Genomic DNA, 121,896 nt, shown 5'->3' with positions numbered 1-121,896 from the left:
CTCTCACTGAGACCCAGGTCAAATGTTGAAACATCGCAGTCAAAGCCCAAATGTCCTGGATTTGTTGAGTCAGCAGGAAGGCTGGCTAGAGCATCATGCCTAGGATGCCTCCAATGAGGGAGAGTTTCTGAATCATAATAGATTAGTGGGTCGGAGGTTTGCAACTTAATTTGAGGTTGCAGTGATAGTCATTTCCAAGTCTGAAAGAATTATCGACTCCGGTTTTGGGTGGGACCTGGGTCGACATATGGCGTTCTGGCATCTGTTTTCATGCCCTAACCCAACGTAGGGACCCTAGCCGCTCCAGAGACATATGATAGGGTTCACGATAGCCGCAATATGGCATCCCTGAATTTCTTCATCTGTTTTGGCATTGAAATGGACCCAGAAATGTGGGTTGCATTGTAACGAGGAATGGAACTGGTTAAGAACACAGAGACTGAGTTTGCAGCCTGGAGGTACTTGGGGCACTGTACAACTTACTTTGGTAGGAGTGATTGGACGAAGAGGAGCTGTGCTTGGGATTCCTATGCTTCTCTTTTAACTTACCTGATAACTTACATCTACAAGAGGATTGGCTTTGGTAATGAGAATGCATCAGTGTCCTCAAATTTGAACCAGATTGGGCCGTCTTAACTTTTCATTGGTGTTCTGCACATATAACTTGGCTTTGAGATCCTGGACGGCCTTTTGATTAATCTTTGTGCACTTGTTATGCAATGTTGAATCTTTTTAGGATGAGATGTCCCTTGCACACTGAAAAAATGTGTGACAAACAAGTCTTTCAGGACTGACGAATTTGAGGGAACTAGCTCTGAATCCAGAAGAAGCAGAAAGGAAGGAACTAATGTTAGCATGTGGAGGAGGTTGGCTAGGTATAGGCCCCTATGTAACATCCGGGGCGGACAGATCTGACACAGAGCGGCACAATGCCACATAATGATGTGTGAGGAAATTGCTGAAGAAGATTCTCCAGATTCAGACAGGCTCCTGGAGTTGTTCAAAGGTGAGAAATCTGTGGTTTAAAATATCCTTCAAAAGGTTTATTTTGATAGGTTGTACACAAGGTTTACAGCAGTCAGGCTACAAAGAGTAGGCTTAACGTCACATTTACCTTGCCACTGCAGTGGATAACGCAATAGGTGCTGCAGTCCACTAATGGCATTTAACTTACACTCCCTGAGTGCACTTTCTACACCATATACTAGGGACTTATAGACAAGTTAAATGTGTCATTAAGGAAATAGCCAATTCACCAGTGTTTAAAGGAAAAGCCCAGGCAATTCACCAGCGCTTAGCGGGTATAAAGTGCACAGAGTTCTAAATCAAGCAAAAATACAGGGTCCAACAAAATGCAAAAATAATCTGCCATGACCCCACTGAAAAGGTTGATTTCCTACACAGGCTGCCCACAAGCAATTGCTAGGGCAGACTAATAAATCTCTTGGTGGATTTCCCTGCTCGGGCAAGAGAACGTGGAAGCTTCACTGCTTTTGCAGTAGCAACTGTCTGTTCTATGCTCCTCTAAAGATACACTCCATTGTCACTATATTCCCTAGACACTAACACTGTCCATGAGGACACCTCCTCTTTAACTGCAGACCTCACTTTTGAGACACCTACCCTAGCTAGCTCACAGATGAATCCTAGTAGGAGGACAGTACCCCATGACCAACAAGGTTATGTCTCCCAATCTGCCCCAAGGTCAAACTTCTGTCCTCAACTCAGGTCACGCTCTGCCCAAAGGGCTAACAACAAAGAGAAGCCACTGCTAGCAGCATCAGGAACCAGATCCCTTGCCATCCACTGCCAGGTGGAGGCTCCAACCTAGGGCCTTGGGTAGGCCTCACTTCCCGCTGTGTTGTGTGTTGTTTGCATGAGTCCCCCACTTGCTGCTGCAGTCTATTTGACCTCTTAGGTTTCTGCAAATAGGAGGGCTACAACTTGAGGTTGCAGACGCCCACCTGCCACTCATTTCCACCATCTTAGAGGCAACACCCTAAGATTGGCTCCTGAGCTCAATGTCTTTACCCAGAGACTGAACATGTGGCTGGTAGTCGAGGACCTCCTGGGCAAACACACAGACCCCCTCAAGGGTTACGCACACTGGCAGTGTCATGTATGGGTCTGCTGCATGCCTCCTGTCCCCTGTCTCTGAGACAGTGCAGGCAGCACCTTCAGGTCAGAAGTGGCCTTACAGAGACTGTTTTGGGGTGCTCTCCTCTCAGGGCAGGTAACCCCTACCCCTCTGGTCCTCCCACTGTGGACGGCATCCTCCTCTTACTCTTCATTTGGGCTCACCATTTAGCAACAGTACCTCTAGGAATCAATGTTTTTGGGAACCCCTGGCAGACAGCCCTCCCTGCTCTTTTCCTGCCAGTAGATCATTGCCAAGGAAGGGGCATCTGGGGACTGACAATGACCCCCTATGGGCAAATACCCCTGCCTAGTCTGAGGATGCTATTGCTATACAAGGGATATACTCCTGACCTTGTGCCAATTTACTCTAAAGACCTGTACTGGCAGATATTGTTCTCGGAAAACCAGCCTTGCTACTATCATGGTCTGGCTGGCACAGACATCCAGCAGAACTGTGACAGCAACCCTATTCACTGCTGAAACGCATCTTTCCTCCACATCCCATGGCTGATTTAGTTCAGTGAGACATAGAAAGCTATTTATTGATGAAATACCTTTAAAGTAAAAAACTATTTTCATCTTCTCTGTAGACTTGGAATACTCATGACACATGGCCTGGCAATGACGTGGAGAAGGTATAGACAAAGTTCAGTTTAGTGCTCCTGTAATGAGAGATTAGAACCGAACACTCCCACTTTAAATTTCCTGATAATATGGGAAAATGCGAAAATCAAAGCTCTCTCATTCTTCAAGTGAGGGTTGAAGTGAATCATTCCTTAGAGGATGTGCTGCCTTTAAGTGTGATTTGGGCTTAATCCTTCATTTAAAGGTACTGCACCGTTTTCTAGGTGACAGCTTGGTTGAGTCCTTCCCTTGGGGATGCTGTACCTTTCTCTAGATGAGGGTTGTACCCTCCTCCAGGTGAGGGCTAGAGCTAATTTCTCATGTAGGGGCTCTTGTATCCTCCTACATGTACGGGCAGATTATATCCTCCCTTTGGGGAGTTGAACGCTGTAGGAGAGGGATTACTGAATCTTTTAGCTTGGTCATCAAATACCCTTCACTACGTTAGGACTGGGAGAGATCATTGCTTTGGGAGACGTGATACTTCCTGCAATATCAGGCCCTCAGCACTTAACTCCTCCCAGCAGTTGCCCCTGGTGTAGTAGGAAAGAGTGGAGTTGCCCTTTTCTGAGGGAAGAAGCGGTAGCAGTAGGCGGCATAGTGGGGATAGCCACTGGGCCTAGAAGGCTGGGGTCACAATTTAAGTGCAATTACTGATTTATGGACAGTCTTCTATCAGTTATTTATGCAGGAACCAGAAAATGCAACATTTCACGTTAAAGCCAAGCATGACGAAGCTGAGAGGGACATGCAATGAAGCTACAGAGATGGGGAAGTGGAAAGAGAAACGATGAACGTGTGGAGAAAGAGCGAAACAGCAAAGGGGGCGAAACGGAAGGAAACAAAGTATGGAGGAGAAGAAAATAAATAAGTGGGAAGAAAATGACAGGGAGAAGTAGAAAGTGCGAAAAGGAAGGAAACTTAGGGCAAGATTTATACTTTCTGAAGCAGTTTTGCATCTAAAAGGTTAGCGCTAACTAGCGCAGTTTTTTAACGTCACCCAGGTGTCATATTTATACTATGACGGTGGGTGGTGCTAAAAATAGGTTAGAGTCATTTTTTCTGACATTAACCATTGCACTTTGTCATAAGACAAAATGACGTTAACAGAGGAAAAATGACTCTAATCCGGTTTACGACATGTAAACATGTCGGAAAACGGAAATGCACCATTTTTGCCCACACTAGTGTCAAAAACAGACGCTAACGGAGAAAACAGTGCAAAGGAGAGGCAAAATGGAACCAGGATGCCAGGAGAGACCCCATTCAACCAGGAACCAGCCAGGAGAACTCAGAGCGTTGTGGGATGTGGTGCGTGGGAGAAGAAAAAGAGGAATTAGCGCAAAGGAGCATGAAATACTGGTGAGAGAGGTGACGGAGCATCAAAATCAACTCTTCATCACCTCTAAATTGCCAATTGGAAGGAGAGAGGCAATCTGGCAGCAGATAGTGGATAAGGTCAACAGTGTGGCAGAGGTCAGGAGAACTGTAACTGAGTGCAAGAAACGCTGGCATGCCTGCAAGCGAAGGACAAAGGAAAAAATGGCACGGAACAGAAAGGCAGCACTGCAAACTGGCGGTGGGAGTACAACACCACAACAGGACTTGGACGAGATGTGGACGAAATGGAGGAGATGGTTGCAGCGGTCATCCTGGAGGAAATCGTCACAGAAATCGCAGGACAGGACAGCACAGGCTACCAGGAAACACCACAAATCCAGGGTAAGTTGCATGGGGGAAATTTATGCTCAAATGTCAAGTGCGAGAAGGGGGAGGCACATAGGACTCACACAATGCATGTCAAAGGAGCACAGAGGGACACAATGCACATTAAGCAAGTTGCACCATGCCCACGTAATCTACACATGTACCTGCGCCTTGGTAGTGCCATGCACCATGACACATACACAACCTGGACAAACGTTGAACACCAGGCCTAAATACCTACATGTACATATGCAGCACATGGGATGGATGGCATGTATAATCACTGTGCCACTGGTTGTGACATCACAATATCCGTTGCATTTAGTCATAACAACACCACCAGCATGACCTCAGAGACCAGGTAGTCAGTCAATACCATTCCTGGGTTTACGTCATAGTGGTATCCCTTGCAGTAACACCTTTCAACTGCCTTGGGTCATTGCCCAAACGCATGTGTGCCGCATCACACAGCACACAAGTCATTGCAACTGTCCCAACAGTACCCAGGCATGTGCCTGTAGCACCACCACACCGCACATAGACAACACATCCACATGAGGAAGCCATCCCTACATCATGCAGTCAGGGTGTCCCCTGGGTGCATGGAACAATGAACTGAAGAGGCACCGGGGGAATAGCAGGCTGGACCTGTATCACTGGTAACATGCCACTACCCATACCAACCAAACTGAAGTAGTATTGAACCACACATCTTGATGCTAAACTGAAATGTGCCACTACAGAAAATATGCGCCACAGATAGCAAACAGTAGGTCACAACAGTCACAGGCTGAGCTCACAACTACTCTGACACAACCATGTCAGACACATGGGAATGAGGAAATAAACACACACATACAACACATGGGGTATGACTGTGAACATTATGGTGGATAATTCCACATCGACGGGTGGGGGATGGTGCATGGGCAAGTCCGGTGTTGGTAAGACTGCCAGTGCAGTGTACCCTTTGCACTTGGCAGTATGAGTCACACGTTGGGATGGCGGCTGGAAATATGTCTGCTCATGTGGGGCACTTAGCACAACATTCTTGATAGATCAAATAGACTCAGTGCCACTTTTGGGCTGCATTGGGTGTGACAGGACACGGTGCACTCAGCCCTGCAAATCAGGCAGTGGAAAGGGCAAAGGGCCAGGGCATGGGAACCCCTGCACTGCCCATGCCAAGTGCAGGGGCACGCAGGGCCACACCACGCCACATCACCAACAAACATTTAATGGGGGTTACACCACCATTCAAAGGCTGGTGGAAATGCAGAAACATACCTAGAGGATAGTGTTGAACGTAATACTGGTCTGGTGTCACAGGACAGATGGCATAGCCAGTCCATAAGCTGCTGGAAACCTGCCATGTCTAGGCCATTGGCCCATGGGGCATTCCACATTGACAACAGTTGCCACTACCACCTGTGCTGTTAGGGACTGTCAAATACACAATGGCAGTCAGGTGCCCATAGGACTGATGCACTTGAAATGAGGAACCAGTATGACTACCTGCAGAATCACCTCTAACTTGATTCAGGCCCTGAACTAAGTACAACTCCTTTTAACTGGCTATGTCCATAGACTCATTTACTATCAAGCACTGTCACGTACAGAATGATGTACACAGCAGACATTACATACACATACTGCCCATCCCTGGGTCTAACCCTTTGCTTGTGTCAAAAGATGTACTGTCACCATGCTGCACTCATGTATCATAGTGCAAGGAGGGCTGCATTGAGGGGGAGGACATAGGTGTTTAGTAAGGCAAACACACCTATATAGACAGAAGATGAAACTGAACTCTGCCAGGTCCATGAGTGCAATGCAATGTAGCACACAAGCACAAACAACAACATGAGGAGCCATCAATGGAAACAAGAGCATAGAGTCCTGGCAATGCCATCCCTAGGGTGGTGCAAGGTCTCAGCACAGCATAGGTGTATGTGAAATATGTAAGACTGTGACAGGTGAAAATTGCCATGTGTGGATGCTGTGGCATGAGCAAAGCAACACCCATTGCAAGGCTTCACCATGCAAATGGATGCATAGGGAGGGTAGAACATGAAAAGATGGTGTCAAGGCACAAAAATAATAGACATTACACTTAGAAGATATGACACAGCCAATTGTGCCAACTGGGCTTCCCTTCATGTGACATGCAGGTGGGGCATAGGGCTGCAGACTGCAGCCATGATGTACAGGGACAATCCTTTGGAACTAAGGGGTGCATCATAGGCCCCTAGCACCACAGGAGCGTCACTTTCGGTGGCGCTCCTGTGGTGCTAAGCACTGCGCCGTATTGACAAGGTGGTGTTAAGCCACTTTTTGTGGCTTAACGTCACCTTGTAAATACGGCCCATTCCCACGCATCACTGTGCATGGAAGGGGCATGCAATGGGTGTTGCTGTGGGCATGCCACAGCAACACCCATTGCATTTTGATGCTGCCTCAGATAAATGGAATTTCGTCAACCTGAGGCAGAGCCAAAATCTTACACCACCCCCAGGGGTGGCGTTAGCAGGGTGCAGCGAGGAGGAATAGATTTATACTTCCTTGTTTTTTGCTTTTCCAATGTGTGCTGCATTCTTCAGCATAGATTGGAAGAGCAAAATGCCAGAAATGATTGTTTATGTGCGGGAAGGTGTCCCTTCCTGCACATAAACAATCATTTGAAAATGACGCTTTGACACTTCTGTATGTGCTGCATTCTACAGCTCACACAGAAGTGCCAAGGCGCCATTAGTGATTGTTAATGTGCAGGAGGGGACACCTTCACGCACATAAACAATCACACCCCTCAATATATACATCCTTGCACGATGATTCAAGGATGCCTGCGTTGGCACTGGCAGCTGAATTTTGCACCAGCGCGGGGGACAACACGGGGTGTGCCTCATACACTTACATATGGGCATCCTTGTGTTACCAAAGTGGCGCAGCGCTGCCAAATTGTGCGCAGCACCGCGCTGCACCACTTTTCCATAAATCTGGCCCTGAGATGACAATGATCCTCAAATATCAAGTCGGTGACATGACATATCAACTGCCATAACACAGATAGACTGATTTTACACCATCGCATTGCAGAGGATGATGGCTCTCCTGCGGATCTGCCTGTCCTGGAGTACCCTGAGGACCTGGATCACCAGCTGGCAACTATCAGTCAAGAGACCCTCCAAGAAGTCCTTATAAACCTCCAGAGACCACCTCCAGTCGCAAGGAGGAGTACTGATGTGGCAGACATCCCACAGGCCCCACTTACCACCCCAATAGTATGACCTGCCAGCACCGACACAGCTGAGGACTCCGAGGACCCAGGGATCAGCTTTGAGAGGACAGTGGTAGGAGTCCAGTGGAAGCTGGCCAAGGAGGTGTGGTTGGGGATGCAAACTATGGCAGCCAGCCTGGAGGGGATGCGGATATGTATGGTTACGGCTAATGAACAGACTGCAGCCAACCGACGCACATACTCCCCAATGCGTGGAGTCCAGGAGTGTCTGGGGGACATAGCTGCTGCCATGAGGGAGAGGCCACAACCACTGCCCTTCCAAAACTGGCATCAGCGTGCTTGAGGACAAGATGGACTCCAGGCACTGGGTAATGGTCTCCCTCAGGGCAGACATGGCTACCTGCCACAGGGATGTTGCTGCTATACTAAAAAATCAGCAGCTCCTCCTTGCTGCAGTGATACCATATGTAGTTCCACAGATGTCAGCTGCCAGGAATTGGGAGTCCATATCTCCAACCACCGAAGTGTGTGTGGCCCCTCTACCTCCCCACTACTACCATCAAGGGTAGGGGAGGCACCACACACATCAGAGGATGAAGATGTGGAACAGATCATCTTCACCCGTAGGACTTCCTGGTATCACCAGCCAATGCCAGATGGGCAGTGTTTTCCTTTGTCCTGTGCTTGACATCATGCCAGTGTTAACACTGTTGCAGATATGCAGTCTTCACCTACACACTGTTGACCTTTCTGCTATGGACTGCAATTGTCTCTAACTTTTCAATTGGCAACTTATGTTCCCTTGCACTGAAAGACACTTTACCCAAGCATGTCCCATGGCATGTCCCTCCACCCTGGACTTGTGTTATGTCACAATTGTATGGACTACACGCATGGGGTCACAGACCTGGACATTGTAAATATTGCACTACAACACTTGTTATTAAACACCACCTACACAAACAGCATGTCTTTGTGTGTTGTGACACATCTACTACTTAGGAATTGTGATGTGTGTAACATGTCTTTAGTCACAGTGTCAGTACAAGAGTGCATGAATATGCGGGCACATATCCTGCACATGGTACCTATATGATGAATGTTGATGCTGGTCTCATCCCCTACAAGCAATTCACTGATTATGTAAAAATGTTGAATACATGTATGCTACACCCACTACATATGGCAGGAATGGCTGTGAAACTGTTCTCGAGCAATATCGTCAGCTGGGAGTACCAGTAAAACACATTGGTGTGAAACAGAGGGACTCAACCTCATCTGTAATTGCAACTGGTCAGTTTAGCAGGACAGGAATGAAATGTAGGCTGTTGTCAGATGTCCCACAGTGCCCAGCATTCTGACACAGAACCCATACAATGACAGCTGAATTACCACACCTACCTGTCATATACATGGTCAACATAGTCACCTTGAGTGGTGGGTACACTGGATGGCAGATGCACAGACAAGTAGATGTGTTGTAGCTGCCAATGTGACAGCTCAGTTGTAGGAAGGTGATGAACATGTCAAGAGAGGGATCCAGAGGCAGCACGGAATTCCTAGGACAACACACATTTTCACTGCACAGCCATGGGAAGACCCTGAGACCCAAGCATAAGACACATGAAGTAAGGAAGTACCCAAAAAACTTTAATTAGAATTTAACTAAACTAGAAAGAATTAAGAACACCTATCCTAACCTAACCTAACTATACATAATCAACAACAGACCCTAAGTACTCTATGCTAATCTTACCTAACACATTTAACGACACACTCTAAACATTGGCCAACCCACCCCCTTATATCACAAGACACATGCAGGACAACATATACTAAACTACACATATACTACCTATTACTAAACAAATATACATTTTATGACTCATAAAAGCCCCAACATCACCCCCACCCACATAGTAAAATGTAAAAAGTAGAAAACCCATCCCCCAAACCTACCTATCCTAACTAAACTACTAACCTAATCTAACCTGACACTAACCCCCTAAAGCCCACTAAAAAACATTAAAACGAATGTTGATAGCAGACTGCCCTCTTCTGAAAGGCACGCAGTTCCTCGTTGTTCATGTTGGCAGCAGTTAAAATGAGACAGGCAACCATTAGTTTCAGCATTGTGTGGAGTATGTGCAGATTATTAGCTTACACTCTACATCGAATTGCACATGCACTCCATCTCACATTCTGGATTATACAATGGCCCTGATGGATGAAACGACAATGCTGCCTTAGCATCATTTCATTGACACCATACCCACTCACAACAAGATTGGGAAGCAGACAAAATTAGATATGCATTGATTTTGTGCCATGTGTAACAATGCAAACCAGCATCAACTTCACATAGATCAGGGCCACTATTCCTCATCATCTGTGTCAATTTTCGACCATACATCACCAGTGACTTGTATCTGTTATTGAGGGCATGGGATGCAGATGGTAACCATAAGGGGGCAGTGTTGATAGGTACACATGGAAGCCTGATCAAAATGACTGTCACCTACACTGTGAGCATCACATCTATCTACAAATGTGTTGTTTCTCACCCTCTGTGCATCAAGGGGGATGGTCATGCAATTCATCATCTCAACTGTCCAGGTCATCCACCAAGGCATGCCCACTCATACAGGGAGTCAGGGAGTGGACCATATGTTAGGAGGGCTGACAACCAGGAAGCTGCTCTCCATAGGTCTTTCACATCTACATTCATGTGTCCAGGAGTAGACACCCATCAATACCTGATCAGTCAATACCATTCCTTACACACCCATATCCATGCCAGCACAAGTTTGGACTTGACCTGCATGCACGCCTATTACATTCAATATATGTGTCACGTAAGTGGAGTAAAATATATGTGGCACCATGCTGGGGGACAATTGCCCACCCAGTCCTACATGTACATTACAATACAGGTATGCACCAATTTGTGTACAAAATGGTGCATCACTGTGTTGTCAGAATGATGGTGTGTCCCAGTGCCAATATTTTCACAACGGTGCACATTTAAGTCACATATGGGCCTACATGTGGCTTGTTATCACCTTGTTTACACAATGCTGCCCATTGAGCCCCACAAGCCTCACAAGATATGACTCTCTGCTTGTCCATGGGGAACACTTAAATGGGACACACTGTCACCATCCAGCCTACTTTGATATCTGATCATTTGACAGCTCATCAGTTCTAGCATTGGGTGCAACACACATGACTCCTCACACAAAAGCGTTAATCACTACACAGGACAGACATAATCACACTTTCTGGATACATATGGGCCCTCAAATCTTGCCTCTTTGCCTATGGTGTAGGGGGCAGTTCCACCTGTAAGATATAGATGGAAAACCATGGTTAGTATCATATCACTGTTACTACTACTGGACAACATATTACAGTGTGTACTAGTTTAGAGGAGTGAGCTATTTATCCAGGTTGAGGACAGTGCAATAGACACACCACTGCAAACTCACAATGACGCTGACACTCAGGTGAGTGAGAGCCACACATCTGCACACTTACACTGGGCCTGAGACTCATGTAGTGCTACACTCTGCAACAAGCATATGTGGGCAATCTGTAGAAGATGGAACCTCACGGGGAGTTGGGTGACAGATACATGACACTACCCTGGTGCTCTGCAAGACAACTGACTCAGGTATTTTGGCTTGTCCTGAAAGGCACACAGAGGCACTTTGTGAAGGACAAGTGGCTCAATTTGTAGTCTACAATGTTCATGCTTTGAGTAATCCATGACTGATGTGTCAAAGTTACCTGATGGTATCAAATGCCCCATTGCTAGTGCCCCCTAAGGTGGGTATGCCCCCTTTGCTAACATAATGGCAGGGACGATGTATGTGAAATTATGACAATGTACCGCCATACATAGATTGCCCTACTTTGTTATCACCATCCAGTTACATATGGTATGCTGGTGATGTCTTGGCATATCATACATGACACAATGCTGGGGCACAGATGTTGCCATGGCCCCTGAAATGTGTGACTTAGTGATGGTTGTGCGTGACTCACCAAACATCTGACTTACATTGGTAAAATGGTAGGATATGTGAACTCCATGTCTATACTGGCGGAGTGACACTTCATTCTGCATTGCATGCAGTACGCCAACACGTCTGCTACTGTCATTAATGTGTGGTGAACAGTAAATAGTTTGCCAATGGGAGACTTCACCAACTGGGCTACCGATCACCACACCAAGATGGTCTAGCAGATCCTGCTCCCTGGCCACCAGATCTGCCCCGTCGATGCTTCAGCTGGTGGTCGTTGTGGCTCTTCAGGTTGTGGAGCACCTTGCCCCAATGCAGGCGCCTCGCCTCCGTCCGGTAGCCCTGTATCACACGGTCTCCCATCTCCAACATTAATGGGAGGTAGTGGGCTACCAGCCACACGAAGCCTCCCAGCTCCTCCTCCTCCCCCTCCCCCATTCTAGTCAGCCTCCCCCTACCAGACATATATCTGGGGTACAGGTTGACAAAAAATATGATTCTAAAAAAAATTAAGTAAAGGAAACTTAAGCCCCAAAAATAACAATCCCAACTAACCCAACTTAACAACTATCCCAGACAGACACCCCATAGAACAAGTACAATGAAAGATTTAAAAAAAAAACACAAATCCACTAACACTGGGACAAAGTACAGTCAAATACTACAGAAAACAGAACAACAGGGACAACACAAGATACAATACAGAGCAATAACACACCACCAACTCCAAGACACAACCACCCTGTCAAAAGAGGCACAGACTGTAATGAGAAAGTGAAATTACACTCACTGTACCATGCCTGTAAACAGGATTTCCTATTACATCACTTCCTGTCCCTGTGCGTCATATTTTCTGTGACGCGTGTATTTATTTGACGCATCTGATATATACATATATGATATATACACCCTGTATCAACATACAAATGGAATGGGCTGGGCTGCAGTGTGGCATTTTGTGTATGGCCACATGTGGTAGTCCATACAACAATGTGATTTGGGTGTGATTGGTCTGTTACACCAATGTGTGTGTTACAGAATCAACAGCATGCAAATGTATTCACGTCATGCATATGTATGCATGTGTGTCAACAGTGTATCCACATATGTGTGGCAGTCAGTACTATGCAACAGTTATGGAATGTGATTGTGAAATGTGTTTACTTATGTGATGTGTGTAGTTGTCTTACAGAGCATTACATTTCAGAAGACATACACAGCTCGGGCATTGTTGATGATGACTGATGAATGCTATCTAGCAAATGTTACCCGACAAACTGTCTCCATATGTTGATCTTGAGTATATGGTGACTTGGTGTGGACTACACATTTATCTGACATGTGTACATATTTGGTAAATACTGTTATTGACACACTCTGCCTACGTTCCAATCATATCATGTTTTGAACACAATAGTCAGATCAAAGTCATTACATTTAACAGTGTTAAATAAATTTTTGTGAGGTGGACCTGCAGCCCAAGCTGCATATGTTCTCATCCATTCTGATGTGCATTCCACAGACGTGTCCGTCCAAAGTGTGAGATCATGTGTACCCTCTGTCAGGATTGGGCCCCATGGCAGTGACAAGACTGATTTCCAAAGATGTACTGCGCAGTCTCAATTTCTCACATTGCTTGTCATGCCTGGGATAATCATGATGACCATTGTCACCCATGATGTCCCTTCCTTGTCACACATGCTCCATGCAGCCATTGCAAATCTCACACTGAGTTGTGTCAGTGGTCTGTTCAAACATCACAGTCTCACCATGATTTGACATCCACTGCCTCATGAATGGGCCCCTTGTTTGTCTCCTATTTGGACATGTAGTTGTGTGTGATGAGCTATTATTGTACAGGTTGTCAACGTGGATGTAGATAATATGTTGTGGTACATAAATTGTGTCCTTCAGTTCTCACATTCAAGTGATGAGGCAATTTGTGATATGTGTGATGGTAGCAGTTCAATTGTACGCATCACATGTGATGTTGCTACTGTATTCATCAGATTAGTGTTTGTGACATGCTCCCTGAGGTTAGACTCACAATCCTGTGGCATATGTTGTGTAGATTGAAGAGGCCAAAGCTGTAGTTTGTGAATAAGTGAGGTGTTTACTGACAAAATGTACAAGGTGAGTTACGTGATTAATAAGTGAAGAAGTTTTCAATGATGTGCAGTCTGCCTCATATCCCAGCAGCTGTTCCCCCTCATTTTCTTCTCCACCATCCTCCACCTCCTTCTCAGGCAGGTCATCTACCTGCTCATATAAGGGGACGTTCATCCGCCCTCATATGTTGTGGAAGATGGCACATGTCATGATTATCTTGCAGACGATGTGTGGGGCATATAGGAGGCTGCCTCCTGTGATGTCCAGGCACCTGAATCTGGACTTCAGGATGCCAAATGTCCTCTCCACAATAGTCCATGTCCTGCAATGTCCCTCATTATATGCACGCTCTGCTGCTGCGCTTGGGTTGGGAAATGGGGTCATTATCCATGGCTGTACACCATAACCTTGATCCGCTGCAAAAGATTAAAGGAGTAAGTTGTTGTTAGGGCTTGCGACAGGTATGTCATGTTGCATGGCAGTTGATATTTTGAGCTGGTTGTGACTCATATGTATTTGTGGTATGTTTTGAGTTCCTATCCTTGTGTAATGTCTCCTCAGCACTAGATTGTTGGACATGACAATCTTGTTTTTGGCTCAAGGACCTGGGACATCTGATTTGGATTCCACACTGATGGTCATTATGTATTTACCATGCATTGTGTAGTGCACCTGTGTCTCAGGGTGCTATTACTAGAGAGGACATGACACATCCTCACAACACAATGGGGTCAGATGTGGTGGCAACATGGTAGCACTACAGAGCCTGGACATCCCATCCCTTTTGACATGTGTCACTGCAGATGATGTGTAACACTTAGGGCCTTTGAAATTGGTAAGTGAGAATGCACAACACGTCTCAAAAATTGGCTGCACTGTCCTGCAGCATTTAGATTACGCAAGAATGCCCTATGTGTGACATGTTATTTGGCAACCCTTTATTGTCACCTGCGCCAGTTGCTCATATGCAGCCGTGCACTGACACTACCTACCCTGCACCAGGGTACTTGGCTAGCTGTCTTGTGGAGGTGGATGTATCTGTGCAGGAAGGTACACCGTCCTATGCATATGCTGTTTTGATGGCCAATTGGCTCCTTCTGTGTGTGCAGCAGTATGCATCATGCGTTGGTGGCACAATCATCTGAGTTCAAAGCACAGTCTTCTTCTTTATTGCAACCTGCATACAGCACCCCTGGGGTGGTGTTTGTTGTTGGTACTTCCTCAGGTTTTGGGTGACATCTACATGTGAGTCAGCATCATCATGCTATGTATCTTGTGGTGACAGACCTGCAGCAATACACATTGCAACCCCCTTCCACACTACATACAGCATGGGAGGGTGGCCAATTTACAATATGGCTTCAAGTCATTATGAAATGGTCATCTGCCAAGTTGTACATACAGTGCAGGCCATGACAATTGAACTGTGGGCTATTATATAGGTCCCTTGGTGATCCAAAGTGGCAGCTAGTGTTTGTGGCAGCCTTGAGGTGTCCAAGGGTGTGTATTCCATTGTCACAGGATGATCAACATAACTACCAGTGTCTATCCTATCTTTCAAAACATTAATGTGCATTTATACTGTTGACACATGCACAGTGCAGGCTATGGGATGGAGTTCAGCTACTTAGCAAATGTGTCCCTTGGCACAGTGCATGTGAGGTCAGTGATGCCCTGTTTTCTCCTACTGGGTCCCACTATGACATCCATGACATGAGCTGTCTGACAGTGACTCTTCCCCATGTTGGGCCATTTATTGTATCTGGTACAGACATGATGGTGTTGTGAGTCAGTGAGTATTGCATGTAATGTGGTACTACAATAGGTGTGGTACCACTTATCACACGTCTAGTACATGGTATGTGAGGGGCAATGATCTTGTATTCCTATGTGTGTGAGCTAATGTATCAGGCAGATGTCTCTGCACACTACAGGTAAGTCAGGTATGTGTTGATGAGATGCAGTTGATATAGGCGCAAGTTGTCTGGTATTTGATATTTGTTCTGGCAGTAACTTGCACGGCATGACTTGAGGCATCTGTGCCTATTTGGAACTTACATGACATGGGCATGGTGTATGCCATCGACATGTCTGTGCTATTTTTGTTTGATGTACTGTGTGTGAAGTGTGTGTAGTAGGTAACATGTGGCCACTTGTAGTGGTCAGTGTACTACTGTTAGCAAAGGGTACAAGTCTGCACCTGTCTTTCACGTGGTGTGCCTGTCAAGTTGTAGGTGTATTACGTACATGTGGGTTTATTTATTCGTGTTGTGCACTGACTGTGCTGTACTGCAGCATGGTGCATATGTGTTATCACCTGCACATGTGTGTTACCCTCGTCATGTGTTACTGTAGTGGTGTATGTCTTGTGTGTCCGACAGGATTGGTGTGTTGTGTGTATATTGCTAGATTTGTTGACTTACCCACAAGTAGGCCATTTCCAAATTGTCCATCCTGTAATTGTTCATTGATCCTGCGGTGCCGGAATATGTAGGCGTCATGGACACTCCCAGGATACTTGGACAAAATGTTTATAAATAGTCCCCGGTGGTCCACTATGCCCTGTACATTAATGGAATGCGTGTGCTTGTGGTGTTGGGGAAGCTGATGTGGCAGGGTGTCAGGGAGATGATAGTGTTTAAGAGCTTTGGCAGGAATGCAGAGAATGACGGCTGTGAGACCCAAGCAACCAGTGCACCCGTTGTTTGGAAGGAACCACTTGCCAGCATGTGCAGGACAGTGAGCAGTGTTGTCACAGGTGGTATGTTGTGTGGGGTCTGCAGGCTGGCTGTAATTTATGGCTCAATGTGGTGCAGCAGGTGTAGTAAGGCATGCCGGTTCAGTCTATAGGTCCTAATAATGTCCATATCCCTGAGACCAAGGAGGGTTGTCCTGGTTCTGAAGACCCTCTCCTGCCTTCTGCGTTGCCTTTGTGAGCTGCGTTGTCGTGCTGGTGATTGCTGGAGTTGTTGCTGTCCTCTGTGCCGTCTAGCAAGCTGGACCATTATCACCTCCATCTTCTCCTGTAGGTTGGTAATGTTGCTTCTGTGTGTTCTCCTTAAGTAGTGGTGTGTTTGCCTCATTTTAACGCCTCCCCTGACCCAGGTGTTCAATTTTGACGCAAATCAGTATTAACTTCATTTTTTGGGTCCGCCGCTAAATACGGCGCTAGGGTGTTTGAGTAATATTTTAGACGAGAACGCCTACCTTGCATCTCATTGACGCAAGGAGGTTTCACGCATCCGAAAAATAACGTTAACACCAATATTTTGCCGCTAGAAGGGTCTAGCATCAAAATATAAATATGGTGTTGAGTTTGCACTGAATTAGCATTAAAAAAAATGATGCTAATTCAGCGCAGAGTATGAATATGCCCCATAACACGTTAACACCCGCGGTGTAGGTCAACTTAAAGGCACAGTTAGGGCCTGATTTATGAAAAGTTAGCGCCGACTTTACGTCATTTTTTGACGTATTCATATAATTATATTTTGTAAGTTTGCGCTGCTTTTGTGTCAAAAAATGACATAAAGGCGGCGATAATTTTCCATAAATCAGGCCCTTAGTATGTTTTTTTAAATTTTATTTTTACGAGTGCCTCCTCAGATTCACCATTAAACAAAGGGAGGGGAAGACATTTTACACATTTTGGGAAAATCTGGCCCTTTAAAAGGAGGAGGAGAGCACCCCCTCAGCACAAATACCCCCTCTGAAATCTTGCACGGGTGGCCGAACTCGCCGCTGATAGGTGCAGTCCAAGTGTGGGGCATTATTGATTACTGGCTCTTTCCTCGAGTGTTACTGTTGCCGTCTTCAACAGCAAGCGGCTGACGGAAGGGCATTTACAAGATTTTTTTTCTGTTCTTTCTGGAGTTAATGGCCCAGATCCAAGTGGCTTTTTCGAAACCCACGATTCACCCCCGCCCTAATCTGAGCAGGCCGCTCTTCCTTGGATGCATTAATCCTAGGCAAACAGGATCACATTTCAAACATCTTCCTTAATCTTTTCTCCCTTCCTTCTGTGTTGAGTATTTAAGTCCGCGCGCCGGCGTTACTCTTACTAGTGGACTCTGCAGTGAGGGAAGAACTCAAAGAAAACTTGAAGATGAGCATCTCCGGTGTACTCTTGTTTCTGCCCCTGTTGGGGCTCTGTTCAGGTATGATGGACACCGGTTTCATGTATGCATTTATTTTTTGTCTTAGATAGTGCCAACTCCAACCGATCGGGTTTCAAGGCATATACGTTGATCAAGTATTGATGGCAATGCGCTGGCATAACACAGATTTTTAAATTGTGCCAAAGAGGTCTTAATAGTTGTAAAGGTAAGTAAAATTGCAGAGCACACCATATAAACAGAAGGTGGGTGAGAGATTCAGGTCATCCTCGCAGAAAGCACAATGACAACAGCACAACGAGACCAGAAAACGCGCTCAAAAACAGAAAAGTCATGTTCATGAGGCACAGTGTGGAAAAGAGTGGCATTGTGAGTATAGTGAGCCTTGAGCCTCGGAATGACGTGCGAGGGGTGGGTTCCTCAGGGATGATAAACATTATTGAATAAGGAGTTATTAAACCGAGAACATACGTGAGGGGGAAGACGTACAGGTGTGCTGCGCCACAGAGACAGCAGAATCTAACTGGGAGCAGGCATAGACCAGACAGCGAGAACAATAAACACAAGGCAGGTGTAAGCAGGGGTCTGCTATAAAGTGCAGCGCCTCCTACCGCAGAGTCTGAGGAAGGGTCGGACTGTGCAACGGGAGCAAGAAACACAGGGTCATATTTATACTCTGTTTGCGGAATGTGCATCAAATATTTTGACGCACATTCGGCGCAAACCCTGCCCCATATTTAAACTTTGACGCCCGAGCCCGCGGATGTCAAAATCCCACCATGTGCGTCATTTTTCGGAGGCGGGAAAATGCCTTGCGTTAATGATATGCAAGGTAGGCGTTCCCTTCTAAAAAATGACTTTAAGGCCCGTGCACCTTATTTATACCCCAGAGTCATTTTGACGCATAGGAGGGGATGGGCATTGAAAAACAGCGCACAGCCTGTTGTGCGCCGTTTTTTAACGCCTGGGTCAGGGCAGGCGTTAAGGGATCTGTGGGCTCGGAAGGAGTCCAGAGGTGCCCTCCCCTGCCCCCAGGGACACCCCCTGCCATCCTCGCCCACCCCTGGAGGACACCCATGGATGGGGGGACCCATCCCAGGGAAGTAAAGGTAAGTTCGTGTAAGTATATTTTTTACGTTTTTTTTAAGTGGCATAGGGGGGCCTAATTTGGGCCCCTCTGCATGCCACTATGCCCAATGACCATGCCCAGGGGACAGAAGTCCCCTGGGCATGGCCATTGGGCAAGGGGGCATGACTCCTGTCTTTGCTAAGACAGGAGTCATGTCAATGGGGATTGTGCGTCCCAAAAAATGGCGCAAGTCTGGTTTGAGGCATGATTTTTGCCTTAGACCTGACTTGCACAATTTTTTGACTCAGACCAGTCCGCAGTGCCGGCTAACGTCATTCCATAAATAAGGCGCCTGCATGGTTCGTTGGAATGGCGTTAGCCACCGGTAAAATTTTTGACGCACAACTGCGTTGGCGTCAAAAAGTATAAATATGGCCCCCAATGACTTACAACAAACTCCTCACTCACCATCAATTGATAGTGCACACAAGAAACATAGGGAGTTGACTCTAAGGCTTAGATAATTTAATACAGTCTTAGAATGCCAGCCAGAGTCTGGCCTCTGCTCTTTTGTAAACCTGTAGGAATGTTTTGTAATCTAGCTAGAATGTGTTCTGTACTTTTTACATCTGTTACTATTTGGGATTGTAAAGAAACAGTGCATGTTTTGGTTTTGTGTACATTTGAACATGAGTGTAGACGCTTCCCATACTTTGTTCCTATTTCGCATCTTTTTTTTACTGCCTACTATGTGACCATCCTGCAAAAGGTCTCCTCGGTTTCCCTCTCCTCTCAGTTGTCCTGAGGGCTACCTTCTCCAGATCCGCCTGTGTGCCTAAGCTCTTCTAATGTTTGTCTCACTGACATTGTGTTAGTTTCTCCCTTAAGCCACTCTGGTGACTATCTCGCTAAGAGCAGCACGCCTACCTTCCTGAGGGAACCTCTTCTGTCTTTAACGGCGCTAGCAAGTCCAACATATACATTTCTCCCAAGCACTTCTAGGGTTGCTTTTGTGTCTTTTTCAACTAAGCACTTCATTGGCCTATTTCCCTCTTGGCACTTCTGTCTCCCACCCCCTCCTAGAATGTCCACCAACCCATATCTTCCTCATTTGGTTCTTCCCTTAGCTAATGTTTGTGTCCCCTCATAGCACTCTGGGGTGTGGCTCTGTCTAATACCTCTCCATGTGTCCATTTCCCCAAGCCTTCTTGGCTTTTTGTCTTTACTCAGCACTTCCATCCCTCGCCATCCCAATAGACTCCTGCGTTGCTCTCTATCACATTCCTGTATACCTGCCTCCTTAGCTCCAAGAAGGTGCATCTCCTCATAGCCTTCCCATGCACACACCAGCTTGTAATCTCTGCCAGATCCTCAAATGTGTGTTGCCCCAGACAAGTTATGAGTATGTAACCCCTTAACCTCTTGTGTGTGTTTTCCAGACATCAAGCCTCACTCAACATGAGTGAGCTTTACACATCTACGGGGGTCTGGTAGCGCACTCACACACGCAACAAGCATTGGCAAAGCCAACAGGATTTGCCTATGCAAATTCTATTGACTTTGTCAATTTTTTTTTTTACATATTGCAGAGCAGTTGAGCTACTGTTTAATATAACTTAAAGTTTTAAAAAAGCGCAATGACACAGACAATAGTGAACTCGCCAGACAACTTTCGTAGAGGGGAAGACAATAGCTTTTACTGTGCGAGCTAGAGACATAGCTTCCCTTCATTAAATGGCGATAATGCAAACTTTTGGGGCAGACCAGCTTTCGAACATACATCAGACACTTTATTATTTTGTTACTTTGTTATTGCACATTAAATTCCGGGAACAGACCATCTTGTGATAAGATAGTGCTACAAATACACAGTCATTAAAACATACATAATTATGTGCATTAATGTCAGTACTGCCTTCTTAACACTGGGCTGAAATCATTCTACAAAAAAGGGTCCCTATTAGATTCAAAATTATGATTTGGCAGTTGTTAGATGTATTGTTTTCCGTTCTCAAAATCCGTTATGCTGAGCATTTTCTATTGTAAACCCGTGTAACTACTGTTTGCAATCATCTGTTTTTGTAGGTGTTATGTAGAGCGCCAAGGTGTTCCTTTTCTGCCCCTTACACAGTTATTCTCTGTTGTTCCATGCCGGTGTTAGCTCAAGTAATTATATGGAATTATATGGAATATAAAACAAAAACCAGCATACTTTAGATTTAGCATTTTATAAAGGTAGCATGTTAGTGGCTTAGTTCATAAGGTGTACATTTAATTGAAAAGTGCTCCTCTTCAGGACAATGCCCTCAACCCTTTCCCCGTCCCAACCAAGCCATAGGTGACTATAAACATTTTCAGGTGCTCTCCGAAAATGGCCGCAAGTGGCTTTTATTTCTATTAATACCTCAGTGCAAATGTTTGCAAATTGCTTTGCCGTAGCAGAAGGTGCATTCAACGAACTTTCGTCCAAAATGCACTCTGTAACCAAAAGTTAATTCAGAATTATCTAAGCACATTAAACACGTTTATGGATATTTTGGTAGGATGTGAAATTGAAACTCTACTACTGCACAGAGCAAAAGTACAAACTCTCTGTGGCACTGAGTGATCTCGTTAAAATTAATTTGTATACTCTAAGAGGGCGTGGTTGGCCAAACTTGATAGCACACCTACTTGTTTTTGATGGAATATGCATGAATCACAAGGAGATAAACCAGGAATACACTATTCACATGACTACTCTGACAACACTTCATAGTATATTTGTATAAGTTAATTGACAGGAACGTGATTTTTGTCATGAGAGTTGCAGTTGTGGCTTGCGGGAGTTAAAGAGGGCGGGTCGGAGTGGTGCACGGGGGAGCAGAGGGGGTTGCAGGGGGGAATAGTAATAAAATTAAAAAAATTAAATAAACTTACCTTGGCTCCCGCGCCACGAACCGCTCCTATGCTGGCTGCAGGCACAGGCTCCCAGCCTGCCCTGTGGCCAATCCTGATGCTACTTAAAGCAGCATCAGAATTGGCTGAGAGTGCCCAGCCAGGGTGCTCCGAGGCAGACAGGGAGCCTGTGCAGACTCTCTGTTTCTGGGCTGCAGAGAGACCTGTGCGCATGTGTGTTTGGCCAGCCCGAGACGGCCAGCCAAACACAATTGCGCTCTGAGTGGGAGTGCTGGGGGGGGGCGAAGCAGGAACGTTTTAAGAGTTCTCGGTGTACCAGCTACACAAAACACAATGAAAATGAATGTCAAACCACAAGGCTGGAGGTACCTCGAAAACACATGTACAGAACACGTAGGCTTGGAAAAAGTTACCCGGAGTGAACTTACTGTGATACAGAAAGGGCAGTTGCTCCTTGAAAATGTACGGTCAACCCGTGCCCCTCATGCAGAAGCCACAATTCAAGCAAAGTACGGACGGAGATAGATCACACAGTGCCACGAAGCGGTTTAGTTAATAGCGAATGCGATAAACCTTTTCTCACTCACAACCCAGGTGCCGTAACTTCTATTTGCTGTGTTTTCATAAGAAAACACACCTCTTATGAAGAGAAATGGATTAATTGTGTTTTATAGCCTAGAAACTATATACATGAAATCATTACTAAACTTACCACATTACATCATACCACCAAGTTTATGATACTACAAACAAATATTTACTGTTAGTTGAGTTTGTGAACAAGGCCTACAACTCTCACAATGCATTAGAATGTTAAAGGAAATGGATGCGTCTTGCCATATAATTGAACCAAAACAAAAAACCCAAACCAATTGATGGTATAATCATGAATTGTAAGGCGATAAACCACAAATACACTATTTACATGAATACACTGACATCACTTCATAGTCCATCTGTATCAGTTAATTTACCCAAACACAATCTTTGTCATGAGAGTTGTACAATGTTTAATAAAGATGGTGCAATATATCAAGGCAATCATAGATCACATACACAGAGTGGGGGTTCAGGTGGAACGTTTTAATAGTTCTCAGTGCACCAGTGACACAAAACACAATTAAATTTAATCTTCAGAAATGAGTCTAGAGGTACCTCGAACACACGTGTAAAGAACATGCAAGCTTGGAAAAAGTTACCTGAGGTGTACTCACTGAGATGGTTGCTCCTTGTAAATATACGGCTAAGCTGTGCTTCACATGCAGAAGTCACAATTTAAGCACAGTACGGGCGGAGAAAGATCACACAGCGCCACAAAGCAATTTAGTTAATAATGAGCGTTGTAAACCTTTTCTCACTTACAACTCAAGTATTTACTGTGGTTTAATAGGAAAACATGCTTCTTATGCAAGGAGGGTGGGAAACAATAGTGGGAGGGGAGAGGTGAGAGGGAGCACTGGAAAGACGGAACACATCCACTCATATGGAGTGTGGGCATTAAATTAAAAAAGTACCTTAGAAGCGCATGACTACTAGAAGGACACCGAGTTCCAGCCACTAATTGCAAACCAGAAAGGGCACTTGGTCCAGGCTCCAGGGAACAGCCAAAGACGAGGAAGGAAGAGAGGAAGTGCAGCCAGATGATGTCACAAGCTGCTGCTGGCCACTGAAAAGCAAGAAAAGGGGAGTGATCAGGTAAGCCTACTAATGGTAAGTAATGGGAAGGCTGTGGGCGGGCTGCAAGCCCCTTTTAAGATTTGTTTTTCAAATACAAACGATTTCGCCACAGCTCAAGCTCTGTGCAAGTGAAAATTAAAAATTACTCTGACACCTGTTGAGGACTAGAGCTAGAACTCCAAATGTGGCTTTCATCAGACCCAAGTTCATGCAGAGCAACTTCTGACAGAAGTGGTTGCAAGAATCTCTCCTTATGGTGGGGTGGGGGAGGCTCCTGCAACAGCTTCTACTCTGTACATAACAGCAAGCCTACTAGCACATTTATGCTCCACAATTTGGTGATAACAGAATTTCCAACTGGAAACCTGTACATATTATCCATTCAGTGCAATGTTCTTTTGTATCAACTTTAGTGAGGTTTTTGTATTATTGTATTCATTTTAAATTGATTTTGAATAACATCTGTGAAACTTTCAATGGATGTGTCCATTCACCCCCCCCAATACCGAAGAAGGGCCCTAAAATAGCAGGTGGGAACTGTGGTATGCACAGAATTGAAGATCTTTTGGAGGAGGCAGAGGAGCTACTAAACCCTCCCCCGTACTTGACCAAACAGGCTCTCCGTGGACATCCCCTTGCCCTCCATAGAAGAGAAGATCAAAGAGGAAGGTCCCGGATATGTTTACTAGGGAGAAGCTTCCCATCTGCACCCCTCGGGTACTTTCACCAAAGAACTCGCAGAAATTATGTACTGGTGACAAGGGTCCAGGGAACAATTCTTTGGTTTTAGTCAACCCTGAAGCCCGATGTGAATAAAGGTTTTCCATTCTTTGTACCGCAGGTGATGGTGAGATTGGCAGGGAGGAGAAGGTAACAAATGGATATTTAATTCAGCCCGGTGCTTCTTTAAATGTTCACAAATTAGTGGAGATGATAACTGGGCTGAGGGAAAGCAGTCCAGGTCCTAAAGTAGGCTATAAAAGCCCTGGAAGGGAAAGTAAATGGGGTCATATTATTCAAGAGTTCTACCCAGATTCGGCACATTGACGGGGATCGTGGGATGGATATACTCCCACGATCTGACACCCCTCCTCCAGTACAGATGGAAAGGCCCTTAGGATCCCACATGCCACTTCCATCACAGGTCCCTCTGGTACAGTTAACTCCTTTGTCCTCAAATACTGGGAGACACCACATATGCCAATGTCCCATCCAGAAGGAAGGGGGCGGGTTGGATGGATGTGAATAGATATGGCCCAAGCTGTGTCTATCGAAGGGGCCGAGATATACATAGTAGGGTACTAAATAGTGAATGCAGTGTCCTTAGGAGATTCCCCCGCCCCCACCATCATCCACTGAGAGGGCCAATGCTCAAGGCTAGCCAGACATTTAAGTTACTCTCTGTAGGAAGCTGGCTCTCTATATACTGTACCACAATGAGGTATGGTGTGTACACAGTTCAGGGGTTCCACAGAGGCATAACAGGGGCTAAAGTAGATAATACTAATGATCTTTTTTGTGGAAGTGTGGTCGAGCAGTTACGCTTCTAATAGGGTAGTGCAAAGCATTTGTTATATAGCAAAAATATATTTTGTTACTTTACTACTAGAACCAACAGATCTTCGTCACAGGTGAGTACAATTGTAAGTAGGTATCAAGCATATGTATCAAATGTACTTTGTTTGGATTTTGCAGGTAAAGCAGTTTACAAGTAAGTAAAACTTTTCAGTTTCAAAAGTTGACACAGTACCATTTTTCATCAATAGAGTCCTAGGGGGGAAAAATGTTAGTAAAGAAAACAGGTAAGTACACAACTTACGATTCCAGTCTTCAGAGGTTAGGATGTCCACAGGTCAAAGCTCAAGTTGACCCCAAAACTGCATCACCAGCAACATGGGGCCAGCCGGAAGAAGAGGTCAAAGTTGGTGTGGGGTTTGAAATGGAATCCTATGAGGGCTAGGGGAACTTAGTGGAAAACAGATTGCAGCTAAATACCCATGGTTTAATGACACATGCCTGGGGGGTTTAGGTCAGCACCGGCAGGGGGATACATAGGTCAGCAGCAAACACACACTCTCAGCGGCACAGAGGCAGCCGGGTGCAGGGTCCAAACACAGCATTGGGCGCCCAATGCTTTTCAATGAGGGAACCCCGGGGGCCACAGGGATGCTGCAGGGTGGATCCAGTAGGTCGGTTCTGAAAATCCAAAGGCTGGACAGGAAGGAGAGGCGCCCACTGGACATTGCTGGACCGTTGAGCGGATTCCCCAAGGCCAGGGGGCTGCAGATGCAGGGGTACCTTTAGGAGTCAGGAATTTTCGTCAGATCCAGTCGCTGGCTGCAGGCATCATCGAGATGGCCAGGAGGGGTCAACCCAGGATGGAGTTGAGGTTGAAATCACCCGAGGACCTTCTCCCTACTGGTTGGCCACCTGGACGCTGGCCATGGGCATTGGGTGCAGAGTGGACAGGGCTTGCGGATCCAGGGAGGTTCTGGAGTTCTTTTGGTGACTTCTTCTTGGGCATGGCTGCTGTCCGCAGGAGTTCTTGGTCCTCTGCTGGACAGGCAGTCCTTTGGGGGTTTGTAGAGGTCACTGGTCCTTCAGGATGCATTGCCTCTTTGGAGCATGGGTCTTTGAAGCTGCAGACAAGCTGGTAGGGCTGGGGGCCAAGTCAGTTGTCGCCTGGAGTCTTCACTGCAGGGAACGGCTTAGCAGTCCCTCTTCTTGCTTCTTTCTTCTGAAGTCGCAAGCAATCTGGTGAGTGAGATTCAGGGGAGCCTCTAAATACTAATCTAGGGCGTTACACGGGTCAGAGGGCGGTAGCCAATGGCTACTGTCCCTGAGGGTGGCTACAACCTTCCGGTGCCCACTCCTTTTGGGGAGCGGGGCACATCCCTAACCCTACTTGTCCCTACCTGCCAAACCAAGATGGAGGATTCTGCAAGGAGGGATCACTTCTTCTCTGGACACCTTAAGGGTGGTCCTAGCTGCAGTGGTCACTCCCCCCTGTTTTACCCAATTTTCCTGCCAAACCTGCCACCAAAAGTGGGGCTTGGTCCACAGGGCGGACATCTCCACTAGCTGGACTGCTTTAGGGCACTGTAAAAGGAGGCCTGAGCCTTTGAGGCTCACTGCCAAGTGTTACAGTTCCTGAGGGGGAAGTTGTGTGAAGCACCTCCACCCAGAGCAGGCTTTGTTTCTGAGCCCAGACAGCACAAAGGCTCTCACCCCTTGGGGTCAGAAACGTGTCTGTTAGTGGCAGGCTGGCAAAGAAAGGTCAACCCTGCACTAAAGGGTTGGGTAAAATACAGGGGTCCTCCTCTGTGTGCATTTGACAATAAATCCAACACTGGCAGCAGTGTGGGTTTTTTGTGCTGATGCCAAACTTCACAGACTTCAGTGAAGCCATCATGGAGCTGTGGAGTTTGTAATGACAGACTCCCAGCCCATGTACCCAATATGGCCACACTGCACTTACAATGTCTAAGAATGTACTTAGACACTGTAGGTTCATATTGCTCATGCAGCTCTGTCTTCACATGTGGTAGAGTGCACCCTGTCTAAGGGCTGTAAGACTTGCTAAAGGGGTGACTTACCTCTGCCACAGGCAGTGGCTTGTGGGCATGGCACCCTGGAAGGATGCCATGTCGACTTTACCTTTTTCTCCCCAGCAACACACACAAACTGCAATGGCAGTGAGTATGTGTTTGGTAAGGGGTCTCTAAGGGCGGTACAATACATGCTGCAGCCCTTAGGGACCCTCCCTGGTCACAGAGCCCTTGGTACCTTTTTCAGGAACATAGCTGTGTGTCAGAGTGTGCCAAATGGGGAAACAATGGTACAGTTGTGGGCAAGAACACTGGTGCTGGGGCCTGGTTAGCAGGGTCCCAGCACACTCTCAGTCAAGTCACCATCAATATCAGGCAAAAAGTGTGTGTGGGGGGTGGGAAGGAGGTGAGGGTAACCATGCCAAAAGAGGCACTTTCCTACACCCTCCTCAAACCAAGGCCAGATCTTTCTAACCAAAGTCCCCAAAATTACTTATGGGTCTAGGGAAGGTCAGGAGTCCCTAACTAACAAAGTAATTGACTGGCTCCAGAATGTAAAGAGGTGCTATTCAATCATTAGGAGTGATATCATTAGAACTGAGGGGATTGCAACCAATAGCGAACCCTGTGACCTTATGAAAGTGGTTCTGAAGGACCAAGCTTTGGTGGATGGTCTTTTGTCCATGGATGCGCGCAGAATGTATACTTCTAACACCCAAATTCAGATTAAATATAGTGACAAATTAGATTTACAGTATGCCTTAAGGCTGGTAGGCATGAACATACATCGGTGCAGTTGGCTGGATGAAAATTATTGACTGGTCATTTTCTCCTACTGGGAGAAGCCTAAAGATTACCCACTCAGTGAGACTGAAGCTGTTTGATGAAACTGTGTTCCTGGAAAGAGTGAGGCCCTCAATAGTCAGTGATCTCTGTAATAAAACTGGATTGATATGATTGGCTCTCTGGAGGTTAGTGCGAGGGCTAACTCCCAGTTGACCGCATGTAGACTAAAAAGACCCTGTATATTGGATGGGGTACCTGCTCTGTGTGACCAGGAAATATCTTTAGCTCATGCCAATAACTAGATCAAAATTTTGTCTTGGAACATGGGTGGGATTGGGCCAAAGTGGGGGTACATATATTGGGGCGAGTTTATAGATGAATATGGCATCTGCCTCTTCCAGAAGACCTGGAGCACAAGCCTGGCCATCAGGAATGAGTATAAATCATTCTGCATTAATGCAACCCAGCCACCCAGGGGAAGACTCTTGGATATGGATAAGGACATAATTGCAATGCTCAATAAGGGTTCTAACAGTTGAATCTCTAGATGTGTTGGTAGTAGGGGTGGATTTCTATGGTGTTTACTCTGTGGTGTTATTCACTGTATATAACCAGGTTGATGACTGGAATGCAGAAACAAAAACAATAAGCATACTAGAGGACTTCCTTACAGAATATAATGGCAAAGGGGAGATTTTAGTAGTTGGTGACTGCAATTCCACTTCTGAGTCACTTGTTTCAAAAGACCTGAATATATTTGCTGAACAGGATGCAAAATGGAAAATCCCTCCTCTAGATCTCCCAACAGTGAAATTGGCTCTGAGGGCAGCACAACTATTTGTAGTAACGTTAAAGTTTGATCTCAGGACAGCACATGGGAGACCTTTATTTCATATTGAGATCAGATATACTTTTAATAGATCACATCATACTAGCCCAATTGATTATTTTCCAATCAGCTTGAAGGGTTGACCATTTGTGCATGACATGGCAGTCATCAATCGGGCAGACAGTGGTCATAATGCCCTAAGTCTGTCACTAATTGGTATGCTGGAAAAAAAACTAAAACTCATAGGGGTGCACAAGTCAGGGATGTTGTGCTTTCTAGTAATGGGAACGCTATCAGGTGGGAATGTGTTGAAAAACACCGAGAGGGCCTGGTGATGATGGTTAATAAAGTCAAGGTGCAACTAGGGATATTAGAAAGTCTTTCTCCGGAGGCAAGAGGCCCTGCCTTGGAAAAAGCCCATGAAGCACTCTACTGATTTTAGAAATCTTCTGGTGCAGGTTAAAAAGTGTGCTACAAACCCTCAGAAGGAAGCTCCGTGGTACACTAAAGCCTGCAGGTTGGCTAAGAGGGGGCTTTTGCAAGCAGTTAAACCTAAAATTAGGTCACAGCTTGTGCTTTGCAGGGCAAACTATAAAAGAGAACTAGCAAAAACCAAAAGGGATTAGGAGAATACACTTTGGGAAGAATTGTCCCTTGCTATGACCTCTAATGACAACTCAAGGTTCTGGAACACCCTGGCTCTGAGAGACAGTGGTGGCAGGAAAGAAGTGAAATACTTTGTGCAACCCCAGAATTGGGTATTCCACTATAGCAATCCTTATTCCTGTATTGAGGACCCTGCATGGACTGGTAGCGACCACCTGCTGGTAGCCAAGCTAAAGAAGCATAATACAATGGAATTTGAGATTAGGGAGGTGGCACAAGATGGGTATCCCCCCTAATCTATTAGCAATCCTTGTCCAGCTGCATGAAGACACCTACACAAGGGTTAGGTGGGGAGAGCATGTGGAACTCACTAATCCCACTTTGTTTTCAATATATATTAATGAGGTAGTGGAGTGGCTAGATAGGGATGTTTGAGATTCTCCAAAAGTAGCAGGCAAGAGAGTGCCTGCTTTACTTTTTGCAGATGATACCCTATTAATTTCAAAATCACTCAAAGGTCTCCATCAGCTTTTGAATGCTAACTTTTCTAATGAGTGTGGGTTACAGCTTAATAGTTCTGAAACAAAATTTATGATATTTAGCCCTGTAAAAAGTAAAAATTATAAATGCAAGTTATATGTCAGCAACGACCCCATAGAACAGGATTCCAATTTTGATTACCTAGAGTTAAGATTAACCTTTTATCTGGATTGGTCTATGCGGGTACAAAAATCACACTGCTCCTTACTACACTACACATCAAGATTACCATAAATCTTTAGGAAAACTAACTTAAAGAGACCTGACCCAGCTATAGTAATTTATAATGTGAAGACAATGGGTGCCATTTTATACAGCTTCAAGATTTGGGGATTCGCAAATTGTAATATATTAGCGGAAAACAGATTTATTAGATCCCTTTTTGCTCTCCCTAAGAGTTAGCCCCTGATTCCCCTGCAACTTGACATGGCATTAAGAAAAATCTCTTCAAAAGCTGAGTACAGGCCTTTGCTTTATTGGCACAGACTATGGACCTCGACTGATCTAGAGGCCTATCGCAAACCGGTAAGGGATTTGTTGATCTCATCTAGTGCCTAGAAAGACCATGGCTAATGCATGTTAGATCTGTATTAAGGAATCTGGGACTGTAACGGCTCTGGGTAAGTCCAGAGGAATCAAACTCTGTTTCCAAAATAGACATCAGAACCTTATACTAGGAGCATGTATCTGCTGCAACCATTCGTGGAAGCAGAGGTACTTAATTCACAGAGTTCTTTCATTTTAAATCTCTTCCTGTGTATGAAAGTTCAATCAATGAAATCACACCCCCTTCGGCTCGGAAACTGTACCTTTAATTTAAGTATCAGTCCCTCCCTACTAGAGCCTTCTGTAATAAGTTGGCTCATGCTCAGTGTTGGGAGATAAATGTCCATCTTGTAGAGGGCCTCATGAGTCCATACCTCATATTTTATTTTTCTGCCTAGGCTATGTTCACCAGAGGAAGAAATGGATACTGCCCCTGCGCAGGAAGCTGAGCACTAAGAGGCACCTGGAGGCATTTAGGATTCTAAGGGCCAACAGCTCTAGACTGGTGGTATTTGCTGTTGCAAGATGCCTCACGTCTGTTTAGATCTGGTGATCCAAGTGCCTCAAAGCAAGTGAACAGGAAGTGTTGTAAGTCTGTGTACATGTGTACACTTATGTGGTTGGGCTCAGTTGAGGTATTCCCCCAACACTGCCCAAGGGTGACTTATAAAAGAATGTGGTATGCTAGACATACGCCTAGGAGCCTAAATGGAAAAGTTGTTTTATTTTTTTAGTGTCCCACTTTTATAGTGTCCATGTTCTCAGGGTTTAAAAGGGTTGATAACATGGGCTCCTATGTGGTTTCCTGCACTTTATTGCGAAATTTGCACAGGTTTTTAAAAATATGCTACGTTATAATATGGCTTTATTGCAAAAATTGCACAGATTTTGGTGTAACCGTCATGAGGATTAGTGGATGCTCTGCTTGTAATAATTTTAAATTATAGCACATTGTATACATCTCTGATGGGTGACTTGTACAGATTTCAGGTATATTGATATGCTGATTTTAAAAGTTTTCATGCGTACATCTGCTAAACCTATAGGCTTACGTGTACAGTTAGTTAGATGTCTGGCTTGAGGCATTGTATGTAATGATTTTGACTCTATCGCATAATGCTAATAACACTGATGTTTGTTTTGTATGGCTTTTACGTACAATGATTTGCTGTGTACTTTTAAGACCCTTGGAGATCCAAATAAAGTTATTATGAATGAATGATTAAATGAAACTGTCAATGTCATCAATGTGATAGTTAGTTCGCACACCTGAGAACTTGGATAACTATAGAGCTGTACTCTGCTGAACCATCTTGTGTGACAATCTAGGTCGATCTTCCCGAGCCCAATCATTTATCTATCCACCTAAGCCCTCTATATGTCTACCACTATTAAGGCCCCTGTGCCTAAGTGCAGGGTCCCCACTGTTTCAGTCTCATGTAGGCCCTTTATTTTGCTCCTACCTCCTCTTAGCACATTGTGTGTCTACCATTTATGAATCCTCTTGTGTATCTAATGAAGTAATTTAGGATTGGGCACAGCAGGAAAGCACCTGCTCTGCTTCTCCAACCCTGTTGAATCCATCGTTCCTACACCATATTTGGATGTGGGGGAGGTGCCAGGTAGGCACTGGTGCAACTGTGGGATCGTCCAGCGAAAATATGTGAACTGGTTTTCAGTCTACCACTTTATTTTCAGATCATAGTGAATGTCATATATTACCACCAAGAGAGATCAGTGCTGCTGTAGTTCTTATGTAGCATAGAATATTCCATAAGAAGAGAGCTGTACTCAATTTAGAATACCTACTATTTTCTCTACCATCAGGATATATCTAACTTTGTTAACTCCTGCATGTTGACATAACATCTGCCTACCATAAAACATAAAAAAGAGGTAAGAACCCAAGATGCCTCAAAGCTCCTTATATGAAACTGTGAGGAAATGAAACCTCTGCCCAGAGTTTGTACCTCCAGGCTTCCTAGAGTTCTTAAAAGTTATGTGTGCTACCAATAACACAGTTTCAGGGGAATACACATGTTTAACTCCTCAACACTTTTTTGATTACATTCAGAAGTGTAGGCCAGTCACTACTGCACACTGATACCAAACTGGGGAACCACTCTCTATCATTTGTGACACTTAAAATGGCTTTAATGTGTATTTAAGTGCACCGTCACTCACTCATGAATTTGTGTCTAGAAGGTGTAAATCCGTTGGGCTCACGATTATATTAATGCCTTCTTCAAACACCTTAGCACACCTTGGAAACCCTGTCATTTGTTGTATCCCTTTGAATGCAAGCAATTGACTGCACTGTGGTAAACATAGAGAATGAGGTAGCTTAAGCCTGGACATCATCATCTGTTATTGTCTCAAAAAATAATTGCGTATAATTGTTCATTGTCAAAAATAAAATACTGTGATGAACATAGTCTCACTTCGTATCCTTACTGATAATCATAATATCTCATGGGCATTCAGATATTGATGGTGGAGATTACCTTTCTTAAAGCCCATTCCAATTTAGGCAAGAGTCGAAGGTGCATCTTAAAGAACAGTTGTATGACAGAATATTGATACAAAATATTAAAGAAAATTGCTCTCCTGTCTGATTAATGAAAAAAATATACAAATAAAATACAGCTCAAACATAAGACAACTGCATTTAATCCTATATCAAATAAAGCAAAATTTAACAATCAATTCTAATCTTAATATGATAGATATCATCCAACAAAACATCATATATGAATGAATAATAACACAACATAAACTTACACAGACGACAATCAAGACAACATTTAACACAATATCTAAAACTCACCCACTCAAACGAAGTCTAAACAGACAAACAACAAATAAACATTTTTCTCACAAATAAATTCATCAATATAATAACAGGTATCTACATGAAAATTCAATATAGTAATCCATATAGAGCAATTTTGTATATCTTATCCACCAAACTTATATACATTTGTATTCTGCCTATGTTTCATAAATCTCAATAAGAAATCTAAAAGTCTCTGCATATAACAACTCCTCCAAACAAGTCTTTTTAAAGAGTTCTTTGACGGTCAGAACCTTTCTGATTATCGAAGACAGCGCAAAATCCCAATGCTGTCTATTCTCCAAAATGGTCCAAATATAGTAATTCGTCAGTGGATTTCTGAAACTTTGGTACTCCATTGCCATATTGAATATTGACCACAATAATATTTAAGTACAAAAAAATCTGTTGTTGAAATATCAAGTATACATGCATACAAGGTATTATATAAAGTACAGCAATGTCTGCTACCAAAATATCTACATTATTCCAGCAAGTATGTGCATTTGAGTGCATTTATCATTATTTTAAGTTAAATGTTAAATTATTTATTAAAATTATACATATACATAATTACCTACTGGTGTTCACTTGTAGGTAGTTATATTTAGGACCATGTTTCCATAGAAAAAGCGTTTTTTGACTTGCCTATATCTTTGCATCACTTGACAAATCTTCACCAAATTTTCAAAAAAAAAAGTGTGCGCATGGGAAGTTTTGGGGTGATCTGTCAAGCAGGGGCCGACAAAAAGGGGAGGTAAAAAAACGTGCGTTTCCCATGTTAATTCCCATAGGAGTTTTGAACACGACTACAGCCCAAACTGCTAGCCGGAATTACACCAAATTTGGCAGAAAGGTAGATTTTGTTCCGCAGACTGTGCTTTTGGTTATTTGGTGTTGATCCGTTCAGTAGTTTTTGAGCTACTACAAAAAAATTGTATATCTAGGGATCCTTCCCAATGACTTCGCAAATAATAAGAGCTCGTGTAGAGACCTGCAGAGCTGTGATTGTCTGCCACCACTTCAAACCAAGAAGTGTTGGCAGCATTCTTGGGAGTCGGATTCAGCTGAGTCCCAGAAAAAAAGTGAAACAATAAATAAAAGGGGCAAGGGTAGGGACAACCTGACTCCTTAGCTCCGGTGCTGGGGCCGCAGAGGGTCCCCACCAGGGCAAAAAAGTACTTTCTTTAAAAAAAAAAAAATCCCACAAATTCGGGACAACGTCACAAATTCACTACAAACATTTAAAAAAATAACAAGTGCAGGTTCCTGCACTTGTTTTTATGAAGTCTCTGGGTGGGCCAAGTCCCAGGGGCATGTTGAAATGAAGGAGGAGGGCGCATGGGGCCATTCTCCTGGGGCATTTTTATGCACCTGGGACCGCCACCCATCCGGGGCTTTGATCAAAATAAATGCAGGGGGCCACATGGGCCCCCCAACCTCAGGGACTGCCAGCTCCCACGGGGCTGACCCTCCTCCCCCACACCCCCTGGGACCACTACAATAAAAGAATTAAGGGAGTCTGTCAGCTCCGGGGCTCACCACCCGCCAAGTCAAAGCAAACACTCCGCTTTCTGCAAGTGAGAGCTGTCAAACAGGTCACACTTGGAGAAAGTGGAGTTTTCATCTGTTTCCCTGCTTGCAAATATGCGTGTAGGGAAACAGATGAAACATTGCTCCTGCAAGCAGGGAGCTGCTATTTAAAGCAGCTCCCTGCTTGTGGAAGCAATGCCGGCTCCCACAGGATGCGGGAGCCAGCTAGGACCTTGGGGGCCTTGAGGCGCCCCCCGCAGTCCTGTCGCTCTCTCTCTCTTCCATCTCATAATGGGATGGAAGAGAGAGATTGTTAATGCAGTGACATCAAAGTGTCAAACTAGCAAGATGTTTGTCGCAAATGTTATACTTACATTTTAAAGGACACCAGGCCAGGGCCACTTCTGGCCTAATGGTAAAACTCTTGCACTGTCAGTAGGTTGAAGGTTCAAATCCTACTATATCATGACAGAGTGTCTGTTATTTTTCTACTGTTATGACTGTTAAACGTTCCTAGTATTGGAACACTGAAGTATTTTTCCACTCAAAATCTGGGGGTTGAATGTCAGAGCTAAGTCTAGACACTGCACAGTAAGAAGTCACCTCTGGCCTAGTGGTGAATGTCTCAGACATGCACATTGAAGGTTAAGAGTTCCAGCCTAGGTGAGTCTCTGGTCATTTCCTGCTTTCATTTCTTTTCAACTATAAATATTTAAATTACAGACTGAAAGGTGATCTCGCTCTTTTTAATTGACAAGAATTTTTTTTCTTTTCAATATGTCTGAAAATATCTCATTCTAAGTATATCATTCATCAAAGCCTAAAAAACTCCTGCTCTCTGTCTCTCTCTCTCTCAATTTCTCTCTGTAAAATCTTTCTCTAAATCACTCTCTCTCTCTCTTAATCTCTCACTTTCTCTCTCTCTCTCTCTCTCTCTCTCTCTCTCTCTCTCTCTCAGGGTTGGGTGTATAGGGGGTTGGCCGCAGGCAAGGCCCAATGGCCACCCAGCGCCACACATGGGCAAAGGCGGTGCTCGGCCGTGGTTGGATTAATGTATAGTAATGGAAATTACTTTACATTTAAAAAAACATAGAAATTCACTGAAAAAAACAAAGGTTACAAGGATGTTATAGTTAGGAAATAGAATTAAAAAGAACATAGAACTTCACTTAAAAAACCAAAGGTTATGAGGACATTATAGTTAGGCTCACATTTTAAACGTATGCAACCACAGAAATTCACCTGTTATAGTTAGAATTGTCTCAAGTAACTGTAACTCGTGCCCTAAGGTAACTATAACTCGTGCCCTCACCAAGCACTGCTAATTACCCCACAAATTAGGCACTCATGACATCTTTGATAACATCATTGATAATATCAATGTAATATCTGCAGTAAAATTATTGAAGAAAAAACTGTGCATGGTGGTGGTGTGAGCCATAGTTACCTGTAACCTTTGGTTTTTTAAGTGAATTTCTATGTTTTTATACATTCTATTTCCTAACTATAACGTCCCTGTAACCTTTGTTTTTTTGAGTGGATTTCTATGTTCTTTTTAACGTAAAGTAATTTTAATTACTATATGTTAATCCAACCACTGCCGCACATGACCTTCGGGTGTGCGCGTAAGGGGTTGGCTGCAGGGCCTGTAGCCAACCCTCTATAACCACCCAAGCCCACGCCGAGGGTTGGCCGCAGGACCTGTCTCTCTGGGTGTGAGAATAGGTGTGAAAGGGTGTCTCTGGGGGGGAGAGGGTGGCTTTGGGGTTTCATATTGGGGGATGAGGGGCACACAGCCTCCCTCCTCTGGCCGATTTTAGCCCTAGGGACCCCATCCCCCGGTGCCCAGCCTTAATACATATTCAACACAAAAGGATGATGGACGGAGTGCTGAACAATGCAAACACCCACCCCCAGCCACAGATCTGGGTTTAATCCATTGTTCTTTTACTCACCATGCCACCCCAGTTTGGACCTAGCCATATGCAAATCAGTCTTGACCCTGTTCCTCATGGGAACAATCCAGCCCAAACTGCCAGGCCAGGACCTACCTAGACCGGAAATAAGCATCCTGGGACCGGTTTCAGGGTATCACCTTTCATCAGCCAGGCTAGCTTGAATCCAGTGGCACAGTGAGCATGTTGCCCACGTCTGGGCATACCCTTCCCACATAGGGCAACTTTAGCAACACAAAAGGATGTTGGATGGAGTGCTAAACAATGCAAACACTCACCCCTAGTCGCAGATCTGGGTTTAATCCATCGTTCTTATGCTCACCGTGCCACCCCAGTTTGTACCTAGCCATATGCAAATCAGTCTTGACCCTGTTCCTCATAGGAACAGTCCAGCCCGAACTGCCGGGTCAGGTCCTCCCTGGACTAGAAACAAGCATCCTGGGACCAATTTCAGGGTATCACCCTTCATCAGCCAGGCTAGCTTGAATCCAGTGGCACAGTGAGCACGGGACCCACGTCTGGGCATACCCTTCTCACTTATTGCAACTTTAGCAACACAAAAGGATGATGGACAGAGTGCTGTTTCTGGTCCAGGGAAGACCTGGCCTGGCAGTTCGGGCTGGATTCTTCCCATGGGGAACAGGGTCAAGACTGATTTGCATATGGCTGGGTCTGAGCTGTAATGGCATGGTAAGCAACAAACTGATGGAACAAACCCAGATCTGTGACTGGGGGTGGATGTTTGATTTGTTCTGCATTCTGTCCATCTTCTGTTGTTTTTGCATTTGTCGCCCCAAGTGGGAAGGGTATGCCCAGACATGGGTCCCGTGCTTGCTATGCCACCAGATTTAAGCTAGGCTGGCTGATGAAGGGTGATCCCCTGAAACCGGTCCCAGGGTTCTTGTTTCTTGTCCAGGGAGGACCTGGTCTGGCAGTTCGGGCTGGACTGTTCCCATGGGGAACAGAGTCAAGACTGATTTGCATATGGCAGGGTCTGAGCTGGAATGGCATGGCAAGTAAAAAAAACTGATGGATTAAACCCAGATCTGTGACTGAGGGTGAATGTTTGATGTGTTCTGCATTCCATTCATCTTCTGTTGTTTTTGCATTATGGCAGGCTGCAGGGTGTTGCAACTGCACTGGGTGCTGACTTCGGATGGGGGTGCAATGTTCACAAGTTTATTGTGGTTTTAAATTCACCTGCCTGCACATTTCTTGCCTCCAGCATTTTTCTGGCACCAATAAAAATTTCAGAACAACTCCATGATTAATGTTCTTCCTGGATAGAGATTGGAGTTTTGTCTAGAAGTAGTTTTGACTCATCATAAGGTAGTGCTAGCACAGAGGGTTAATATGCCTGCAGCAAAGAACGTCTACCATGCAGATCACAAATTGCATGTAATGTGAATAGGTCAGTTGGTTACTGCTTTTTTCATAGAGATCCTTTAGTTGCTTGCAGTTTAGAAGTTAAAATCCTAATATAGAACAGTGAGCAATTAATTGTCATCAAAGAGATGCATGCAAACTTCAAGGTATAGATTAGAGCATTATGATTTTTTCCCCAGTCTTTCATTAACCAAATGTTGCAAAACGGGTTCATTTGAGTAGAAATCAAATCTTATTATTAAAGAGAACCCCCAACCATGGTGTTACGTTTTAAATATTGAGTTTGTGCTTCTCCAGACCTAGCACTTTTAAACTATACTGCCTACCAGTATGGATGAGGTGACTCCTACAATTTGTAGTCCTCTGTCAAATGTAACATTTCCTATACACTGATATACACACCTATCATTGATTGTCTGTGTGATGTTTATGTGATGTAAAGTGCTCTGACATCCTACACTGGTATGTTTGGCGCTATAAAAATAATTAAATGCATCTGAGAGAGAGTGGGTATGGAGACTTGAGGCCACTGTTAAAGGGTAATACTGAGGAAATATATATTTGTTTTCTTGTGGCGGGGGACGTCCGGCCCCCCTTCCTAGGCCAATCTCAGCCTTGGGACCACATCCCCTGGGACCTGGCCCACCTGGAGGCTTTAGTAAAACAAGCGCAGGAGACCAAGCTTAGATTTAGTTTAATTTTTGCTGCAAACCTGTGGCAAACGTTTTTTTAAAAGGTGATTTTTTACCCTGGCTGGGTCCCTCTGGGAACCCAGAACCAGAGCTAAAAGATCAAAGTGTCCCTACCCTGGATCCTTTTTTTGTTTTTTACTCTTTTTCTGGGACTCGGTAGAAGCAGGGTCCCAAGATGGCTTTCAACACTTCCTAGTTGAACTGTTGGCAACTAATCAGAGCTCTGTAGATCTATGCACAAGCTCATTATTCACGAACTCGTCACAGCAAAAAGACATATACATTTGGATTTCCTTAAATTTCTCTACAATTACTGAATAGATTTACAACAAATAACATAATACGTAATCTGCATGCCAAAAGCTACCTTTCTGCCAAATTTGGTGTTATTCCATCCAGCGGTTTGGGCTGTAGTCATGTTCAAAACTTGTATGGGAATTAACATAGGAAACACACGTTTTTTGACTCCCCTCTTTTTCTTGGCTCCTGCCTGACACATCACCCCAAAACATTCAGTGTGCAACAAGAATCACCGGCACACTTCTTTTGGAAAAGTTTGTGAAGATTTGTCAAATGGTGCCAAAGATGTAGGCAAGTCAAAAATTATTTTTTCTATGGAAACATGGTCCGAACTCTAACTACCTACTGGCGACCATTCGTATATATATATATATATATATATCTATATCTATATATATATATATATATATATATATATATATATATATATATATATATATCCTACCAAGATATATATATATCTTTAACTCTTCCTCTCCCACCAGGACAAGAGGGGTAATGCTGATGGCCAACGGCAAATTGGTGAAATATCACTTTTTTATTAGGTACAATGGTACCCAACGCATTTTGGCTCCCAAAACAGAGCGTTGTTCACAGGTAGGTGTGGTCTCTTTGCACAAGATTTTTAAAGAACAAAAGTGCACTTGTGCTCTTAAAATAAACAGACATAGACAAAATACTCCATATATGCATTTGTAACCAATGACATTATATGATAATAGCAATTTTCCCTGTTAAAGTATGTACAAATGCATAAATGATTGTGGAATAAAACTGGTGGTAGGAATCCAAATTATATTTTTCATATCATCACTCTATTACACAGTTTTCAAACGGAGCACTTGAAGAGAAAAAGGTACATCAAAAAATGTAAATTAAATGTTTCCCTACATCACACTGAAACCTTAGTGGGCATATCAACATTCAACTCGTGGGCTATATTATATGGAGCCTCTTTTACATCACTTGTGCTTAGTAAAATTTAATGTCGAGCTGCTTCCACCAGCCATGTTGTAATGACTGGATCCTGACCGCCACCATTTACTGGGAGCCAACACTGGGAACGGCTCACTGCTTTTAAAAATATGTAACAAAATGTAATATTTGTAAAAAATATTAATTCATAAAAAAAGGTAATTAAAATGCAACAGCACGGTTAAATATAAATAGTAAAGTAAATGCTAAAATATATACTCTTAAGTTAGATATATTCTACATATCGTAGCATTCCAAATAAAAACCATAATAGTAGAGCTAATAAAACAACAATTCAAATACACAAACTACAAGCCTGCAGTCATTAGGGAGAAAGCATGCGTTGTGAATTGGGGAGGGCCGGTTTATTATTCTGACTCCAGTCTACCAGTCTAACATATATTGGGAAACACAGGGTTGTGGGGGGGTATAGTTACTGTACTTTCTCAAATCTAACAAATATTAGCGAAAGGTCTTACATTGGGAGCAGGCAGATTTAGGGCCTGCATTAGAGTTCAGGGGACGTGACAGATATCCCGTCTACCATATTACAAGTGCCTCTGGACACAATGCACTTGTAATATGGCGGGCATGACATCCGCCATGTTTGTGACAAAGTACCTTATTTACTGAACTCTAAATCGGACCCTTACTCTTCAAAATGCATTGGACAAAGAACATACACTGGGGATGGGGTAAGATTTACTGTTCTAACAATAGTGTAACAACACTGTGGAAAGTACATACAAAGGCGGGAACTTCAGTCTATCATTATTAGGAAGAGTGCACAGATTTAGTATTCTAACAATAGTTCAGAAACAGTTAGGGAAACTACAGACATTGTATGGATGGGGGTTCGATTTTCTAATCTAGCTCCAGCCTAACAAACATTGGGGAAAGTGCATACATGTGTTTGTGATAAGGGTCTCTCATTTACCTTTCCAACTCCAGTCCAACTGACATTAGAGAAACAGCATAAACTGAAGAGGCCAGGATCACTACAGCAATACAGTGTAAGTACCTATTTAAAATTAATTAAAATAGCTACTTTTCAATCAAAACCCATTGCATTCTTTCATTAATGCTGCCACAAAAACTCAAACATCTAAATGAGGAATTATAAAAAAAAATTAAAAAATGTAGTGTACAACTTGTAATATTTACATTTTTAATGTTTTAATTAGTTAGAATTTAATAATTTATTTAAGAACTATTCCACCAATATACCCGCACAACCCATAATAATAACTTAATTATCTTGACTCATGAAAAGGAATGTGCTCAATCTGGAAAACTACAGGATGGCACTTTTTCACTTGCACTAATGGTCATTTCATCACTACAGTTATCATTGGGAATTACTTTTTATTACGCCAAGTAAATTTGGAATTCTGTGTTCATCTGTACCCCCAGTGAGAGACCTCACAAAGAAACAAAACAAAACAATATTCACGGTCTCAAAATTGCTAAACGGCACCCAATAAAATCTAAGTATGCATTGTGAATGTCAATGACATGGACTATTTCGATCCTGCATTTTTGACAGAAATACATTATATTTACAGAAATGAAACCCAATTCAATGAATTAAAAAATTCTAAATAATTTATAACTAAAATAATTAATGGAATTAATCAATGTAAATATATAATAATATTTGAAACCTACCCACACAATCACACACTAAACATCAAAAATAAAAATAAATATTGATACAATTAAAAAACATGTCAATAATGTCAAACAATACAAATATAACTTATTCAACAATTAACAATAATTGATATACACTTTACCTCCTAATCCTCCAATAAACCCCACAGTCTCAAATGTAAATGTATTATGTAATAATAACATGTTTTATAAAATGCAAACATATAAATAACAAAAAATAATCAACATATTAATCAATTAAAACTCATGAATTTATCATTAGAAAAACTAATTACCCAGAGCCCCAATAAACACAACTCATACAACTATACATTAATGTGATATATTAAGAAAATAATTACAAATGTCTTTCGCAAAAATACAATGAAATAACAACATAATTCAATAAAACAGAATACAAATGATACAGTAAATAATATTTTAAACTTTGCTATTATTCTGTAACAATAAAACATGATATACTTAGCTTCTATGTTTTTTTCCAGAATATTTTTGTAGTCATGATAGTTTGACCACAATGATATGGCCACTCACTATTTTTGAGTTGATATTTACGTGAAACTCTGAGAGCCCAGCAACCACCCCAATCACTCTAACTGTAACTTTGCCTGTGCTCTATGTTGCTGAGCCACAGACTTCTAAAGTTCAGATTTGGTTCGGCCTGCAGAGAGATGCAGCAAAGCAGTGCAGAGGAGCAGTGGGAACGCGGCCCATGCTGCCAGCTGGGAGTTGCGAGTAATCAGTTCTGGAGGAGCCTGGAGGGACCTGCAGCCATCAGTACTCCCTCGCTCTGAGCCAATGCCACTTTTCTCCAACCCCCAATCTCAAACGCCATGGCGCCTGGCTGCGTTTGCGGAGCCGCGGGTGCGGGTGTGGTGCTGTGGCAGAGGGGGCTTGCCCTGTCTGCAGCCCAGCCGTGACCCACCCACCACCTCACCCGCGATCTAGGTCCACCCACAAGCCTGCTCCTGTGTGCCCATCCTGCCGCCAATCCTTTCTCGGCTGTCCCTCTCGGCGAAGCGACGGAGAAGCGGTGTGTGCAGTGGAGTGCACGGTGGCCCTCCTGCCTGCTTGCCTGTTGCCTAGCCTGCGGAGTGTGGTGTGCAGAGTGCGCAGCAGAGTGCCTTCGGAGGGAAGAAGACGGGGACAATATTGGCTGGCAGACCTTGGATCCAGGACAAGGGACAACAGACAACAGACAATAACTGGTCTTGCGGTGGCCCAGGAGCTCAGGAGCACACGGTAAGGGGGGGCTGTGAGATTGTGTATGGTGAGTGCAGTGGGTTTAGTCACCACTGCCGAGTGTGTGCCCCACCTCCCTGTGGAAGCGGCCTGGCTAGGGTGGGTGAGGCTTGTGGGTCTGGTTGAAGGGACACGCTTGACTCTGCACATCCCTACCTACACCCCTTTCCTTGGTTGATCAGACCCTCACAAAGCAAGCAAGCGAGTAATCAGACAACCAATTAATCAGCCAAGCTTAGACCTACTAAGCTACCTTAGCCAGGTGGCCACTTAGCAACTCAACCCCACAACAAGCCAGCTTAATCGAGAAACTGTCTGCTATTCATATTGCTTATATAGCCACACTGCCCACATTTGCCCTAACTGCAATAGCAGAGATGAGATCAGGCAAGATACGAGGCAGGACCTCACTTACAAGCAAGAGAAGAAAAAGGAGGAACTACTTCCTGCCGGAATTCAAACAAAAAGGAGAGCAGAAGTAGACAGCAGAGTCTCTCCTGCTAGATCACCTAGGGACCCTTTCATGAGTCCCCGGAGCCCCTCCACCTTGCCTACTGAGCCTTCTTCAATACAGGACTTTGTAACCAAAGAGGCAATAGCTAAGTCACTCAATGAGACCATTAGCCCCCAGACCGGGGGATAGTCTCCCCAGCTCTAACTCCAGCTAAGCCTCATAAATTAAGAGACTATTTTGGGGCAACAAGCAGGATTACTAAGTATCAACCCCCCCCCCCTTAACATTGGCTGAGGACCAGGCCCTCGACCAGAGAAGGGGGCTAGAGGATAAAGGAAATCATTCCCTACCTCCACCACTTCCTCCTATCATCAACATTCGAGAGGGCAGAGCTACAAGGGTTAGCCTCATGGACTCAAAAGATACCAAATCTCTCAAAGATTGCTCCCCTACATCAGGAGGGCCATTGCCCACCACAAGTGGCCAGGGACCAGTACTACACCCTTTAGCGTGGGGAAGCCCGACCAAACAGCATCCTGCCTCCCCTGGGCAGGATAGCCCAATCAACCCCCAGGTGATGAGGGGTGTGGGGAGAGAGGAGCGATAGTCCCCCCCCCCCCAAGGAGAGCTAGACCTAAATACTATCATTTCCCCGTCATCAGTACGAAAAATGCAGCCCGGGAGGAGGCAGTGTTAAGGGCACCGGAAGAAGCTGGGGATGTATGGCGATCCACTCAGACTATTCAAGCCCCCGGGCATCCCAAAGAAGTGACTCTACCGAGCATGCTGCCACTTTGGCACCCGCAACGGACATATGGGTGGCAATTTTGAACACAATGCAGACAACAGTAACAGCTCTGCAGTTCCAGTCTCACAAAATGGACATCCAGGTAGACCTGCTAAACACCCTGGCAGTTTTTGTCGCAGGAATTGATGGCAAACTACAAGAATTAAACGTACTAATATTAAGGGTACAAAAAAACAACTTAAGGACTTCACCATTTGATCCTGTAAGGAGGTAGTAGATCGCATGGGACAACTGCCAGTAATCCTCAAAGATATTTTGAAGGAAATTTGCCACTCAAACAAAGAAGATAGCCTGGATATTGGGACCCCATTGCCATTGGGGCTGCCCATAACCCCTAATCCTCCAACATCCTTGGAGGAGAACCAAAATAGTCTGCAAGGTCCTCCAGCTACGAGGATAAGTAACTCAGAAGGGAACGCAATCAGGACTCTAGTTCTGGTTGCCCAAGGAAGTGCCCTGGAACACTCTCCCCAAACGATAGAGGGCAGCTCTGCCACCGATTGACTAAGAGAGAGGAAGCGGGCAAGGAAGGGCAGAAAGAATACCCAGGTGGCGTCTAGAGTCGACACAGAAATTCTACATCATATAATGCAGGAGGAGGATGTGGGGACAATAAGTTCCCCACCGACAGCGCAGCCCTGGACATTAAACCATGAGGGGCCTGTGCCTCCTGACCCGGCACTGGAAGGGCCAGTTCCGGGGGGTAGGGTTTGGCCCTCCCAGGACCAGCAAGCAACCATCCTATCGCGGCCACTTGCACCTACTCAGGCTGAATTGAGGCCCATCTCGGGTGGGCCTTCAGAAGTGAAAACCAAAGTAGAGGGGGCAGACACACCAGTATGGAACCATCATTTAAGGGCAGATACAGCGGTGATCACAATAGCACAGTCAAATTTGGCAGATAGCTTAAACCAGGCTATGCTTGATCGAGGCTCGCAGCTGCTATGGATTCCAGAGTATAAATCCAGAGGCCCGCAAGATGTGCTCAACCACTCCACCATTCTCAAATGAATAAATGCACCCCAGGACCTGGCAATAGTGAGTTCTGATGACATTACCGCCATAAAATACTTTCAAGCGCAGGGTAGCCAGTATATGGACCCAACTGTGGTGATATTTGCATCTCCGGAATTACCAATGCAAATAATAGAAAAAAGAAGCATCCTGAGAGACTGGGGAATTGAGGTATGTTTCTATTTAGGGGAAAGATACCCACACCCGCTATCGCAGAGAACTCATATGAACAGGAAAAAAGTAGCCACCTGGTCCATCCTACGAGGATTCACTGGGAAGCCTCAGGCTGGAGAACCTGACCAAGACCCATCAGGACAAGGTGCGGCAGTTCCACTAGACTTACAAATAGAAATAAGGGAAGAAGAGGGCCGGAGAAGGATAACAGCTAGACAACCCATGAGAGATGGCCATCCACAAGACAACTGGTCTTGGCTCCCAACAGTGCTAGCCCCCGGATTACCCCAAAAAGTCTGAATGTCAGCTCAGCAAATATCCTTGATGCAAGGATCATTAAGTATCTGCTCTTGGGATATAGGGGGGCTTCAGTCGAAGCTGGAAGATGCAGAGGTTCTCAAATTCCTGAGCTCCTTTGGTATCATAATGCTTCAAGAAACATGGGAACTTACGTATCTTCCCCTAATTGATTACGAGGAGTTTAATAAACCTGCAGTGAAACACAACTCGTTTGGAAGGGCAAAAGGAGGTCTGTCAATTTATATTAACTCTAAGCTTGAGGCAAAACCATCCAGAGGACAGATGGTAGATCAGCCCTTTCTGTGGGATTCGCATGGACAATTGGGAAAAAAATATTCATGATCCTTTGGTCCGGATTAATGTCTACATTAATCCCAAAAAGAAAAATTTGGAAGCCATTATCTTGTTAAAACATCTGCTCCACGTAAAAAATGCTCATGACCCGGCCTACTTGCTAGTTTCCAGAGATTTGAATCTCAATCCAGTCCACATACCAAGTGAGGACCACGTTCAACTAGCAGTTCCACTGCCTATTCAAAATCTACCATTCCGGAGAAAGAAAGACAAAGTTGGTACTAAGCTAATTAAGAGCTGTGAGTTAGCAGGTCTCTTTGCACTAAATGGGCGGCTACTGTCTGACACCCCCCCGGCCTGGACAAGAGCCACAGAAAGGGTTGTCTCATACTTAGATTATACCCTGGTAAATGCCCCCTATTTAAATTTGTGAGGGATTTTAGAATTCAAGATCATTCAGAAAGTGATCATAATCCACAAATAATTACAATCTGGAGTCAAGTGCCCATCCAGGAAAAAAACAAACCTCCTCAATGGGGTACTTTGTACTGAAAATTTAAAGTGACTAAAATGGAGCTCATATTCGGTCGCAGCCCAAGCAGAGGAAGCAGTTGGGAAACTGGAAAATATGGCTAATGATCCATTGAGGGTAGTTGCTATATGGGAGTCCTTCACAGAAAGCCTCATCAAGCAATCCCGAGGGTGGGGCAGGTTTAGGGGGGCATACTTGGGGCATAGAAAGATCATACTCATGCCACGGGCAATATGACTGAGGAAATCGGGAGTGAATTGGTTTCAGAGACAATTATAGAAACATCCAACCAATGAGCTAATTTTAAAAACTATATGGAAAGAAAGGAAACTACTAAAGAGAGACATTTGGCTTTTTAAACAATCAAAGCAGGGAACATTATGGGCAAAACTACATTATGCATCAACTCTGGCAAACCTCAGTCGGTTCTGGAGCTTGATTAATAACATTGAGAAAGGCCCCAGAGCTGCAAACAACACAAACGTTACAGAGGAGGCATGGGTTGGATATTTGAAGTCTCATTTTAAAGAACCATTCCCGACAGATACCAGCCTAACCCAACAGAAGACAACTGCGGATAATAGAGAGCCTGAGGAGCCCATCACCTTCAGCCCTTTTGAAATGCCTAAGATAATGGAAAAAACTTCACATGTGCTTTGTGGATTTCAAAGCTGTATTTGATTGTGTCCCCAGAGATAAACTATGGATAAAACTACAGCAGTGGGGGTTGCCGGGGAATCTATTAAACACCATTATCATGCTCTATTCTAATACTTGGGTTAAAATCAAATTGGGAGATGGCTATTATCTATCCAGGCCTATAAAAACCACCGTTGGTCTGAAACAGGGCTGTGTACTAGCTCTGCTTCTTTTCAATCTGTATATAGCAAATCTGTCTCCTGCCCTGGATAAGCAGCCAGCCCATCCAATAAGTTTAGGGGGTTGCCCAATATCCAACCTACTTTATGCAGATGACCTGTTGCTGCTTAGTAGCTTCAGAGCAGGATTGCAGAAACTTTTGAACTATTTAGAAGGATATGCGCTGGCTAACGATTTAGAAATAAACTATGGGAAATCCAAAATAATCCCCCTTAACCGTAAACCTACCTTATGTCGTAGGTGGTATTTGAATGGCCAGCATATTGAGGAAGTAGTAGCATACACATACTTAGGGGTCAGGATTGACTCTAAAGGCACATTTGCAGCCTAAAAAGAACGGCACAACCCTTAAACAAGACCTTCGGTAATTTGGCCAAGTCCATCCTTGGGCGGCCTCTAAAACCAATGACGACAGTTATGAGAGTGAAATTACTTCCGACTCTTGCATATGGGACAGAAATAATGAGGGGGGCAGAAGTGGTCATACTAGATAAGTTATTAGTGAAATCTTACAAACAAGTCTTTCAACTACCTAGATCAGCCTTCCCAGCCCAAGTCAGACTAGAGTTTTCGCTAACTAAGCTATCATTGGCAAGGCCGGCAGCATTTGTTAATTGTTGTTATAAATTACATTTAGCACCCCCCAGGACATGTCCGAGTGACGTGAACTGGGCCCCACGGACCTTTAAATATCTGGGCATCCAAATATTCCATGAGTTAGATGACCTTCGGGATGGCAACCTAGATAAGACGCTCCGCTCCCTGCGCGCATCGGTTAGGTTCTGGCGATCACTAAAACTAACAATAATGGCCAGAGTGGCATTATCCAAAATGGTCATGCTCCCCCGCCTCCTTTACTATTTCACTAATTTACCGTTATGGATCCCATCGCTGTAGTTCCGAGAACTGAACGCTTTGCTCCGAGAACTAATATGGGACGAGTGCCGCAGGCGAATAGCACTAACAACTATATGTAGACCATCGCGGGTGGGTGGTCTGGGGGTGCCTGACTTCGAGGCATACTATCTAGCGTCTCAACTGCAATGGGTGTCCGGTTGGACGACGGGCAAAGGACAGATGGACCTGCTCACTTCCCACGGAATATTAGACATAACTCGAATAATAGCACGTATGATTGAGAGGCGGATTGCCCCCACTGAAGACAACCTAATGACTAAAGTTGCGATGACATGCTGGAAGAGATGTACAAAAAGGGCGGGAATGGGCCCCCCCTACTCTCCGGCGATACCGCTGTCGGTCTTAGTTGTAGACCCAAAGGGGACTGGCTCCAGGGGTCTGGGGTTGGGACCATGGACCAGTGCAGGAATAGTGACGGTAAGTGAGCTCTTCAAGGAAGGGGTGTTGAGAAACTTCGATGACTTAGTAGGAAAGGGGGTCCCCCGGGGTCAATTCCTACTTTTTGGGAGTCTTGTACATACTCTGAAAAGCCACTGGGACACGATTAATGCAGAACCCATGATCCACGGAGTATCACACCCCCTTCTGACATTAAGCGAAGAACCCCACTTGATTGCTAAATTATATCGGGCACAGGAAGATAGTGCACTCGATCCCCTGCACTCTCTGAAAGAGAGGTGGGAAAAAACGAAACGACGCGACTTATCTGAGACAGAATGGAACAGGGCCCTGGCATATCCTCGGGGGATATCACGCAACACTCGCTTACAATACATCCAATACAACTATCTACATAGAACGTACCTCACTCCCCACCGACTATTCCGTATATACGGGGGAATCCCGAGGAATTGCCCCAGGTGCAGATACAAAGAGGCAGATTTTGACCACATGTTATGGAAATGCTCAGTGTTACAGGCGGGCTGGACAGCAATGACAGCGGTCATGACAAGTCTACATGGCACGGAACTGCCGTTAGCCCCCGATGTATGTTTACTGGGCCTAAAAACAGGTACGGTGCGGGGAAAGATTGAGAACCGTTTTCTAGACTTAGCACTAGCCCTTTACAAAAGACTGATTACAAGGGGCTGGAAGGCATCCAGCCCCCCCTCGCTAGCTGAATGGAAAAACAATGTCACGAAATGGACCAGAGCCGAGTTACAGGTCCTGAAAGCGGAGGAAGCAAAAGGCATCAGACAGACTCCCATAGCCCCAGAATGGGAAAACTTAGTGATAAGGTGGGAAGACATAATGAAAGGACCAATGACCTCCAGTGCAGAACACACAGAAATAGGACCCTGAGAGAGTATTAGGATGTGATGCTAGCAGCCCTCAATAGTTCCACCACGAGAAGAAGAGTAAGAAACTCCGGAAAGATAAGCAGTCAAACATGCCACCAACAAACATCAGACAAAAGACAAAATGATAAGAAGAGAATTGGTTGACAACAAACACAAAAGAATAATAGGGAAGCGATCAAAAACAGATAACCATCCCCCATAGTAGTAATAATAATAGAACCCCCAGTGTGAGACCCTCTAAGCAACTTATGCACCACCCACGAACAGCCTCCAAGATTGTACATAGTTGAATGTAGAATTAAAGCTGTTACACAGACACACAAAACGTAAGGGTACCACAAAACAACAATGAGTAGGACCCCTAGGGACAAGAACGTTAGAAAACCAGAACTAAGAGAAACACGAATCTAAGACAGACCAAAACGAATAAAAAGCAAGACATAACATATATACGGCGTTCCATAAATGGATAGACATGTTCTTTATAAGTTAAATGTAAGATATGAACAAAATGTACCCAACAATCTAAATATATACATGTAATACAAAACAGCGAAGTGTTAATAAAAATATATTCCCCCCCCAAAAAAAAAAAAAATTACATTTAGCTCCTACAGGGACGTTAGCAAATCTTGTCTGGCAAGAAATTAATCTTGAGAGGGGCAATAAGATTTTTAAGGACTACTGGGAAAAAGGCATAGCCCGGATGGAGCAGGGTGACCTGTGGGGCAGCTTATTACCGGCGCCAGCTTTCAGAAAAGGATTTAACAAATCGGCTAAGATCTTAAGCCGGTTAGAAGACATGGACATTCTATCGAATCGATTGCATGGATGGTTAGTCCTAAATTCATAGGCGTTGGACAAGGAATCGTGTATCCTGTCTGTCCCATTAGCACTAAAAACAAAGCATACCATCCTACGGATGAGTTTGGGAGATCTAACAACTCTTGATTTTCTCCCGAAATGGAAAAGAGAGGCAGGGTGGCAATCACAGGCTTGTAGATTATGTCATCAGGCTAGGGAGACCCTAATCCATGTGGTTTGTGTCTGCCCAGCTTTGGGAAGTCAGAGATGGGAATTATTAAGAAGAGAATTCAACATCCTAGGAGTCCGGTCCTGCAGGTCAGCTGTCATGACAGCTCTTGACCCAAGTAATGAAAAGTTAAATATCAGATTAATCCAGTTCCTGAGAATCTTTACTGCCCTCGTGGCCCCAGCAAGTTCATCTACCACCCTCTAGGGAAAAAAGGGAATTGTCCAGTCATGTAACGTCAGAATCCATCCTATAGACATCAGGTATTCAAAACGTAAGGGTTTTATCTATTGTGAATGCACCTTTAGATAACAAGCTGCTTCGCCCAAAAAGATACTGAGGCCCTATGCGTCCTCACACGAAGGGATTTGACTATTTTAAATGCTTTCTTAAAATAATAGGTCATGTTGTTGTCCCAGGAAAGTATCTGGGTTTCTTTTGTCCTAATTATGAGGGCTTCTTTTATTTTCTGCTCATATTTTATTGTTTGTATTCGTTTTAGGTAAATTGATATCTGTAACTGTATTCTTCAGATATGTTTTTATGGTTTTTATAACTAATAAAGTATTTCTCTACCTACCTATGTTGCTCAATTACTTTTCAACTGTTTGCGCTTTACAAATTCTACATTCATACAGAGACAATGGGGTTACCTTTATCATTACTGTTGAGTTTGAAAAGTTGACTTAAGACACGTAACTTCTGCTCTCTCATGGGTAAATCTATGCCTAGATCTCACATGCAAAACAAAAGGATGATGGACGGAGTGCTGAACAATGCAAACACTCACCCCCAGTCGCAGATCTGGGTTTAATCCATCGTTATTTCGCTCACCATGGCACCCCAGTATGGGCCCAGCCATATGCAAATCAGTCTTGACCTTGTTCCTCATGGGAACAGTCCAGCCCGAACTGCCAAGCCAGTTCCTCCCTGTACCGGAAACAAGCATCCTGGGACCGATTTCAGGGTTTCACTCTTCATCAGCCAGGCTAGCATGAATCCAGTGGCACAGTGAGCAAGGGACCCATGTCGGGGCATACCCTTCCCACTTAGGGCAACTTTAGCAAAACAAAAGGATGATGGACGGAGTGCTGAACAATGCAAACACTCACCCCCAGTCACAGATCTGGGTTTAATCCATCATTATTTTGCTCACCATGCCACCCCAGTTTGGACCCAGCCATACGCAAATCAGTCTTGACCCTGTTCCTCATGGGAACAGTCCAGCCCGAACTGCCAAGAGGACCGGTTTCAGGGTTTCACCCTTCATCAGCCAGGCTAGCTTGAATCCAGTGGCACAGTGAGCAAGGGACCCACGTCTGGGCATACCCTTCCCACTTAGGGCAACTTTAGCAAAACAAAAGGATGATGGACGGAGTGTTGAACAATGCAAACACTCACCCCCAGTCACAGATCTGGGTTTAATCCATCGTTCTTTTGCTCACCATGCCACCCCAGTTTGGACTCAGCCATATGCAAATCAGTCTTGACCTTGTTCCTCATGGGAACAGTCCAGCCCGAACTGCCAAGCCAGGTCCTCCGTGGACCAGAAACAAGCATCCTGGAACCGGTTTCAGCCTTCATCAGCCAGGCTAGCTTGTATCCAGTGGCACAGTGAGCAAGGGACCCACGTCTGGGCATACCCTTCCCACTTAGGGCAACTTTAGCAAAACTAAAGGATGATGGACGGAGTGCTGAACAATGCAAACACTCACCCCCAGTCACAGATCTGGGTTTAATCCATGTTCTTTTGCTCACCATGCCACCCCAGTTTGGACCCAGCCATATGCAAATCAGTCTTGACCTTGTTCCTCATGGGAACAGTCCAGCCCGAACTGCCAAGCCAGGTCCTCCCTGGACCGGAAACAAGCATCCTGGGACCGGTTTCAGGGTTTCACCCTTCATCAGCCAGGCTAGCTTGAATCCAGTGGCATAGTGAGCAAGGGACCCACGTCTGGGCATACCCTTCCCACTTAGGGCAACTTTAGCAAAACAAAAGGATGATGGACGGAGTGCTGAACAATGCAAACACTCACCCCCAGTCACAGATCTGGGTTTAATCCATCATTCTTTTGCTCACCATGCCACCCCAGTTTGGACCCAGCCATATGCAAATCAGTCTTGACCATGTTCCTCATGGGAACAGTCCAGCCCGAACTGCCAAGCGGAAACAAGAATCCTGGGACCGGTTTCAGGGTTTCACCCTTCATCAGCCAGGCTAGCTTGAATCCAGTGGCACAGTGAGCAAGGGACCCACGTCTGGGCATACCCTTCCCACTTAGGGCAACTTTAGCAAAACACAAGGATGATGGAGGGAGTGCTGAACAATGCAAACACTCACCCCCAGTCACAGATCTGGGTTTAATCCATCGTTCTTTTGCTCACCATGCCACCCCAGTTTGGACACAGCCATATGCAAATCAGTCTTGCCCTGTTCCTCATGGGAACAGTCCAGCCCGAACTGCCAAGCCATGTCCTCCCTGTACCGGAAACAAGCATCCTGGAACCAGTTTCAGGGTTTCACCCTTCATCAGCCAGGCTGGCTTGAATCCAGTGGCACAGTGAGCAAGGGACCCACGTCTGGGCATACCCTTCCCACTTAGGGCAACTTTAGCAAAACAAAAGGATGATGGACAGAGTGCTGAACAATGCAAACACTCACCCCCAGTCACAGATCTGGGTTTAATCCATCATTCTTTTGCTCATCATGCCACGCCAGTTTGGACCCAGCCATATGCAAATCAGTCTTGACCCTGTTCCTCATGGGAACAGTCCAGCCCGAACTGCCAAGCCAGGTCCTCCCTGGACCGGAAACAAGCATCCTGGGACCAGTTTCAGGGTTTCATCCTTCATCAACCAGTCTAGCTTGAATCCAGGGGCACAGTGAGCAAGGGGCCCACGTCTGGGCATTCCCTTCCCACTTAGGGCAACTTTAGCAAAACAAAAGGATGATGGACGGAGTGCTGAACAATGCAAAGACTCAACCCCAGTCACAGATCTGGGTTTAATCCATTGTTCTTTTGCTCCCCATGCCACCCCAGTTTGGACCCAGACATATGCAAATCAGTCTTGACCCTGTTCCTCATGGGAACAGTTCAGCCCGAACTGCCAAGCCAGGTCCTCCCTGGACCGTAAACAAGCATCCTGGGACCGGTTTCAGGGTTCTCACATGCTGCCCCCTTTCAAAGAATATTTTCATGTCTCATTAATTGATAAAGCTCTACTATAAGAATGGCCTGCTCTGAGTACTTTGTAGCCTCCTTGCAAGAGTGACATCATTCCCTTATCATTATATTGAAAAATGATTTCCTAAACTGAAGGCACCTGCAAGTTAAACAAGCATTTGCGATGCAATGGGTCTTGCATCTGCTTGAGTTAGAGCTATTAGCGTTATAAACTCCTAACCCGACTTTTCTTGACACATATATTGAAAATTTAAAGTTAAACACTTTCACATAAGGGAGCTGATTCACAGAGCCACGGCTGCCATGAGCATCAGCGTGAAGAGATACCCGAAAGGAAAAGAAGTTTGCTCGCAGTTAAACTTATCGGCAAAAGTGCAATTAGCCATGTAACAGGGGCGATGGCCAAGGCGGTAACAAAACCTCCCCAAGGAGGGACAAAGGTAAACCATTTACCAATGTAATCAAAGGATTTTTGAAGGGCAAGCCCATGAGCGAATGGTAGTGATGGGCGTGAGGTGGGTGTTGTTAAAAGCCCAGATACACACCAACACGTCGGAAAAGCAGTGCATGCGTGCTGCAATGCTCGACCTAAAAAAGAAAACAGTCGGATTAAACTTTACATCAATGAAACCGTCTTACCCGCAGTTCAACACCTTTTGGAAATTCCCTTTTTGAGGCAGAAATTGAGAATTTTTTGTGACAAGTCATCATTGATCCTGCCAGCCTCCTCTCCCCCCATTTGGGTTCGCCGATTTGTCCTGTCCTCACCAGGCAGCAGTCTGGTGGCCAAATGCGAAGCTGCATGGATAGGAGACAATTGTTCCTGGCCATTCAAAGACTGGCACATTTGGCACCTCATATTCACGATAAGAGTTACCACCATAATGAAGTATAATTCTTCTCAAAATGTAAAACTTAAAGTGGGCTATCATCAGCCAGAGCAGGAGAAGTTATCACACAATACCATATGACTTAGGCTTCTTGGAGGACATTTACATACACAAACTCTCAGATTTGATGGTTTGGCAGAAGGTGAGATCTTTCTAGAAGAAATGAGGACAGTACTGCAGGGCAATCCCAAGTGCATGAATTTCAGCTATGACATTATCAAATTTGGAAAAACCCAGTAGATATTCCACAAAACAGCGATGATGAAGTTTGGTGTGTCCGCTGAAGCTACGTCATGTTCAGTTAGGCCAAATGCATGTTTTCAAGACCAGCATTGATATCTACAGCTTCATGGTCTCATCAGAAGGCATGTGCCCAATCTGGAAAACTACAGGATGGCACTTTTTCACTTGCACTAATGGTCATTTCATCACTGCAATTATCATTGGGCATGACTTTTTAGTATACCAAGTAAATTTGGAATTCTATGTTCATCTGTACCGCCAAGGAGAGACCTCACAAAAAAACAAAAGACAACAGAATTCATGGTCCTAAAATTGCTAAGCGGCATCCAATAAGATCTAAGTATGCATTGTGGATGCCAGTGACATGGCCTATTTCGATCCTGCATTGCTGGCAGAAATAGTTGGGAATGCCAGTGTGACAAAACCTGAACCAATTTACTCACAATCTAAAGAGAAACCCAGCAGTTGTCTAGGGTTGTGACGATTTTCATCTGCTCCTTTTTTTGCAAACCACTTACTCTTCTCTACCTTTAGCAGGCCCAAGGCCAAAATACCAGTCTGCATAGAGCCAATGAGGCTTGAAACTTTAGGACTACCATTTCTACATCACTAAAACATGCTGACTTTTTCTAAGGATTTCTACTTGCAAGTACCACATATGAGTCCTTGATTAGAGAAGAATGAATTTATGTGTTAGCCGATCAAGCAAGACAGTCTGTAGAAACATCGACAGCTGACTTCATACAGGATACTGTAGAGGATTCCACACAAGAGACTGCATCAGAGCCAATCCACATGCAACAATAGAGTGATCTGGTTATTGAAGCATTCATGTAGCATTAAGGAACCAAAGGTTTTCAAGGGTAAGCTGACACATCGTTTAAATGACTTAATAAAACGAGGAACTGAAATGGTTATCCCTAAAACCATGGGAGAACAGGTTTTGGAACTGATCTGTGAGGGTCACCATGTTATTGTGTCCAGGAACTTGCAATTGTGACAAAAAGTCTGGTTTCCTTCCCATGATGACCTAGTTGTGAAATCCTTAGGCAACTCACAGGCTCTCAAGAGTCTCAGCGAGCCAGTCTCTCCTCAGCCCTTAAAAATGTCACTGGTGCATTTAGGCAGAGTTATTTACTGACTAAGGACATGTGCCCACGGGACAATGCCTTCTGGGTGTCTACGATAAATACTCAAGGTTTCCTGGGGTCCTGGTGTATCTAGCACATCTTCTGTCATTGTTCCAGCCCTTAAGGTCTTCTGTATTTTTTTGTACAGCTGAAGTTATAAAACGTGAAAATAAGCCACTGTTTAAAAGAGAATACAAGCACTTTCAAAGACTTTGTAAGTACTCCCTTCCTCCCTTCTGCATACCACTGCAGAGGCCATCTTTGGTCCACGCTGTGCAGCGGCTTCCATTTATTCTCCCATTGCCTTCTTTTTTCTCATTTGGTTCCTGCTGATCCCTACCCTATTATTCTCTTCAATGAAGCCTTGAAGATCTGGCATTTTTTGGCTGCCAGGGTTAAGCATCTCAAAACAATCACGTCCTGGCCAGCATGGAATATACTTTTGCTCACCTTCTCACTGCTCCCAGCCAAATACCCCTAGCTCCTTGAGGGGCTTACTGTATGTCATCACCTCTTTGTTTAGCCTTGTTTTTGCTCGAGACTTTTGACCTGGTGCATTAAGGGTACCCTTAATATATGTTGACCATTCTTTTTGACCAGTCCTGACTTAGTCCTTCGAGGGCCTCCCTTTGTCATTCTTCTTGCTGTCCCTGTCCTTTTAAACCCTGACTCAGTACCCCACTTTTCAGGGGGCTTACCTTTTATGCCCTTTCCTCTGATATCCTCCGAATTAGCCCATTTTTCTTCCCCAGGTTCCAGGAGGGCCTCTCTATATAGCTCCATACCTTGGTTCTCCCTTCATGATTTCCCCAGTATTGTGACTCAGTGCATTTAACATCATTGAGGAGCACTTCCATTAACGTTTGCTGCTAGTTCTAAGGTGCATATATTCATCACCAAAACATATGTGGGTACACCTTTTTATGATGTATGTATATTTAAAGAGGGTAGCTAAGATTCCCATCCACTGTGGATGGTATCCACCACATGGACCTCTCTGGCACCACCAGGTGAAGTGTTCTTGAATGGAAAAAACAGAAGTCAACCTTACATCAGGAGACAACTAGAGCTGAAAATTCAATCTAAATTCATAATCCCTGAATTCTTGTGTGTGAGGTCCACCTTGGAGCTGGGTCTCTCCCAGACACAAGATGCAGGTAGTTGTCCATCCCACCCTCATAGGGGTGTGTGAATGAGTGGGTGGGTGAGTAGGTGGCATGTTGCTAAGTCCTGATGGAAATCACATGCACAGTGGGTGAGGTGCAAGCATATGTAGCTGGGAGGGGGACAGAGCTCCCCTATGTACATCCAGGTTCTACTGGTAATGGCCAGACTTATTAGAAGGGTAGAATATTATGGGATAAATGCTCACTCAGAAGAAGAGCAGAAATATACTATGACTGAGACCTGAATAATCTCATCAACATTTTTGTATTGGAATCCTCTTACTAAAGGTTTTGCCCCATAAACGATGAGCACAAACACCAAATAGTAAGATAATAAATGCAAGGAATCACATATAAAGAAAGGAATAGCTTTGGTAAAAGTAATACACGGTAAGATATAATGAAAATTCAGTTCTTTTGAGTGGTCGCCGGTAGTGTAATAAACACTTTTTCTTGTAAGATACTAGAGAACTGGTGATATAGCCTGCAGCACAAAGCTTCTTCCTTAGAAAGTTATTGAAATTCTGCATTTTCATATTCTAGACACCTCTCTAGGTTTCATAGTGTCTAATATTTTTAAGCCATATGCATTTTCAAAAGTGCTGTAATAAGTACTTGAGAAGAATAGTCCTAATTTTGTTGGTATGGTATTCATTGGTTTTCTACGTGACCTCTTTAGGGTGGCTATACATTTTAAGACCTCCTGTATGAAGAACAGGTTTTGTTTTTCCAGTATTTACTCTAGAATTTAAATGTAGAGTTTATTTTAATACATGTCATTGCAAAGTATATAATGACTTATTATTATATATATATATACATATATACATATAGCATTATGTAAATTCTTCCAATATTGCCCGTTGTTTTTAATGCCATTCAGAAAGAATATCCAAGATTGGTCATTGGTCCTTTCTTCTTGGAAGTTGGATGTGTGAGTGTGTTATTATGAGAAATCACAAGGGCAGAGCAACAGAAGTATTTGTGGAGATTTGTATTTTCAAAGATCACATGCAGAAGATTGCCTCTATGCTAGTCCATCTAAAAGTCCTCAGTTCTGAAATTCAATGTGGGCCCAGAAACCCTGCATAGAAAGGATGTGCTTGTTTCATCCAGATTGTTAATGTCATCACCATATATTTGAAAAATATATTTTCTCTAGATTTCAGCTAGGACCTTGAATGAAATGTTGCTCTCAACTAGTAGCTTTGTGTTTTGTTATTTCTTTGTTCCATCTTTATTTGCAGCGTTGAAGATTAGAGCAGCATCAAATCGTATTCACAACTTTAAGACACTGTATGAATCCCCCCCGAGGCTGCGTAACACAAGTGCCAATACCACCACAATCTGGAAGTCTATATCTGATCAATGGTTTGCTACTGCATGTGAATTCCCACCTGAGGCTGTGTAACACATGTGCCTTACCATCGCAACTTGGGTGCCTGCATTATCAATGGTTTGCGACTGCAATCACACACCATTGAAACATACCTACCTTCGGTAAATTTGTTTTGATGAATTGCATATAATATAGGTTCTAATGTCATTCAGGAAAGCATGGTGAGTGAAAACACAATTGTCCTCATCCATGTGTGAATGGGCAGAAGCTAGAGGAGATATTTATTGTAACAGAGGTCTTAAAGTTCTTGTATCAGACCATCGCGTTATCAATAAAAGCTTCCCAAAACCAGGTCACTCCATTGTTTATCCACAGAACCTTATTGAATTCACCATTAAGAGCTACTGCTGATACCGCTCCAGGGCATTCCCACTTAAGGGTCAGAATGGTCTATTATTATCACTTGTTAGGCGTTTCTGGAGAAATCCAAAATGTACAGGTTATACTATAATAATTAACAGCAAAGCTCGCAGGTTTGCTTGTGTACCTCATCCAGTCAGTTGTTTTTGCTTAGCTTTCAGGGAATTGTAGCCCTGAATTTCTCATAGTATAAGCAGGACTACAAGTTCCAAAATACAATGTAAAAATCTTTACTGGAAGAGAATGACTTGGAAAACCTGATAGCTCTAAATTAGCGATGCATTTGGAGAATATTACAGTAACAACAATAGGCACAAAGAATAACTGCTAAGTTTCCCACATCCATGTGTGACTAGTTACTATAGTTTCCTTTCTTTTCTTAAAATTCTGAGACCTGTAGTCCTGGTTTTAAACTGGGACAAATAAGACTACAAGTCCCAGAATTCTAAATAAAAAAGGACTGGACTAACTAGATACACATAGACCTGGGAAACATGGCAGGTATGATAAAGTATTAGCCCTGCCCTCTTCAGGCCATTTTCTCCAAAGATATATTGTCAAACATAACTAGGAGAGAGTAGGTGTAATGGGGAGCCGGCCCAGGGTACCTGTCTTCGTGTCATGCAAACATCAGTGTCCCTCTAGCACGGTTCCAGTGATTACATTTAAGTTGCTTTTAATAGTTCTTTACATGTCAGCTGTGCAATTTTTAACACCTCATCAAGCCCTTTCTTTCCCCTCCCATCTTCCGCTCATCCCCTGCCACTATGTTCCAACAGCTCCCTGCCCCCTACCGACAACTTGCCACCAACGTGGCGGAGCTAAGTTGTAGATGATACAGGTGAGTTAGGGGAGGTGCAGGAATGTTTGTGTTCAGAGTCTGTCACTGCTCTGATGTAATCAGCTGAGGACTACACAGTGCTTAATTTAAGCCAGTGGTTCCCAGTGGTCGGCACCAGCACTTAATTGTCAAAGCTGGGACTTATGACAACCAGCCACATGGTGGTGCTATTTGTCTAATTTTTTGATGAACACAACAGCAGTTGTTTAATAATTCTATATACATAAAAAATTATTAATACCTGGGATCCACAGCTATAAAACTAGCTTAGGTGGCAGGTATTAGTAATTTTTACTGTATAAAAACTCTGAATTGTCATTAGAAGTGCAATGGGTGGTGCAAGCTGCTGTGGTCTTATGACAAGTGCGTTGGCACTTATTTCTCTGCAAATTAAATACTGGAACTGGCCAAAAAACCTAGGAGAAGCTACCTATTCCTATTCACGTTTTATTCACCAGCAGAAGGCAGTGAAGGTGCCAACATTTCTTCTTATTCAGTGTGCTTCCAGAGTAAGGGACGTCTCTGTGTGTAAGAGTAAAACGAACCACAGCACCTCAAGGGAGTCAGGCGGTAGAGAGATGAGCAACACCCAAAGGCACTACAAAACAGCCTTCTCAGCGCTGACTTCTGGCTGAGCAGGCTATATTTTCCCCCCACTTGCTTCCCTGCTCAAACCAAAATGCCCCCGTGCATCCTGGAATGAGTTGTCATAAATAGTATAACAGGTCTATCCAGATCCCATGGTAACACCCTTGTGCAAACCGGTAATGACTGACTTGAAGTGTTCATCCTTGAAACATTCATGAACATTAAAATGAATCAAAGATCTTTCACAAACGAGTAACGAGGGTGAATTAATAAATGGCATGCAGAAATCTTCCAACAAAATCAGCACCACTGACCTTGTGTAAAACCTTTGTCTCTTGCACTCTCACCTCTAGGTCAGATTGTTCAGCTGAACTGTGATCAGGTGCCCGGGGCACTCAAGCAGATCGATGCTGGCAACGGGCAGGTGGCCGGAGTGAATGCAAACGAGAACATTTATACCCTGTACAGTGGCCGCTGGACGCAGATCCCCGGTTCTCTCTCACACATCTCAGTGGGCCCTGGTGGATTCTGGGGCGTGAACAGAAACAACAACATCTACAAACTTGTGGGCGCAGAATGGGTCCAGACTGACGGTAGGTATAAGTCAAGCTTACTGATAGTGAATGAATTAATAAATTAACTTGAGTGGCTGCCTCACATATCCCTATAACCTGCAAAGCCTCTACCCACTTCCTTATATGAAGGGAAGCAGACCAGTCCAAAAAGGTAAAGTCTCAGCCTTTTATGCAAAAAAAGGTATGTCCCAAAGTTGTATACAAACAGCTGCACGAACGATTATATTGTAGGCAGTTAGAACTGACCAGAAATTAGAGAAAATAGCCAGCACAGTGTGTAGTGTGTAGTTCCTGATACAAGTCCCTTGTGTGAGCAACAATACATTTTAATTCTAGTCTATATCCCTTGCTGTATGCTTTGTTATAGAAGAAGTCACAAAACCAGTGGTTCTAACAGCAACGACACAATTATGCTAGAAATTATGAAGTAATGCAGACCATTTCTGACAACAGGCAGTAGCTCTAGGGGCTGCATTAAAAAAATGTTGGAAAATCCCAATGCTGATTCTGGAAATTAAAGAGCTTGTTCACACAGGATGTTGTAGGAAAAGTAAGTGATCAGTACCATAAAATGGTACAAACTGAGCACAGTGTTATGCCTCCAGTTGTGGGATTGTGACCTTGAGGATCAGGCAGAGGTCAGCAATCCAGCTAGAAATGACTTTCCTGTGTACTGCCAACTTCATGCCTGCAACTGATAAATTGCACTTAGGTAGCATCACCGTGTGTCTATTATGAATACATCTCAGAACTTTATGGAACACTTATCCCGCCTATTACATTTCATGTCCTTAATCAGGGTTAGTTAGTGCATTAAAGATGTCCATTGAACTTTGGCCTGGTAGGTGCCAGTCCTGTTTTTCTATAGTCCATTATACAGTTCAACATTATGAGGAAAGTCAATCGTGAACATACTAAAAATGTACCAATAACATCAATAAAAAAGGATATCAAAATAAAATCTACTTTAAGCAGCTTCATTATTGAGATTAAAAGGCTATAAGATCATAATGTCCGCTGAGGGTACAAGTCGGAGAGCAAAGCCAACATTGTACAGTTAGCAGGGCGAAGAACAAAGCCAGCAGCTTTTACTACATTACACAGCTGACTAGTGAAAGCAGTCTAGAATAGGGCCAGTTACATAAAAGTAAGCACTTTATAAATTCCAGTAACCAATGCAATTTAGCAGATGGACAGTGAACTGTTAGATTGTAATTTCTGTTTGGTAATGATTAAGAATCGTACAAGGCGGCAGGCCAGCTGGGTGTCTCCACCAGCAAAACATGCTTTCACTGCCTGCCTGCATGTGCATTTTCCTGTTCAATTAAAGAGGGGCCTAAAGTAGTCTGTATTCCTGTCTCGGTTCTCCACATATACATATCGAGTGCAGCACTATCACTTGTTCATGGGCTTGCTTTCAAAAATCCTTTGTTATCATTAGTAAATGCTTTATGTTTGTCTCTCCTTGGGGCGGTTTTGTTACCGCTTTGGCCATCAACCCAGTTACATGGATAACTGCACTTTTGTCGATATGTTTGACTGTGAGCAAACTTTTTTTCCTTTTGTGTCTCTCCTTCGTGCTCATGCTCACGGCGGCAATGGCGCTTTGAAACTGCTCGCTTGTGTCAACTGTTTCACTTTTCATTTTCAATTTTCCATGTATGGCAAGAAAAGTCCAGTTAGGAATTTACAATGCTAATAGCTCTAACTCAAACAAACGCGAGACCCATTGCATTGCAAATGTTTGTTGCTGTTTGGTGTAAATCCGTTCAGTGGTTTTTGAGAAATTTAAGGAAATCCACGTTCATATATTTAGGGACGCAAAGGATTCATGACCCCCTCCCGATCACGTGCTGAGATCTGATTGGCTGCCAAAACTTCAACAAGGAGGTGTTGTCAGCCATCTTGGGACTTGTCTGAAGCCGAGTCCCAGATAAAAAGAATAGAAAATACAAAAGAGGGAAGGGTATGAACACCCTGACCCCTTAGCTCTGGTGCTGGGGTCCAAAATTGACCCCCACATGGCTAAAAAGCATTTTTTTAAATGTTTGCCATGAAATAGTCCTGGGGTTGCGGATCTGCAGTAAAAATAAATTTAAAAAAAAACGAGCATGGGCTCCCATGCTTGTTTTTACATAAGCCCCTGGGTAGGTCAGGTCTCAGGGACAATATTTTTGTTTTTGGTAAGCACAGCCCAGGGGACCACCACCTCCCTGGAAAAAAAGAAATTGTGCAGGTGGCTGCGCAGCCCCCGGGCCCTGGGCACCCCAACCACCTGGGGCAAAATGCATTTATAATGTGGGGGTCACCCCCTCCACAGCCCTGGGGACCACCACCTCCCTGGGGTGATATATTAAAATATGTGCGGTGGCCGCACAGCCCACCCCCACGCCCCGGGGACCACCACCTCCCTCACGCAGTTAACCAATATGGTGCAGGGCTATATTAGAAACAATTATATGGGGTCTGTTTCGGACCTCCTGTAGCCCCCTCTACATCCCTGGGGACCACCTCCACCCCAGGGTGATATATTAAAAGATGCGCAGTGGCCGCACAGCACTCCCCCACACCCTGGGAACCACCACCTCCCTCAGGCAGTTAACAAATAAGGTGCCGGGCTATATTAGAAATAATTATAGGGGGTCTGTTTTGGACCTCCTGTAGCCTCAGGACCACCACCTCCCCGGGGCTATACTTGTTGGAGGGGGGTGTTAACTCTCCCATCAAATCAGGGAGACAGCTATGGGTACTTGCTTCACCCCCGCTGTGCAAATTTGCATATTGGGCTGGTGGGAGGAGCAGGTAATCTGGAATGAGTTCCACTCTCAGTGGGAGGATAACATCGTTCACTGGAGTAGATACAATGATGATCTTTTTATACTATGGAAAGGTACTCGAGAAAGTGCAGAAAATGTTGTTAGTAAGATCTCTTAGAACACCCTCAATTTGAAATTCACAAACATAATCCATCCAACTGAGGTCCAATTCCTTGATTTAACAGTGTATGTAAGAGATAATAAATTGCACACAAAACTGTATAGAAAACCTACTGCAGGTAACACACTTTTACATGGCACTAGTTTTCATCCAAAAAAATTGATGTATAGCATTCTGCATGGAGAAACACTTAGAGTGAGATGTCACTGCAGTGAGAAGGTACAGGAAGAGCATGCCTTGCAAGAGCTACCCATGACGTTTTTGTAAAGGGGTTACACTGATAATTGTATTGATGAACCAGTTCACAAGGTGAAAGCAAAACCATGAGATACCATCTTGTTCGGTCAGAAAAGAATAAACAGACTACATTTTATTCCAGTTATAGATTTGTGACCAATTATAGTAAGCAAGAAGGGGCAATACGCTCCATTTTGAATAAACATTGGCACTTAGTTAAGAGCGACCCAGTGATAGGCAATTTGGTTCCAGGTAGACCGGGTATAACTTTCAAGAGGGCAAGGTCTATGAGAGACGCTTTGATTAAAAGTAACCCTGAGATTGTTAAAAAGTAAAAACAAAGGGATCAGTCAATGTCCAGGTTTTATGAAATGTGGAAAGTGTAAAGCTTGCATTTATGGAAGGAACACTGCAGAGTATATCTCTGGGCTCACATACAGAAAATACAAAATTAAGGTAGTATATCATTGTGAGACCAATTATGCAACATATTTGCTACAATGCTCATGTAATCTAATGTACATAGGCAGTACTATACTGTCTGTGCACAAGAGAATACTCCAACACGTACACACTCTCAGTGAACTTGGTAACAGGAATATATGTTCACATTCATATGACACAAGTAGAAAAGTGTGATGAGCTGCAACATGGCACTGTACTCGATCCCCAGCAGCACCAGCTAGCAATCAGGAATGCTCCCGCAAAGTGGAGCACTGGCATTCGAAAGATGGTGCGATGAGCTGCAAATGAGCGCTGCGCTTGAATCCCAGCAGACCCACCTGGAAATGAGCCGGATCCTTAGGTCTTGGATGTCCCTGAGACCTCAGGGAGAACAAGGTGCAAGCCAACATGCCGTTGGAGAATATTGAGGCACAAGGTGAGGAGCAGGAAGGCAGGCCAGCACGAGTCTAATTGCAGGGTGGCAGTCTCTCCAGCAGCCTAACAGGCTGGAGGGCAGCACAACAAAGCACGTAGTCCAAATAGTGTTTCCTCCTGGCAGCACAGCAGTTCTCTGGCAATGTGAACCATATGGAGCTAGCAGCGCCTGGTAACAAGACCCACGGAGTGTCTAAAAACGTTGGGTCGGAGTTCCAGTACTTTAGAGTCAAAAACGTCTTTGATGAAGGGGTGACATCAAAGGAACCTTTAGAAGTGCACAACAATTCCTTTCAGTCCAGCCCTGGCTCTAGACAATCAGTAAGTTGTAAATCAGCCCTTTGTGTGAGGGCAGGCCACAACCTATTGACATGGGTTAACTATCGCTCTCTCTCCCAGCCCAGGAAGACTATTAGTATGCAGATGAATGCAGATGTATCCCCTGTCACACCAAGCCCTTCGTGTGTTGCGGGCGTCTAGAAAGTATGTAAGTGTTGCTGTCACCCAGGCCTAGGCGTGTAGTGAAGACAGGCTACAAGGCACAAGAGTTATAAGCACTGAGAAATGCCCACTTTCTAAAATAAGCATTTCTAAAATAGTAATGTAAAATCCAACTACATCAGTAAGTAGGATTTTTCACTACTATTCTAAACATACCAAACATGACAAAGCTACTTTTTTTCTGATAAGGAATTACCACTTAAAAGGGAATAAGGGAATTCCCACTGCTAACCTATGAGAGGAGCAGGCATCAACGTAATGAAAAATGACTTTAAGAGGTTTTCATCACCAGGACATGTAAAACATAAAAGTACATGTCCTGCCTTTTACTTACAAGGCACCCTGCCCTAAGGACTACTTCGGGCCTGCCTTAGGGGTGACTTATGTGTAAGAAAAAGGGGAGCTTAAGGCTTGGCAAGTAGTTTTAAATGCCAAGTTAAAGTGGCAGTAAACTGCACACACATGTACTGCAGTGGCAGGCACGAGACAGGTTTGAATGGCAACTTCTGTGGTAGGTACAATCAGTGCTGCAGGCCCACTAATAGCATTTAACGTACAGGCCCTGAGTATATGGTATACCACTTTACAAGGGGCTTACAAGTAAATCAAATACAGTGTAATACCAATCCACCCTTAAATACATTTAGCATGTTTTTTTCACATATTAGACCTACTGCCCTTGTTGTACCTTTTGGTAATAAACAGATCAGATCAGATCAAACTGACATTAAGTTTCCGATTGAACTCATCAAGCTTAGTGCCTTTATCATTAGCTTGTCACTATAACCAACTTAGGTCTGGTCACTGAGCACGTATTTCCCACAAGAAAACAATCAAGCATGCAGTCATACAATTACAAACGTACACAATTACATTTGCCAAAACAATACACAAACGCTCACACAAGTGTCTAACAAGTAGTCTCACACTGCAAGTCTACCCCAAGGATTTGTGGAAGGGTGTAACCAATATCAAAATCTGTGCCTACTCTAGTAACTTGTGATATTCTATGTAACAAAATATCTGTTTTCGGGCTTTAACACTGTATAATACCAATCCACCTTTCCATGCCTATTACTTCAGAATAATTAAATCAGCACTACTTTGTCAGAACTTTTCATAGTAAGCAGATCAGGCATTTAGCCTTGATTATTAGCTTATCACATTAACCATCTCACGCCTGCTGTACTGAGCTTTCCTACATAGCAAAAACTGCAACATAAGAACTCTGTTTTTAGTGGAAGTGTTCATCCGCCTTGTTAAGTGCAGTATTCAAGGATAACAGCATTAGGGTGAAGCCAAAATCCCTCTCTCAGTAGAGAAGGAATTTGGCTCTTTCTCATGCTCAGTTTTGGAATCTATTTGTTTATATTTACATCTACTGTGACTTAAATGCATCTTGCTCTTACTTCAGCTTTCTGTCTGCCTTAGAACCATGTGGCAAAGCCAGAGTAAAATGGCGTAACACCAAGTGCAAAACAAATTTCCTTCTGTTATTCTCTAAAACTAGGATATTGGTGGAGAAACCCAGCACAATCTGATCTTGCAAAACATGATTTTATTCCCTGGTTTGCCACGAATTCCTTTCAACACTGCAGTTGGGGGTTTTAACACAAAAAATGTGTCTTTATTGATTTTTTGGATCAGAAATATAACTGCACTTAATAGACATTTGGAGATCAGTCAAAAAAACAGTTTATCAAATTGTTCGTGTGTATATAAAATATAACACTAATGAAATGATAGTAAAAGGACTCTGAAACTACGGGCACCACCATGAGGGGCGCGCACATTTCCCCAGCATTGCTCATCCCCATGTGCCCTCCCCCTTGTTCCGTTGTAGAGGATCGTAGGCCTCTGGCGGTGCATTACATGTAGGAGTCTCTGCGGCAGTGTTTCAACTACCTTTATTAACCCAATTCCAGTCCCCCTCTGCCCACCCTGATCCATTCCTTTCTGGCTGTCAGACTAGTTCTGACAGCAGTGTCTTTCATACCGAGGCTAAGCCTCATTATCTATAGGGCCTTGTTCTGTACTGTTTGCAGAGATTTACCATACTTCTAGTGACAATCGCTTTATATCAGTGATGCATATGTCATTGTGGCTCGAATATTTGCGTTGATTGTGCACATCTTTCTCTACAGAGGCACTCACAGTCCACAGAGACGGCCAGATTGCAGCCGGTGTTGATGCTTTCTGGTACATTTTTTCAATGCGTTTTCTCCAGCTAAGTTTGAAGTCGAGGGTCACCTCTCAGTAGCCACTGCTTTTTCCCCTGCTTTATCTCCTTTCCATTGCGGGACAGGCCTGGATGCCTTTTGATCCTCTTTCTGTGAATAATATTGATGTGTTTTTACTGGTGTTGAGGTTTATCTGCTGTTGCAAAGTGATAAAATACAGGATAAAGTTGACAGCTCTTTTATCAGTGCAGCACAGCACAGCATTTGCTTTCAGCCAGGCAGTCAAAAGAGAAATGAATGAACATGCGACATTCTAATAGGGAACCATGGAGACAGTTCCTCAGTTAAACATAAACAATAGCTAATTGGATGTAAGCTCATTACATCACACCTTTCCCCTTAAAATACAGGACAGAAAATAACTTTGACAAGTAATATCCTAACAAGTATTAATAAAATCTCCATATTTGTTGCGAGAATGTCTGTTCCTACTCCTGTGTTCTTTGCCCTCTAAGCCACTGAAGCACACACATGCTCACTACAGCCATTACCCTGCTCACTTGCCACTTCACCCTCATTTTGCTGTCCCAAAACTTCATTTCCACCAACACGCTGTTGTGTCCTTCAACTCCAGTGTCCACTCTACTGTCCTCATCACCAGAAGCATTCACAACTCCCCCCTTTGATACAATTTTGTCAACCTTTTGACAAAATCTGTCATTTTCATCACCTCTCTGCACACAATCCATCGGATCAAACTTTGACATATTTTTGTAACCCTTCTAACATTCCACACTTTAGAATCTTGTGTAACAACGCTATTAGTAAACACCTTAATGATCTTCATCGTCTTGCCATACTTGGGCTCATTTTATGGAGTATACCATCTTTGTGAATCCTCACCCAATCTTCCACAACAGACATGGGTTATTTAACATTCCATTTGACACCATACCACTCTTTAGTCTCCCTCTGTTTCTTTTCCACACTCCTGCTCATACTATCCCATCGTACTCTCATCTGCTATTACCACATCTTTTCCAGAACCGCCAAGGGAACAACATGGAAATAGGATCTCTTCCTTTAAGTAACTTGAATAGACTAATGTCTGTAAGATGATGAGGTGTAATATGGGACATTCACAATTTTCCCTTAACACATTCCTCTATTGACAACCACTCTTATCTGCCTCTACTACATAATCCTTTACAACACAGTTGGTTCTCTCTACTAATCCATTACTGAAAGGTTTATATAATGTGGTAGTGACGTTCCATATTGCACATTGTTTGAGAAAACCGTCCACTTCTCTGGACTTTAGCTAAGTTTCATTATCCATAGTTAAAACACTAGGACATTCTTCTCTAGCTAAAGCTTCCTTCTTGAGGTAAAGAAAAAAATTGATCAGAAATGTCAAAGGCAATTTTTCTCCACAGGAATTTCAGCTAGGTGAATGGGAAACTTTAAGGTTTTCTCACCATTAACACATTGATCACACTCTTACTTCCCTGTTTGCCATCTTGTCCAAACCTGGCCACCAAAAAGATGCTGTGATAAGCCTCTTCATAGTGAATTTGGCACTATGCTTCTCACAAGCCAGACAGAAAATCACTTTTTGCATATCAAATGGAGGAACACGCTTGCCTTCGTTTGAATAATTATCCACCTTCCACGTCTAATTCTCCTGAAACCTTCCAAAATGGTAATAACGCTGGAGAAATTGACTGCCTCCTAGGGCAACTTTTCTTCACACAATTCCTTACCTGTTGCCGTAAGATATACCTTGTTTCACTTCCTGCCCATTTCTCTTCTGTAATGGCAACAAAATTCCCTGCAACTACATATTTTATGGTAGCAATCATGTCTGTTTCACTCACACATACATTCATATCCTCCAACCAGCAAGGTAGCCTTGTTAAGAAATCAGTCATCACACTGCACTTTACAAAAACAAATTCAGCTTCAAAACAATAAACTTGCAGCCTTGAAGATAATCTGGCAATGCGTGCGGTGGCGTTCCACACCCCTACTATGTTCACCAGTGGTTTGTGTTCTGTCCTTTTTTAAAAATATTTTACATTTATTTATTGCTTTTATGAAGTTAATGTTATACAGAACAAGAAACAGCTCCGATGCATCAGGCAAAACACTCAGAGAGCAAATTGCAAAAATCACAGCTAATGTTAGAACCTGACAGATAACCATACTGTTCGTATTTGGTGATTTTACATTTAATACATTTTCATGTAGACAAAGTATAAGCAGACAAGGGGCAGATAGCCCAATTATGCATGCCACCATCTGCCTCGGGAGACAGTGGAGTGAGAAAAGATAGCCAAAGAGAAGAGAAGAAGAGAAAAAGGAAGAAAAGAGGAAGTCCTCGCTGGTATCACAGCCAGCCCGAAAGAGCAAAGTGTTGTCTCAGTTCACCAGAGAGGAGTGGGGGCAGCGGTACGGTTAATTTTACAGTGGCTTCCGTCGTACATCTCTGCTGCACAGATTCAAGGAAGACGCAAGGGGGACCGCAAATCCCGTCGCCGAGAGTTGGGCGGCATTAGTTCCCAATAGGCCACTAGCTGTTCCTGGCAGTATGCAGCATCCCGCAACCAATCCTGGCAAAGGGGTGTCTGCCCTCTACCCCAACACATCGCCATTCTGCGCTTCACCAGCACCAGAATCAATCCCACCAATCTCCTGTTTTTGGGGGGGATCTCCCTGATGTATCCCAGAAGAGCAAGTTTAGGGAACCTTGGCAACTCAAGCCCGACCATTTCCTCCAGCGCACTCAGTACATCCATCCAGAATCCCTGCAGCGCCCCACAACCCCACACCAGGTGTATGAAATCCGCCTCTGGCGCTGTGCACCTGTAGCATCTGTTGTTGGACCGAACGCCCATCCTCTTGAGACGTCGGAGCATATAGTACAAGCGATGCAGAAATTTAAAATGTAATAATCGTAGTCTATAGTTGAGGGAGAGTTCACGCATGTGCGCACAACAATAACGCCATACATCATCCAACAGGGTCTCTCCTATATCTATTTCCCATTGCACTCTTACCCTAGACAACAACGGGGGTGCAGGCGTCTGCATGCACACATACAGGCCTGTGATAAGGCAGCGGGGAGATGGGAACCTGTACAGTAACTCCAAGACGCGGCTTGTCGGGGGCGCCTTAGGGAAACCAGGGTATCTGGACCGCAGGAACTCTCTGATTTGTAGGTAAGTGAGCTGATATTGTGTGGTATCATGCGGTGCACAGAGCACAGCTTCCAGAGAGATAAATGAGTTCTCAGGATACCAATACCCCAGGGTCGTCAGCTGCAATTCGCGCAGATGCTCGTTTATGATCTGTCCTTGATGTGAATCGACTTCCCCACACATAGTTTCTGAAATGTTCAACAACCCACATGCAAGCCCACAACTCTTTTTCAATAAACGCATACCCCCTTTCAGGTCCTGGATGCTAAAGCTACAGTTCACTATTCTTTACCATGCCTCTGTGATAACACACAACCATCTATGTATATGCTAGCGTCCACAGTAATGATACATTATTTGTTTAAATGAAATGCTTCAACATAGGTGTCTCCACAATAGCTTTCTTAACAACCTTGCCTGTTGCTGTTTTTCAAACCAAATAAATTCCACATTTTTCCTTCTCAAGTCCCATGACTGTTCTGTTTTGGTGGCAAAATTCCTAATGAACTTGCTATAATTCTCACACAACCTCATGAATGAGAGGACTTGCTCGCTATTCTCCTGTGCACGAGCATTGATGATAGCATCTACAATAGATTTCTTGGGCACAACTCAGTTACCAGACAAAGAATGGCCTAAATAATTCACAGAGTTGCGGAACAAGTTGCATTTGGAGCGTTTGACAGTCAGACCATGTATATCAAGCCCTCCACATATTTCATTAATATGTTCCAAATATTATTTTTCATACTTTGGAAACATCAAAACATCATCTTGGAAACACTTTACACAGTTGTCAACATCCTTGAAAACATAAAATGTAGCCCTTTGGAAAACAGACCTCCATCACTGCGGCCTCCTTCCTAGAGGGCCGGAAACACACTGAAATGAGGCCTCTCCTGAAAAAGACATTCGCCGACAAAGCCGGAAAAACTACCGGCCCATCTCTCTGCTCCCTTATCCAGTAAAAGTCCTCAAGAAAGTGATCAACCAGCAACTCACCCACTACCTAGAAGACCACGGCCTCATGGACCCCTCCCAATCTGGATGTCAAGCTAACCATAGCACTGAGACAGCCCTGGATGCAGCCACAGATGATATCTGAGCCCTGCCGGACCATGAGGAAACAGCAGCCATCATCCTCCTGGACCTGTCTGCCATGTTTGACACTGTTTCCCACCACAGCCTAATCAACAGACTCCACCACATTGGGATTCAAGGAAACACCCTCAAATGGATTGCCTTGTACCTCACCAGCAGAACCCAATGGATCAGTATTCCACTGTTCACCTCAGAGCCTGTGAAGATAATCTGTGGAGTCCCCCAAGGATAAGTCTGACCCTTTTTAACACCTACATAACCCCCCCTGGCTGTCACCTGCAGATCCCATGGACTGAACATAATTTCTTACACCGATGACACACAGCTCATGCTCTCACTGTCCAACAATCCCTCCGCCACAAGAGCAAACTTCCACAGATGCGTGATGAATGTAGCGGACTGGATGAAGGACAACTGTCGGAATCTCAACACCAAAAAAGGGAAGTCCTCACGTTTGGTAACAACACCTCACCATGGACTGATACATGGTGTTCCGCAGAGCTCGGCACACTCCCCACCTCAACAGACCACACCCGCAACCTCAGCATCATTCTGGATATCAAGCTATCCATGAAGAAACAAGTTAAGGCAGTCTCATTCACCTGCTTCAACACCCTTTGCATGCTCTGTAAGATTTACAGGTGGCTGCCAGAGGATACCAGAAGGACCGTCATGCAAGCCCTCATCACCAGTAGACTGGAATATTGAAATACGTTCTATGTAGGAATCACAGCACGCCTCCTGAAGAGACTCCAGACAATACAGAACTCAGCTGCAAGAATCGTACTTTACCTTCCTAGGACCCACATCAGACCCCATCTCAAAACACTATACTGGCTCCCGATTCAGAAGAAATGCCAGTTCAAGATGCTGACCCATGTCTACAAGGCCCTGCACAATGAAGGACCAGCAAACATCAACAAATGTCTGACCTTCCACCAAAGACCAGACACATCTGATCAGGTTTCCTCTCCCTCGCAGACACCCCACGGATCCTTTGAGCCAACAGAAGAGGACGCTACTTCCCGCACCAGACTTGGAACAACCTCCCCCTGCACTTCAGGACTGCACCATCATTCCAGCAATTCAGAAGAGAACTAAAGACCTGGATGTTCGAATTATCATTCCCCCACGCAACAGCATACAGCTCCAGCGTCTACAGACCTTCATGGGTGATTTGCCATGCTCTCTAAAAATGTTTGATTGATTGATTGATTGATGCTGCAGAAGTTTATCCAAATGGCATCCTTTTTAATTGATACAGTCCATGCGGTGCAAGGAATACAGTTAAATGTTTTGAGTCTTCCGTAAATTCAATCTGGTAGCCAGATCTTAAATCTAATGTGGACATTTCATTTTTTTAGCCACTTCAAGCATACAAACCACTTCAATGATAGTAGGTAAGGGGTGGCAATCTACTACAATATTAGCATTTCGTGCTCTCAAGTCCACACACGATCTTAGTTTGTGACCCGCAATGAGTGCCAAGGCTATGGGAGACACCAATTCAGATGACTCAATCTCCTCAATTATGCCTTCATCCACCATTTTATCCAAAATATTCTTGAGTTCTTGTCTTACATTAATTGGTACCCCATTATCTTTTATTTAACAGGCACCACACCTTTCTTCCTTTTAATTCTATGAGAAAAGTCTGTCAGCCTCCCCAATGTGTCATTGAATACTTTAGGAAATTTCTCAATTATGTAAGATTCTTTACTCACATCCGCAATAATTGACACTGGTTCTTTACATCTGGGATTCAAAATTATTCCCAGCTTCCATTGGGCCACACACCCTAATGCATTAAATCTTTTTTCAGCCACATATAATTTTATGTTAGCACTCTTACCTTTAAATTCAATATTGACACATTAAAAAACAATTATATAAATAGTGGAACCATCAAAACTTTCAGCAATTATATAAGAACATTGCACTTTCTTAAGATCCAAAACATTTTCAAACTTCTCCATAAAGTAGTCCTTTGTGATGATGGTCCAGGGTGAGTCAGAATCAGCCATGAGCTCCAATTCAATGCATTGGAGGTTTAGGAGGTGTCCTGATTAGTCCTGATCTGCATCGAAGGTGCAGAAAAAAAGGGAACTGATGTTTTATGTTGGGGTGGGCGCTACAAGGCTTTGGTGAGGTCGTCTGCTCTCATTTCTGGTGTCAACACAAAGCCATCATCACCTGTTAGTGACATGGGACCTTTAAACTTTCCAGAAACCATCTTGTATCTTGGAAAATTCTACAGGGAAAGAATCTGCAGGCAGAAGTATCCATTAGAAATTATATGTATGTGCGTCTGTACAGATGTTTATGTATGTAACCTAACAAATGTTTACAACAACACAAATTCCCACTCAAAACCACAGTTTAAAAAGATATGGTCACAAAATAAAACTTATAAACTACTGAAATTGTCCCTTTGTGTCTTACTGTGCAAATCATAACGTCCTCACTCCTGTCAAAGAATGACATCCTAAATCTCATCATCTGTGGCAATCACTGTTAACATCACTTATCAATGTGCGACAAGGTTTGACCACACCCAGCACCTGTACACTCAGCCACTGGCCTTCAGCTGTGAGCGACAGGAGCTGGGTCATGGCCTAGCCAACCCACAGATGAGTCATCCACAGCTGCATGTTGTAATTTGCTCTGAGCAGTGGAATTGACCATAGGGCTTTGCATATGGCTAGGCCTTGTAGCCAGCCCAGTGTGTGCAAATCTGTAAAATAGGGACAAAATTAGAGAGGATTCAAAACATTTTGGTTAGCAGCTTTAGCCATTTGACAGAGGTACATAAAGTTTGCAGAAAATAAGGGCCAGATGTACCAACTAGTTTTTCCCATTCTGTGTCAATGGGAAAATATGTTCGTACATATGGCCCTAAGTTCTTTCAACCTAGTATTAATTCAGGTATTGTGCAGATCTCTCAAGGGGCTCAAACTAGAGGTTGTGGGTCAGAAAAGTAATAGTTTCTAATTTAAAACCAACATGACTTTGCTACAAACACAACTACTGAATTGAATTGCACCAAATTCGGTATGAAGATAGAACGTTACAGGGCATAGGCCCTTTCTGTGTTTTTATGTAAACCATTCCTGTAGTTTTAGAAATATTCTCTGTACAGAATGTTGCTGGGTGTGGCTTGACACAGTACTTTTAGCTATATCTTGATAGCTAATTTCCAAATTATTTACAGCCCCTGATGCAAGGGAGAAAAATCTAAAAAAACTAAAAAACTGAATGGACAAGGGAGCTTTTCTTTTGCAGCAACTGCACATATGCTAGAAAAAGATCTGCGGACAGTCATGGATCCTGTGTCAAAGTAACAAAATGCAAATAGAATAAAACGGTTCACAGAGAACATTATTTGACTCCATAAATTATGTGGAGATGCCAGAGAGTCAGATGCTGCCTTTAAAAATAGCATTTTTTTATCATGATATCAGCAGATATGATAAAAACACTAGAAATGTTGAAAGGAAGAGACTCCAGAAAGGGTGCAATAGGGCAAAGGCAAGTCAAGAAAATTAAGAGCCTGCATTTAAAAAAAACAGAGTTGGTTCCATAGGTCTATATACGGCACTGTGGAATCCAGAGACCCATGACTCTCTGGACCATTCCATATTTGCAGATCCAATAAAAGAGCCACTAATTGAAAATATTGTAGGTCCGTAGTGAAACTAAACACCGCCAAAAGACCACTCAGTGCACCCAGTGACCAAATCTTACAGCCAAATGATAAAATATACATTTATGAAGCCCCAGAATTTCAATGAAAGCACTTTATTAAGTAGAATTTATGGTAAAGTAATTAGAAGACAAATAGCATTGGTTAAAAAAAGTAGAAATTTCTCAAAAAATATCTGCAATTGACGAGACAGTATGGTTATGACTCAAAGATTAAAAACACTGAAATGCACCAGTAAGGGAACCCTTTACTTGTCCTCTCCTCCCACCGAATTTACTGCCATGGCCTCACATGTGACAGATAGTGGTGGGCCAGTGCAGCGCCACTTTTCTTGCGCCCCTTAGCACCCCCTAACGCCACCATGTGTGCACTGTTTCTACAATATGGCTTATCATGGCAGCAGTTAGGGAACTAGTGTCAGAATGTTTGACGCTAGTTCGCAGCTTTGCAGGATTAGTGTAAAAAATATTGGCACTAATCCTGCAAAGCCCATTGTAAACAATGGTCTTCCTCCTTTTAACACCTGCTCTGTCCGAGCAGGCATTCAAAGTGCTGAAAGAAATGACGCAAAGAAATTGCTTGGATTTCTTTGTGCCATTTTTCCGCCCCCTCCTAACGGGGGAACGGCCACTTTGGATACATTATGCCTGGCAAGAAGGCACTAAGGGGCTCTTAAATCTGCCCCATAATGTTTAGTGGGGGAGGGGGGAGTTCTTCTGTCCATTATTTTCAGTTGCACTCACATCTTTTGTTCTTCATTTTATTTCCAGGGCTTCTAAAGCAGATTGATGCCGGTGGAGCCCAGTTTGTCTCTGGTGCTAACATGAATGATGACATTTTTTGCTTGCCTGAGCAGGCAACAGTGTCAGCTAAGGATGGGTCGGCCCTTCCCTGGAACAATATTGCAGGGAAGCTGAAGTACTACAGCTGTAACACTAATAACTGCTGGGGAGTGAACTCGGCTGATGACATCTATTACCGATTTTCCGTAACGCCAAGTTCCTGCAGCGGCTCCAGGTGGCAGAAAGTGTCAGGCAAGCTCTCCATGATTGAAGTGGGCAGCGACGGCTCTGTGTTTGGAGTCAACAGTGTGGGGAATGCCTATCAGAGGTATTAAATGAAACATTTATTATGGTCTCTTATTGTGATGATTGTTCGCCTCGAAAAACTCTCACTTCAAGTGTTTATTCTCGACCCTGTGTCTTTGAATCTAGAAGCTGAAATGTCAGTGCAGTACTGCGGGGCTCACTGCATCCGTACCCGAGCCTCACTTCAGTGTTGACTCTGCAGTGCAACGCTGGGTTCAGTCCTTGTGCAGACACTGCAAGAAGGTTTGCACATGCTGGTCATTTACTTCAGAATTAGAGCATGAATTATCAGTGCTGATCTGGATACAACACGCTCTCGATTCTTTGGAGTAAATGGGCAGTACAGTAGTGCAGCGGTACAAACAACGTCACAGAAAGATGACATCACATCTCCTGAGACGTGCATTGCTACCACACCCCACTATGTCACTTACCAGGGTCCCTGCGGGTGCTCTGCAGGGATGCAGTGTAACCAGCATCCTGTCCCAGTCGCACACAACTTTCTACACATTGTTAAACCCTCACAAATGATTGTAACAAGAGAAGTGTGATCAATAAATAAATCAAGTCAGAGGCACAAATATAATGAGAGATATTCTACAGCCCCTAGGATCCTTGGCCGTTCCTGTTCAGTTCCATCAAAATGTGCCTCTCAAGGTAAAAGCTGCTTGCTAAAAGGCAGTACCTGGCTTTCCACTCTTTATCTAACTGAGACAGCATTCCTTTCAGACTCACATATTAAGTACCAATTTGTAAAATGCATTTCTATGAGCAGTAACATAGAGGCAGGCTCAACAGCCAAAGGTGCATACCACATACGAGAAATGGAAACTGAATTGGATCTGCTGTCCATTTTGATGGAACTATCCGCGTTTTTTTTCCTATTATTATTATTTTACATTGTTGTGTCCTCCTGCATCCACCTTTTTATTTTTTAAATAAGGAGGTGCCTCTCCTTTTCTTCACTGCTATCTGTTTTCCCTTTTAGTGTATATTTGCATGGTGCACTGCTATCTGTTTTTCCTTTAGTGTATATTTGCATGGTGCACTGCTATCTGTTTTTCCTCTGGTATATATTTGCATGGTGCACTGTAATCTGTTTTTCCTTTTGGTGTATATTTGCATGGTGCACTGCAATCTGTTTTGCCTTTTGGTGTATATTTGCATGGTGCACTGCAATCTGTTTTTCCTTTTGGTGTATATTTGCATGGTGCACTGAAATCAGTTTTTCTTTTTGGTGTATATTTGCATGGTGCACTGCAATCTGTTTTTCCTTTTGGTGTATATTTGCATGGTGCACTGCAATCAGTTTTTCTTTTTGGTGTATATTTGCATGGTGCACTGCAATCAGTTTTTCTTTTTGGTGTATATTTGGATGGTGCACTGCAATCTGTTTTTCCTTTGGTGTATATTTGCATGGTGCAGTGTGATCTGTTTTTCCTTTAGTATATATTTGCATGGTGCTCTGCAATCTGTTTTGCCTTTTGGTGTATATTTGCATGGTGCACTGCAATCAGTTTTTCTTTTTGGTGTATATTTGCATGGTGCACTGCAATCAGTTTTTCTTTTTGGTGTATATTTGGATGGTGCACTGCAATCTGTTTTTCCTTTGGTGTATATTTGCATGGTGCAGTGTGATCTGTTTTTCCTTTGGTATATATTTGCATGGTGCTCTGCAATCTGTTTTGCCTTTTGGTGTATATTTGCATGGTGCACTGCTATCTGTTTTTCCTCTAGTATATATTTGCATGGTGCATTGCAATCTGTTTTTCCTTTGGTGTATATTTGCATGGTGCACTGTAATCTGTTTTTCTTTTGGTATATATTTGCATGGTGCGCTGCAATCTGTTTTTCCTTTTGGTGTATATTTGCATGGTGCACTGCAATCTGTTTTTCCTTTGGTGTATATTTGCATGGTGCACTGCAATCTGTTTTTCCTTTGGTGTATATTTGCATGGTGCACTGTGATCTGTTTTTCCTTTGGTATATATTTGCATGGTGCGCTGCAATCTGTTTTGCCTTTTGGTGTATATTTGCATGGTGCACTGTAATCTGTTTTTCATTTTGGTGTATAGTTGCATGGTGTTGTGAGGCTGGCAGATAACCTACTGGTGGTGAAAAGTCAGCAGGATCTGTAGGACCTATTCCAAGAGCGGCAGTCTAGTTAGACATTATTTTTCCTTTTCTTCATGGCTGCGTCTCCACAATTTCTGACTCGTCTGCCAAATACTAATGAAGAGAAAAACCTGTGGACGCTTGATGAAAGCTAGAGGCAGAGAACAGTACTTCACATAAATGTCGATTTGCCAAAACGCCATGGTTAGTGGAACGGACGTCATACACCATTTGTCTCGTGATGGCATCACAGGGTTGACTCCTTCTCCAGTCCTTTACCCTCAACTGCCTCCTATTTGAGGGGTTAGAGGAAAAAGAAAGTGTGGTAACTGCAGAAATAAAGGGACCCTAGAACCCCGTTTACTTTTGTTCCTGCTGGTGCATTCATGCCCCCCTCTAGAGGCCAGGGGAAGCAACTGCAGTGCCAGGTCTACCATAAGGCAAATAGCAGATGCTACCCCTAGACATTCAGCATTTACCTCCACGATTCTTCCAACCTTCTATAATTCCTTCAGTGCAAATGTGTTCAATGGTCTGGTTGCATCTCTCTACTGGCTCTTCCACCTCTGGTGGAAAGCTGAGGTCTTAATTTGGCTTTTGCAAACACCTGTTTTACGGTAACGGCAGTGCACTGCTTGGCACATAATTCATACATGTTTTATGGCAAAGGGAAATAACTGCTTCTTGGAAAACGTACCCCCTTTATAAAAATGTTATCAGAACAATATATAATCCAGCTATGGTAAGTTTTGATTGTGGTTTTGTTTGAAAATTGGATTGCGTGGTCTGCTGTCATATGAAATATTTAATGCTGGGTAACCAGCATTTTAACGCTTTAAAGCTGAAATCACCACCAGCAAGGAGGAATGACTTAATGTAATTGTGCACATAGAAATATTTGTGTTGCTCTCAGTGCCTAAATTCTTCAGCCCATAATTGTTCCTCAGTCTGCTGACAACTTGCTGCCCATCCATGTATAATCAGTCAAACATCTCAGCATTTTCTCCAAGTATTGTAAAGTCAATGTTTTTGGTGGGTGAAAAGATTCCATTAAAATCAAAGGAAGAAATTATTTTTGGCCAATTTGAAGAAGACGGGTGACCATTTCTATGAGAAAGGAAACCCAAAGCAGGTGGCATCCTACACATGAGGGTGAAATGAAATGTCTGTTTAAGCACCTGATAATATGCTACTGTTGCCTATTCCTCAGTCCCCCGACAATCTGTACCTTAGTATTTGCATGTTCTTTCTGTCCACTTTGTTTGTGTGAGTCCCATAAAATGCTCACAGTGCTTAAAGCCCTTTCTGCATTATTTTCAAAACTTTGAAAGTCTGCTCTGCCCTGTCTATTCCTTGTCCCCCTGAAATTCTGTTGTTCCCTATGCATTCCTCAATGCATTGACAGTCAGTTCCCCTCTCTCTGCTCTTTTAAGTACCATGAGCAGGTGTGGTCACCTCTGATTTTCTTACTCTTCAATAGTCAGATGTCCATGTGTTCCACACTAGCATACCACTCTGCTGCTGATTCTGTTGTTTGCAGTCACAAGTATGTTACACAGCATTCTTTGTTCCCATGAAAGTTTTCTTTCCCATGTCTCTAACCCCCCAAAGTCTGCTGCCTCTGTTAGTCCCTACATCTCATTAAAGTCTGCTGCCCCCTCTTTGTTCTTCAGTCCCATTGAAGCCTATGAAGTGTAGTTGGTGGTTCTTTGTGTATTCCTCCCAGACAGTCACACAATAGGATTGGGTGTAGGCAGAATGGGCCATCCAAGGCATGACTGGGGCAGGGGCAGACCTGTCCACAGCCCCCTTGCACTTTAAAGACACTGCCCCAGCTCACACACAAAGAACTTCCCACTAACCCATTGTTACTGAAGACAGACGGGGACCAGTGCAGAGAGGCAGGAAATCCCAGACAGCTCTGTAGGGGAAAAACCTCAGAAGTTTCTTACACTTCAAAGCTGCCATCAGGTACAAAATAAGGACAATGTACACAAAAAGTATGGGAGGGGAGCCAAAGAACAGACCCGCAGGCCCTGTTCAACCTGTGAGAGGACCACTCTTTTCCGTGATCCAGTAAAAATAACACATGATTGTGATAACCGTGTATTGGGGACCTATCTCAGGGGCTTCACCTTACGGAATAGGTGGTCTCACACACATTATAGTGTCATGCTTCATCATTTGGTCACTTATCCCCACCCTGGTAGGACAATACCATGTGGGCCGACTCAACCTCGTGGTTAAATGAACTCAGAGTGAGTGCTGATAATGTAGGGATCCAGTTGTACGAATAAAATTACCTAGCAGATCACAAAAATGGATCACACCTTTTCCTGATGGTGTCTGCTGGTAAAAACAAAACAAAATAGGGACATTGAGTATAATGACTCAGAATGTCGTTCTAATCCTAATGGCGACAATGTTTCTGCCCACGCGTCTAGCCTTTACTGGTCTGGGGCATTCTTCAGGGCCTGGGATCCCTCCTAAGTGTAGTGTGAAGAGAAAGCCTTTCCTAAATTAACGGTGAAAGGGTCAAATACAACACACACAGGACCTACCTGAGTATCTCCTCAATTCTGGTAGTCCTAAGTAAAGAAAAGGAGGAAGAAAGATTTAAACATGGCATGCACAAAGGCTATATATACGTGAACAAGTCTATAACATAACCACAGCAAACCACTGCACACAAAATGTCAAAATGCATGTCAATAGTGGTATCATAACCATGCAATTATTCATTGTTGTGGACGCAGTGCCTAAGAATACTATTTATTATATCCCTTGCATCTGCAAAGAAAAAAGGACTTTTATTCCCTCTTACCCTAAACTTTAAGAGCAGCTGGCCCCTGGTCTGGGGTAGGGGTTGAAGCCTCTTATAGTCACACACTGTGAAAGAAAGCAAAGGGAATCAGAGAGAAAAATAAATAAATGCTGTAGAGTGGTATTATACATGTCGCATTTTCCAAACCTCCTCCCATGGAAGCAGTGGGAAATGTGCTCCGGCAGGAGGAATTCCGGAACAATGCAAAATACCTGGTCTCTCCTTAAACTATTAGTAGGGCTAGCCTTTAATACATTTGAATAAACCAACACGCACACTGCGTGTCTGTCTAGGTTACTGGGTAGACCCCAATCAAACTTTGTTATGTTAATTACTGGAAAGGCAATAGATCAAGAGTGTGATTAATTAAATAAACTGAGCCTCTGCAGCTGGGAAAAGAATCATGAAGCCCCTGCCTTTCCGGGAACCTCACTTCCACGTGCCTGTTTTTTACAAGGCTCTTATCGTATTAAACAACACAGACCAAATAAAAACAAAGGACAAACACAAAACAAGACAAAAACGAAGGAGACTCATCTTTTTTCCTGCTTCGAGTATGGAGCTCACTTGCTCCCGAGCGCCTCCAAAATGCGGCTCCCGAGGGTGGGGGAGTGGAGGGTGGGGAGGGAGGGGAGGGTGGTTTGTTTTGTATTTTGTCTCCGAGATTATGATTATATCTAGTTACTTTTTATAATTCCATTAATCTATCGAACAATTCGATACTAAAACTAATATTGGTACTCCAATGGAAAATGGAACATAGGACTGCTGCTGGCCCCAAGGTTCAAGCAGATTATTGAGCCACATTCAATCTTACTTCTGTTCCATGGCTTCCTTTCTATTATCCGTGAACCATTTCTCTCCATTGGCTCTTTGTTCTTCCAATTTTCTCTTTGAGTTGTGTTGTGACGGGCAACTCCAAAGATGGCTGTTCAAAATGACATTTACATTGCACCTTTCAATGGCATCTACAAGGAATCCTCCAACTTAGACATTAGGAGGGAAATGGGAGGGACTGACATGGTGGGGTCCTTGGCACACATGGAAAGAGAGGGTGAATTATTTTGGGCATAAAGAAAGAGAGTAGGCACAATCCACAAAGACGTAATTCTGGAAATTCAAGAAAATGTTTTATGAATTCATAGAAAATAGTTTGTGATTCAGGCATAGGGCGAACTGTCAGCACCTTGGCTCGCATGGCAGTGTGGGGCGAGTAAGTTTTAATGTGCGATACCCGGCCTGACCATGCATACTCATAGCTGACAGCAGCTTCCGTACGCTGCATTTTAGGGGCACTGAAGCCCAAGTGCCTTCACATGTTTAAGCCCTTACTGTGTACCATACAAATGTTATTTGATTGGTCACTTCTCTTTACAGTAGTAAAGTGGGCAGTAACAATCTTCTACGATAAGTACAATAATACTCTCTCTCGCAGCTTTACATTTTTTGAAATCAGAATTTGTAGGTGAAAATCTGAACTAAATTTCCTCCCAACTGTATTGTAGGAATGGGATAACCGCAAGCAACCCGATTGGAACATCTTGGAGCCAGCTGAAGTACAAAGCCCATAAGTTTAGTCACCTGTCATACGACCTGGGCCTGCTTTGGATCCTCACCAAGGACCAGATGATCCTCAGATGCAAACTGTAAAGCAGAAGAGCTGTGCCACTCTTTGCTGTTCCTTGGCGTCTCCTATTTCTTTGCCTCTATTCTACTATCAAATGCTGTTTTTCACATATGAGCTCACTTTTTACCCCTCACCTCTTGACAACTATTTTTCTTTACCATATACTTCAATTCACCAAAACGCCAGAGATGGCGAATGTGACATCACACACTACTTGACCACTGATAGTATCACAGAATTGTACCCTTCTCCCTTACTTACTCCCACAATACCTTCCTATTTACTGCTGCTAGACTAGTGGAAAGGCAAGCAGTGGAAATACAGAAAGTAAATAGGGCTCATCAGAGTCCCTTTTACCTTCTTTTCCTGTCACTGCCTTAACAATCAGTTTAGACCAGAGGTTGCAAAAGCTGTGTCAGGACTACCAAAAGGAAAGCTAGTGGTAACACAGGTTACCTGGTGTCCCCTTGTAGGTGTCAATGCCCATTCTCTCCACTGTTTCTTCTGTCACACATTCTTTACCTTTCACATCTTGTTTCATAGGTGCAAAATATCCACCAACAGAGGCTCCTCTGACTCCACCAAGGTTTTAGTCAACTTAAATGGCTAATCTAAGGTCAGTAGTACACCACCAGGTTTGGTGGAGAAAGACTGCCAGGGGAAGTTAGCCAGGTGTCCATGAACCTGTAGGGTCCCCACCTAAGCTTGTTAGGAAGAACAGACAAGTGAGTAATGAACCCATACTTTGAGGGTCAATTTCAGTGCCCACATTTGGTGGTGGACATTCTGCCTTCAGCAACCGTCACTGGTCAATTATCTGCCAGATGTTCTCTCTATGAAGTGGATTCTCCCATGGCAAATGGAGGCACTTTGGTGAAGAAATGTTTGTTGCTAAGGCTGAAAACTAAAAATGTGGTGACTTTCCACTATTGGTTTGGCAGAGGAGGGCAAATCAATTGTAGCAGCCAACAGAAAATCAATAGACTTTGAATCAGCCCTTCTTTGTCTTTCACCCAGCTCACTTTCTATTCCCCTCTTATTCAGTCTCTCCCACTCTAGCAAAAGTTCTCCTTCTCTTTTTCATTACACCCATCAACCTCTATGTTCGCCATGCGATGTACCTGAACAGTTTAAGTTAATTTAATCAATTAAAATCTTCATGTAAGCATATGTGGAATTTTTTCGTCTTTTTTAAATACATTACATTGAGTGTTCTCCAGAACGTACATCAAAGACAAATACAGTTCCCATCCCAATTAATATGCAATCCGCAATCTTGCATCTGTCAATGCTCTCCCTGTGTCTTTCCCACCCCTCTGCAGTTGTTACATACATAACACTCATTAACAGATGGCCAAAAAGGAGCTAATTTCCTTGTCCGAATTCCACAGTAAGCACCTGTAGGGTTTTTTCAGAATTCCTCTAAATTGGACCCAATCTCGTTATCTCCTCAAAGATTTGTGTAGGCAACCCTTTCTCATATATATATTGGGCCTTCCATACTCATGCAGGGATCCATTTACTTTTGCAATTTTGAGCAATCTTCCTGTTTGCAACCAGGAGAGAAATTCACAAACAGTCCACCCTATATCTGCTCCACCTCTATGTGTAAAAATGTCAGCCCTCAGTCCCATGGGATTTACCATCCAAACATTGTAGGAGGCTGGCCTGGCTTGTAGTGGGTACCAGAGGTACTTACACCTTGTGCCAGGTCTAGTTATCCCTTATTAATGTAGAAGAGGTGTTTCTAGCAGCTTAGGCTGATAGAAGGTAGCTATGGCAAAGCAGCTTAGGCTGAACTAGGAGACATGTAAAGCTCCTACTATACCACTGGTGTCATATGCACAATATCACAAGAAAACACAATGCACAGAAGTACTAAAAATACATTTTTTAAACTTTATTTTTATGATAATGTGCCAAAAGTATCTCAGTGAGTGCCCTCAGTATGAGGATAAGTTATATACACAAGATATATGTACACAAATTAAAATTATGCAGGTAATAGCAAAAGGAAGTAGTTTAAGCAATGTAAAGTTACAGTAGATTGCAATAGGAGCACATAGGTATAGGGGCAACACAAACCATATACTCCAAAAGTGGAATGCGAACCACGATTGGACCCCAAACCTATGTGAGCTTGTAGAGGGTCGCTGGGACTGAAAGGTAGGTGTAAAGTGCACCTACTACCCCCAGAGAGCACAGAAGTCGTGATAGGGGGATTCTGCAAGGAGAACAAACACCAGCAATGCAACAACAGTGGATTTCCGGACCTGAGTACCTGTAAGACAAGGGGACCAAGTCCAATAGTCCTGACAGTGTTGAGAGTGGGCAGGAGCCCAGGGAATGCCAGCTGAGGGTGCAAGAAAGCTGCCTCCGGATGGAAGAAGCTTGGAGTTCTGCAAGAAAAAGGATGACTAGGAACTTCCCCTTTGGAGGATGGATGTCCCATGTTGTGAAGAAGCTTGCAGAGGTGTTCCCAGGCAGAAAGACCGCAAACAAGCCTTGCTAGCTGCAAGGGTCGCGGTTGGGGTTTTTGGGTGCTGCTGTGGCCCAGGAGGGACCAGGATGTCGCCACTTGGATGAGGAGACAGAGGGGGCGCCCAGCAACGTAGGGAGCCCTCACAGAAGCAGGCAGCACCCACAGAAGTACCTGAATAGGCACTTAGAAGAAAAGTGAACCGGAGTCCACCCGAAGTCACAAAAGGGAGTCCCACGACACCGGAGGACAACTCAGAAGGTTGTGCACTGCAGGTTAGAGTGTCGGGGACCCAGGCTTGGCTGTGCACGAAGGAAATCCTGGAAGAGTGCACAGGAGCTGGAGCAGCTGCAAATCCAGTGTGCCACAGACACCTCTGTTTCCAAGATGGCAGAGGTCTGGGACACACTGGAGGAGCTCTGGGCACCTCCCCTGGGAGGTGCAGGTCAGGGGAGTGGTCACTCCCCTTTCCTTTGTCCAATTTCACACCAGAGTGGGGCTGGGGGATCCCTGAACCGGTGTAGACTGGCTTATGCAGAGATGGGCACCATCTGTGCCCATCAAAGCATTTCCAGAGGCTGGGGGAGGCTACTCCTCCCCAGCCTTCACACCTATTTCCAAAGGGGGAGGGTGTTACACCCTCTCTCAGAGGAAATCCTTTGTTCTGCCTTCCTGGGCCAGGGCTGCCTGGACCCCAGGAGGGCAGAAACCTGTCTGAGGGGTTGGCAGCAGCTGCAGTGGAGACCCCGGAAAGGCAGTTTGGCAGTACCCGGGTTCTGTGCTAGAGACCCGGGGGATCATGGAATTGTCCCCCCAATGCCAGAATGGCATTGGGGGGACAATTCCATGATCTTAGACATGTTACATGGCCATGTTCGGAGTTACCATTGTGACGCTGTACATAGGTAGTGACCTATGTACAGTGCACACGTGTAATGGTGTCCCTGCACTCACAAAGTCCGGGGAATTTGCCCTGAACGATGTGGGGGCACCTTGGCTAGTGCCAGGGTGCCCACACACTAAGTAACTTTGCACCCAACCTTCACTAAGTGAAGGTTAGACATATAGGTGACTTATAAGTTACTTAAGTGCAGTGGTAAATGGCTGTGAAATAACGTGGACGTTATTTCACTCAGGCTGCACTGGCAGGCCTGTGTAAGAATTGTCAGAGCTCCCTATGGGTGGCAAAAGAAATGCTGCAGCCCATAGGGATCTCCTGGAACCCCAATACCCTGGGTACCTCAGTACCATATACTAGGGGATTATATGGGTGTACCAGTATGCCAATGTGAATTGGTAAATTTAGTCACTAGCCTGTTAGTGACAAATTTGGAAAGCAGAGAGAGCATAACCACTGAGGTTCTGGTTAGCAGAGCCTCAGTGAGACAGTTAGGCATCACACAGGGAACACATACAGGGCACATACGTATGAGCACTGGGGCCCTGCCTGGCAGGGTCCCAGTGACACATAGACTAAAACAACATATATACAGTGAAATATAGGGGTAACATGCCAGGCAAGATGGTACTTTCCAACACAACCCCCCCAAACGAAGGACAATAAGACTAGCCGTGACCTGATGAGTCTTCATTGTCTAAGTGGAAATATCTGGAGAGTCCATCTGCATTGGAGTGGGTACTCCCAGGTCTATGTTCCACTGTATAGTCCATTCCCTGTAGAGATATGGACCACCTCAACAATTTAGGATTTTCACCTTTCATTTGTTTTAGCCAAAGTAGAGGTTTGTGGTCTGTCTGAACAATAAAGTGAGTGCCATACAGTTATGGCCTCAACTTTTTCAGTGTCCAGACCACAGCAAAGGCCTCCCTCTCAATGGCAGACCAACGCTTTTCTCTAGGGGTCAACCTTCTGCTGATAAAAGCAACTGGTTGATCCTGGCCCTCAGAATTCAGTTGTGATAAGACTGCCCCTACCCCTAATTCAGATGCATCAGTTTGAACAATGAATTTCTTGGAGTAACATGGGCTTTTTCGGACAGGTGCAGAGCACATGGCCTGTTTGAGCTCCTCAAAAGCTTTCTAACAGCTAACTGTCCACAATACCTTTTTAGGCATCTTTTTACTAGTGAGATCATTAAGTGGGGCTGCTATGGAGCCATAGTTTTTAATGAATCTCCTGTAATACCCAGTGAGGCCTAAGAAGGCCCTCACCTGGGTCTGTGTTGTAGGAGGAACCCAATCCATGATTGTCTGGATTTTCCCCTGCAGTGGTGCAATCTGTTCTCCACCTACCAGGTGTCCCAGGTAAACCACCTTTCCCTGCCCTATCTGGCACTTTGAGGCGTTGATAGTGAGGCCTGCCTTTTGCAGGGCCTCCTAAACTTTCCAAAGTTGGACCAGGTGATCATCCAAGGTGGAGCTAAAGACAGCAATATCATCTAGATATGCTGCACTAAAAGCCTCCAACCCTTGCAGGACTGTGTTCACCAACCTCTGAAAAGTGGCAAGTGCATTTTTCAAACCAAAGGGCATCACTGTAAATTGGTAGTGCCCTCCTATAGTTGAAAATGCAGTTTTAGGTTTAGCATCCCCAGCCAATTTGATCTGCCAATACCCTGCAGTCAAATCAAAGGTGCTTAGATACTTGGCAGATGCCAGTGTATCTATGAGCTCATCTGCCCTGGGTATAGGGTGAGCATCAGTTTTTGTTACCTGATTGAGACGTCTGTAATCAACACAAAACCTCTTCTCCCTTTTTCCATCTTTTGAGTGAGGCTTTGGTACAAGCACCACAAGGCTCGCCCATGGGCTTTCAGAAGGTTCAACCACTCCTAGATCAGCATTTTCTGAACCTCTTGTTTTATGCAGTCCCTGACATGGTCAGGCTGCCTATAGATTTTACTTTTGACAGGCAAGCTGTCTCCAGTATCAGTTGTGTGTTCAGACCAAGATATGGTGCCAGGCACAGTTGAAAAGAGTTCAGAAAACTGTCCAGGGAGATTTATGCAGTTGTCTTTCTGTTCTGCAGTCAGACAGTCTGCTAAAACTACTCCCTCCGCTAAAGCATTCTCTTCAGTGGAGGAGAAGAGATCAGGGAGAGGGTCACTCTCTTCTTCCTGTCCTTCATCTGTTGCCATGAGCAGGGTGAGATCAGCACTGTCATAGTAGGGTTTTAGGCGGTTGACATGAATCACCCTAAGGGGACTCCTGGCAGTGCCCAGGTCTACCATATAGGTAACCTTACCCTTTTTCTCAACAATTAGATGGGGTCCACTCCATTTGTCCTGGAGTGCTCTTGGGACCACAGGCTCCAATACCCACACCTTCTGTCCGGGTTGGTACTGAATCAGAAAAGCCTTCTGGTCATGCCATTGCTTCTGGAGCTCTTGGCTGGCCTGAAGGTTTTTACTGGCCTTTTTCATGTACTCGGCCATTCTGGATCTTAGGCCAAGTACATAGTCCATTATGTCCTGTTTGGGAGCTTTTAAAGGTTGTTCCCAACCCTCCTTCACAAGTGTTAGTGGACCTCTTACAGGGTGTCCAAATAGGAGTTCAAAGGGGCTGAAGCCCACTCCTTTCTGGGGTACCTCCCTGTAAGCAAAAAGGAGGCAAGGTAACAGGACATCCCATCTCCTCCTGAGTTTTTCAGGGAGTCCCATTATCATTCCTTTGAGAGTTTTATTAAACCTCTCTACCAGTCCATTAGTCTGTGGATGATAAGTTGTGGTGAATTTGTATGTTACACCACATTCCTTCCACATAGCTTTCAAGTATGCAGACATAAAGTTGCTACCCCTGCCTGATACAACCTCTTTTGGGAAACCCACCCTGGAAAAGATTCCCAGGAGGGCTTTTGCCACTGCAGGTGCTATAGTGGTCCTTAGAGGAATTGCTTCAGGATATCTTGTGGCATGGTCCACAACCACCAAGATAAACCTATTGCCTGAAGCAGTAGGAGGGTCAAGGGGGCCACCTATGTCAAACCCTACCCTTTCAAAGGGGACCCCAACCACAGGTAGTGGAATAAGGGGAGCCTTTGGTGTGCCACCAGTCTTGCCACTGGCTTGGCAGGTCACATAAGACTTACACAAATCTTTTGTGTCCTCTGACATCCTAGGCCAGTGAAACAGGGGGACAAGCCTTTCCCATCTTTTGATCTGGCCCAAATGCCCAGCCAAAGGAATGTCATGTGCCAGAGTTAGGAGGAACTCCCTGTACTGCAGGGGAACACCAATCTCCTGGCTGCTCCAGGTTTTGGGTCCCTTGCCTCTGTGTACAAGAGGTTGTCCTCCCAGTAAACTCTATGTGAGTCACTGACATCCCCATTTTGCTGTTTGACAGCTTGCTGTCTGAGATCCTCTAATGTGGGACAGGATTGCGGTGCCGCACTCAGCTCTTCCCTGGCAGGCCCCCTCCATCCAAAAGCTCAGCAGTGTCTGATGCCAGCTCATCTGGTGAAGGTTCTGCACAGGGAGGAAATTCTTCTTCCTCAGAAGGAGAATCATCTGTAGAGGGAGGGATAGTGGGTAGGGATTTACCCTTGCTACCCCTAGCTTTAGGGAGCACTTGGTCCATTGTTCCAGGATACAAGTTACCCTGTCCTTTTTGCTTTTTGGCCTGAGCCCTTGTCAAAGCAAAAATATGCCCAGGAATGCCCAGCATTGCTGCATGAGCCTCCAACTCCACTTCTGCCCAAGCTGATGTCGCTAAATCATTTCCTAGTAGACAGTCTACAGGTAAATCGGAGGCAACCACAACTTTCTTTGGACCAGTAAACCCCCCCCCCCCAGTTGAGATTCACAACAGCCATGGGGTGGCTAAGAGTGTTGTTATGAGCGTCTGTCACTTGGTACTGCTGACCAAGTAGGTGTTGTTCAGGGTGCACCAGTTTCTCTATCACCATGGTAACACTGGCACCTGTGTCCCTGTAGGCCTGAACCTCAACACCATTTATTAGGGGAAGTTGCTTGTACTTAACCATATTAAGGAGACAAGGAACCAAGGTGGCCAAATCAATTGCACCTTCAGAGACTAACACAGCCTCTGTGGTCTCCCTAACCAGACCGACCCCAACTAAATTACCAAAAGTGTGCCCAGCTACTCCCTTGGATTGGCTATTAGTAGGTTTGCTCCCACCACCACTGCTATTACTAGGGGCAGTTGAATTTGCAGTAGGGGTTGTGGTAGTGGGAGGTTTGGTGTTTTTCTTTAGACAACTGGCATCAGTTGTCCAATGGCCTTTGACTTTACACAAATAACACCAAGGCTTTTTAACTTGATTTGAAGAGGATTTGGACTCACCACTCCCACCAGAGGATTTTTGTGGGCCTGATGAAGACTCAGTTTTACATTTGTCCCCACCCTTGTCAGAAGACTTACCATCCTTCTTCTTGCAATCCTTGTCACCCCCTGTATGACCTTTTCTGTTCACTCTTGTTCTGACCCATTTGTGTGCCTTCTTTCCCAATTCTTGGGGAGAGGTCAGATATGAGTCCACTAGATATTGGTGTAACAAGTCAGACACACAGTTATTCAGAATATGCTCTCTCAGAATAAGATTATACATGCTTTCATAGTCAGATACTTTACTGCCATGTAACCACCCCTCCAAGGCCTTCACTGAACAGTCAACAAAGTCTATCCAGTCTTGTGAAGACTCTTTTCTAGTGTCTCTGAACTTAATCCTGTATTGTCCATCCAAGACTGCATCCTTCAAAACTACAAAAGTGTTAGCATCACTTTCTCTAACAGTAAGGAGCCTATCCCTACCCTTTCCAGTGAAAGATAGCCACAATATAGCAGCCCACTGCCTTTGATGGACCCCCTGTACCATACAGGCCCTCTCAAGTACAGCAAACCACTTGTTGATCTCATCCCCCTCCTTGTTAGGGGGGACTATCTTGTGCAGATTCATGGAATCATGCTCTCTAACAGGATTACTATCAGGAATACTGCTTCTTCCACCATGGGGTCCAAACCCCAATCTCTGTCTCTCCTTCTCCAGGTCTAGGGATTCCCTATCTAGAGCCAGCTGTTGCTGTTGCTGTTTAAGCTTCAGTCTGGTCTCTTCCACTCTCAACTTTTTGAGTTCCCTTTCTAGCATGGTGTCTTCAGGGGGGGTGGGTTGGGAATGCTTGGACACAGAAGATAAATTGGAAACAACAGAGGGAGATCTGTCCCTAACTGACTGGACTCTAATAACCTGGCCTCCAGGAATGAAGACACCCCTACTATGATGGGAGCTTCCATTACTACCAGCATTACTAGGTGGCCTGCTAAGGGGCAGATTTGGAACAGAATCCTCCCCACCTCCCTCAAGGTGATCCCCTGAGTCAGAATGGGAGCATTCTATTAACCTCTCATTTGAAGTGCCTGTTTGGGACTGATCATTCACAATAAGCATGTTATATAGAAACTCTGTTGTGGGGTCTATCTAAGCAGAGACTCCTTAGGCTCTTGTAATTCAAATTGTCATAGGTAGTATTGACCATTTTAAGAGCAGACTCTACATCAGACATGATAGAAGAAGGTTTAGAGACAGTGAGAAGAGAGAAAAAGTTTCAGAACTTTTTAAAGAACAGAGAAAAAAAACTTTTTCAAACTTTTTAGAAACTTTTAGAAGTTTAGAGAAACTTTTCAGAACTTTGTAAAAAGTTTAAGAGGAGAAAAGCAAAACATTTTGGTTAGGTGTACATACACTGAACTTGTTTTGTATATTATTCTCTTATGAAAAGTACACAATGACAAAGTGGGAAGTAGTTACAAGTACTTATCCCCCCGCTGCACAACCAATGTAGGAGGCTGGCCTGGCTTGTAGTGGGTACCAGAGGTACTTACACCTTGTGCCAGCTCCAGTTATCCCTTATTAGTGTAGAAGAGGTGTTTCTAGCAGCTTAGGCTGATAGAAGGTAGCTATGGCAAAGCAGCTTAGGCTGAACTAGGAGACATGTAAAGATCCTACTATACCGCTGGTGTCATATGCACAATATCACAAGAAAACACAATACACAGAAGTACTAAAAATAAAGGTACTTTATTTTTATGACAATATGCCAAAAGTATCTCAGTGAGTACCCTCAGTATGAGGATAAGTTATATACACACGATATATGTACACAAACCCAAATTATGCAGGTAATACTAAAAGGAAGTAGTGCAAGCAATGTAAAGTTACAGTAGATTGCAATAGGAGCATATAGGTATAGGGGCAACACAAACCATATACTCCAAAAGTGGAATGCGAACAACGAATGGACCCCAAACCTATGTGAGCTTGTAGAGGGTCGCTGGGACTGTAAGAAAACAGTGAGGGTTAGAAAAATATCCCACCCCAAGACCCTGAAAGGTAGGTGTAAAGTGCACCTACTACCCCCAGAGAGCACAGAAGTCGTGATAGGGGGATTCTGCAAGGAGAGCAAACACTAGCAATGCAACAACAGTGGATTTCTGGACCTGAGTACCTGTAAGACAAGGGGACCAAGTCTAATAGTCGCGACAGTGTCGAGAGTGGGCAGGAGCCCAGGAAATGCCAGCTGAGGGTGCAAGGAAGCTGCCTTCAGATGGAAGAAGCTTAGAGTTCTGCAAGAAAGAAGAGGACTAGGAACTTTCCCTTTGGAGGATGGATGTCCCACATTGTGAAGAAGCTTGCAGAGGTGTTCCCATGGAGAAAGACTGCAAACAAGCCTTGCTAGATGCAAGGGTCACAGTTAGGGTTTTTGGGTGCTGCTGTGGCCCAGGAGGGACCAGGATGTCGCCACTTGGATGAGGAGACAGAGGGGGTGCCCAGCAACGTAGGGAGCCCTCACAAAAGCAGGCAGCACCCGCAGAAGTACCTGAACAGGCACTTAGAAGAAAAGTGAACCAGAGTCCATTCGAAGTCACAAAAGGGAGTCCCACGACGCCGGAGGACAACTCAGAAGGTTGTGCACTGCAGGTTAGAGTGTCGGGGACGCAGGCTTGGCTGCGCACAAAGGAAATCCTGGAAGAGTCCACAGGAGCCGGAGCAGCTGTAAATCACTCGGTACCCAGCAATGCAGTCTAGCGTGGGGAGGCAAGGATTTACCTCCGTCAAACTTGGACTGAAGAGTCACTGGACTGTGGGAGTCACTTGGACAGAGTTGCTGAGTTCCAGAGACCACGCTCGTCGTGCTGAGAGGGGACCCAGAAGACTGGTGATGCAGTAATTTGTTGCCTGCGGTTGCAGGGGGAAGATTCCGTCGACCCACAGGAGATTTCTTCAGAGCTCCTGGTGCAGAAAGGAGGCAGCCTACCCCCAGAGCATGCACCACCTGGAAACAGTTGAGAAAGCCGGCAGGGTGAAGCGATACAAGGTTGCTAGTAGTCGTCTTGCTACTTTGTTGCGGTTTTGGAGGCGTCCTGAGCAGTCAGCGGTCGATCCTTTGGCAGAAGGTGAAGAGGAAGATGCAGAGGAACTCTGGTGAGCTCTTGCATTCGTTATCTGGTGAGATTCCCAAAGCAGAGACCCTAAATAGCCAGAAAAGGAGGTTTGGCTACCTAGGAAGGAGGATTGGCTACCAAGAGAGGTAAGAGCCTATCAGAAGGAGCCTCTGACGTCACCTGCTGGCACTGGCCACTCAAGGCAGTCCAGTGTGCCACAGACAACTCTGTTTCCAAGATGGCAGAGGTCTGGGACACACTGGAGGAGTTCTGGGCACCTCCCCTGGGAGGTGCAGGTCAGGGGAGTGGTCACTCCCCTTTCGTTTGTCCAGTTTCACGCCAGAGCAGGGCTGGGGGATCCCTGAACATGTGTAGACTGGCTTATGCAGAGATGGGCACCATCTGTGTCCATCAAAGCCTTTCCAGAGGCTGTGGGAGGCTACTCCTCCCCAGCCTTCACACCTATTTCCAAAGGGAGAGGGTGTTACACCCTCTCTCAGAGGAAACCCTTTGTTTTGCCTTCCTGGGCCAGGGCTGCCTGGACCCAAGGAGGGCAGAAACCTGTCTGAGGGGTTGGCAGCAGCAGCAGCTGCAGTGGAGACCCCGGAAAGGCAGTTTGACAGTACCCGGGTTTTGTGCTAGAGACCCAGGGGATCATGGAATTGTCCCCCCAATGCCAGAATGGCATTGGGATGACAATTCCATGATCTTAGACATGTTACATGGCCATGTTCGGAGTTACCATTGTGACGCTGTACATAGGTAGTGACCTATGTACAGTGCACGCGTGTAATGGTGTCCCCGCACTCACAAAGTCCGGGGAATTTGCCCTGAATGATGTGGGGGCACCTTGGCTAGTGCCAGGGTGCCCACACGCTAAGTAACTTTGCACCCAACCTTCACTAAGTGAAGGTTAGACATATAGGTGACTTATAAGTTACTTAAGTGCAGTGGTAAATGGCTGTGAAATAACGTTCACGTTATTTCACTCAGGCTGCACTGGCAGGCCTGTGTAAGAATTGTCAGAGCTCCCTATGGGTGGCAAAAGAAATGCTGCAGCCCATAGGGATCTCCTGGAACCCCAATACCCTGGGTACCTCAGTACCATATACTAGGGGATTATATGGGTGTACCAGTATACCAATGTGAATTGGTACATTTAGTCACTAGCCTGTTAGTGACAAATTTGGAAAGCAGAGAGAGCATAACCACTGAGGTTCTGGTTAGCAGAGCCTCAGTGAGACAGTTAGGCATCACACAGGGAACACATACAGGGCACATACTTATGAGCACTGGGGCCCTGCCTGGCAGGGTCCCAGTGACACATAGACTAAAACAACATATATACAGTGAAATATGGGGGTAACATGCCAGGCAAGATGGTACTTTCCTACAAAGATGACACTAATTGTTGAAAGAACCTACTCCTAGAAAGTAGCCAAGACCATACTATCCCACACCTTATGTAGCAGGTCCCCTCCCTCCTCTAAGCAACACTGGCAGCGTGAAAAGGCCACCAACACCTAGTTCTCCATAATTGTATCTCATGAAGTATGTGCAGTGAACACAGTACAACTGAATAAGTTGGAATTGTTCCTCCACCACAGCATCTCTTGATGAGGCAAAGGTCTCTCTCCAGTCATAGTCTGTGAGAGGCCCCATGTCAGCCTCCCACATGGATCCCATAATTGGGAGAAAGAATCAGGAATTTTAATCATCAGTGACATAATAATTTGAGAGATGTTATGGTCTCAGAGATCATCCACCAGTATTTTAGCCTTAAGTGGATTGAAGTCTGGGGTGTGACACAACTGGATGTACCTAAAAATAAACCATGGTAGAGGTCAAACCACCTGCAACATGATAAAGGACTTCAAGGTCGCTCCCTTCGTCACACCCCCTAGCTTGGTTATCATATCCCATTGTCGGAATCCCTTGAGTTGAGTCAGTTGGGGCAGTAGGGGTGCCATTCCCGAAAGTCTCTCCCGCCACCCCAGCAACTTTATCGCATCATGCCAAGCCTTTCTTACCACCACATGGTCAGGGGAAGAGTAAACATACTGGTCCCTCCACCGAGGAGGTGTGATACTTGCACATTCTACACCACCCACTGATTTGAAGCGAATATTGGGTCAGTTATCCACCATTTGATAAGAATCACTGGTGGGCGGCTTTGTAGTAAGAATCTTATCCGCTGTTGCTATGCCCCCATCAAACGTGGATTTGTAGCATTTGCTTAAGGCAATTCTGGCTACTTCCTCCTACCAGAAGAAGCTCCCCAGGACTCTGTTGATTTTAATGAATAAACTCCTAGTGTGGATAATTCTATAACTCATAGAGTACTCTGGATAGAGAGACCATCATAAAAATCACTGAGAGGCCTAGGAGACACAGGGGAAGAGCTAGAACATAACAATTGTCTGCAGTCTTTCAAGTAGAGGTTGAAAATTGTGCTGCCATGCTCTTTGGGGATCTTGTGTGATATATAGGCATGCAGGTAGCGAAATCCCTCCTTTGCCAGCTGGGTGTTCAAGGCCCATGTTATCTTTGAGGGTTGGTCACTGAGGAGTAACAGTGGGGCCTATGGCCCATAATTATACTTTTTGACGCAAAACTGCTCAAAAGTAGTTTTGTGTCAAAAAGTATAGTGCCGGCTTGCCTCATTGCAGAGCGCCAAATTTATGGAATGCCACAAGCTGGCACAAAGGGTGAGATAGCGTAAACAAATAATGACATTAGCTGGGTGGGGGTGACGGTATGGGAGAAGGGAAGTTTGCACCAAATAAATTACGTTATGCTGGTTAGTGGCCAAAAAAATACCATTCATACCACATGACTCCTGTCTTAGAAGAGACAGGAGTCATGCCCACCACCCCAATGGCCAGCACAGGGAACCAGTGTCTCCTGGGAATGACCATTGCACCCTGGCACTTTAATTTAAAATACAAAATACTTATCTTTACTTACCCTATTTACCTGGTGTCCCTCTGGTGTGGGTTGGGGTGTTCCTGGGGCTTGGGGAGGGCACCTGTGAACCCATTCCATGGTGATCAACCATACCATGGAAATGGGTCCACAGTTCCCCTAATGCCTGGTCTGATCCAGGTGTAAAAAATTATGCACATTTGGCGCAGAAGGAATATAAATATGCCCCTTGGTCTCATTTAGATACAGGCTGGAAAAAGGCATTAAACGTGCTGAAGATCTGCTTCAGGTGGGGACTGAACCATTGCAGGTCCCTCAAACACAAGAACATTGTCAGCATATAATGTGATTTCGTCCTCAACATCTAGCACCCACTCAAATACCTTAATATGGGGATGGACCCTGTTCCATCCTGCCAGGGAGTCTATCGCTAGAATAATGAGAATAAGACAAAGCTGATGCCTCCATCGGGTGCCCCTCCACTCTGGGAAAATCCCCAACGTAGCCCTCCCAATCCTAACCTGTTTCATTAAATCTGTGTACTTAAGCCACATGTAGTGGCGAAACCGTGAGCCAAAGTTGAGCCTCTCTGGTAGGAGGAAGAGGTAGTCCCATCCTACGACTCTTAAGCTTTCCCAAAATCTGCCAGAGATCACATCAGTGGGCCCTGAAGGTTGTCCACCAGTACTAGTGTGTTTGAGACCCTCCTAATGAGTCTGGTTGCCAGTTTCAGCATAAAGTTTCATTGGTCTCTTGCCAGCAATTAGCGAATGGCTGATGTCAGGTGGTTCATCAGTGCCTTAGCAAGAACCTTCACCTCAACATTTAACAGAGAAATCATACAATAGAACCAGCACCACTCTACTGGCCATCCATGTTTGTGTATGATCATGATCTCAGCTAAACAGAGGTCAGTAGGCAAAACTCCCTGCTCCGCCGCCTTCATCAGCATAGAAGTCATAGTTGGAAACTGTTTAAATGTGGACAATTTAAAGAATCCCACTGGGAGCCCGTTGGGCCCTGGGCCTTCCTGACATTGAGCTGAGTGCCTCCAAGAGATCTTCTGCAATAATAAGTCCCCCCGAGATTCTCTCCCCAAGGGATCCAGACTTCTGACATGGAGGTCTCTGAAAAAGCTCTCCAGTCCCTCATCACTCAGCTGGGCCTCAGTAGAGTATAATTTGCCATACTAAGATGCAAATGCTTGAGCAATAGCCGTAACTCCCCTAAATGATTCCCCATTGTCTGTCTCGATGGGTGCTATAGGGTCTAGGCGTACTGTATTAGACCATAACCAGTGCAACCTTCATCTCGCTTTATAGCTCCATGTATAGTGCTGAATCGCTGTATCCTAGCTCTGCCCATTTGTATCTGTCCGAGGGCTCTGGTGTGTACCAGGTCCTGAAAGGTTGCTGGTGAGTGGGAGGGCAGCTTTTGGGACTTCAACTTTGTCACCCGGACCTAAAGGTCCAATACCATTTGCTATTGTCTTCTCTTAGCCCCATCTGGTAGCTAATAATGTAGTAATGCAGGGTGGCCTTCAAGGCCTTCCAGAGGGTCCCTGGGAACACCACAGAGCCTATGTTTAGCCGGAAAAGGGAATTTATTGACTCTAGAAAGTAGCGTTTATGGGCCAGGCTCACCAGTAGCCAAGAGTCCAAAAGCTTTTCCCAGAAGCCATGGTCCCTGAGAGGATCATACTAACAATGTCCCAATCATTTTGAGAAAAGTCACCGTCAGGAGCAGTGTATATATACGCAAAGTTCTGAAAGCAGCACTCTGAGGAGGAGACCTGATATGATCTGATATGCCTACATATCTACCAAGTGGGTCATGCCACTCTTGGTGAGTCTCGAGAGTGAAGCCACTAAGAAGGAGAATGGCCACCCCTTTGGGATCAGCTGGCGAACTCAACATGGTAGACCTGCAGGAAGCTCATTCTCGCCAAAAAGGGGCATTTGTTGCCCGGGAAGTGGGTTTCTTGTAGGAAAAGTATGCCTAGGTTCCAGTGTTTTGCCACTTTCAGAATTGCCCCCCACTTAATGCATACTATATTATATTATATATATATGAGAGCAGCTGCAGGATTGGTTCTTGTAAGGAAAGTTAACCACCTATACTGACTGGATCAGGCTCCAGCTATTGGCTGCTCCAGGAGCGCAGTATAGCAGCTGAAGAGAAGAGCAAACAGCAGAGGTGCTGAAAAGTGTGTGAACTGTGCACATTAGCAACGCACACTCTTTTGTAGGTTGGCAGGCTTCAGAATACAGGACAGCTTGAGCTCCTCTTACCAGGTAGTGTGCAACCTGAGGTGCCTAAAACCTACTCATATTACTACTGGGTTTATATGTTTATGTGTTCTTGTTTGTGCTAACGTGTCCCTTTATGACTAATTTATTCACTCTGGGACTCGTTTTAGGCCAATTAATCTTTCGACCCTGATTGAAGACACCTTAGGACGAGATAGCTAATCAACATGTCAATCAATATGTTAATAACGTTATCAATATTTACCATAACAAGACAATTCAGATTAGTTGAAGACATTAATAAGACTCAGGAAACCACCATGACCTTTTAGTCATGAATAACCACACCAGTTTAGTATAATTTTGTGATATTTATTCCCTATTGATTACAATTCTACTAGCAAGTTTATTAATCTGAAAACCAAGAAACACATTAGCATAGTCACATTATGGCAACTCTGATAAGATTTCATCAAAGCAAGGATCATGAATATTAGAACATAGCACAACGTCAACATAGGTTATCCTTAGCAGAGTAACATTAGTGCATTATTTCAAGAAAGCATAGATTCAGTCATTTGTCTATTTGCGTCTTTGTAATGAACCTCTCAACTAACCTCGAATTAGCATTGGCATGTTGGGCTTCATGCAAAACAATTTAGCAACCTCAATTTGGAAAAACATCTAACTAAGGTCTCTGTCAAAAGAAGCAGTTGGTACCTAGAAAGGAAAAGCAAACAGACAATCACAATTTCATTGTCATATAGTTACCCTCCGTATTGGGTCAGCATACAGATTCAGTCTTCGTCCTCAGGACATCAGTTGATTCGCCATCAGTCAGGATTCCAGTAAAGCTCGGTAAGGCAAGGTAAAAAGATACTTCCCTCATAAGGAGGTAAAGTATAAACGGGCACTATAAGGGCAAAGATGGTTTTAAGAACCAAACAGCAAATTCTCTATGCAGAGAGACAAAGGGGGTCATTCCGACCCTGGCGGTCCATGACCGCCAGGGCCGTGGACCGCGGAAGCACCGCCAACAGGCTGGCGGTGCTTCCTGGGCCATTCTGACTGCGGCGGTAAAGCCGCGGTCAGAAAAGGGGAACCAGCGGTTTCCCGCCGGTTTTCCCCTGGCCCAGTGAATCCTCCATGGCGGCGCATGGGGATTCCGACCCCCTTCCCGCCATCCTGTTCCTGCCGTTTTTTACCGCCAGGAACAGGATGGCGGGAACGGGTGTCGTGGGGCCCCTGGGGGACCCATAATGATTTTCAGTGTCTGCTTTGCAGACACTGAAAATCGCGACGGGTGCCACTGCACCCGTCGCACCCCAGCAACTCCGCCGGCTCCATTCGGAGCCGGCTTCATCGTTGCTGGGTCTTTCCCGCTGGGCCGGCGGGCGGCCTTTTGGCGGTCGCCCGCCGGCCCAGCGGGAAAGCCAGAATGGCCGCCGCGGTCTTTTGACCGCGGTGCGGTCATTCGGCGGTGACCGCCTGGCGGGCGGCGATCGCCGCCCGCCGCGGTCAGAATGACCGCCAAAGTGTCTGGGTCATAGCAATTCGCAATAGCATCTTCCCTCTCTCCTCTCTTAGTCTCCTAGTCTAATTTAATTCCTTGGGTCAAGGGTTTTTATCCCTTTTCTGTTGTACAGTCCCCTAAAATGTAATTGGGTGAGGTCAGCACCCCACTATCTTCATCCAATAAGGTTTCCATGAGTTCATCAAAATTGTCACCCCATAACAGTTCTCACGTAGTTTATTGGTCCTTACGATTGACGTCTCCAGTGGGTAGAATGTCCGGTATGATTTCATACTCTCGTGGTCCTCTGCGCATCTTCAGTCAGTGGCTCCATTGTCTGTACCGGTTCAGGCGACCTTGTACCTGCGACTAGTCTACACTGTTGCATTCAGCAAGAATGTTTCCTTGGGCAAGTCGAATTTCATGAGAACAGATCTACTACAGTTACATTAATCTTCTAGTTTTTTTTAGAAAAGTACGAGTTCATGTCCTTCAGCAAGTCAGCACACTGTACGTTAGAAAAACACATTTAATATGAAACCGGGCAGCTAGGCCTCGACTCATGCTAACTAAGGCCTAATGTTTTATTAGCAGAACTTTAGCATGTAATTCTTAATATTAGTGTAAAACCATACATCAGCATTCATTTCTACATCATTAGTTCATTATTAATCAAGTTTCATTATTCATCGTATATATTGACGGCCACTCCCCGTGGGCACATTTCAAGCACGCGTTTAGCAAAATACATTAGTACATTTTCTATGCAGCATTTTTATGCATTAGTTCATAAACATTTCATTGTTAATATTGAGTATATAAGCTACACTCTCTCAGTCCCTCCTCTGATGACACTTGTCATCACACAAAACCTTTCCCTTCACAACCTTTCATTTTCTTTAGGCTACGCATTTCAATTTCTTCTTCTCTGTGTGATCTTTCCCAGATTTCTTTGAACATTTTCACCTTTTCCTTTTCTTCTTTCCTTCTATTTCGTTTTGCCAAATTTCTTTTTATTCTTTTACTAATTTTGCATGATAACCATTTTCCGAATAAACAAGTTAGAATAATCAATATACCCCCTATTATTTTTGCAAGTACCCCATTCCAAATACTACTAAACCAATTCCCTACCTTTGTTATTCCTTTCCCAACCTTTTCCCAAATTCCAGGTTCTTTCAGCTCTTTGAAATCCGTACTGTCTATTGTTAGGTTAGTAAGCATACCTCTAATCTTATTACTATTATCAGGAATGAATGCACAACAATGGCGCTCATTAAGCATCTTACAGACTCCGCCACTCTTCGCTAAAAGAATGTCTAAAGCAAGCCGGTTTTGATGAGTCACAGCCCTCTCCGCAGCAAGTTCAGTATCCATCAGTATAGCCCCTGTGAAGTTTGTTAGCATGTTATCCACAATAGTGGACAACTTTCAAATCTTTATGGAGTTTAAGAAGGAATTATGGCTCCAAATATGTCATCTACGACAGCAGCCGCTGTCTCTCTCTTTTGTCTAGCATGATGGAATTCAGACATTTTAGGAAGTTGCTTTAAATCATAAATCTGGTAAATCTTTGGGAAAACTATTCCCAAATAACATGCCCCATACCATCCCTCTGGAAGACGGTAATAAGCATTAAGTCCACATATATAATAGATCCCAGGGATCGCTGGATCCTGTCCATTTAACATGAACGTCCATTTACTCTGAAACAAAAACACATGCCTGCACTCACTCGTTCCCACAAATAAAGTGTCATGATCAGATTTCGGCCTATATATTCAAAGCTTTCCTACGTGTAATGCATCTATAGCTAATTTTCTCTGTGTCTTTATTGCGGTGTAAGCATAATCATTTGCAAACGTGTGTTTTTTAATCCCCTTTCTAGCCTTTCCTTAAGTGCTTTTTGTCTATCATCAGTGTGATCTAAGAAGCTTTTCTCTAGAGGTGTTAGTAAGCAAGTTAGATTATTTCGGTGCACATAAGCTGTTCCAAATGTCAGTGTCGGCTCAAAGAAACTCCTAACTATTTTTATGCTATGTTCCTTAGCTAATTTATTCAGAAACTCTATTACAGGCACAAAAGAAAACACTACATCTAGATTAGAATAGAAGTATTGTACATGTTCTTGATTATAGAATCTGGTTAACAACAAACTACAGATTATTCCGTATGTAAGTGGCAGACTATGGTAAGTAACCCCTTCTTGTACTGATGAAGGAATCTTTGTGCACACATAGCAATTTTTTGCATCCATTGTATCAACATACTCATTCAGCAAGCGATAGAAGACATTAGTAGATAGTTCCCTTTTTGAATTAGTTCCCTCACGCAAATATTTTGTATCCTGCTCAAACTTCTCCCATGGTGTTAGTGTAGCAGTCTCAGGAGTTGAAGCATTATTAGTCACTTTCTTATCCACTAATGGCATTCCCACAATCACACTTATAATAATTATTGCACACAATGGGCCTCATTATGACCCTGGCGGTAGAGAACCGCCAGGGCCAACGGGGGCGGGAGCACTGCCGACAGGCCGGCGGTGCTCCCTTGGGCATTCTGACCGCGGCGCTTTGGCCGCGGTCAGAAAGGGAAAACCGGCGGTCTCCCGCCGGTTTTCCACTGCCCCTAAGAATCCTCCAAGGCGGCGCAGCTCGCTGCGCCGCCGAGGGGATTCTGACAATCCTTACCACCATCCTGTTCCTGGCGGCTCGCCCGCCAGGAACAGGATGGCGGTAAGGATTGTCGTGGGGCCCCTGGGGGCCCCTGCAGTGCCCATGCCAATGGCATGGGCACTGCAGGGGACCCCGTAAGAGGGCCCCGCTAGTATTTCAATGTCTGCGTAGCAGACAGTGAAATACGCGACGGGTGCAGTAGCACCCGTCGCACCTTCCCACTCCGCCGGCTCGATTACGGGAGTTTTTCCCTGGGCTGGCGGGCGGTCTTTTGGAGACCGCCCGCCAGCCCAGGGAAAAACTCATAATACCCTCCGCGGTCTTCTGACCGCGGAGCGGTATTATGGAGGGCGGCATCCTGGCGGGCGGCCTCCGCCGCCCGCCAGGGTCGTAATGAGGCCCATAATTCCCACACCAACAGCCAAACATGCATGAGTCCTACCCTTATTACTTTTATCCCTAGTGTAACTCATTATCTGTAAAGAATCAGAAGGCAGAATAAGATAAAGCAAACAATCAACTTGAGGATGATTTAAAAAGCTCTCTCTTTTTTTTTCTATGCAAAGTCTCTCTTTCTGAGCAAGTATTTACAGTGTTTCTCTCACTCCAGGACCCTTTTGTCAAATCACTTTTAGCAGCTTGTCATAATCGTTTTTTCAGAGTCAATTCAGGTTAACAGTGTCACATCCGGTAATTTATCAGTCTCTTTTCTCCGCTTTTCAGCTTTTCAATCTCAATTTCAAGTTTAACCCAGTCTCTTTCCAAGGTTGAATTCAGGTGCCGTAGTATTAACCTGGAATTTCTCATTCAAAACAGAATGCAATACGCCCATTCAGGGCCTGCGTACCTTCTGTTTGCAACTCTCTTTCTTTTCAGTTTGCGGTCACCCTGTAACTCTCCTTCACTGAGATCTTCTTTCCTGGTTGTGTCTACTTCTTCCTCTATTGTGTCTTTAGGGATTACTTTCTCCCCTGCAACTTGTGGCTCTGGCCAGTTATCTCCTTTGAGTGTTTTGTTTCTGCTCGGCCTTTCAGGACCTAAAACAGCACCCTTCTCTTGTGCTATGGTCTTTTCTCTTGATGGACCTGCAAGCGGCTCAGGACGAGTCAGAACACCTTGCCCTCCTTCCGCCTCACTGCCTTTGCCTTCAGGGTCTGTTATGGGCTCAACTTCAAACCTATATCCGTCTGCTTCTGGGAGAACCTCTCTTTGTGTCGGTTCCCCTGTTGCCTCGGGTGAGATAGGCTCACTGTCACCCCTCTGGAACTCATTTACTGTTTGAGTGACTAAGCCATCCTCAGCAGGCTCTCCTTCATTCTCAGTTCCCCTTTGATTACTCTCCGGCCCTGAGACTTCCTTCTCTGCAGCTGTTGTTTTGGACAATTCAAGTTCCTCATCAGTTAGACACGTCACCTCCTTTGTGTGACTGGCATGTATCCAATTTGGAAGACCTGCACATTTCACAGCAGTAGTAGTTGTCAGTATTACTTGATACGCCCCTTCCAACATGGCTCCAAACACGACTTCCTCATGTGTTTCTTGACAACAACCCAGTCACCGGCTCTCAGGGTGTGAGTTGGATCACTTATCGGTGGCAATGTAGTAGCCTCCACCTGGTGAGAGAAAGAGCGGACCACGTCAGCCGGACCCTTGCAGTAGTCCAATACCATATCATCTGTGATATTCACAAGAGCATTTGCAGGCACTGCGGGCAATCTCATAGCTCGACCCATGAGAATTTCATGAGGAGACAGTCCTGTTTTCTTGTCAGGTGTGTTTCTTATTGACATCAGTACTAAGGGCAATTTAAAATTGGTAGCTGCACACATCTTTGCCATTCTCGACTTCAGGGTACCATTCATCTGTTCCACTAGTCCTGAAGCTTCAGGGCGATAGCTACAGTGCAACTTCTGTTCAATGTTCAGTGCGGCACACAAGAGCTTAATCACCTCATTGTCAAAGTGTCTGCCCCTATCTGATTCTAAAGAGATCGGAAACCAGAAATGTGGTATCAACTCCCTAAGCAGCAGCTTTGCTACTGTGAGACTGTCATTCCTACGTGTAGGGTAAGCTTCAATCCAGTGACTGAAAACACACACAATCACCAACACGTACCTCAGGCCTCCACACACAGGCATCTCAATAAAATCCATCTGCATTCTGCTAAATGGACTTCCTGCTCTCCCAATGTGGCTCAAATTCACCACAGTCCCTTTTCCTGCATTCATCTGCTGACAGATGATGCACCTGTGACAGATAACCTCTGCAGCTTGTCTGAATTTCAGATTGAACCAATCAATTTTAAATAGCCTGATCATTGCGTCTCTCCCAACATGTGCTTGACCATGGTAAAACCTCGCAAACTGTGACAAAAGACAGTTTGGCAAAACCATTTTCCCCTCCTCTGAGACCCATAAGTCGTCAGACCTTTGTACACATTGCATCTTCAACCAGGAGCGTTTCTCCTCTTTGCTAACACGTCCCTGCAAAGATTTTGACTCATCTAATGTGTCAACCACCCTTAATGCATACCCTGTGCATGTTTCATTTTCAGTTTCAGGTAATAATTCCCACTGATCTCGAAACGATATACAGTTCAATGCACAAAACCTTGCGACTTGATCTGCATATCCATTTCCCATTGACACAAAGTTTTGTGACTTAACATGGGCAGTGCATTTCACCACAGCAATTTCAAGAGGTAACTGAATTGTGAGCAACAAATCCTGAATTTTCTCGCCATTTTTCACTGGTGAACCGGAAGAGGTCATGAAACCCCTCTGGGACCATAGTTGGCCAAAATCATGTACAATTCCAAATCCGTATCTGCTGTCAGTATAGATAGTGACTTTCAGGTTTTCAGCTGCGTGGCATGCCCTAGTAAGAGCAATTCATTCAGCCACTTGAGCGGAGTACACTCTTTCGAGCCAAGAAGCTTCTAAGATACCAGTGATTGTACAAACGGCATATCCAGCCCTCAACACACCTACTGCGTCTTTCAGGCATGAACCTTCAACACACATAGGTGGTCATTCTGACCCTGGCGGTCTTTGACCGCCAGGGCGGAGGACCGCGGGAGCACCGCCGACAGGCCGGCGGTGCTCCAATGGGGATTCCGACCGCGGCGGTAAAGCCGCGGTCGGACCGGCACCACTGGCGGGGTCCCGCCAGTGTACCGCGACCCCATTGAATCCTCCGCGGCGGCGCAGCTTGCTGCACCGCCGCGGGGATTCCGACCCCCCCTACCGCCATCCAGATCCCGGCGGTCGGACCGCCGAGATCCGGATGGCGGTAGGGGGGGTCGCGGGGCCCCTGGGGGCCCCTGCAGTGCCCATGCCACTGGCATGGGCATTGCAGGGGCCCCCGTAAGAGGGCCCCTACATGTATTTCACTGTCTGCTGCGCAGACAGTGAAATACGCGACGGGTGCAACTGCACCCGTCGCACAGCTTCCACTCCGCCGGCTCGATTCCGAGCCGGCTTCATCGTGGAAGCCTCTTTCCCGCTGGGCTGGCTGGCGGTCTGAAGGCGACCGCCCGCCAGCCCAGCGGGAAAGTCAGAATTACCGCCGCGGTCTTTCGACCGCGGAACGGTAACCTGACGGCGGGACTTTGGCGGGCGGCCTCCGCCGCCCGCCAAGGTCAGAATGAGGGCCATAATGTAATCATTTTCCTCCAATTGGGTATCATTTATGTCAGGTCTTGGTTTGGTGCACAGATCTGTTATCTCAAGACAATCATGTTCCACTTCCTCTGTATCATCAATGTTCACATTTTCAATAGGAAGTAAAGTTGCCGGGTTCAATACCGTACATCTTTTCAGGGAAACATTAGGTGACCCAGTATAATTGTTTCATTTTTGTTAAATGTGCATTTGTCATATGCTGAGTCTTTGTTCGGGTCAACAGGATTTCAACTGAATGTGGGACCATTACTGTTAAGGGATGTCCCGTCACTGTACCTTCACACTGAATGAGGCTTTAACCAACTGCTGCAACTGCACACAAACAACCTGGTAAGGCTGCTGCGACTGGGTCCAAAGTAGCTGAAAAATATGCTATGGGCGGTTTGCGCCTCCATGGACCTGTGTCAGGACAGACAAAGAACAAGAATCATGTTCATGACAAAACAGTACAAAAGGCTTTGTGTAATCAGGCATACCTAAAACTGGTACCCTGCACCTACTTTCCCTCAGTTCCATGAATGCTTTCATCTCTTTCTCTGACATGGTTATGGCACTGAGCCATCCTGAATTTCCTTAACCGTCAACCTCACCAAAGGTTTAGAGATAATCGAGAAGTTGGGGATCCACTGACGACAGTAGCCCACCATTCCCAGAAACATCCTAACATCTCTTTTTGTTGTGGGGGGATTCATCTGTAGTATGGCTGTCACCCTCTCTTTGGAAATTCTCCTAGACCCCTTTTCAATCAGGTGACCCAAGTATTTCACTTCTTTCTGACAGTATTGTAGTTTCTTTGGGGACACTTTATGTCCATTCTTTCCCAAATGATTTAACAAGGCAATTGTGTCATACCTGCAGTCATCTTTTGGTCTGGGCGCAATCAACATATCATCAATGTACTGCACTAGAGTCGAACTGAAAGGCAATTCTAATGATTCCAAATCCTTCTTCAATATCTGATTGAAGATGGAAGGTGACTCACAAAACCCTTGAGGAATTCTGCACCAACTATAAACCTTATCCAGTAATTTGAAACTGAAGAGAAATTGGCTGTCCTCATGAAGAGGCACCGAAAAGAATGCTTGAGACAGGTCCACAACTGTGACCACTCTGCAGCACACGGAACCTGAAACATAATCACGGCTGGATTTGGCACTATGGGGCAACATTTTACCACAATTTAATTTATCTTCCTCAAGTCTTGAACAATTCGAACCTTCCCACAAGGCTTTTTCAGACCCATTATTGGTGAATTACACGGGCTGCTCAATACTTCTTTCAGAACCCCATGTTTCACAAAGTCCGCAATTATCTGCGTCACCTGTATAAGAACATCTTGTGCCATGTGGTACTGTGGTACCTGAGGAAACACTGCATTTGGCTTCACCTCTACTTTGACTGGTTCTACTCCTTTTATTAGTCCCACTTCCTTTCCTGTCAGGTCCCACACGTTCTCTGTCACTGTTCCCTGTAATTCAGCTGGTAAGTCATTCACCGAGAGCATCTGGAATAAGGTTATCAAAGGGTATTCCTCATTTGCCATCTCCGTCTCTAGCTCAGAAATCTGAACATCGTCCCCTTCATCATCACTGTTTGTTTGCACCTCAGTCCCTTTATTGGAACAGGTAATTGAACACCTCGTCTTGCACAGTAAGTCTCTTCCCAGCAGGGATACAGAACTCGAGTCACAGACTACAAATTTATGTAATCCCTGGAAGTTACCAATCTCAACTTGAACCGGATCTGTAATCGGGTTTGTCAGGAACTAATTTGCTACTCCTACCACCCTTATAGTACGCCCGAAAGTGTCAATTTCGGAACCTCTGCACTTCTGACTGCGGAGCGTGTAGCCCCTGTATCAACTAGAAATGAATCCTTATGTCCCATCACCTTTCCCTCTACATAGGGACCCCTCTGATCTACCTCTAGGGACGCTGCAAGCCTGCACTCCTCACTATCTGAACAATCATCCCACCATTCATCGTTTATTCCATCCTCACCACGCAATGGGAACTGTTGTACTGTGTTATTTTGACTCATTGTTTGCCCTGTGACCTGTTGAGGAAGTATCACCTGTTGCTGTCCCATTGGAGCTAATGGTATCTGCATTTGCTGTCTAGGTACCATGGGAATCTGCTGTTGTACTTGTTGCACTTGTGCTGGTTGAACACGCGGCATTTGGATCTGCTGCATGGGCTGTAAACCCTGCATCTGAACTATGTTATTCTGGAAGTTCTGATTTTGACCCCTCACTTTTGGACCCCTCACATTTTGAACTGTACCGACATCATTGCTTTGTTGAACAACACCCTCCTGCACCACCATTGGACACTCCCGCTTCCAGTGCCCCACGCCCCCACACGTGTGACATGGTGACACCTTTTTCATCCCCTGCACATCATTTTGAACCACAACGGTATTCACATCTGGACCCCTATTCACAAAACCTCCTTGACCTCGTCCTCTTGGTTGTGCCTGAAACATTCCATTTCCCTGCGGTTGCTGCTGTACCATCTGTTGTATTTCATTTCCCTGCATCCCTGCTTGTGCTGCCTTAATCTGCATCACCATCACTTTCTCCTTCAACTTTCTCTGTTTCAGCTCAATCTCGTCACTACAGTATTTTGCATACTGCAACACCTCATCAATAGGCTTTGCTTGCCAACAGATCACATGATTCTTAATCATCTGGCTAATCTCTGGTCTCAGCCCTTCAACAAATCGGAACACAAGATGATTCATGTCATTCGGTTCTATAACCTCAGTACCACTATAATGTTTGAATGCCTTCAACAACCTTTCATAGTAAGCATGTATCGACTCTTTGGCCTCCTGTGATGTTCGATCAATTTTCTGCCAATCAGTAACTTTCGGGGACACTTTCTGCTTCAGGAATTCAATCTGCTTATGATAATAACTCATCACTTCTGCCGACGGTGCTCCTGTAACCTTATACCTTGCCGGCTCCTCTGTCGGCCAATCCACACCTCTCTTGCACTCAAGCCATAAATCAGCTGGGACTATAATCTCAAGCAGGGTATTCAAATCTTCCCAGAGACATTTCGCAAGCTTCACAAACCTGTCCGTCTGCTGGTACCATTCTATCGGCTTCTCCCTCAACCTGTGATAATCATTTGTGAATGACAGAATGTCACCTTTAGACCATGGTACATGGACTAGAACCCCTCCAGCTGTTTCTCTCATTGGTAACATCTTTATTGTCCCTGTGTCCGGTGCGGCTTTAGCCTGCTTCGGTTCCGGACCGTCACCTTTCTCTTTATCTCTCTTCTTTGCCCATCTGCCTTCCCACTTCTCTAATTTTGAGCACTCTGCAGTATCTCTTTACGATGTGCCTTCATTCCGGTATATCTCATGTGATCGAAGTCTTTAGGCTCAAAGTCTAACCTATAACTCCTCTTCAAATGTTTAGTATTTTCTATGTCTATGCCGTATTTGTCTGCCAGGTTCGCCAACCTCTGGTGCACCTTGCTTACTTCTTTGGTTATTTTGGGGCACAGATATCTCAATTCTGCCTCTGTGTACGACTCTAATCTGTTCACCCCCATTGTCCCTTCTACTAGTTCTGTAGCTACCACACCCAGTCTCACAAAATTCAGATATTCGTCTCTTTCTGACCTTTCCGCAATTACTGTAGTGGCAGTTTTCGGAGTGTTGAGCTTGTCTAACCATTCATTCAATTATTGTGCTGTTAAGCCTTGCAACAAGACATTTCCAGACTGCACAATTGGTGTCTGTGTCGTATTTGTACTCATTACCTGTGGGGTCAGTGTTCCCAACCCTGCTTGCCTCATCTTCTCCAAAAGAACCCCAATTGGACTAAAGTCTAACAAGGATCTAGACCTTTCGGCTGACTGTCCTCCCTTTGTTATTCCCTGCAAGTTTCCGGTAGACCCTCCTCTTATTACCTCTTGGGTCATTACCCCCTGATCACATACGCCAGTTTTACCTTGCGCGTACAGCGGTACTGGTGGACCAACAGTAATTGGCAACGATATAGCAGCTGGTGACTGCCCAATTCCCAAACCCTGCGGAGCGTTAACTCCCATAGCTTGATTCATCATAGGTGCTGTAGCTACTGACTGCGGTCCTGTAACAGAAGTGTAACTCGGAACCACTTGTTGCTGCGGGTAACTCGGAACCATCTGTTGCTGCGGCTGGGGCAGCAATTGTGGAGTTGGCTCAATCTGCACTAACTTTGATCTCGTGTATACTGGATCAGGCGGTACCATTAAGCTCGTCGTTGTCTCCAATACCGGGACATCAGGATAAAGCCTCTGAATCGGTGGTGGTTGCAACTGTATCTGCGTGTCTGGCGCAGTGGGTACACTGACACCATTTTGTATCAAAACTGTATCAGTTGTCTGCACTGTATTCGTGATTCCCTTATTATGTGCCGGATTTTCAGGACCTACACTAGTGCTGTGTATTGTCATTCATGGCATATAGTGGCGGGCGATCATGTAACAACTGATTAAGAAACTCTTCTTCGTCTGAATCATCTTCATCTACCCAGGACCTCTGAGTCTCCTTTGTTTTACTAGAACCTTTATCTGTCTTACAAGTGGCTTTCTTCCCCTGTGTCTCATCTTCTTGAGTTATTGCCGGAAACATCTTAATTCCGTCAACTATTCCCCTTCTCCACATCTTGGTCTCATTATCCCATCTAGCTTCCGCTTAAGTCTTTTCTGCTCTTTTCATTCTCCTTTCAAATTTCTGCTGTCTCTGTCATATGGCCATTAAATCCCAGATTGATAATGCCTCATACTGAGCTGGTGTCTCGGGCGGTTTTTGTACACTTAACATTAATCACAAATTCTCCAAAATTCTTGTATTAAACGTTCCGTGCTCTGGAAACGCTAAACATCTCTCCTTCTCTGTCAGTTTGCACCACTGCTTTAACCAAAGACATGGCGCAACTCCTGTTTCCTCCAGTACGATATAAACTGGAGTACCCTCAGGCGGTGTAGGCTCCCCTACATTCGCTGCAATGAATGTACCACCCCTCAAGGCACACTTTAAAGCCTTGAAAAACTTCATTTTTGAGTCTTTTATTTTGTTTAGAATCTAATCAGGAAGTGACTTTAATTCCCAGAACACTCTTCACCCACCTTCTCAACCAATTGCCTCTCACGGACGGCTGCCAATCCGTGCGCGACCCCTCTCGGCAACTGACCTATCCCAGCACGGCTCAAATGATGTCACACGCACTGCAGCTGACAAAGTCTTACGGCTTGTCTCTCTCACGCAGAAACTAATGCAATATATTGCAAGCACCTTTAACAACAAAACCCAAATTTGCTGGTTTACTACAGGAAGGGTAAAACAATCGCTTCAGAACTTTACAGAGATTTCACTTGAAGCCTCGGCCGCTACTCTCTCCTTCTCAGCTCCCGCACTCGCAAGCAGAATTCGACCCGCAAATCCTACTCTCGACTTGTCAATGGTTTGCTCTAGTGCACTTTAGAACTTGCCAAATCTCCATTGAAGGTTTCACTCACACAATTTGACTCAAACTCGACTTTTCAACCATGCCCGATTGACCTATGAAACCACACAAATTACAACAGAAACCAAGTGTCTACTACACTTGTCAATATACTCCGGAGTCTTAGACCACGACAGGTCCGCACATCACCAACAACCACGTGGATAATTTCTTTGCATAAAGCGCCACACTCACATGAAGTTTGCCGACTTACCTACTCTCATACTGCAGAGTACGCTCACTCCTACAAAAACAACATTACCTGGCCTAAATACACACAAACTTCACAAATCACCTGCAATATGCATAAGCTGAGCAAGCGCAAATTCTACACCTACACATACTAAAATGCTGAGAACATACCCAACTCACTTAGGTAAGCTCCGAGATTCCGGGAAAGTCATGGGGAATTTAGAAACACATCATACCTCCAATTTGCATTATCTGTAAATACTATTTTAAACAATGGTCCTTCCTCCTAGGGCCCCCAAAGGGCCAAACCATCCTCTGTTACCAGAACTGCTAACGGGTCCCTTTATGACTAGTTTATTCACTCTGGGACTCGTTTTAGGCCAATGAATCTTTTGACCCTGATTGAAGACACCTTAGGACGAGATAGCTAATCAACATGTCAATCAATATGTCAATAACGTTATCAATATTTACCATAACAAGACAATTCAGATTAGTTGAAGACATTAATAAGACTCAGGAAACCACCATGACCTTTCAGTCATGAATAACCACACCAGTTTAGTATAATTTTGTGATATTTATTCCCTATTGATTACAATTCTACTAGCAAGTTTATTAATCTCAAAACAAAGAAACACATTAGCATAGTCACAATATGGCAACTCTGATAAGATTTCATCAAAGCAAGTGTTCTGCTTTCCCTCTTATCTCATAACCGAGATTACAGAACCTCTCTGGAATACACTTCTGAGTTTGAAGAAGACATTTATTGTTATTAATTCCCCACCCACAAGTTCCTGAGAGACGAAATTAGTAGATTGGAAGCACACGTTCAAAAGTAGTCGCAGCAATGAAAGCAAAATATATCAAAGTACTTTTCAGTTGCAATGTACACAGCAAATATAGGTGAAGACATTTATTATAGCATAACTTCAAAGCAAAGCATAAAAGTCAATATTCATCACCATATGGGCAAGGCGGTAGGGCCTATATTCAGCTTCATCTTTCTGGGGTCTGCAAGTTGATGACTCCGGTCAACTGCGAGAAAGAGATTATCTACCCAAACGGGAGGCAGGCAACTGACATCTAGTTCCTGTCTGAAGTCAAGCAGATTTAAATCTAACTCTCTGTAGCCCAGAGTCATCCTTAAAAGCAAACTCAGTGTGAGAGCCCAAGAACCTTGGAGAGTGGCCAATTCTCCCGAGCCCCTGCTCTCAGACTGGATTGCGAGGTAAACACAAAATCTACGTGCTCTTATCAGCTAAGGTCTGGTGTGAAGAAAACAGCTTGGTCCATCTTGTGAAAAAACACAGCTTGGAAAAACACAGCTCATCTGCAATGTCTCTACTGCAATGTCTAACTCCACGTTAAAGCCAATAGGCAGCTAACCTAAATATCAAATGTAATGTCTAATGTCATGTGAAAGCCAATAGGCAGCTAAGCTGAATACAGAATGTAATGGCTAATGCCATGTCAAAGCCAATAGGCAGCTAACCTAAATATCAAATGTAATGTCTAATGTCATGTCAAAGCCAATAGGCAGCTGAACTGAATACAGAATGTAATGTCTAATGCCATGTCAAAGCCAATAGGCAGCTGAACTGAATACAAAATGTAATTTCTAATGCTATGTCAAAGCCAATAGGCAGCTGAACTGAATACAAAATGTAATGGCTAATACCATGTCAAAGTCAATAGGCGGCTAAACTGAAAAAAACATATATTCTGGTGAACATTGAGCAACTAATATGCGCAGTGGTGAAACACAAAGTCATTGGTCAAACACAATTAATAGCATCACAGCAAGGATCACGAATATTAGAACATAGCACAACGTCAACATAGGTTATCCTTAGCAGAGTAACATTAGTGCATTATTTCAACAAAGCATAGATTCAGTCATTTGTCTATTTGCGTCTTTGTAATGAACCTCTCAACTAACCTCGAATTAGCATTGGCATGTTGGGCTTCATGCAAAACAATTTATCAACATCTGTTTGGAAAAACATCTAAGGTCTCTGTCAAAAGAAGCAGTTGGTACCTAGAAAGGAAAAGCAAACAGACAATCACAATTTCACTGTCATATAGTTACCCTCCGTATTGGGTCAGCATACAGATTCAGTCTTCGTCCTCAGGACATCAGTTGATTCGCCATCAGTCAGGATTCCAGTAAAGCTCGGTAAGGCAAGGTAAAAAGATACTTCCCTCATAAGGAGGTAAAGTATAAACGGGCAATATAAGGGCAAAGATGGTTTTAAGAACCAATCAGCAAAGTCTCTATGCAGAAAGACGAAGGGGGTCATTCTGACCCTGGCGGTCCATGACCGCCATGGCGGAGGGCGGTGGAAGCACCGCCAACAGGCTGGCGGTGCTTCCTGGGCGAGTCTGTTACCGCTGCGGTCAGAAAAGGGGAGCCGGCGGTTTCGCGCCGGTTTCCCGCTGGCCCAGGGTATCCGCCATGGCGGCGCTGCTTGCAGCACCGCCATGGGGATTCCAACCGCCTTCCCGCCAGCCTGTTTCTGGCGGTGTCCACCGCCAGAACCAGGATGGCGGGAACGGGTGCCGTGGGGCCCCTGGGGGCCCCACAAAGATTTTCACTGTCTGCTTTGCAGACAGTAAAAATCGCGACGGGTGCCACTGCACCCGTCGCACCCCTGCAACTCCGCCGGCTCCATTCCGAGCCGGCTTCATTGTTGAAGGGGCTTTCCCGCTGGGCCGGCCGGCGGTCTTCTGGCGGTCGCCCGCCGGCCCCGCGGGAAAGCCATAATGGCCGCAGCGGTCTTTTGACCGCGGAGCGGTCTTTCGGCGGGAACCGCTTGGCGGGCGGCGATCGCCGACCGCCGCGGTCAGAATGACCGCCAAAGTGTCTGGGTCATAGCAATTCGCAATAGCATCTTCCCTCTCTCCTCTCTTAGTCTCCTAGTCTAATTTAATTCCTTGTGTCAAGGGTTTTTATCCCTTTTCTGTTGTACAGTCCCCTAAAATGTAATTGGGTGAGGTCAGCACCCCACTATCTTCATCCAATAAGGTTTCCATGAGTTCATCAAAATTGTCACCCCATAACAGTTCTCACGTAGTTTATTGGTCCTTACGATTGACGTCTCCAGTGGGTAGAATGTCCGGTATGATTTCATACTCTCGTGGTCCTCTGCGCATCTTCAGTCAGTGGCTCCATTGTCTGTACCGGTTCAGGCGACCTTGTACTTGCGACTAGTCTACACTGTTGCATTCAGCAAGAATGTTTCCTTGGGCAAGTCGAATTTCATGAGAACAGATCTACTACAGTTACATTCATCTTCTAGTTTTTTTTAGAAAAGTACGAGTTCATGTCCTTCAGCAAGTCAGCACACTGTACGTTAGAAAAACACATTTAATATGAAACCGGGCAGCTAGGCCTCGACTCATGCTAACTAAGGCCTAATGTTTTATTAGCAGAACTTTAGCATGTAATTCTTAATAATAGTGTAAAACCATACATCAGCATTCATTTCTACATCATTAGTTCATTATTAATCAAGTTTCATTAATCATCGTATACATTGACGGTCACTCCCCGTGGGCACATTTCAAGCACGCGTTTAGCAAAATACATTAGTACATTTTCTATGCGGCATTTTTATGCATTAGTTCATAAACATTTCATTGTTAATATTGAGTATATAAGCTACGCTCTCTCCTTTGTTTCCGTGACTGCCAAGCCTGCTCGAATCGCAAGATTGCCCTAACAACGATCATTTAATTGTGGAACTAATCACGTTTTTACTATGGAGCAAGTACAGGTACAGAGTAAAACGTGCACGGAAAACACAGACTCGGACAAGAGCTTGAATCCTATGAAATATTACATTGCAAAGAAGAGAAACCCATATAGTGGTTTCCACTTGTGTTCTGTTCCCTCCCCCACCAATGTTGCCTCGTGTCTTCAGTCTTTATATTAATAGCGTCTGACATGTAGACACGCTTTGCCCTTCATAAACATGATTACTAAAATGCTTAAGTTGAGAGCTGCTATTATCCTCTCTGGTGCCATTAGTTATGCGGCACGTGCTCTTCATTGTTTGTACACAATCCAGAACATCTTGCAGGTGTGCTGGTTTCCGTAGAATTGCTCGCTTTATTACGTGGACCTTTTCATTAAAAGAGCTCCGTAGCTGTGGAGCAATTGGTCCTCGTGTCCCTCCACAGGGTTTTACTAAACAGTGTCATATGGCTCCGCGATGCTGTGCAAATGACGAGGGCTGAGAAACATGGCGTTATGAGTGACCTGATTCACCCAGATTATTTAAAAATGCATTATTTGCCCCACAATTCTTCTGTATTTTAATATGCATTGTTTTAAATTATCCTTTGCTAATGTCCTGGAACATGGATTGACAATTAGTTTATGCGTCGCCACATTCACAACCCCACACTTGTATGCACACGTGGCACACAGGCAGCACGCACACAGAATCAAGCACACATAGATGAGAAAGGGCACCTACAGGACCAGACACCCACGCACAGGGACCGTTACACAGTGGCTGGCCTCTGTCCACCACCTCAATAACGCCTGATACGCAGAAAAAAATTGACCAGCCCATTTTGTGCATGGATTTCAATGTCCACCATCCATGAGAAACTCAGAGCTTTTGTCCCCCCTTATGGGTGATCCTTGGCAGGAAAGCCCTGCCACAGGACAAATTTATCTCTGCAATGGTTGGAGCCAACATAATATTGCTACAAAAACATAATTTACAGGTGCTCTGAGAAGGCAGCAGGAAATGTTCTGATGGATCTGGGTGTAGGAAGTACCAGCTATGACAAAACAGGTGAAGTGCCATATGTAATGATGTAAGCAGGGTCTCTGGCTTGACAGCACTATAGAGGTATATATTGGTTTTCCATCCTCAACCTAGGCCCATCTACTTATCCGCCTGAATTAGTATTGTCCCTGTTTTCAGAAGTTTGGCAGTTCAGTTAAACTTGATTTCCTTGTTATTGTTTAAAATGGCCATATTTAATTCAAAACCTATAACAACAGAACCTCAATATACAAGGAATTACAAAATAAATGTTGCTTGAAATGCGTATTTCAGTACGCCTGGTACGGCATGAAAACAATATATTAAACTGTAATCCTTATGCATAATTAGATCATAGCACTGGCCGCTCATGGGGTTGTGTGCTATCCATCTATGTCAGTGGTTCCCAACCTCTTAACTTCTGTGGACCCCCACTTTATCATTACTGGAACCCGGTGACCCCCACTGAGTGATTATTGGAATCGGGGGACGCTCCCTGCTGATTCATTACTGAAAGCTGTGGACCTAATCTGTTAATATTTTTTAATTTTCTAAGCAGTCGCGGACCCCCAGGGGTCCCCGGACCACAGGTTGGGAACCACTGATCTATGGAGCTATATAGACAAGACAGCATTCAACTTATTCAGATCAGTTACTGTCCTTTTTCCACATCCTTTGAAATGCCACAGATAAAAGAGGCAGCACGACAGTGCAGAAAAGTAGCCAGAAATCAGACTCCCACATTACAACTACATCTCAGAGTGGGGAAGCGAGTGGCAACCGTGACGATCCTGAAGGTAGATAGTTACCAAAGGAACTACTCTATCTCTGCGAAATGCTCCCAAGCTCCTGAACGAGGATGACGCACATCTTCTCTGAGGTTCAAAACCCTAGGTAACACTTTATCTCACAGCCTCTTTTGTTATGAAAAAGGCACCGGGACTCCTCCGTTTATTGCAAAGTGGTATTTTATTGACCACATACCAAAAGAAACTCAATGCGTTTCAGCTTCTACAGCGTAGCCTTGGTCATGATAGCAAGTGCCATCTTTGGGTTGCTTTTAAACGCCACTTGTTGCTACAAAGAATAAAAAGAGAAAATACGTGCACCTATATATGTACATAGAGATTGTAATTTGTACTTAAAATAATGAGCAAGGTTATCAACAATAATAATCAATGCAGTGACTTTTCCATGGGACAGGTTGCTTCTTAAATATACTTGTCCTGTAAAAAAATCTACTTGTCCCTTTGGTGACATGTAGCGTGGCGACAAATTATGGCAGCAATCTCATTATGTAAGAGCTCTGATAATAGCTTCTCTGATTATGCCAGGGCTACTACTATAGTAGGGCTTGAATACTTGCAATTTCAATTCCTACTATAGCAATTTCTTTATTTTGCCGCCTTTCTGAAGATCGAAATACTGGGGCTGGAGGAAGCAGTAAGGAATAGTTCCTGGACTGAGATGGCTTTGAGTCTGCAAACCTACTAACTTGCATGTTTTAAGGATTTTCACCAGCTCTTCTCTAATCTTTTCCCATAATGAGAAAGTTTGGAAATTCACTCCTGACAATGGCAGAAGTAGAAGTTCTGCCAGGGTTGGGAAAAAAGTGGTTGGAGGGAAATTGAACTTGTAAACGCTCAATAGATTTTCACATGAGCAAATCTACACATGCATATTCGCTCGTGCTAAAATACAGTTCACAAATATATTCTAGGAGTACACTTTCCTGGTCTACTTCTGTAAGTTCTTGTGAATTCATGAAAAGCACTAATTCAAAGACATATACCATGGGTGTAATTTTGTGACTTTCTTTAAGAATGGGGTACCTAATTAGGCCTGGCATTAACAAAGACATTTTGCTTATATTAAACTTCTATTTCTCTCTATATCTTTCAGCTGGCTTGACTGTGAGTGATCACATTCTGCTCTTCCACAAAGAGCATATTGGCACCCAAAGTAGTTTTGGTCAGGGCCAGGAACTACTGTGGCAATCAGTGGCCTAACAAAACCGTAAGGGGCCTCCCAGACTCATTCAGGGTAGGTGCTGTGTTGACGGGCCTCCTGGAGGAAGGCTGCAGGGCCTTTGTTACATCACTGGTGGTAATGTGTGCTTTTTGAGACCAAAAAGTTTTTTTTCTTTTTGCCAGTGTTTGTTACAATGGTGAAGGCCTGACAGCTCCCACAACCATAAAGTGTTACAAAAGCTATGTGAAACAAGACACACATTGACAAAACCAAAAGACTCACAAAAATGTTGGATTGGTTGGCTTTGGCAGTACTTGTTTATTTTCATTTTTTCCATAATCTTGTTGAAAATGGTTACACTGATCGTCCATTAGAAATACCAGCATGCACCAACACATTTTGCTAAATGACGGTGCAAAGAAATAGCACCTAAAATTTCATAGTAGCGAAACATTTTTTTCCTACTTGCATTTTTTTCTGAACATTTTATTTTGAAACCAAAGAATCTTGCTTACAAGCTTCTGCAAACATCTGCAGAGAGCATTCTGTGAGCATTATACTTAGCCTCATATTGTTAAACTTTTAAAAAGTGCGCACACTTTTATTTTTGATAGAACCACTGTCAATAGTGCAGTGTGACCTTAAAATGTTTATTTCCGGGAGACGGGCCTGGCAAGATGGCCGACGGGACATGCTCTGAGTGAGCTCTGCCGTCCTGGCCGATCCTGCATCAATCCTGGTGTGCTCGGGGGATTTGGAGCCCCCCGTGAGCACGGCTCATTGCCGTGAGGGTAGCGGCTCCTGTTTTGGTGGCATTGCGGGGCTTCCCTCCCCCCCGGATCCTGTACTTGTTTTGGGCCCATACTGGGCCGCAAGGATCATGGCTGGACGGGGCATGGGTAGGCCTATACCGCGCCCCTCCCTCAGTGGACTTTTTTCCCCCTATCCTGGGGTCGACGGCTGGTCTGTAGGCCACCCCTGGATGGGGATGGGCGGCCTGCATTTGTTTCTCGGCGTTTGTGCATCTGCCATTTCCCGCTTCCCGCGGGCAGCACCCTGTCATCTGCTGGCCTCCTCCAGAGTCAGGGAGGTTCCTCTCGGCTCGGGCCTCAATCCTGTTGGGGCCCAGATCGGCACTGGATGGGCGCAATTTTGGAATCGCTGAGGGGATGCTGTTCGGGCAGTTTTGGAGCATTGCCTGGGCGCTCCTTCTGGTGAATTGGACTGTGGCCCTGTTGAGGAGATTCGGGATGCCACGCTAGTGAGCTGCCTAGAGGGGTTGTAAAGAAATGGCTCCCTGTTGCAGTTACCCCCCACTTTTTTGCCTGATACTGATGCTGACTTGACTGAGAAGTGTGCTGGGACCCTGCTAACCAGGCCCCAGCACCAGTGTTCTTTCACCTAAAATGTACCATTGTTTCCACAATTGGCACAACCCTGGCACCTAGGTAAGTCCCTTGTAACTGGTACCCCTGGTACCAAGGGCCCTGATGCCAGGGAAGGTCTCTAAGGGCTGCAGCATGTCTTATGCCACCCTAGGGACCCCTCACTCAGCACAGACACACTGCTTGCCAGCTTGTGTGTGCTGATGGGGAGAAAATGACTAAGTCGACATGGCACTCCCCTCAGGGTGCCATGCCAACCTCCCACTGCCTGTGGCATAGGTAAGTCACCCCTCTAGTAGGCCTTACAGCCCTAAGGCAGGGTGCACTATACCACAGGTGAGGGCATATGTGCATGAGCACTATGCCCCTACAGTGTCTAAGCAAAACCTTAGACATTGTAAGTGCAGGGTAGCCATAAGAGTATATGGGCTGGGAGTCTGTCAAAAACGAACTCCACAGCTCCATAATGGCTACACTGAATACTGGGAAGTTTAGTATCAAACTTCTCAGAATAATAAACCCACACTGATGCCAGTGTTGGATTTATTAAAAAATGCACACAGAGGGCATCTTAGAGATACCCCCTGTATTTTACCCAATTGTTCAGTGCAGGACTGACTGGTCTGTGCCAGCCTGCTGCTGAGAGACGAG

At 44.6% G+C, this 121,896-nt stretch overlaps 1 protein-coding gene across 1 annotated transcript; it reads left to right on the top strand.

The window, feature by feature from the left end:
• Positions 1-17,879: 17,879 nt before the first annotated feature.
• On the top strand, positions 17,880-84,692 carry LOC138300119 (fish-egg lectin-like). Its single transcript, XM_069239038.1, has 4 exons — positions 17,880-17,999; positions 60,909-61,148; positions 76,639-76,978; positions 83,401-84,692. The coding sequence occupies exons 1-4, from the start codon at positions 17,948-17,950 to the stop codon at positions 83,543-83,545; spliced, it is 777 nt and encodes a 258-aa protein (XP_069095139.1). The 5' UTR covers positions 17,880-17,947; the 3' UTR covers positions 83,546-84,692.
• The last annotated feature ends 37,204 nt before the right edge of the window (positions 84,693-121,896 follow it).

Source organism: Pleurodeles waltl, chromosome 6, assembly GCF_031143425.1.
Source record: "Pleurodeles waltl isolate 20211129_DDA chromosome 6, aPleWal1.hap1.20221129, whole genome shotgun sequence".
NCBI classification, from domain to species: Eukaryota; Metazoa; Chordata; class Amphibia; order Caudata; family Salamandridae; genus Pleurodeles; species Pleurodeles waltl.
Note: the sequence above shows the minus strand (reverse complement) of the source record. Positions and strands in the feature narration are given on the sequence as shown.

What these genes read in the sequence shown, in the direction of transcription:
- LOC138300119 (XM_069239038.1), top strand. Translation starts at nt 17,948, where the DNA reads ATGAGCATCTCCGGTGTACTCTTGTTTCTGCCCCTGTTGGGGCTCTGT. An exon ending in CCTGTTGGGGCTCTGTTCAG is followed by an intron (nt 18,000 to 60,908) that starts GTATGATGGACA and finishes TCTCACCTCTAG; the next exon opens with GTCAGATTGTTCAGCTGAAC. An exon ending in AGAATGGGTCCAGACTGACG is followed by an intron (nt 61,149 to 76,638) that starts GTAGGTATAAGT and finishes TTTTATTTCCAG; the next exon opens with GGCTTCTAAAGCAGATTGAT.